Consider the following 144,179-nt stretch of genomic DNA (forward strand, 5'->3'; position numbering starts at 1 on the left):
ATTTTACTATAAGATTGGGTATAATATAAAATAATACTGAGTCTTATATTAATTTTTGCTCCAAAAGACGCATTAGAGCTGATTGTCCGGCTAGGTCTTATTTTTGGGGAAACATGGTAAGATTACTCACGATATTATTTCTTTTTTAAAAAACTTGTTTGGGTGTATTGCTTTCTTTTTATTTCTTTTTGACAAATCTGTACTTTTGACATATCTGATACTTATGAGAGTTTTATTCATTTAACAACTCTTCACTGAGTAACCTCTAATCACTTGGGAATATGAAGATGTTAAAACAGTCTCTGCTTTCAGATAGTGACTAGGAAATACATGGTAAGTATTGTTTAGCAAGGTTTGATATACAGATAAGTTATGGAAATTTGTCACCTTTACAAAGGGAAATTTATGGCCTGCTTTTAGGCCAAAAGGGGAAGGCAGAGCATTCTGTTTCTGCTGTTTCTCAATTGCCTTCAACTCAAAATAATCCTTATGTAGAAGTGGCGTGTTTTGGGGGGCATATTCTGATCCCTTTCGATATTAATGTGGATTACTTTTTGCAGCTTTTAGTTTATTATTTATTGCAGTTATTTATGTTTCTTTCTCTATTAGGTGATCAATTCCTTGAGAAAAAGACCTCTCTTATTCACCTGCTCAACCTCAGGAGGGAGCTCAGGCATTAAATAATTAAGGGAATCTATTGTACCTCTCTAATCAGTCCATAATTGCTATGGGTGTGCAAATCAAATACTCAACTTGCTAGAATTATTTTAATGTGAGAGTAACAAGCTTTATGACTTCTTGTGTATGAATATTGTGGTTGTGCTGCCGTCTTTGCCTCCATTTGCATTCTAGGATGCATTCAAGATAAGCCAAGCGTCATTATTCAAAAATAGAGGCTAGATTAATTTGAGTAATGCACCCACCTAATTTTCTTAGTGCATGGTTTCTTTGTACTTAAAAGAAAAATTCAGTAGATTTCTGTTCCAAGGTCAAAAGGTTTTTTTTTTAAAAAAAATAATTAAATTGCTTTTTATTCCATTTCATTCACAACCAGTGCTTTCATTTGCAATAACTAGTAGCTGGTTCCATTTAAGCTGTAGGCATGAAACCACTGTTAAAAATGTGTGACTGCTGCAATTTGACTTAAAAATTAAAAAGCAAAATAAATATCTAACTACAAATGACCAAGGTGTCGTTCCTGTACTACTCGCTCTTTCCAAATATTTTGAAAGCAGAACTCTGTGTTTTGAAAGCTCTCTGCAAAACTAAACACAAAGATCCCCAGGAGATCCTAGGCCAGGAAATGCTTTCAGCTGGGTCCCAATCTCACCCTTCAAGGCTTGGGACTGGAAACGCGGAGCCACGGGAAATAACTGAGGGCAGCCAAGGCCTCAGGGGGCCGCCCCGCTGCAGGGCGGAGGCGGGAACCGAGCACTGTGGGGCGGAGAGGAGCCCTCGCTCTCCACGGCGCCGGGGTCACGGCTCCCCACCCCTCTCCACTCCTTCGCGCAGCCCGAATCCGGATACCAGCGGCGTTTCGGGGCGGCCCCTTCCGCTCGTCCTAGGCGCCGGGCCTGGACATGCAGCTCCAGCGGGGACTGCGGCTTCTGCGGCTCGGGGCCTACGCGGGTCCAGGCGCCACGAACGGAGCCGCAGCCGTCGGCCGCGTCCTTCGGCCCCGCGCGCTGCTCGTCGGATCCCGGCCCCGCCCCGGCCTCCGCCTCCGCCTCCGCCTGGCGCCCCGCCCCTGGCCGCTGCGCGGGGCTGCCGCCTCCGCTGCCAGCCGAGACCTGTCACCCGCTAGCGCCAGAACCATGGAGCACCCCGGAGCGGGTGAGCGGGGGCTGCGGAGCGGGCCGGGTGGGGAGACAGGAGCCGGGGGGCGTGCGTCTTGCTCAGCTCCCGGCTTCTGGGAGGGCTCCTGCCGGCGTTCCCAGCGCGGGGAACGCGACCCCTCGCCCGCCCCCAAGTCTCTTTTTCCATCTTAACGGATCTCACCTTTGCACCGAAGAACCCAGTGCAACCGGGTGTGATCAGTGCACGCACTGTTGTTGCGACGGGAAGAGGGGTGTGAACCCAGCCTAAGTTTCAGTTTTAATTCTCGCTTTCTGATCTTGTGACCCTTAGCACAGACTTCAGGTCAGCGCACGACCTCCGACGGTGTGTGGTCATCAAAACCCAGGAAAGCTCTATTTTTTTTCCTATGTCACAAACATTGTAGACCTGACACTTTTCGTTTAGGATTTCATTCTAGGTGTAGAAATAACCTTACTAATCTGGCGCCAAATCCGTAGTAGGGCCCAGAATTAATTTACAACTTAGATCAGCATTTACTGTGAACTGAACTTTGCACAGAGCGTGTTAGGAGATGGACTTTCGGTGAAAGGGACCGAAAGCTAATCAGAGAAAAAGTGCTCTTCTTTGTGGTCTTTATAGTATAAACGCAAAACAAAAAACAAAAACTAGAAAAAGTATTAAAATGTTCAATTGTAGTATATTGAACCCTGTTTCCCCAAAAATAAGATCCAGTTGGATAATCAGCTCTAATGCATCTTTTGGAGCAAAAATTAATATAAGTCCCAGTCTTATATAAGACCCGGTAGTATATTATATTGTATTGTATTATTATATTGTTATACCCAGTGTTATTTTACTATATATTATATAAGAGCCGGTCTTATTTTACTATAATTTTTGTTTCAAAAGACGCATTAGAACTGATGGTCCTGCTAGGTCTTATTTTCGGGGAAACACAGTAGGAGCTGTTAGTGCAGATACGTTTACCGTTATCATGGGGATGAAATGATAAGGCGTTCTGGGTGGGTTCAGAGGATTTGAGTTTTTGAGATACCGGTAGCATATCTGGGTCTTTTCCTTATTCATATTAACAAACCTTAAGATGTTTTTCCAGATTACTGTTTCCTTACATTTGTTTTCAAATATTAACTTATTTTGTCCATTTCTCTCTTAATTTGGATTATACTTTGTTTTCTTTTTATGATGAGGAAACTAAAGCATGGGGTTTAAGCAACTTGTTGATTATCACACAGCTCTCCGCATTTACCCAGATGTAAGATGCTACTATTTTTAGTCAGTAAGCCAGGTCTAGCATGGATGGTATTGACCCTTTCTATTGATTCCGAAGGACTATATATACCTAGTAGAGTGAAGAGTCTTCCTTATTTTACTATCCAAACAGGAAACTTGCATTTTGTGTGACAAAGAGCAAACCATCTATCCTTTTTTCCTCTATTGGCCTGTCTACGATGAAGTCCTTTGCTGGAGTGCATTTATATTTGAATATTAGTGTATACTTAATGTATAGTTTTATAATATATTTTAAATGTATGCATTAATTGTTTTCTTATAAAAGTAATATTAGTTCTATTTAAAACATTTGAATAGTGGAAAGTGGAAACATGCAAATATACTGAATACAGCTATGTCAGCATTTAGAAATAATTTATATCTTTTAGGCTTTTCCTATGTAATTGTAATCATAGAGTATATGCAGTATTATCTTTGCTTTTTAAAAAGCTAATATTACAAACTATTTTGTTGTTGTTGCAGTCTGCATAGCCATTATTATTTGTTGTCATTAGAGTGAGTATGCTTTGTGTAACCATTTCCCTATTTAGGCATTTAAGCTGTTCCACTTTTTCTTTTTTCTTTAAATAAAGCTGTGTTGAGTCTATGTTGACATATGTGATAGATACCCAGATATATCAGTGAGAAGAACATTTTCATGGCTCCTGATCTTTTGCCACACTGCCTTCTGAAAGGGTTACCTCAATTTACAGCGCTATAAACTGTGTATGTTAAGAGGCAGTAGGGCATGTTGCTTGAAAGAACAGGTTTTGGTGGTAGAGCAACTGGATTTAAATGCTAGCCCCAAGACCTAGCTGTAGCCTTGGGCAAGTTACTTAAGTGGCTAGTCTGTAAAATCAGTAAAATAATAGTACATCCCTGATAGCATGGTTGTGTGGATTAAATGAGTTACTATTTGTAAAGTGCTGCTGGCTGTGCCTAGTATGTAGTACATGCTCAAATGTTAGCTGCTGTTAGTAGTAGTAGTAGTAGTTTGCCAATTTCACCTCATCTTTGTTATTAGTGCACTTAACAGCATTACTTTTATTTGGATTTGTACAAAAGAATTTTATTTTATTTTAACTATGGTTAGACCAGAATTTAAGTACTCAAAACAGTCAACTTATCGTATAAAGGCTTTATTTTAGGGTCAGTTATTTTAGGCAGTTTTCCAAAAGGAAAATATTTATACCGTCTGTAAGAGAACGTGTAGTTGTGATGGATGTGTTTGATTCATGTCTGTTAGCCTTTGCCCAAACACTAAAGCTTAGGGAATTGGAGGAAGGCTTCTAGATTTGAACCCTGTTGAGAAACATTGCTCTCTCTATAGGATGACCCGCAGTTCTTTCAAGAATTACTTGGAAGTGGTATTCTCTTTTTCTTTAGTTAATAATTCATATCTTCAAAAATTGTTTCAATTATTCCATAATTTAATGTAACAGTTTGTATTTCACGTTCTAGATTCCTGTTGATTTTGACATATTACACTCAAGAGTTTATATTAATATGTACTTTGTTTAACAAGATGTAGAATGATGTTGAACAAGTCATATTACGCTTCAATTTTTATTTTTATGTCATATGGGATAATAGTAGTATCTTTCCTTCATTCGCCCTATGAAAATGAGAATCTGATGTGCTGGAGCTGCTGTTAAACACCAGGAAGTGTTTTTCTCATGGACATTGAGATAACTGTATTGCACTAAAGCTTATGTGAGTTACTAACCACTCCCAAATGTGCACTTTATCCATTCCCAACTGGGAGTTGAACACTGTGCTAGGCATTGAGAAATCAAAGGAGAGTAAGAGAAAACCTTAAGGAACTTAGAGTAAGGTGATCAAGCCGAAAGGGGCCTAACTGTGAATAGCTCCCCCTTTCACTTTCAGAAGAGTCATGGTTTGGGTGGTAAATTATATGATCCCTTCCGCTTAGAATCTAATAGGGAAGGCAGACAACTGGACATCTATAAACTGATATATTTGTGCTGTGACTGGCAGAAGCCCTAGGTATCTGGAAGGAGACTGAATTACCTAACTCAGCCCTGAGCTAGAGATCAGGAAAGTTTCCCTGACAGTAAACGTCTCGTGGGAGATTTTACTTTTCAGTTGATTGTTCTCAGCCGTTAACACAATCTCTTATTCTACTGTAGAACCAGAATAGGGAGGAAGTAAAAGGGAATCTTCTGGGGCATTGGTTTTCAAACTTCCATCGCACATTAGAATCACCCCGCAGAGCTTTAAAAAAAATAACGGAGGAGGCTGGCCCGATCTCCAGAGACTGTGATTCCATTGGCCTGGTGTGGGACCAGATGCTGGTAATTTAAAGCAGGTCCTCAGGTGATTCTAATATGCAGCCCGGATTTAGAATTTTCCGATTAGGGCGACATTGTCATCTAAGGGATGAGATCACTACTGGGGCCTAGAGAGATGACGTGATTTACTGAGGATCACACAGCTGGTGAGAGGGCGGGCCCATACTAGAATATCTGCCTCCTGATTTCTCGGCTCAAACCCTTTCTGTTACAGCCACCAGCTTGCCTTGCATCATTATCTGAATGCCACTATTATCACCATTGTCACTGCATGATTCCATTCTGGTATAGTCGGAGTGATTCCCATACCTCTTGCTTTCTAACTGTTGTTGATTAATTGAGTTCAACATAAACTAAGCATTCAACTATTTCAAGAACTTTTCTCGTTAAAAAAAAAATTATTAAATTTAATTCACGTTATTTAATTCTTGTTCTTGCCTTCAAAATGTGTTATTAGAGCACAGAAGTCAGCCTCCCTCCCCCATTCCACATAATGCCAAGAACCCAGTCTATTTCCAAGTGGCACAGGGACTTTGGAGCTAATGTGGAGATGTTAGTGTTAAACGGGCCGATTTCATACTACTAAGTTCTTTTCCCCCCAGCTTTGTTAAGCTGTGGTTGACAAAATGTATGCATTTGAAGTATACAGTGTCATGATTTGATGTGAATATACATTGTGGAATGATGACCACAATCAAGTTAATTAGCACATCCATCACCTCACACAGTTAACTTTTTTTTTTGGATGAGACTGCTTAAGGTAGATTCTCTTGGTAAATTTCAAGAATACAATACAGTATTAATAACTACAGTCACCATAGTCACCATGCTGTGCCTTAGATCTTTAGAATTTATTACTGATTTCTTAGATTCAGAATAAAATAGAGAAAAAAGTTGGGTTTAATTTCATTTTGATTTTCATTCAGCCTTGTGCATATTTAATTGTACAACAACCACTGCTAGTTTTCCAAGTATAAGCTACATAGTCAATGATGATTCTTTATGTGTAACTGCATGTGCCCAAAGGTAAAAGTTATGTATTTATCTATTAAAACTTTTGTTTAAGTGTAAACTGCACTTGTATTTCTCAATGCAAGCATAGACATAGGAAACATTTACTTGTTCTTACACATTTCAAATTGTTTTGTTTATTATTAGACTCATAGTAAACTGGAAGATTTTTTTACTTGTTTTAATCATTGAATTTCTAGAAATGCATGTTTACAGGCATGTATTTTTGACTGAATTTCCAGTGTTAATGTAATAATGGAGAGAAAAAATTTAAGTCTTTACTGAAGAAAAAAAATTATGACCAGAACTTATACAAATGAGAACATAGTGATATTGTTAAAAGTAAACATGAAAAAGACTGACAAGACCTTGTTGGTTTACCGTTTTCAAAAGGAATGTGAAAAAATAGAGGTTTAGAATTAAGAACATATAGCTATAAAAGATCATGAAGATTACTGATTAACTCAGTCTTCATGTGAGTTGAGTACTATGCTTCAGAAAATTATTAAAGCTGTTTAGCATAAAAACGATTTTATAAATATGTGGACTATGGCATAAATAATATTAAGTAGCTTCACAATATATTTGAATACAAGTTGTACCATTTCTTAACAGATATTTACTTATATTGAATTCAGTTAGATTAGGATATAAGTTAAATAAGTTAAATAATATATTTTTCTTTTTGTGACATGTTCAAGGAGGAATAAATTCCAGTGAGTGTGAAAATTTGTCAAGGAAAAAGGAAATGTCAGAAGAATTGGAAGCCAATACTATGGATTCTCTGGTAGATAAGCCATTTGCTACTATAGATATTAAAGATGATGGTGGAAGTAAGTACTTTATTAAATACTTATGTATTTAGAAGTAATGAATAGTAAATTTAGTGATACAGATGTTTTTTTTTCTTAATAAATTACTTCACCTTAAACACTTGTCATGTTTTGAGTTTGGGGTGGTAGTTAATAGTTATCTGTTGGTACTTTATTGTCAAAATTTTCACAGATAATGCTAAGACATGTCTCACAAAATTTTAGATCAGATCATTCTGTACTTTATAGCAACATCAGAAAATAATGGGTCAGAACATACCATGGTGTATAACCTCTTTCTTCATCTATCCTGGAACCATTGCTAATTTTAGCAGTACCCAGCCGTCTCACAAATAAACATTTGTGGTCCTGGAACATAAACCAGGCACTTGCTAGGGATTGGGAGGGTCACCAGTGAACAAAACAGACATTAGCCCTATTCTTCATGGAGCTTCACAGGCTAGTGTTGAAAATAGTTCAACTTCTAATCAATTATGCATTTATTAAATTGATTGGACATTGAGAGTTCCATCCATAAACTTTAGCTATCCAGTGCTTACTTGATTGAAATACTGCTGGAACTACATAAATATTTAAATCTGAATTTCCTGTCATTGTAAAAACAATACTGTACATATTTGGTGTTACTCCACTGAAAATGTGACAGGTTTGCCTATTATCCAGGTTACTTGTGAATAAGAAAATAAGGGAAAGCACCAATGTATTCCAAAAATATTTATTGACTGCATACTCTGTGCTACTCACTGTTTGTGGCCTTAGGTAGAACTTTACTATGCTTTGATACAGTTTGATCTTTAGATGATTCGGGGTCTATAACTGGAAGCTCCATAAGAAATTATTTAGTTCAGTCTCTTCATTTTTGAGAAGAGGAAATGAGACTCAGAGAAGTTAAGTAAATTAGCTGAAGTCATGTAATTGAAAAAACTAGTTATAGAATCTGTGATTTCTGATTCATTAGTCATTTCTTTAATACACATTTATTGGATGCCTCGGTGTTGGCACCAGATATTGGGAATATTGGAACACATGACAATATTGAAACGCATTACCATCAAGAAACTCATAACATCATTGGGGAGCCAGTACATCAACAGCTATGATCCCATAAGATGAATGCCATCCAGGATGCTGTGGGAGTACACGGGGCAAGGATGTGTGTGGGAGGTGTCTCACCTGGAGGTGGGAGTAGAGGGTGTCCTGGAAAGCTTCCTACAAGTTTGACAGGAGTAGAAGCCTGGTCGATAAGTATGAACTATCCAGGGTTCTTTCCTCTGTGCTAACTGTCCTTGAACTTACCCAATCATCAGAATTTTCTGTGGACTTATATAAAAGTACAGATTCCTCTTTTCCACCTCTGTGTCAGGCCAGGAAACCTTTTTCGTCTTATTTTTTTAAACATCCCATGTGATTCTGACCCTCAGACAGTCTCAGAAACCCCACTGCTCTCTATCACACTGTATTTTGATACAGTAAATCTAGTTTATATTTTGGGTAGATGTAAGGAGAGAAGGATGCTTAAAATGTATGAAATCCCTGGTATCTTATTAGTCAATTTTTCGCATTCCATAATCCAAAGGGACATTTTCCCTATTTATCGCTAGGGTTTCCAGGTGGGAATTCCCGCCCATTCTCGGGAATTTTTTTTGCTTTTCCGTTCCCGAATCTCAAGAAAATTTGGTCAGGAAATTGGGAAAATCGGCTCCTTGAACCTAGGTGGTTGGTAGTATTGGCCATCACTTTGTGGAAACGATTCATTGTGGAGAACAGAAAACAGTTTATATCTCAGGATTAGGGAACGGGGAAGCGAAAAAAATTCTTGAGAACAGGCGGTAATTCCCGCCTGGAAACCCTAATCATGCCTATGTGCCCATGGTGGGCGTCTCCCATCCACTCTTCTTCCCTCTGATCCCTGTTGCAGTTTCTGAATCACTCCCCTTGGAGTGCTCGTAAGTTAGACTGGAACAAGACGTTCAACTTGTTCATCGTTCCAGCTATAGGTACTTCTGACTTACACATATCTAATACATAGGAAACAAACTACTTCTGCTAGGTATTGAGAGTGATACCATCAGAATCCCAGGAAGCAAATAGTATTTCTGTAGCTACTGTATTATATCTGCACTGGTGAGGAGAAACAATGGTCCCTGGGATGAGAAAGAAGGAAAGAGATTTGTCAGTGGTTCTGTGGTCCATTCGTGCTTTGAAAGGTATAGCTGCTACTTCAGAGGATGGGCATTGGGAAGACTGGCCAATTCTTCATACGAATAGGGATCTTTTCTCTGCATTACATGGTACATTTTTTATCAAAGAAACGACGTTGTGCATGTAAGTTAGGGGCTCCATTTTTAGCTATATAGTATTATACCACTTTTTGATAGTTCAGACTTTGTCAGTTAAAAGTTTTTGTGGGTTAGTCTAGACTCCAAACCACTATGCATAATATTACTTTTATGGGAAGATATATTTCAAATTCCAAGCTCCAACTTACACACAGTCAATGGTATAAGAGAAACAGAAAACCTGTGTTTTAAGTTTTGGTTGCTTCATTTTTTTCTTGTGATATCTAGGACACTTAAACTGAGCTGGGCTTCTTCAACTGTTAAATGTGGATAATCCCTCATGGTATTACTGTACAGATCAAAAGAGGTAGTCTGTGCAAGAAGGAAATTAAAAAATGCAAAATAATGTACAAATGCTACTTGTTAAGCCTGGAAACATATCCCTTAGTTATTTGGGGACAACTTGTTCTCTAATTTTTATAATAGCATTTACTAAAACACTAAGGAAGAAATAGTAAAATTCTTTGCAAACCAGAAATTCGTAGTTTTTGTACAGTGAGGTTTTTATGGAAATGTAAAAAAACTGGGATTTTTGTTGTCAACCCCTAAACTCTTAGGTAGATATAGTAATAGTGTTTGTGTTTAAAACACAGGACAATTAGTTTGTGAGTCCAGTGGATTTGGGACTTTCTCTTACATTTAGTAACATGGAAATGGAATCAACTGAATGGCTCTGTGGTAGACAGCAACCTTAAAATTCTCAAGTAGCTGGTTGTTTTTGGTCCTTTCAGTTTCCTTTGATGGGTGGAAATTGTGAGTTAACTGCCAAGAAATTCTTGCAGATAGAAACCCTGGCAGACTGATGGGGAAAGTAACGCTAACAAGAACACCGTGGGAAGGGGAGTCCTTGCCAGTAAGAAAACTCCCCAAATGTTTGTTTCTGAGTGTCTCAGTGGCCAATTGTGTTACCTTCAGTGTGGGTATCATGATTAGGTGTCGTGTGCTCTGGCTGGCCGAAATGGGTCTTTATGTTTTCCTGTTTTGCTTTTGAGAAGAGACTACATGTTAGGATATTACAATGTGTTAGAATATTATGTGAGAATTAAACATAAAATATATTAGCGCTATATATATATATATATAAAACAATATAAATATATATTAGATATAAAATATCCAAATGCATATACAAAAGAAAATCTTTTAGAAATGTTGAGGGAGCCATACGAGTATAACCTGAGCCACGCCTTCCAGCTTTGTAGGTCAGACATGATCTGGGAGAAAATCTAGTATTAGTGAGTTGTTGATGGGATCTGGATGGGTCTGTTCTCTTTACAAGGGGAAGTGTCAGTGGTCAGTTGGTTAGAAACCCAGTAAACCATGTTGAAAATTAGTATGCTGTTAGTCCTGCCTCTAAAAGTTGAGTGGGAGTCAGCAACGGAGAGTTCCTCTACTGCTGATCGGAATATTTTTGTGTGCTTCCCATAGAGTGTACATTTGTGGAGAGCTTTAGTTTAATTGACTCTGCTCTCTTAAGAGAATCACAGTCTTTAAATACCAAGCCACATTTAAGTCAGGATTCAAAATAAAGTATTTGAATGAGTTTTTTGTTTTTTTTTTTTTTTTTTTAAGTCACATGCCTTTCTTTTCTAAGTAGAATTCGGTTCTGCTCATATTGAAATTATTATAATTCTTCTTTTACCTTACATAGAATTTTAACCTTGTAATTATTGGAGATTTTAGTGACATGGAAAATGATAATTTTGTTATTTATTAAGTAATACTATTAGGTTGTATTTTAAAAAACACTTTGTTAAGTATTTTAAAATATCAGTTGAAACTTAACCTTTACCTGAAAAAAATTTTTTATAGAAAAATGCTGTATCAAAAAAGGATGGAATCTCAATACTTTGTATAGTATGTGATTATCTTCAGTCAGTTTTTAAAAAGGATAAGTTATGTTTTATGCCTTCTCTGTAATTGATTGGGGAAGCATATTCCAAATTTTATTTTGAAAGGGCATAAGGCAAATTTTTGTCCAAAATTATGCAGAAGGTTGATACTTAAAAAAACAAAACAAAAGAAAAAAACACAAAATAACAACGGGAAAACAAAGAAGAAAGCCCAATAGATACATTAACTCATCCAACACATAATTATTGAGTGCCTGCTATGTACCTGGTACTATTATTTGTGCCGGGAAAAGGTTGTAGAAGATAAAATACAGTTAGTAAACAAATATATGGAAAGTTCTTTAACTTCATAAGTATCAAAGGATGCACCTTAAAATATGATTGTGGCTTATTTGATTGACAATATCTTTTAAAAATAATACTCAGTGATTTTCATGTCATATCTACATTACTTCAGACAATGTGTTTTTATAGTCATTTTAGAATGGAGTTTGTTGGGATCTCCAGCAATGTTCATACATAAGATAGAGACACTCATGGGATTCCTAGTACAAGGACGTGATCTTACTTGTGGAAACAAGTTTAATTCATAAATATGTGTGTCGCAATGTTTTTTAAATAATAAAAATATTGGGAAAAACCGAAATGTCCAAGATTAGGGAATGGTTGAATAAGCTAGACGAGTGCCTTAAATTACATATTATGCAATTATATATTATGAAAATAATATTTCTGAAAACTATTACAGGGAACATTTTCTATATAAAATGTAGAGTGAAAAAGTCGTGGGAAATGTATGTACTGTTTGTTTATAATTGTGTAAACACTTTATTGATCGGTCACTAAAATTAATAGTGGTTGTGTTGTGATAATAGGTTTATGAGCGAATTTTTTGTTCCTTTCTCTGATCTTCAAATTTATGAATGTGTCATTCTTTTTATGATATGCTACAATTAAACATTTTAAATGTGGTTAAAAACTTGCTTGTAAAGGTGTAAGCTTCATTGATTCGATAAATAGAGAGCTGCATAAACTCATTTCTCTGATGTTGTTATCCTCTAAGGTATTTCTAAAACTGTTAAACTGTGGTGGTTAAAAGTGAGGGTTGTGGGGCGTGGCTCCGTGGTTAGAGCAGAGTGCTCATAACACCAAGGTCACCGGTTGGATTCCCAGATGGGCCAGTGAGCCGCACCCCCCCCCCCGCCCCCGCCACAACTAGATTGAAAGCAAGGACTTGACCTAGAATTGAACTGCACCCCCCACAACTAGATTGAAAACAATGACTTGTCATGGAGCTGATGGGTCCTGGAAAAACACACTGTTCCCCCAATATTCCTCAGTAAAAATTAAAAAAAAAAAAAAAATCCTTTAAAAAAATAAAAAAGTAAGGGCTGAGGAATCAGACTGTCAAGTTTCAAAATTTGCTTCTATACTTTCATATTATGTACTTTGAGCAAGTGTCTAGGCTCAATTTCATTATCTGTAAAATTGGCATTATAATTGTAGCAATCTCAAGATTGTTGAGAGGATTCAACTCATTAATATAGGGAAAGTTCTTACAACACTGTGTGGCACAGAACTAACCCCTGTAAAGTTTTATTAATTTAATCTCACCAAATTTTTTTGCCTAAATATGTTTGCTAAATTAAATATTAAAAAAATTCCCCATGAGCAATAATTTTTAATAATATTGAGTGCTTCCTGCACAATGCTAAATTCTTCATATTTTCTTATTTACTTATTTATTTTTTAACTTTTTTTATTAGTTTCTTCATATTTTCTTAATCCTCACAGAAACTCAATGTGGGCTAGAGGGTAAAATTCTTTTTTTTTTTTTCCCAGATATTTTATTGATTTGCCAAAGATTATTCAGATAGTAAGGGAAAATAATTCTATGAAATATAGAAGGTAATATTTTAAGACATATAATTAAGGAGTTTGAGGAGTGATTACTTCAAAAACTTTGCTTAAGTAATACAAGAAAAAAACAGAAGAAGATCAAAACAAAATCTAGTTTATTCTGAGCTTTTTGGCTAGGAGCAAGTGTGAAAACAATCAACCAACAATAACAGATAGACTACTTAATTAAATTAATTTCTTCCATAATTCATTCCCTTGTAGTTCTTTGAGGGAATAAAATGACATGTAGTGCTTTAGGTGAAAAAACAAATGCACAGGTCAGAAAGTTACAGCCTTTGTCAACAAGAGCATATTTGTTAGAGCACATTAAATGACTACTGAAATCATTGTGAAAATTAACAAGTGTAATAAATTAAATTTATGAGATGGGTTTACAAGCTCTATTGCAACTCATTGTTTTTTCTAAACAATAAAGTTACTCTAAATAATCCAGTGAAAGACCCAGGGCATATGGCCAAAGCTTTCTACATTTTGCTCTTATGGTCACTGATCTTTAAAGTTTTCATTAGTAAACCAGACATCACATGAATACTTTGTTCATTATATTTTCATATGAACTAAATAAAAAGAAATGGAAAATTGCATTTTAGAACTTAGATTATGATTTCAATGTTAGAAATAAAATGAAGTTCAATAAGGAATAAAGGGATTTTATATTCTGGCTGTACAAATAGACTTTACAAATAAAAGACAAAGAAGATGTGAAAATAGAAGAAAAGAGATATTGGGTTTGATGTTTAACAAGTTGACTATAAATCAGAAGGACTTATTGAATTAAAAAGAAATATATTACAAGGTTAAATAAAACTAGTATAGCAATAAATACTCATGGGATTCTTCTTTTTTGCCTGGCTCTCATCAGGTATTTTTCTCTGTGATTCCTGCCAAAAGAAAATTTTAGACAATCCAGTTGAAAAGAAAGTTAAATAGTTATTGGTAAGATTAGAGGAAGCTAAGGGAATTTAGAAATACCCTGTGCTTCTTTATTTTTACCAAGAGGTTGTATTCTGAACTGGGGTTTTTACATTATGCCATTCTCATGATACCAAAATTGTTCATAGTTGTTATACATTGTAACTAATAGTATCACCTTCAGAGATTATGATTTTCCTTCTCTGGATGTCTGCAAAATGGACTTATGAAATGTTTCAAATGGCAAAATAGTTGCTACAGACAGGAGGACAATTTAGTTTTAAACAAATAAGGTATAAGACAACTTAAAATTCTGAAAGTTTCAGTGGTGTTTTAATTACCATGTTATCTGTAAAATTGGCATCAAAATTGAGTCTGTTCCTCTTCATAGTATTGTTCGTATTGAGTAAAATACAGCAAAAATGATTATATGTCTTATATTCACAGTAAAAAATACATTTTATATTGCTACCCAATACACATGAATATGCAAAAATCTTGAATTTCATGAAGCAATGCTTACACTTACCATAAGTAATGTACTGTCTATACTAATTCCCTTCCATTCCATTCCAGTCCAGTTTTTAAAAAGCCTTTATTATTATCTTCTAAGTTGGTTTCATAACCCACCAGTGGGTTGATACTTGCAGTTTGAAAAAGGAAAAACGAGAATATAGGTTAAGGATTCTCTTTCCACTATGTTAATTTTATTTAATTCTTTATTAAAAATCTCACCAGGAAATGTCCTAATTGGTACAGTTAACAGGTAGTATCTTTATCACAGGTCACAGAAAACTAGAACTAGAAGATATCCTAGACAGAGATTATCAGCCTGTCCCCTGCCCCTGGGTTGTGTGGTGGTTTTTTTTGTTTTTTGTTTTTTTTTTCAATTTCACTGTAGAGACTTTCAAGCATATTCAAAAGTAGAATATTAGAATGAGCCTCATGTATTCATCACCTCTTTCTCACTGGGTTATTTTAAAGTAAATCACAGACATCATTTTATCTGTAAATATTTTAGCATGTATCTTTAAAAGATAAGGAATCTTTTTTAAAAAGTATATCCAACATATCCTTAACACACCAAAAAAATAACAGTAATTCCTAATGTAATCAAATATCCTGTCAGTATTCACATTTCTCCAAATCATAATATTTTAAAAACTGGTTTGAATTAGAAACCAAAGTGTATTCATTATATTTGATTGATACATCTCTTCAGTCTCTTTTTACATATAGGTCTTCTCCTTTTTTTCTTTTTTTTTGTATATGTGTTTATTGTTGAAGAAATCAAGTTGTATAGAAGTATCCATATTATAGTCCAAATATTTAATGTATTTCTCTATCCTTTGTATTTCCAGTGAACTGGTAGTTAGATTAGGAGGTTTGATTAAGTTTTGAAATATTGACAAGAACAGTTTAAAATTTTTTGAATTTCCTATTGTGTGACATCAGGAGGCACATAATATTTGGTTGGCTTGCTTTTTTTTTTTTAGTAAAGAATAATGTAGGGTTTTACATACCCTTTTAATTTGTTTTTAAATATTTTTAAGGTTTAAAAGTGTTTGAACTTTGTAATTCCTAGTAGGAAAACATTATCTGAACAAATACCCTATGGCAAACCACTGTAGCATGTCACAGCGGCATTTGGGGCAGAGGGGTAGGGATTCCCCTCAAAGAACCCCAGCTTTCTTCATGAGAAGGTCAGAGGTACACTGGTTTGCATTATTGCGACATCCGCTGGGTGACCTACGTTGCTTTTCCTTCAGCAAGGGCTTTATTTGTCAGAAGGGCATTACGCTTGACCTCCAAATTTGGCTGACAATTTACTGATGAGATTCATCACCTTTGGGTTGGTCTGATATTTTGACATATTTGCCGGGTTCTGGGCCACATCCTGGAAGACCACTGTAACTTCTGGATCCTGCATGGCTGCAAGCACCTCTTGATCACTAAGAATTTCGCTGAGCCCAGGCATTCCTGCCATTCCAGGCATTCCCCCAGGAAAGCCACCTGGAAAAGAGCCATACCGAAATCCTGATCGATTGTCATCTGGCTTCTTCCTCCCTCTGGCCTGTGTCACGTTCTTCCCGAGCCTTCTTAACCGTTTCCATTCTTTCTTTGACATCTCGTTCTTCACGTTTCCGCTCATACTTTCTCCCATGTTCTGCAATTTTCTGAGCCCTTGATTGAACTTCTTTCAGCATTGCACTAGCATCTTCATCATAATCCAATTGACCTGCAAGAGCAAAATCATGGGCTGCTTCTTCCCAATGGCCCAGAAGTCTGTGTGATTTCCCTTGCCATTTGTAGGGCTGAGCTGAATCAGGATTTATTTCGATAGCTCTGTCACAGTCTCTGATGGCAGCATCTGGCTTCTGTAATTTGATGAAGACACTGGCTCTCTTGGCAGACAGAATAACCAAGCAAGGATTCAGCTTGATGGCATCTGTGAACAAGTCAATGGCTCTCTGTAGGTCACCATCATTTAGGGCATCAGTGGCAGCCACTTTTTTATCATTTGCCTGATCCATCATCTCCTCGGTTATCTCTACATTTTCATCTCCCATTTCTTGGGGTGCATCAGTATCTGGTTCAACCACACCATTGTCAATTTCTAGATCACTTTCCTCACTTGATGGTTCATCTGTCTTTATGTTTTCCTCCACCTTCTTACTATCTGCTTTTTCTTCTTTGATATTTTCTTCTGATTTAGTTTTATGAATGGCGGGTGGTATTTTACCCCCCATGCTGTCCACCCACTCCCTCAGGAAGCGCATTTCCTCGGTGTGCAGAACGCTCGGATCCTGCTTACACATTTTCATGAAGGTCTGAAGCTCGCTCACTTTGCAGGGGGGTCCATGGTTGGAAAGTGGCAGAAGACGGCGGGCATGGCTGAGTCTGCAGCCCGATTCCAGGCCTGGGCACTAGCTCGGCGTGACCGTGACTGTGTGGAAGGGGGTTGTCTTGCCTTTCTGTGAAGTTAGATTGATCAGTGCTTTCCCATCTTGTCATCTGATGTATCCACTATTAAAGTTCCTGTCAGTTTTCCATCTAATGGATTTTTCATTGATGATCTTTGGCTTGATCCACACTCCATTAAGGATTTTGAAATGGTGATATTTTAACTCTATCCTTTTGCACTTATTAGCTGAAAATTTCTATGAAGAACTTTACCTTAGGTAACTGATTTTTCTCTATGACTATTTGGTTATAAGGAAAGACAGGGTAAATGCTTGATTTTTTCTTTTTTATCATCAGATTTTTAGAATAATAGTTCTTTAGACTCCTCCAAAAGTGACCTGAATGTTTGGTTTTAATTTTTGAGTATTACTTTGAACTGATGTATTTAAACTTACTTGATGTACTTCATACCATTGAAGGTATTATTCTATTTGATGCTCAAATTGTCCCATCTTTGGCCAGTGCAGGGGACTTTCCGATTGGGTCTTAAGACCTTCTGACATGTTCCCCGGAGTCTTGGAATTTCCATGCTTCTCTGGTACATTTTGTGCCCCAGACCTAGAATCGGCTATGTCTCCAAGGATTGGCCAGATTTTTAAGTACTCAGATATTGAAATGAAGCGACATGATGGAAGCATGCTTGTTGGAAGACTCGTTTTTGGGTCAGTGCCCTTTTCACTCTCTAGTGCCACCTCTATGGGACTGAAACTGACATTAGTTGTTGCCTTGCCAGCAGCCCTTCCATTTTTCCTTTTGTAGATTACTTTTTTTCACCTAGGTAAAATAGGATAACTGCCAGATACTCACTATCCCCGCTTCCTGTGCTGCTTGGCTTTAGCCCTGTGTCCTCATTTTGGACAATGAGATATAAGAGGAAGGATGCTGGGAACTTATTTAGACTCTGTTTGTAATTTTACTTTAAAAAAATGCATGTTTTGCTTTTGAAATTTTTTCCCAATATTATATTTAATTTAAAAAAAAAACTGTTAAGAATGCTCTTCATTTTCCACATTCATAGAGATACGAGTGGTCTGGATAATGAAATACAACGGATAGTTTATAAATCATCTCAGTTTCTTTTCGGAGCCCCTTAAATAATCTTAGCAGATACAGATTCATACCCCTAATTATGTTTGGGTAATATCTAATAATTGTGATAACTAAGAATAGTGCATATTTTACACCAGGAAGTCGTCTCAGAGCTTTCATGTATTAATTAACTCAATCTTCAAAATGACCCTATTATTATTATCCTCAAATTATAGGGCAAGAAACTGAAATAAAGAGAGCTCATGTGATTTATCTAAGATCACACAGCTAGTAAGTGGGGGAGCCAGGATTCCCGCCCACACACTCTGGTTCCAGACTATATTAAGATTGGTTTCCATTTCTAGACTCCCAATTTACTAAGAGCAGATGGAGGTAGGCTAGAAATGTATTTAGGAGTCCATTAAAAATATATGTAGTCCTTCATTAGCATATTTCGTGGCTTCTGTTTAAAATTAGTAGATGTAGTTGTGTTACTCTGATCAGATGTGGAACCTTTTTTTAGATACCTAAAATTATAAGCAGCTCATCAACATATTGACTTGATTTTCCATATTAAAAAAATTGCATGGGAAATAAAACTCAATGACATCATATGAGGCAATGCAGACAATGCTCAATATGGATGAGAACACTGCAAATTATTAGCTGCAGAGTTTATAAAGTTCCAACAAGCTCACGTGTATGAAGAAGCTAATAATAATATATATTTCAAATATGTATTCTCTGTGAAGACACATCATTTTAGCCACATTAATAATGTAGTGGTGAAATAGATACACCAACACACCAGGTAATTTTGTCTTAATTCATAATGATACAGTCAGACTTATTACCCAGGTCACTTTCCTCTTAATTTACCTCTATCTTCTAGGTCTCACAAATATATGTTAGTCCTAGAAATAAGGCATGTCTTTTGCTACAAACCCCTAGTTTCAAATTTTAAACATACTTTACTGTTTTTCGTAGAAGTTAGCATTAAAATGCTATTTGTGACATTCATTTAAAAATTGTTTACTAGTGATATTTCAAAGAGCAACAGAATAAGGACGATTATTTCTCTTTGGTTTTGTGTGTAATAGTAACTCCTTATGCAGAACTGCAGTAGAGTAGCAGTTTGATCCAGTAGAAAGGACGCTGAAAGAAATCCAGTAGAAATGGTCGCTATCACACTTGACTCTGTGACATTGAGCAGTTTTGGAAAGTTTTTCTGCTCTTCTATTTCATCAAATGTAATATAAGAGGTTTAGTAAGGTCAGGGTTGTATATGCAGGTGCACATGAATTAAGCTATTGGTTAAGCCTGAATCTTCCCCACGGTCCTTCTCAAGACATTGTGTACAGGTGGTCACTGTGGTTGATTCGAGATGATCCAAAGATGAAACCAATCTCATGGGATTGAATGGAAGGTGAGGTGATTCCTCTCTCCCACTCCGTTGCAAAATCAAGCCTCAGAAAATATTTGTTTTTACAAAGTCTACATGCGGCAGTCTTTTTTGAACAGTAAGCTACTGTTCAAAAAGATACAGCCTGAAAACTCAATTAATGGTAGTTTTGCACTCGTATGGAAACTTCTGATCTGTAAAAAGGAGAGAATGGTATTTCACACTGATTTGGTAATTATTTCTGGGGACTTAGCTTTGTAATTAGAATTGTGGGTATTGGTAAGTGAGTCTGTCAAAGATGACTTTAAAAAGAAGTGTGCTAAGTGCTTCTCAAACGATCTATGGTCCAGGACTTGTTTTGTTTTTTAAAAATTTCCGATTTTCTGCAAACTGATTCTTTTGTAAAAAAAAAACACCAAAAAAACAAAAATAAAAAACAATAAAAAAATGAATTATTAGAAAAATGATGTAAAAAATGACCAACAGAATAGAAATAAAAATTCAATAGACAAAATTACTTTGCCTAATTTTTATGATAGTTTCTAAAGCTCTCAATTTTTTCAACAAATAATTTGTAGTGTGACGTTGGCCCCAAACCAAACTTTGAGTGGCACTGCTGCAAATGGTTGTATTGTAGAAGTCACAAATATACATCTACATGATTAGTGGAAAAATAACCTTTTGTATCACGAAAACTGGCATGGAGGAGAGAATGGTTGTTAGTGAAGTTTTAGATCAGAGGTTAGTACTTTGGCTAGCTATCTGCTTTTTAAATAAAGTTTTACTGGAACATAGCTATACCTATTCATCTGTGTTTTGTCTACAACAGACTTGGGTATTTTTGACTGAGACCATGTGATCTGAAAAGCCAAAAATATATACTGTGATATCCTTTACAGAAGACTTTTCCAACTCTTTCGATTTGAAAATGACAGTTATGAATGATTGCTACTATGCAGTGCTTGTTTCTTGTTTTCCCTAACTATATTATCTTCGTTTTAATGCATTAGATATATTATTGTTTGACTTTTTTCTTCTAGTCACCGATGTACCTCAAAATAATTTGGAGAGAAGTGAAGGAAATGAATGGCTCAGTAAAGATCAAATAAAGAAGAGGAAAAAAAAACACAAAGACTATCAACCCAACTATTTCCTATCCATTCCGATCACCGACAAAGAGGTGATATTTTTTTTAAAAAATGTTTTTGCTATAAAAAACATAAAATTTTGCTATTTATAATTTATAAATTACATGTAAATTACACTAAATGCTGGTAAGCTCATTTGCTCTCAGTTTTTGAGAGTCTTTGGTGGCATTTTAGCTGGGCCATGCAGAGACTGTGTCTATTTTAAAAAGGGAATATATTTTTAAAATAATTTTGAAAATATTATTTAAACAATCATATTTAAAACATAATTTTGCAAAACCCACTTGAAAAAGTATTACCAGATGGCATGTCAAGATGCTTTCTAAGCATTTTGTTCACCACAACAGAGGAGCCTTTCAGAAGCTGAGAGCAGTGACCAGGTAGAAAAAGAGAATGCTGAAGTCTGTTGGGAAAGTCAACTGGGATTTCTTGCTGTTTAGTCTTGTTTATGATGATTGCAACATAATTTGTTTAAAAATTACTCATTGTTGTATCAACTTAATATTTCATGACAGACTTAGTAGAAATCTATTAAACATCTGAAAAATTAATGTGGTATGAGTAATAGGAAATCAGATCAGCCAATTAGCCCACACTAAGAAACCATTCCTAATATGTGGCTGAGAGAGAAAACTACAGTATAATTAAATGGGCTAGGGCAGTGAGGTAGGAACTGAAATGCCTCAGCAAAGAACACTTCTCTTGAAAACTGACTGCTTTCACATCCTGGCCCAACTTAAGAGCTCGATCTGAATTACTGTTTGATTGTGAGTGATAATCTCTTTTACCAGGCACATTTTCAAGTTGCTCTCCCCTTATGTAACGAAAATGTTTCTAGGGAATGCTAATGAATTTTTAAAAATCAAATCAAACAAAATTGAAGTCCAAAGAAATAAATATCAAAAGAAAAATAATCTTTTGGGGCATTCTAGGAAATATCTAGTCTGTGAGATACAGTTTAGCCAGGGTAAGAAGATACATAAAAAGAGAAGTATGAAGAAGAAGAGAAATCTTACACTAGCAGTGTAAGATTTTAGAATTCGATGCAGTAAAGAGTCATATTTTGATTTTAGTAGTACATACTGGTGGGTTGTGAAATAACTGTAAATAGTCCTTAAAAGTGTTTAGTTGATACAAACTTTAATTTAACCAACAAGTATATATTATATTAAAAATAGTTGTGAGTTATTTGGATAGGTTTTCTTTGAAATGTAGCATCAGGTGTACATACGGGAATTAGAAGAGAGCAGGAAGTCAAAGCTGCTTAACAGAGCAGGGCCTAAAGAAACTGAATGTGAAATAGGACAAATGACTTCCCCAAAGACATATGATTTCTGATTGTAAGAGACTCCAGGTCCCTTATTTTGATTTGTTGCTTAGAGATTGTTCCAGTATAGAGTGGATCAGTATACACTTCCATAAGTTGCTTTAACTAAGCCCTTCCTTCTATCTTTTCCCTTCATACTTCTATTCTTGGCTCTCATTGTAACCTGCCCCATCCCTCCTAGCTTTATCCTGGCTTCTCACCTCTTTCAGTGAAGACTGGTGGGGTGATACGATGTGGTGGGGCAGGGCAGGTGGCGAAGGGACCTAAGAGGAACGAGGGAAGAGAAAATTCTGTCTTTCCACCACTGAGTTCAGGATTTGGGCCACAAAGGTGAGAGTCAGGAGGGGATGAGAGAAAAATCCTGTGCAAGTTAGTCTTTGTTTTTCACCCTGTAAACAGGTGTAGCCTTTGTCTCTGCTTCTCAACTTCTTGGAAGTTGTATGGAAAGTGGGAAGGATACATACAGGCTTTGGAGTTTGACAGATCAGCTGGGTCACAAACTCCTCTGTGGATATAGATGAGGTTCCCTAATTTCTGTAGTTTCAGTTTCTTCAGGGTGTAAAATGGAGGTGATAATGATTATCTTCTAAACCCAACTTTGGACATGTCACCTCCCTGCTTATATTCCCATTGACATTAGGATAAAGGAAAAGTCTTTACCATATTCTGAAAAGTTCTACATGGTCTAGCCTTCTCCATTTCATCTGCTGTTCCTTCTGCTTGAACACCTCTGGCCTTCCCAAAACTTGCCTCTGTCCCCGGGAAAGCCTTCTTTTCTCTGGCTGGGAGTTTTCTTTCTTCTCTTGGTTTTGCTAATGCCAAAATCTCAGCTCAAGCCTCTCCCCTGTGACCATCCTGACTAGGTCATCCCCCCCTCCTTGTCCCCATCCAGCGGGGGTGAAAAAACAACTTTTATAGCTTTCTTTTTGACATTTGTCATCCTTTCATTTGACATTTGTTAGTTTGTCTTCCTCAACAGTTTTTCAGCTCATTCCCATTATCTAGAACTGTGCTTGGCCAAGAGTAGATGCACAAAATACTGTCATTTCAGGAGCAAAGATGTGTTTCTGGCATACTAAGTTATAGACCATTTATAAATAATAAATACAATGTTACAAATGCTGGTTTCCTAATATAGGTTCAAAAGCAGTTGTTTGTCTTGCAGGAGGTAGGGTGACTTGTACTCCTGGGGAATAGGTTTCAAAAGCAAATAATGTTTCCCTCTCAAGAGACTTGTTTGTATGTAACAGAAAACTACTTACAAATATAGGGAGGAGAGGTAGGAATGGGATATTAGGAGATACATTTTAGATCTTTTGTGTGAGCACCTTTTTTGTTTGCTTGTTTTCAAGTATCTAATGTTAATTTTCTTTTTAAACTACTTACGAGCTCTTGTGGGAAGGCCTGGGAAAATAAGCAGCATTTATAACATTGTTTCAATGGGAGACTCTATTCCAAGTTTCAATTAAGTGACCTGCAAACAAGCTTTTGGAAGCTAGCACACTCACAATGAGTTGTTCTACTTTTGGCCTCTACTTGTTGGCATCTAGTTTTAAAGAAAAAAGTATCCAGACCTACATAGATCTTTGATTTTTAAATCTGTTTTTAGAGGTTTTGAATTCTTCATTAATGGAAGATCATGATTTCATATTTAAAAAAATAAAATTGGAAAAGAAATTAGAATGGCTGCATAAAAATATCCTAATTGCAAGTATATGAAAGTATGTTTTTCCATTACTTGCAATTATACATTAGTGAAAAAGTAAAAATAGACAAGAAAAAATGCAGTTATGAAAAAATCTTAAATGTTTCTTAAGTGGTCAGTTTATATGCTCTCTTGTGAGAAATAATAATATAAGGTAAATCAACATTGAAAAACTGTAAGGGAACAATCAGGAGCTGATTGAAATTAGGAGTGTATTAATTTTTTTGTAAGTTTTTTTATACTAATGGAAAAATATGATTTTATTTAAGGGGTTTAAAAGGCAATTGCTACATTCTATCTTTCATCATTTAGTAATGTGAAAAATTGCTGGTTTTAGGAAAATATGAAAGTAGATTTGTGCATTCAGTTTCTGGGAAATGTAATTGTGAAAACATTTGATTTCGTCACATATGTGAAGCACTTGGTAGATAAAATACTCCTCCTATTAGAGGATTTTTTTTAAATTTTACTCTAGTTATTACTATATCATCAATTTTACAAGTTCTTTTCGTAGTTGTAGACAAGCAAGAAAAATAAGAGTATTTGGTTTTGAAGAAGTTAGGTAGCAAATTATAAAAAGATGAGGTCAAAGACATTTTTCTAATGTGCACTACAGTGTAACATGCACACCAACTTTAAGGCATTTTCTTTGAACTCGTATATGCTTTGAGTCAATTAGAAAGCTTAAAAGAGAAAAATAAATTTTCTCACTGAATTATTTTTGGGCATGTGGTATATGGCGTAGTGGTGAGATTTAGTAGATGGGTGTCTGATTTATTCTCTAAACACAAATTATTCAGTGAATGAAATATTTAAGAATTTAATAAAGCTTTTATTTTTAAAAGTTTCTTTCAATTTATTTAATATGACTCTAAAGTATTAGATTTTTTAAATGTGTATTGTGCAATACTGCCAATGATTGAGGATTATGGTGCAAGATAGGTTTAATGGCATTATGGAATTTTAAACAGTAGCTATAAAAATTCATTTCCTTTGGCCTTTAAGGACTTCGGTACTTTTTTTAATGGCATACAGCGAAGACTCTGAAGTATATTTCTTTTTATCTTTTAAGAATGTAATTAAGAATAAAAAGCATTTAAAAATCTTAAGTTGATACCAAGGAATATATAAATTCATCTGGTGCATGAAAGTATAATTAGAAATATATTATTTGATTAGATTAACTTTATAATTTTCATAGGTTTGAGGTTAATCCTGCATTATAAGTACTGTGTGACTTGAGAGAAATAGTCTTCAAAGTGTTTTACAGTTCATAATTAGCAACTTTATAAGCTAATAGATAATTCAAAGATATGGATGGTCTAAAACTATTTTACCATGTAGCACATTACACTAAGATGCTGAATATCCACATAGAAGGAATTTTTGGAGCATTATCTTGATGTTACATGTAATTAGTATTTGAATTTAGAATGAAAACTAAGTTTTTATGAAAATACAGATACTGTACCCATGAGATACAAGTAGCAAACCAACAGCTGTGACAACCAAAATGTGTCCAGGTATTGACAAATGTCCCCTGGGAGGCAAAATTGCCCAAGGTAGAGAACCGCTGATTTTAATAAAATTGGCAATGTTACATACCTTATATTCGGTAATGGTATAGAGGTCACAAAATAGTTTGCTATGTAGCTTGTCTGCTGTGATCTTCAACACAACACTGTAAGTTTGGCGATGAACATTTTATTATTCCTATTTTACAACTGGAGAAACCAAGACTCAGTGAGACGAGGTGATTGCACCTTGGGTTAAAAATCCAGTATTTCTGGGGTTAAAATCCAGGATTTCTGAAGCAGGTCCAGCACCCTTTGGAGCACTCCGTACTATGTAATAAAGTTCTAATCCTGAGCCACTTTTTCATTGTCCATTAAATCAGTTACCATTGGTACCATCTCAGAGTTGAACATGTAATTATACTGTTTTGAGGTGTGACGTTTTTGAACACTCATTTCCTCGACACAGGGCTAGGCCCTTTCCAATCAACCTGGACCCTTTTGAGCTGCTTTGTTATTCTTCCCAAAATCCAATCTTAGTACTTCATTGCACTGGGAAAAAACTCTAAATTTGAAATTTAAAATCATTGCTGAGTAATATAGATTAACACTACAGAGTATTTTGAGAGTGATAGTGTGTTCCATTACAGAGTATCCAGTAAGATTTCCTAAAAAATCTCCTTTAAATGTCTTTTTTCCCCCAGTGTTTCATTTCTTAATTCTGTACCAACATCTTTATCCCTCTCCTTGTTTCCTTTTGAAAACAAATTCCTTGTAACTCGTACTCCATTGCTCTCCAGCTGCTTCTCCTCCTCCTCACTCCTCCTGGTCTTTTCTTCTAGGTCCTTCCTTCATCTTTTTTCATGCATTGCAATTTATCTTTTTCCCAAGTTCCTTTGCGGTTTTGGATATGTGATCTTGAAGTAATTTTTTTAATCGTCTGTGTTTCAACTTACGTTAACAGAGATAATACGAATATCTACCTCATAGGATTGTAGAGAGGCTTCAGTGAACGAATAACGTATGTAAAATGCTTACTATAGTACCTAGAACCTAGTGGCACACAATAAAGGTTAGTTACCGCTGTCAGTTCAATATTATTTTTATTAGTACTCAGCACTGTGGTGAGGTGGCAGGGTAGAAGAAATAGGTATTGCCCTTGAGACATTTACAATTTAGTTTTATCTCTGTAGAGTAGAGGAAACTGACTATAAGATCTCTATGTACTATTATCTTCCAAGCATTTTCTTTATCAATCTGTCAGTATTCTTTCCTTGGGTGTCATAGAAGTGACATAGTACGTTAGGTGTTACTATGTAAATTCCTACCAGAAAAACACAGGTTGTTTCTTGTGTTGCTCTCTTCCAGCCTGCAAGGAACAGAGAAATGCTGAGGTTATTTTGGGTGTAAAGATACATCAGAAGTCATATCCCCGGACAGCATCTCATGATTTGCCCAATCACATTCTCAGATAATGGGAACATTGTTCAGGAGAAAACAGCCATTTGAGTATTAGAACAGTCTGCTGTGCTCCTGATTCTGTGTTTTCTTATTTCTGCTGTCTTTTTATGGCCTCTGCTTCTATTGCCAGCCCCGCACCCCGCTTTCCTTTTCTCTCTAATTCTGCTGCCTCAGGGCTCCTGTGTTCTTTTTTTTGGGTATCGCTCAGTTTGCTATTTCATATTCAAACTATTTTCCATTCAACTAGAATTGGATGTAACTGGAAATGGAGAAGGGGAGAGGTATCGTTCTTCTCCTTGTTCAGAGGAGGTAGTGAGCGGGGAAGGCTGATGAGGAACCAAGGGTTTCGCTTGGATGGAGATGGTAATTGCTTTTCTAACATATGCATTTGGACCTCTTTGCAACTCTCTCTCCATGGGGATGCCCCTCCTCATGTGTCTGGGAAAATGACAGTAGTCATTCCTGTTGAAATTATGGCTGTCCTAAAACATCTTCAAGGTCATGAAGGATGGGTTCTCAGACGCATTCACTAGGAGCCAACTAAATATTACGTCTCACAGAAGTGGACTCACAGAAAGGTCACAGAGTTTGACCTTTCTGTGGCAAGAATAAAACTACTTTTTAGGAAAGATCATATTTATAGTAAGTCATACTGTATATTCAAGGACAAGTTTCTGAAAAGATGCATGGCCATTGAAAGTTTTTCTACTCAACTAGTGATCCAGTCTATAAAATAAGGGTGCTAGACTCAATGCTTTTAAGATAGATCGGCATTGTATGATTTCTAAAACTTATACATGCTCTTAAGCTTTGCAAGTCATCAGGATATTCGAGAACAAGTAGACAGTTAACTATTGTTTGGTTGAAAAATCTTGACATTTCTAATTTTGGTTGCTTATTTTTCTTCTTGATTTACATTTTGCCATAGGAAATTTTGCTCACCTAATCTCTGTTTTGTGTGCATGTATGTGTGTGTGATTAGATTACAAGAGGAATTAAGATCCTGCAAAATGCAATAACACAACAAGATAAGCGAATGTCCAAGGCAATGACCGATGATGGTTCCCTTCATGTTACCTTGCTAGTGATGCGGTTGTTAAATGATGATGAAATAAACATGTGAGTAATGTGTCTTTGTATATTGTTTCTCAAATTATTGCTTTAATATGAGTAAACATACTACCAGAACCCAAGAAGGCATTTAAATTCTAAAGAAGTAGTCTTTGTTATAATTTATTCCAGTGGTCAAAGTACAGAATTAGCTGTGTAAATATTCTTTCTAATCTAGACTTTTAAGATATGTTTTTGTTACCAAATGGTGGCCCTTGATTACACAGTTGTTTTGCCCATGTTAATTACGTAAGCACTTTGGAGTCTGATCATTTAGGTTAAAGTTCTAGGTAAAGACTCTGGAACGATGGCACAACCACCTCTTAGTAGCTGCTTGATTGCAGCAAATTCTTTATTTTTTAAGTAAATGGAGAAAATAATAGTACTAGTACATGTAAGAGTTCTTAGTATAGGGTCTGGTACATAGCAGGCACATTAGTGATTAGAGCTGCCATTCTGCTAGGTCAGTGTACCTCACTCATTCTTAGAGTACCTGTGCACTCACACCTGATGCCACAGTGCTGCCATGAAAGTTGAGTAGAAGTCATTGTCGTTTTCCAGCCTGGAGTGGAGAAACCTTGCTCTGCCCCTAATTCTCTGGGATGTTCTGTACGTGTCATCACTCCTTTCGTGTTTCCTCTGCATAGCCCTCTGGATTAAGCTCAAGCTTAAGCTCTCCAGGAAACCAAAGCCAGAATGGATTGAAGTTTACTTCTGTTTTCTACCCTGAAATATAGTCTCCTGAGGGAATAAAGAACAAGACTTGAATTAGGAAGGGGATGAAGAAAAGGGAAAGTAAAAGGGAGAAAACAATAAATTAGTAACTCAAAATATATATTATGATTCTTGTAGTTATGTCTTTTAAAGAGTAGAACCTCGTGTCTTTAGACATCAGTCTTCTGATCCACCTACCCCAACTAGATCTACCCAAGAGCAGGTCTTGTGCACTGCGCAATGGCAGAGGTTTGGCTCACTGTAGCTGTTCACTTCACCGGTCAGAAGAAAAAGTAACTATTCTGATGCTCTTAAAAGAAAAGAAGCCAAAGCAGATGTGACACAAGAAGATGAAAGCCTGAGAGAAGAGGAGTGCCCTGTGTATGTTAGAATGGTGTATTAGGGTTCTCCAGAGAAACAGAACCAAAAGGACTGTATATCTAGATGGATATCTAGATATATTGGTATCTTTATATCTCTGTGTGTATATCTATATATCTATATCTATATATTTGTCTATATGAGAGATTTATTTTCAGAAATTAGGTCAGGTCATTGTGGGGGCTGGCAAGTCTGAAATCTACAAGGCAATCTAATGTGGCAGGCTGGGGACTCAGGGAAGTGTTGATGTTGCAATCTCAAGTTCAAAGGCAGTCTAGAAGCAGAATTCCTTCTTCCTTGGAGGATTGCTGTCTTGCCTTAATTTCAAATATTAGTACAATCTTTGACTCTGAATTCCAGTTTCAGAATTCTATTTTCTCCATGTGTATACTTCTTACTCATTTTACCATAAATAAGTCTTTTTTTGTTTTTCTGTTTGTTTTTCCACTTGGTGGAATGATTTTATTTAGTTAGGTACATTTATTTATTTATTTATTTATTTATTTATTTATTTATTTATTTATTTATTTATTTTGCCAGAGTTATCCAGTGAATTTCTCAATTTATAACTTTATGTTGTGCTTTAATTTGGTGGTAGAGACATGATGCCTCCATCAAATATTTGCAAAACTTCATAAAATGTTGATACACTTTAATGCAAATTAAAAAAAAAATAATGGTTTTATCTGAATTCACTTACATTGTTTCATAAACTTTCTCTCTGTTCAGATGTGTGTTGCAGGTTTACTTCCTTTTGGAACTAAATCCCATAATAATAAATCCACATTAAAAATTAACTCCTAAATTTGTAGCTATTTGATTTCTGTTTTTGTAGACTAAGACAAAGGTAGGGCTCTGGTGTTAGAATACTTGGATCCAAATTTCAGATCTGCTACTTGCTATCATTTATTTATGTAAAATTTTATTAAATTTATTGAAGTGACATTGATTATATTATATAGGTTTCAAGTCTACAATTCTATTATACATCTATATATTGCATTGTGTGTTCACCACCCAAAGTCAAATCTCCTTCTATCACTGTATATTTCACCCCCTTACCCTTTTCTACCATTTTCCATGCCCATTTCCCTCTGGTAACCATCATACTGTTTTCTGTGTCTATCAGTTTTTGTTTGTATATTTGTCTTGTTGCTTTCAGTTTTATAGCCCACACATGAGTGAAGTCATGATTTTTGACTTTTTCCATCTGACTTATTTCATTTAGCGTGATAGTCTCAAGATCTATTCATGTTGTTGCAAATGGCAGTATTTTCTCTTTTCTTATGGCTGAGTAGCATTCCATTCTTTATATGTACAATATCTTCTTCATCCAATCAACTATCAAAGGATACTTCAGTTATTTCCATGTCTTGGCCACCATGAATAATGCTAAAGGATAGCTTTGCTCCATATATTATTCATGGCCGGTAATTTCTCTCTTTCAATAGTTTGAATATTTGATTCCACTCCCTCCTCGCTTATAGGCTTTCTATTTAAAAGTCTGATGATAATCTAATGGGATTTCCTTTGTAGGTTCTTTTTTTCCCTGGCTGCTTTGAGAATTCTTTATCATTAATTTTTGACAGTTTTAATATACTATACCATGGGAAGGACTTTTTAGATTGAGATAATTAGGTGTTCTGCTTGCTTCTTGGATTTGAGGATCCAGCTCTTTGCATGGTTTTGGGAAGTTCTTGTCAACTACCTGTTTCAATAATCTCTCTGTTCCCTTTGTCCTCTCTTCTCCTTCTGGTATACCCATCATTCTTGTATTGCTCTTTCTGATGGAGTTAGATAGTTCTTGTAGAGTTCCTTCACTTTTCTTTTTTAATTCTCAAGTCTCTCTCTTTTTCCATCTACATCATTTCTAGATTTCTGTCTTTGATATCACTAATTCTTTGTTCCATCTGATGAGCTCTATTTTCTAAGCTCACTAGTTCATTTTTCATCTCTTTTATTGAGTTCTTCAGCACCAGAATTTCTACTTTTTTTTTTGAAGTTTCAATCTCTGGCAAAGTACTTCTTTTGTTTATTGATTTTATTTCTGGGTTCATTAAAGTGCCTACCTGAGTTTTCTTGTATCTTGTTGAGTTTTTTCAGAATTGTAATCTTGAATTTCTGTCATTTAAATCACATATTTCCATACTTTTAAATTTATTAATCTGGAGATTTTTCAGTTTCTTTCTGAGCTTCCTTGTACCTTGGTTAGTCATGCTATTTGATGGATTATGTCTCTGTGTAGGCATTTATAGGAATGAAATCTTTTTTTTTTTAATGTCACTTCTCTATTTAGTAGGTTAATAAAAAGAGGACTTTCTTTTGTTTTCCAGTAGGTGGTGCTGCAGCACAAGTTTTTTATTTTCTCTTGTACTGCTCCAGCTTCTGAGGAAAAAAAGTCCTTTCATAAACTGCTCTTAAAAAGATATTCTGTTTAAAAGAATTTGAAAGTTACTGATACTTACCATAGACACTATGACTCCTTCTCACTCTGTAATTGATGACATCTCATTAGGACAAATTTATTGATTTACGTTACTAGAGAACTGAAAAACTGCACTGAGTTGAGATCATCCCTATTTCTTTAAAGAAAAATGGGATACAGAATTCACTTTCTCTGAAAAGCCCTAACATTTATCATGGCTTACTTTAGTATATAGTTACTTTTAAAATCAGTATTTTGAATTTCCCTGATTTATGATAGATGAGCCAGAAGTGGCTGGTGTGTTTTTACAAGCTTTAACTCATAGCACACAGTGAAGGACAGTGATACAGTAGGAATGTGTACACTGTCTTTTTGGATGAACATAAATACAGTTAGGAAAGATTGGATTTAGGTTTTTGAATTTGGAGGTATAATGAGCATTGGCATTTCCAGAACTATTTTAAGTGTTGGACGTTATGTTATCACACAGAATTGAGTCTCAGTATGGAAGCCATATATGATGATTCATTAAAAACTTTATATGAAAACTAATTTGAAGATATGAAAGATGTAGAAAAATACCTAAATTTCACACATTTGACATGTAATTACTGGTCAACAAATCACTGATCAAGATAATTTAATTTAATGGTGGCTCACCAGAAAGTTTTTTTAAATCCCTTTCCATAATGTAAAAAAAAAAAAAAAAACACACACACACACACACAAAAAAAACCTTATTTCTTTTTTGAGTAATTGCTGCCCTCTAGTGAGATTTAATTTTTTTTCTCATAATAAAGTACCTGTACCAAAAGCTTCTTTAAGATGGAAATAACTGATCCTAATTTATAAAATATTCCAAACCTAGTAATGTCTAATTCATTAATAGAGTAAACATTTGTTTTTATAAAGACACATGAAGAACTTGAAACAGAATAGCCCTGTAATGACTTAGGCTAAACAGATACAACAAACTTGCAACAAACGTAGTTGCGGTTGGCAGATATAAACTTGTATTTTTATTGAATCCAAGTATAGTAAATCATCTTATTATAGAGACTTATATTTTAAGAGATAATGTATACTAAGTTTTAGTAGAGTGCCTCACAAATAAAAAGTACTGTATAAGTATTAGTACTTTTAACAAGAATCTAGAGCTTTCCACATAATTTAATGTATGCTCTTGTAGGTATCAGGTTTTTTTTGGACTATATTTTCAGTATTTTTTTTTTTTTTGAAATGTCCATGCAGTTTTTCCTTTGTTAAAAACTTGGTGAAGTATGAAATAATATCTTCTTTCATGTCTTTAATACAATATAAATTATAATTAGGTAAAGATTTAATTCAGTTCTCCCATAGTTTTTGTTTAAAAATTAATATTAGTTTTATTTTAATCATATAGATTAGATTTTGAAAGTGTTTTATGCTTTAAAATAATTAGTACAAATATCAAAATTTTATCTTTCTAAAGCTGATTACTTTATTTCTTGTTTGCTTTTTAAATGTTTTATTACTTAATGTGTTACTGAAAAATATATTCTCTCTTGCCAGTGGTATTGATGCTCTTTTGGAATTAAAGCCATGCATAGAAGAAATCCTGCAAGGAAAATATTTGACTTTGCCCTTTCAAGGGATTGACACTTTTGAAAATCAGGTTGGATTTGTGAAGCTGGCAGAAGGAGATCACACAAACCCACTTTTGGAGATAGCAGGTAAAAACAAACAGCAACACACTTATGTGAAATTTCATCTGTTGAAGAGCAAATTTTCCCCCAATTTTTGTAATAGAGATTTGACATCTCTTAACTTTGGGAAGCCAGTGAACCTCACTTTATAAGTGAGCTGCTTCGGCATTTGCTTGTGTAGGTAAATAGCTAAAGAAAAGGCCTGAAAAGTTATCTTGATTCTTCTGAGGAATATGTTGATTCTGGGCTGTCTGGAAGGGATGGGGTTGGCTTAAGTATTTGTGAGGACTGTCCTAATTGTAAGTCTGAAGGATCTTAGCGTTAATGTGACATTTGACATGCAGTTGGCATTTAATAAACATTCAATGGATGAATAAGAATCACCAGTTGCCCGTTCAGAGGCTGTGGGGACTGTCAGCCCTATTTCACAGTCAGTAGATGTCAGTTGAGTCAGTAGCATTTTCCTCTGTGCTACTTTTTTCCCCCTTCTGTGTAGGTACTACTCTTGAAGCAGAAGGTCCATTGATGATGGTACAAGGTCTCACATCCATTGGAGACACGTTCCTTTGGGCAGCACAACTTAAAGTGTTAGGGAAGTAGAAGCAAAAAATTGCACAACCTGGATGAGTGACGTTTGAGTTGATCCAGAGATCACAGGTTGGGTGTTAGTCTGCAAACTGTAAACCAGTTTTGCTTTCATTTTCTTTCATGTCACGTGAAGTCATTTTATGTCATCTCATTTCAGGTTCAGTAGTACTTGGTTCATAACACTCTTATCATTGGTCCATGCTTGGTCTCCCTTCCTCTCTCTCTCTCTCACATATCTATATCTATCTATCTATCTATCTATCTATCATCTATCTATCTATCTATCTATCTATCTATCTATCTATCTATTTATCTATCTTAAATTAATACCACAATCACCTGGGAATCCATTACCCAAAATGAAAGCTAGGACCTTGGTAGTGATCTAGCCATATTGTCCTTTGCATTGATCCCATCTCTAGCCTTCCTTCATTTAAGCTAGCCATCATCCTGAAGTCAGTGTTCATTTCCTTGTATTCTCTCAAAGTAGATGTGTTTTTAATTTGTAGTTAACCTTATAAAAAGGATAGCTGTTGTATGTGATCTTTTGAGACATACTCTCTTTTACTTAATATTATACTGTTTTTATGCAGTTTTATATTTGCCCATCCAAAAATGCACTTCTTTTTTGGGGTAAGAGGGGCATGAGGATCAGGTTTCTTTTCATTGTTGGTTAAGTTTTTCTTTTGTGGAGCAAAACCTATATAAACAAACAAACATGCAAACAATTAAACAATATTTATGAATCAAGTAGGACTTAAAATCATTAGTTGGCCAAGGAGAAGGCAACTCTAATAATTTTGGTGGCAATGCATTTGGGCGCTGATGGCCCGTTAACAAACTCAATTTGTTTTTTCTGACTGCTGGAGAAAATGTTAGATGTAGGTCTATTTTTTAAAAAAACTATTTTATTCCTCATTTTATTTTATTATTATTTTTTAAATTTTATTGGGGAATATTGGGGAACAGTGTGTTTCTCCAGGGCCCATCAGCTCCAAGTCGTTGTCCTTCAATCTAGTTGTGGAGGGCCCAGCTCAGCTCCAAGTCCAGTTGCCATTTTCGTCTTTAGTTGCAGGGGGCGCAGCCCACAATCCCATGGGGGAATTGAACCAGCAACCTTGTTGTTGAGAGCTCACGCTCCAACCAACTGAGGCACACGGCTGCTCCTAGAGTAGGTCTTTTCTTTTACAATTTAAATATCTCTGAATTCAAGAAACATTTTTAATTAGTCATTTATTCATTGCTCTTTTAAATAATCAAATTAGTGCTTTCAACGTTAAAATTCCATCCATTCTTAGCAAATAATCTCAAAGGCAGTTTCCAATATAGATAAAAGATCCATTGTGTGCCGAGGAATGTGAAATCTCTCCAGCTTTAGTATGACTATGAACCCAAGGGTGCTGGTCTGTCATTTAGAAAAGGCCATTGCCCCTGTAATTCTTGTTTTGATGCCAGAGACTGTTGCTGTAAAACATATATGCTTTTCCAAAAATTTAAACAAAACAGTACCAAAAAATGGAAAATAGAGATAGAACAGCACTCTGTCCCCCTCCTATAATCACTGTTTCTTATACTTGCTTTTAATCTTTTTTGTGTATATTGGACTGTTGCTTTTGATTATAGTTTTTATAGACTTTTATAAGAACTCTAAATATTTGAATATGTATATGGAAAATTCTCATTGAAGTCTAGTTGGAACCTCCCTTTGTATAGTGTTCACGTAGTTAGAATGTTCAGTGACAGAATTTTTGTCAGTATTTTACTTCATTAGATTTAGTTTTAAAAGAATGTTTCAGGATTAGTATTGCTTTTATTTAACAGTATCACTAAAATAATGTAATATTTGATTTTGTGTCTTATTTTATAAATTATTTATTCAAATGATATAGTCCAACTTTTAGAAGAATATATTCCATTGACCAGGGTACAAAACTTTGTAACAAACTATGTATATATATATAACCGATACAGGAATATTAAAATCTTATTTATTCAAAATAATGAAGGCAGAGCTAGTTTGACTTAATGGAAAGTAGGATAATTTTTAAATGAAATAAATTGGACTATTAAAGTATTAATAAAGAAGTTAAGTTTAAGTACATATTATGAAGTAAAACTAACTTGAAAAATAGTTGAAAATTGTAATTCATGAATAGTCTGATTTGCCTAATTTTCATAGTTTTAAAATTTACAAGTTAAAAGAAACAAAGTCTTAAAATACTACATAGTTGTTTTGAGGAAAAGACTGAATTTTAGACACTAATATTTCAAATTATTACTGCAAATTTGCAGGATAATGAGTAATTTAGAATTTTTAATGTGTAAAATTGAAGAAAATTATTATACCTGTTGAACTAATAGAGTCTGAATTGATAAGCTTTTACAACATCAGTACTTGGATTATGCATCCAGATATGCTGCTACTAACTTATTTTTGGTAGATGCTGGCGGGAAGAGACCAAGCTCATGTTTGTACACCATGTACATGTAGGTTTATGGTGGTAGCTGCTGGAGGCAGCGGGGATGGTGGATGACGTTAGCGGTCCTGTGTCTCTGCTTCTTATTTTGACCTTGAGTGATCTTGTTTTTCCAGAATAAAACAGCACCTTCTCCTTTCGTAGTTTACCCAGTAGCTCATAGAGCTAAGAAGATGTTGAAAATGATGCATTTACATGGCATTTCTCCACATTTTACAATGATGAAATTGCACTGAAAAGCTTTTGCATAGATATGAAGGTGTGATTTCATTCATTGTTTCTTTAGCAAAATGGTGTTAAGTATATTAGATTGAGAGATTGCTAAAAATTTAGGCTACTGGAATGATAATAGTCCTTGCACGTTTTTTTTTTTTTAATGAAAAATGTGTGCTTGGTGAGCATAATAAAAGATTCCAAGTTCATTTATCTCATAAAAGTAAAAATAAAAGGTTTTTGGGTATTCATTTGAACGTTACACTTTCTCTTATTTTGACTGTCATCTCCCCCAAACAATGGAGAGAATATGCCCTGTGTTTTCTGCTCCTTGTGGGGAATCTGGTTGGTGGTATCTCGGGCTTTTCTAGGCTGCTCTCTGACTACATGAAGTCTTGGACTTCTAACTACCAAAGGCAGGTGGGCATTCCAGTAGCCTGCTGACCGTTCCCCTTAATGGCCTGGACTAGGCAGTCTTCAGGGACATCAGAGCACCTTAGCCACACTTCATTTAGAACTAAGCAGAGACCAGCTTTCCTCTCTAAAGATGTCTGAATCACAGCCCTGCACCATTGGGGACCATCAGAGCTTCCGTTGCACGACCTGCTGATGGTAGATCATTTCAGTCATTTGCTTTTTTGCCCCAACTCCTGGGCAAAATCAAGTCCAGATTCCTTGGTATGGCCCATGAGATCGTTCATGTTCTGGTCTCTTGCCTGCATCTCCTGTCTTACCATGTTCTCTCTCCTTGCCCACTATGCTCCAGTTACACTGTCTCCTTTCAAGTACTGGAACTCAACACATTCTTTCGTGCCATAGAACTTTTGTGAATGCCTGAAGAGACCCTCTCTTTGGACCTTTTTATTCTCTAGCTCTCAAATGTCACCATCTCAGCGGGTCTTGCCCTGTCTCTTGTCCCCTGTAAAGAGAGTATCCGTTTCAGTAAGTTCTTTACGATTGTACCCAGTGTGTTTCCTTCACAGGTCTTATCACAGGTTGTAATTACATAATGGTCTATTTGTTTGACTGTCCTTTTTATAAATTGAGGGAAAGGACCGTGACTGCTGTGTTGACCGCTGTTTACCTAGTACCTTCTCTAACATGTGACACATTAAAAGTGTTAATAAGTGTTTATGAAATGAATGAGAAAATGAAGAAACCATAGTCACGTAGGTCACTCTCCTGCAAGCGTATGTTCCCCAGAGTCAGCAGCATCCTGCTCAGCATCGCTCTGCTCCTGCTTGTTCTTTCTCTTGTCCCCTCCCCAACACCGTGCCAGCCGCTGGTCCAGAGTTCCCTTAACCTCTGCCCCTCCCTCAACAGAGAAGACTGAGGCTGCGACCTGCTTCAGTCAATTCCCTGTACTAAGGAAACCTGTCTGCTACTGCATTTGCCTTTAAAAATCCCATATAGTTTTAGGAAAAGGAGTGTCTTTTATCTACTTACGACTCATCTCTTCAGCTGTGTTCTTGCTCTGATGACCTTGCTCTACCAGTTGTTTCATCTCCTATACTTCTCTATTTTCAACCTTTTCTCTTCTTCATCTCATTTCCCCCAACTTGGTTAACTTGATAACACCTTTCCTTTCCCCAAACAAATAAGCCACAAAGTAAAAGAGCCTAAGAAATATTAATAGCAAGGAAACACCGTATTGTTCCTTGATCTTGAATCTTCCCCTAGTTTCTGCGTTGTACTTCTCCTTCCCTTCCTAGCCACAATCTTTAAAACAGTAGCTTGTATCATTTGTCTCCAATTCTTTACCTGTGCTTACCTTCCTTTCTTTAACCTGCAACCGTAGGTTACAACTTACTCGCCTACCATCCTGCATCACAGGCCACTGATGGCTTTCTGATTTCTAGATCTAATGGATGCTTTAAATTTATTCATATGGCTGAGCACTCCTTTGTTTAAATTCTCCTCTGGGCTACTGAGACACCACTTTCTTGGTTCTTTTTTTTTTTTTTTTTTTTTTTTTACATTTTTCATAATATATCTTCTCAGTTTGATTTAAAGGCTTATCTCTTTATTTCTTATGTGTTTGTATTTTCAGGATTCTGAACCTTACTCTCTACTACTTAACCTTGTTTCTGCTTTTGTATTTACTATCTTGATGAAGCTCTTCATTATTCTAACAGAAATGTAAGCCAGAAATCTAGGTGCCATCCTAGAGCTCACCTTCACTCATTTTAGATATTCTGTCATCAAAAACTGTAAATTTTCTGTCTTAAACGCCCCTCCCATTCATTACCTTCTTTCTATCCCTGTTGCTGTGCTTCCGTTCCAGCTCTTTTCATCTCATCTCCACTATTGCAGTCGTCTCCTTTGTCCAATCTGTCCCTGTGCTTCCAGAGTATTTTTCTAATGCAGAAAACGAATCATTTTTATGCTCCCTCTTAAAAGATTTTATTATTCTCTGTCGGAGATAGGACAAAATCTATTCTTACTATGACATTGAAGATGCTGAGCTCTTTGCCTCTTACCTATCTACTTAGCTTATTTCTGGTGTTGCTGGATGTGTGAAACTACTTGCAGGGTCCCTGATGCACTGTGCCATTTCACATAGTCATGACTTAGCTCACATTATTGCCTTCTCATTGAATACCATTGTAGTCCTCACATGAGCGAAGAGCAGTCACTGATCTTTTTTTTAAACTTTATTTTGAATTGTAGCAAAATACATATAACAAAATTTACCATTGTACCCATTTTTAAGTGTACAGTTCAGTAGTGTTGTATATTCACATTGTTGTGTAACTAATCTCCAGAAACTTTGTCATCTTGCAAAACTGAAACTCTAGTCATTAAACAATTCTCCACTCCCCCCTCCGCTGAACTCCTGACAACCACCATTCTACTTTCTGTCCCTAGTAATTGCACTACTGTAAATACCTCATCTAAGTGCAAACACCAAGTCTTTTTGTGATTGGCTTATTTTGCTTAGTATAATATCCTCAAGTTTCAACCAAGTAGCGTGTCTCAGTATTTCCTTCCTTTTTAAAGACTGAATAATATTTCACTGTATGTATATACCACCCTTTGTTTATTCATTCATCCATTGATGGACACTTATGCTATTTTCACTTTCTAGTTATTGTGAATACTGTTGCTGTGAACATAGGTATACAAATATCTCTTCGAGTCCTGACTTTCAGCTCTTTTGGGAATATACCTAGAAGTGGAATTGCTGTATGATATGGTGTTTTATTTTTAGTTTTTTTAGGAACTGCCATACTGTTTTCCATAGTGGCTGTACCATTGACATTCCCAACTACAGTAGAAAAGTGTTCCAATTTCTCTACATCCTGGCCAGCACTGGGTATTTTCTTTTTCTTTTCTTTCGTTCTTTTTTGATAGTAGGCATTCTAATAGAGATGAAGTAATATCTTATTGTGGTTTTGATTTGGATTTCCCTAATGATTAGTGATGTTGAGCAACTTTTCCTGTGCTTTTTGGCCATTTTTATGTCATCTTTGGAGAAATGTCTGAGTCCTTTGCTCATTTTTTAATCAGGTTTTTTTTTTTAACTTTAATTTTTGAGTTGTAGGAATTCTTTATATACTCTGGATATTAACTTCTTATTAGATATATGATTTACAAGTATTATGTTCCATTCTGTTTGCTTTCCATTCAATTGCTTATGCCCCTTGATGCACAATTTTGTTTCTTTTTTAAAGGATTTGTGAATTTTGTATATTTAAAAATATTTGAATGCAGTTTATTAGCTTAATATTTATGAATATTGTACTAATCGTCAATAATCTTATGGTAAATGGTGCATTTGAAAACATTCAGAACTTATAATGTCATTCATTTAAATAGAAGGTATTTCTTTTCTTCCAGCTTTAATTTTTAACTTTTTAAAGTTTTAATTTTAACTTTTCCAGAAGTTTTTTAAATTTAGTCAGTTTATTTACTTTTACTTTTGTTGCCTATACTTTTGGTGTCATATCCAAGAAATCATTGTCAAATCCAATGTCATGAAGTTATGTTTTCTTCTATGAGTTTTATAGTTTTAGCTCTTATGTTTAGTTTACTCTTTGATCCATTTTGAGCTAATTTTGTGTATGATATAAAGTAATCCTTTTGCCTGTGGATATCCAGTTTTACCAACATTATTTGTTGAAAAGGTTGTACTTTCCTCATGGAATGGTCTTGGCACCCTTGTCAAAAACCATTTGACCGTATACATGAGAGTTTATTTCTGGCTCTTTATTCTGTTTCATTGGTCTATATGTTAGTCTTTATGCCAGCACCACACTGTTTTGATTACTGTAGCTTTGTAGTGAATTTTGAAACCAGGAAATGTGAGACTTCCAACTTTGTTTTTTCTATCAAGAGTTTTTGGCTATTTGGGGTCACTTGAGATTCCAAATGACTTTTAGGATGATTTTTCTATTTCTGCCAAAAACACCGTTGGAATATTGATAGGGATTGCATTAAATCTGTATATCATTTTGGGTAGTATTGACATCTTAGCAGTATCAAGTCTTCCAGTCCATGAACATGAGATGTCTTTCCATTTATAATATTTGTGACTTCTTTAGTTTTTTTCAGCACCACTTTATAGTTTTCAATTTATAAGTTTTTCCCTTCCTTGTTTAAGGTTATTCCTCAGTATTTCATAATTTTTGGTACTATTGTAAATGGACTTGTTTGCTTAATTTCTTTTTCAGATTGTATCACTGATCTCTTATAAGACTCATCTGGTTTGACTTCCAAAATAAAGGCTTTTCTGATCTTCAAGATAGAAATCACCATTTTCTTCTCTAATCTCCCATATAGGTGGATATCTATTGTAAAACTACATTGCATTTGGTTGTTTAGAAATCTATTTTTCTTAACTAGAGTAAAAGCTCTTTGAGGGGATTTTTCATTTTTGTGTTCCCAAAGCTTGCTACATAACAGAGGTTCAATAAATATTTTTCAACAGATAATATAAACGAATGAAAAAAATATAGATATAAGCATAAGATTTTAATTGAAAGAACATTAAACCTTAGGTAGTCTCCATTTCCTCATTTATATTCTTGTCTAAATCTTTGCATCAGAATAAAATCCAGTCCTGGTGTCTAGAATCCTCTGTGGATGATGTATTGGAACTTGAATCAGCTGTTTTTTAGGATAAGAAAAGGGACCTGAGAGATCACTTATGGCCTCATCACTTTTACAGTCAAGGTTAAATGACCTGTCCAAGGACACAAGCTGAATAATAGGAGAACTGGGCCAATGTTAGAATACTCAGTCTGGTTCTTTTTCTCAACTGCACTGGAATGAATGTGATTCCTCTGGCCTCAAGATGTAATTTTAAAGACTTGCTTTTAAGAGTGAAAGACTTTAAAGTTCTATGACCAGTTTTACACAGCAATCAATTGGAAATATCTGTTTAAAATGAGTATAAAAATTCTAAATTGGAGTTGGTTTCAACATTATGCCAGCCTTTTTTGTTGAAACAAAATAATTCAAATGACTTACTAAAACCATTTAAAATGAAATAGTTTAAGCCGCATATGGAAATAAGAATCCTTTATATAGTAATAACATAGAAATGACAAAAACAGTTGTATGGTTTTTATTTCTTTATAGTTATAGATGGCTGAAAAGTGATTCTAAAATTTTATTGAGATTTTTCATATTATATTTGACATAATGTTATTATAGCTTACAGTGGTATTAGAAAGCATCTCCCAACTGGAAAGCACAGAAAGAAGTTATCACCTCCTGTTGTATGGTGTATTGTTTAATCACAAATCAGCCTTTTTGAAGCTAGAGTATAACTTATTATTTCCATTCCATCCATATGCTGAACTAGAATATATAAATTTAAGAATATATTAGGACCATCTAATTTACAGCCACTTTGAATACCTCAATAAAAAATAAACCTCTTTATGATTATTCTCAAGCTATGCATCATGCTATCATATAAAGATCCTTGTCAATTTTAGAAAAAGGGAGAAATGGCAAAAGGGAAAAAAGGAGAAAAAAATATTTGCTTTGCAAGAAAGTATACATGTTTAAAAATACATGATTTTATTATCTGTTGCAGTTTACTTTGAGACAAATTTTAGCAATTTCTTCACATTTTAGGTATATATTTTTATTACATGTTTTAAAGAGTTCACCTGAACAGAATCTCCTATATGAAAATAAATATATATATAAAACTTAAAAAACATAAAACTTCCCAGCACCTAGCATGCTCAATAAATATTTGTTGAATAGATGCAAACAAAACAAAACAAAACAAAAAAACCCACAAAAAAACCCCCATATAAAATTGGTAGGATAAAAAAAGTATTGTTTCTTTATTAATTTATTTATTTCAGTGTTCTTTTGTATAGCAAAGTCTTCTAGTACTTAAAATATATTGTAAGAGATTGTTCTTCAGACAACTTGCATCTTTAGCTGTAAGGTAAATTATATTATTTAGAAACCATTCTTAGCTGACTTTTGAAGGATATCTGATATATTTGCTGTGTGATTTTCTATTTAGTGCTTGAAGGAATGTCTAGGATACTAGGAAGAATTGAACAATCTCTTAAATTATTCATAAGCTTCTCTTCCAGAACATAAATTAACATAGATGAAAAATGACGTGGTTTTGTTTACAAAAACTCTTCTTATCTCAAGAATGATATTTCTATAACCATTACCCAGTACTCTGGCTAAGCAATAGATTGTACTGTTACTAGAAATATAAAATCAGTACTAAGAAATACTTTTCAAAAAGAAGGTGGTATTTTCTTTTTCCCTACTTCTGTGCACCTGGAAAATATATTGTACTAGAAAAACACATTAATAAAAATTAAATGTACTTTGTAACACATATTATTTAAAATAGTATTGTGAATATATATTCATCATCAATGATTTTGGGCTCAGTGTATAATAAAAACTCTTGGGTGAAAATTTGATGTAACTGAAACCAGTAAATTTGAAAATGTTTCTTTAGACTCAGTTGATAATAAAAATTGTTATATAAAATAAAATAATATGTAAAAACTAATGAATATAGCAATGAACAATACAAATGCCTATTATTTTAGTTTCTGTTAACTCCTTTCCTTATAGCTCTTGTATTTTTTGGTAATTCTGAACATTAAGTCCTTCTGTTTATTGGGCTGAATTCTGTCCCAGAGGATGACAAGATTCATGAAAGCAGGGACATGTTTGCTGTCTTTAGCAGATAATGTGCCTGACACATATGAGAAGTGCTCAGTAAATAAGTGAGCAAATAAATTTTTGCTTTCATACTTTCATACTATTTCTGTTTTCTGGGTTCGTATGAACATGTTGCTAAATTTCTGTCAGGCTCTTGTCTATGTGATAATTCCTCAAATACTTAAAGACTTAGAAAATATGCCCTAATCTACCTTCACTCAGATGTTAGGAACTTCCTAAATTAGTTCACCATGCTATATGTTAAACCATCAGACATTGCCAGTGTTTGTTTTTGACTTATAAAAATGACAGTTTCGTATGAGTCAGCCTAATATTTTAACTCTAGATCTATTTAAAACAGTTGAGAAATATGCCAAAATAGAGAGGGCCAAAGCTGGGTTATGACAGGGTAGTTAAGAAAAGGTATACCTATTTGTACTTTATATGAGCTAAAAGTTGATAAGTTAATTACAACTAATTGTTATGAATGCACTCTTGTTGTTTTAAAACGTGTATGCTGGACTCTTGTCTTTCTCTCTTGGCTGCCCAATATCTAAGCTCTTCCTCACCATAACACATGTAAGATACATTCTTTCACAGATTCTTGGAGCTAGGAACATGGTCTTGCTTCGGCCCAGACTTTGAATCAGAAGCTAGTAACTTGAACAAAAAGAGAACTGTGCCAACTCCATTCTCGGGACAGGTTGTATCATCAGTGGCAACTATCACCAGTCTAAGGCAGGTCGCAGCCGTTCTAGCCCTGTACATGCTGTGCACGGTTTCAGTGGTGCCAGCTGCACGATGTAGGGGTGTCACTGGACCTGTTCTCCTCCGTGACTTTGGACACCTCCTGGACTTCACAGCTTTCCAGCCTGGTGCTCCAGTTTTCCCAATGTTCTTATGTAGATTCTTTTCCTGCTCAACTCGGCCAAAGTTGTCATCTGTTGCTTGCAACTGAGAACCAGTGTTTTCTTGGCACTTGAATGGTCTATTGCTGAACCTTCTTTATTACCATAGAAGACAGAAGAACAATCATTTGGTGGCAGCAGCTTGCAGCAAAGGGTTTTTTAGGACATGCATCACATTATGTGCTGGTCTGTGCTCAGCTGTATACTCAAGGGGGACTCTGCCGATCTTTCTCTGTGCAGGTCTCACTTCTGTAGTATTGTGAGCTCCAGATATCTTTGTCTCTCCTACTTTCAGCTCTTTTTCATGAACCCAGTCAGGTGACTGGGCTCCATCTGTGTTTCTCCTCCTTGCACAGAGGCCTAGACTCGAGCATGTAAGCTGGGCAATCAAAGGGCTCAACTCATTTGTTTCTCATCTCTCAGGGTTTACTGACCTTCATACCTTGGTGTACAGTGTCTTGCAAACCATTGTTTCATGTGTTTTGTCCTTTTGTGGGTTGCTTCAGATGGGAGGGCAAATCTGACTCCTGTTACTCCATTTTGGTCAGAAACAAAAATTTTAGATATGAAGGATTCCACCTAAGCTAGTTTTTTAAATATGCATGTGGATACCACTGGTATATTCAATGAAAGTCATCATCTTATCAGCAATGGTTTCATCTATTAAGTGTTTTCAGATTGTTGCTTTTGTGTGCTTTACCCAAAGTATGAAATCACTGCAGATTTAACTGTCATAAATATGTTTGTTGTCATGCACATTGTGTTTTCTGTCTCTTTAAAAAAAAAAAACTCAAACAGGTATATAAACTAATCTTCATTATAAGGTCATATGTTGTTTTTGAATAGCCATTTTTATAAAGACAGACATGCGTTTGTGTTTCTTTTTATTTTCTTCAGAGGCAGCAAAAAGGACATTTCAAGAAAAAGGCATCTTGGCAGGAGAGAGCAGAAGTTTTAAGCCTCATTTGACCTTCATGAAATTGTCCAAAGCACCATGGCTCAGGAAGAAGGTGAGTGGACATTTTTATTGTAAGCCGTGTTTTACCAGCTATATCAGCCTTGAGCACCGTAAGGGGCACGAATGTCATTTGTAGTGGTTTTTGACACCCCACCACTATAGTTTTCAGGATTCCAAGTCAGTTTGGTTCCAATTCCCAAGGATGCTGGGTTGGCTCACAAGCCTCCATGGAGACTGTTCCACCTCTTCCATCCTTTGCCACTCTGGTTATTAGCTGTATACGCTGACCAACACTTACTGTTGCTTCATCTGTTACCACATATGCTTCATTCTTCCAAGAGCCATGAGGTGGTGCCAGGGTTTGTTTTTTTGTTTTGTTTTGTTTTTTTGCTGCTTTCTTTGCTTTTGGTTGTTTGCAGCCTGCCGCTCTCCAAGATTCTTCCCCTGGCCAGTGTACACTGGTGCTGCTCACGGCAACTGGGTTGTTCAAGGTGGAACAAGCTTTTTAACCCCCTTTACATAGCTCTTTCAAGGTTTCCAAAAGACTACGTTACTCTTTCAGTGATTGTTTCCATTGAGGGCTTGGAGCAAGTTTACCTGGGACTGGGAAAGAGGGTAACTGAGGGGACCCCTGTACTTAAAAATGCTTCTCCCTGAGGATGGTCAACAGGGACACAAGCCAAAGGACATGTCTCTTGACTTCCCCTGTCTCAGGATGACTTTCTGCCTTCCCAGGCCACCCCTTCCTTTCTCAGACGTTGGAATAACTTTTGACTTTCTTCTGGATTCATGAGCATTTCTCTTGGAATCTTAAGGGCACCCTTCACTGTTTTTCCCATTTCAGCCTAGGGAGTTTCTCATGCAAGTTCAGACACCTGCTGACCTGCTCTGATAGACCGGAGTCTGAGAGCTGGGCATGCAGATAAGCATTCGCTCCTGCTCTCCACGGCCCTTGGCTGCAGTTAAGACTGATTTGCAGTTCTGTAAGTGAAGGTCAGGTTTATTAGTAAGTAGATCTTTCTAAATTTGGCACATTTTGTATTTAATGTCTCTGTGCTTAGATAGTCTTTTTGGTCCCTTAAAACATGTTTTGGAGTGATTGGCCATCCTGTGCTTCTGAGTTTTCTACAAACTATTGTAAATATCTTGAGATACTGTAAATATTTTTGAGGAAAGCAGATCTTGCATGTTTTTGTTATAACTATGCCCCTAATCCAACAATAACTATACATATCATGTGCCACTCCAGAATATTTAAGTAAAAATAACTTGTGTAAATAATAGATTTTGAAAATTGGAATGTTAACAACTGGCAAAATTTGTAGACTGACAGTTTACGTTTTCACTTGTTATCTTTCTTGTTTTGCTTTCAAATGGATTGTCCTCCTCCCAGTGGTTTCAAACTTCATCACAGAATTGACAAATCAGTGGTGAAGGTAATAATCCACATTTCCATATGTTTCTTTTTCTTTACAATATTAACATTGTAATTAGAGCACCCAAGGACGTTTATTATAAAAAGGAATATTTAAACTACTCTAGAATCTCAATTTGGATATTTCAGACTGAATTTAAATGATTCCTTGGCAGTAGTTAATGGCACAGATTCTGCTCTCTTACTTTACAGAAACGGATATGAGACTAAGAAAGGTTAAATGGCAGAAATGAGGTCACATTCTCCTCAGCGCAGAGCCCTGTGTAGAATCCATCTTACCTCATTCCCAGTCTCATGTTTTTCCCTTCCACCTGCCACGTCCCCTTTATCAAAATTAATTTCTGTATGTGAGGAGCTCCGTGGTCCAAAGCATATTAATTCAGCAAATCTTTGAGTGCCTACTATGTGCCAGAGACTGAATGCTGGGCTTAGTTGTGATCAAAACAGTGCCTCCTTGGATGGAGTATAAGCTAAATCAGACTGTACCATTTTAAAAATTTTTAATTTTTTTAAAAAATGTGTTTTCATTATTTTTTTTAAGGAGGGCACAGCTCACAGTGGCCCATGTGGGGATCGAGCCGGCAACCTTGTTGTTAAGAATACTGTGTTCTAACCAACTGAGCTAACTGGCCACCCCTGTACTTTTCTTTTAAGATTAGAATGCTTAATCTTTAGAAAATAAATTATGACCATTCTGCTTTTCAGAAAGCCAAGCAAGAATTATCATTGTTTTAGAATTTATGGAATAACTCAGTTTCTGTACTACTATGCTGTTCAGTGTTTTTGAATGCTTAAGGAAGTAGATCTTAAACTTTGGGATTCATGAGTCACCTGGGGTGCTTGGTGAAGCTGCGGATGTCCACTCTCTAACGTCAGAGCTGGAGTTGGATGGACTTAAAAACCTTGGCTTTTGCGGTGCAGTAGTGCCACAGCTGATTCTGATCAGAGGATCTGCAGAGTAGTACAGAAGTCCCACGTGTCTGTAGGTGCTTACAACTTAAGCGATGTAATGAAACCAATTTTCCCACAGGATGACTGATACAAGCATGAGTAAAGTTCCTGTGGCATCTCATCAACATTGTAATGAAAATATGTTATTTGAGGACCTGCAGGCTTAAGTCGATATCCAGCATTTTCTTTATGCAGCAAATCGTTGGTTTCACTGTAAAAGTTAAGATCAATATGAAAGGGAGGCATATGTAGCAATGGGTTTTTATTATGCTTTGTCATTTGGAATGCAGATTATTTGAAAATACATGGCTCTTTGGTCTTAACTTTTTTACATTTCCAACTATCTGTTCTCTCAGCACTAATTGTCTTCTGGGTTTTTATTCCGGTCCACTCATTTATAAGGGAGTGGTCACTGATAAAGTCAGGAATGGAATGTATCCCTAGCATTCGGTGTTATTTGTTTATTTAGATTGATAATGAAATGAGATGAGAGAAAGGTGCGTGAAGATTGCTAATGAAATAAAAGGAGAGAGAGAAAGGTGTGTGAAATAATAGGAATTTTTTTTTTTACTCCAATATTAGGAAGTTTGGCTCATTTCAAGTACTTTTTCTTTTCACTTTAAATGTTGTTTTAAGTATGAAACTATTAGGTGAATATATATACTCACTGTTAACAATCCAAATACATACAAACCATAGAGTGAAAGATAATTTTTCTTTTCTCATTGCCATCCTGCCATCCCTTTTTTCCAATATGATTTCTCTCTCTGTAGGTTACCACTGCTAGTATATCCTCCTGACTCTTCCTGTACACTGCACATATATATAGGGACATATACATGCATGGAATTTCTTTAAAACAGAAATACATGTACAGTTGATGCTTGAACAACACAGGTTTGAACTGCACGGGTCCACTTATACACAGATTTTTTTCAAAAAATACTGCAAATGTGTTTTCCTAATGACATGATTTTCTTAATAACATTGCATTTTCTCTAGCTTAATGTATTATAAGGATATAGTATGTGATACATATAACATACAAAATATGTATTAATCAACTGTTTTTGTTATCAGTAAAGTGTCCAGTCAACAGTGGGATATTAGTAGTTAAGTTTTTGGGGAGTCAGAGTTATATGCAGATATTTTCCATTGTGCAAGAGGTAGGAGGTCAGTATCCTTCACTCCTGCATTGTTCATGGGTCAACTGTATATTATTTTGATTGATCATAATTTATTTTCCCTTTAATGAATATTTATGTTGATTTGTTTCTTTGCTACCACAAACAATACTAAAGTGAACACCCTTGTTCATTTTTCTTTGGGTAGATAGACCAGTATTTCAAAAACCCAATTCCTTGAAGTGGCATTCTAAGGTCAAAGGGTACTATACATTTTAACTTTTTAAAAACACTGCAAATTATGTTTTACAACAATAGTGCCCGTCTATACTTACAGCCACAGTGTATGAGAGGAACATTTGTTAGGATGAACTTGAGGAAGAAGGACCATAGACGATTATGAATTGTGGCTTACAAATTGGTAAGCTCTTTGACCTGTAATTAAACAATTCCCATAAAAAACATTAAAAATTCATATTCTTGAAGAAGTCCATGTTGCTGAGATTATCCTATATATGTAATTTTTATTAAGATATAATTGACATATAACATTGTATAAGTTTAAGGTGTATGTGTATATATTACAAAATGATTAACACAATAAAGGTAGTTAGCACATCCATCACTTCCATAATTATTTAAAAGAAGAAATTCTTTATTTATAAAGATGTTTACTAAACTATTATCTATAATAGGAAAAAATTAGAGATAACTTCCATAACGATAGGGGAATGTTTGAGTCAATTATGGTAAACCATATCAATGATGTAAGAAACTATTAAAATAGGTACTTATAAGTACTGCATAATAGCATGAAAAGGGAAATAAAATGCAGACTGTATATTATTATTTTGTTTTGTTTCTGCAAATCAGATCTTGATTTATTGTTTTTTATTTTTTTTTGTATTTTTTAATTAGTTTCAGCTGTACAAAACAGTGTGATAGTTAGACATGACTGTATATTATATTTAAAGTATAAAAATAGTTTCCTTGAACACACCTTAATGTACTTCCGTGTATTTTGGACATAAACAGAGGGTTCCCTTTACGGGCAGATCAGTGAATGAAGCTGACCTTAATGATTTCGCTCATGAATTTTTCTGGTAGATCAGTGACTAGAGCTGACCTTGATGCCTCTCAGCACAGATGTGTGTAGTAAATCCCCACACATCAGGATTCGTGCCTTGGTTGAGTTGGGGTTTTCTGAGGTGCTGAGGAATAGTGGAGCCTTGGTGGGCTGAACTTGCAATGTAGTGGTGATGGGCAAATTAGCTGTCCCATGACAGTTCCTGAGTGAGGAAAAGCCACTAGATGTAGGAAACATGAAGGTTTTCTACTATCGTGAGGAGAGTTCCTTGAGTTTGTGGTATGGATAGGTGGTGAAAAGTGCAAGTGTTCAGGAAAGAGCTAATGACGTCTCCCGATATGATGTTCTGATTTGAGGGTTGGTGCCTGGTGGTGTATTCCTTTTATTTTGATATAAGCTGCTAGAAGGTTCTCTGTGTCATTTTTTTGTATTGAGTAGATACTGGTGTACTCCTAAGATACTTGTGGGTAGACATGGTAATTATTGGTAAAAGAGTGTTCTGGGTAGAGGAGTGCTCTAGATCATCGTAGGCAAATTATGAGATACTAAGAGAGATGATCCATTCATTATTATTTACAGCAGCTATAATCAGTTATTCTGTAATAGTACAGTTATTCTGTAATAGTACTTCAGTTGATTTTTTTCACCATATAATGTGTCGTTTTTTTAGTGACCTAAAAAACTGTTACCCATGTGGACATAAAAAATAAAAAAAGAATCAAAGTTGGAGTTATAATTGGTCTGTTCGTGAAGGTAAAACATCTCATTGACATAAAAGATGTGAACAGCTGTCTGGTGCAGGGGATGAATTTTCCCCACCACTGGGATGGTCACAAACATCTCGTGTGAGGATTTCCCAATAGTGTGCAGTGTTGGCTGCAGGAGTCCCTGGGCTTCTGGGGTACCATCTACTTGTAGGCACCTACTTGCAGGTCATACAATTCAGTAGAAGTAACCAATAGCCTGGTGGGGTAACCAAAAGTTTCTATAGATTGTGTTTAGAATTTTGAAAATACAGGAACTCTCCTTCAAATTTCCTGATAGGGGACTTTCTCTGCTACAGCGTATTCTGGTCCCAAACTTGAGTACTGAGTTTTTGAACTCAGATTCTGGGAAACATAAGATTTATCTTGGCAATTGCATACTTTTCTGACACCACAAGGCATTTAGTCAATGTGTTAGTTTTGCATATTTTCAGTTTTGTAAAATTCCAGCGGGGTATATCACATAAGAGAATATGGAAGGTAGTTGTGTATTTTAGAGCTATTTTGATTATCACTATGTTTTCAAAGTTGTAGTTTTTCTTATTTCATCAAATGAATGCCTCAGAAAATCTTATTAAATTACTATGTCTCTGAAGTAGTGTCTAAAATTCAAGTTAGTTGTATAGTTTCCATATAATATATTTGTTTCACATGATTAGCCTGCTACTTATTCAGCTACATGCTTCTCATGGTTCATTCTTTTCGATTTATTTTTCTCTTTGAGTGACCTTGTATTTCTGTAATTTAAACATTGCAGAAACTGCTTGGTTAGAAGTGTATGCTAACACTTGGTGGCGGAAGAAGACCATTTTCAAATCAAACAAGTGTCTTAATGCAGATCTAGATTCCTCAAGAAATAAATGTGGTCTTTTCATGGAGAGATCGGTTGTTTTTAATGCATAAGTTATTTCCTAGGCTTCTTAGACATCTTTCTTGATTTATGACTTTCAAATTGCTAATGTAACACTTAAACTATCAAAGCCATAGTTTATTAATTGGTGCTTCCTTGCAGCAGTTTATCAGAGTCAGACAATGAGAGAAGTTTGGAATGAAAGAAATGATCTTCTGTGAAACTGTTAGCTAGTTGTCCCTTGAACTGGTTTTGAGTGCAGAGTTTGATATGCACAAAGCAAGGATGGAGGGTGGTTGGTAATTGGACCATATGGTGAAGTTGAGTGGAAGTAGAGAAGAGGTTATAGGGCAGTCATCAACAGGAGTAGTAATGGAAAGTAGAAAAGGAGAGGGTGTGGATAAAATTCTGTTCTGATGGTACAATTAAGGGGAAAACCCAGTCCCTGAATTGTTTTGTGATTGAATATACAGGACCAAGATGGTAATGAAGTTCAGTTGGCTGAATCCCAGCCTTCTGCCTCCTTCCCAGGCCAGGACCCTCTGCTATCATCTTTCCTCACCTACTATCATTATGTATTCTTATGTGTCTATCAGCACATTTTCTTAGGAATTTGTTAACTAGCTTGGTGTAATTCGGCTGCCACTCACTTGATAATAGGCCTTTAAACCATTTCAAAACTCAGGAGTACTAGATTATTCTTTCTCAAAGGAGTCTCTGTAATAAATTTGAAGCATAAGTTTCTTGTTTTAGCTCTGTTGTTTAGTCCTGGGCAAATCTCATAACCTCTCTTAACCTCTGTTTACTTATAGTGAAAGGAGGAGCTTGGTCTTAATGACTCTTGACTCCTATGCTCTTCTGAAATGTCTACCAGGTAAGCATTTTGACCAAATAGGCTAATTTGGCTTCACATGGAACATTTTTTTTTTAGACTCAGATTGGCTTTCTTGTATGCATGGAAGGAGAATAACAGAAAGAAAAGGTCTTTGAGTACTGATAAGAAGATAGATGGTGGCAATTTAAATCTGTATTTTTCTACCTCTTCTCCTGGAAATCTTACAGAGCAATAAAGACAATGGGGAAAATATCACAAACCTCACTGTCAGTGAAACTAGGAGATAGAAAAATCTGTACCAAATTATGTGCAAGCATGTCCAGAAGCAGCTGGGACCAGCAGGACTTGCATGAAAATTTACTTTAGGGTGGGGAAGACTGTAGAGTGAGGAGCAGGCCTGTTGGTGACAGATCTCAGAAATCATCAGCAAATTTTCATGCCCAGATAGCGAGGGCTCCACTACACTGTACGAAGGCACAGAAAGTGTGAAAGGGGGACCAGAGGAGATGAATCACAGGAAGCACTACTTCCAGAAGCGGGGGGGAGTACCTCCAGATACAATGAAGGAACTCGTGGCTGGTGATTGAGAGGCAGAGCAAGCCAGCTTTTTCTGGGGCCCATATTATTAAGAATAGTCCATCACTAGCAAAAGAGGAGGAAGCCTTGAGCAGAGCAGTCTGGAAGGCTGCCACTTCCTACACCTGGTACCGAAAAGAAAGCACTTTAGACGCCCTTGGTATCCGTGAACCTTTATTATTCCAGACAAAAGTTTGTCTTAAAAAAATATCCTGGGCAGCCGGATGGCTCAGTTGGTTAGAGCGTGAGCTTTAAGTTTGCTCAATTCCTGCACGGGATGGTGGGCTGCGCCTCCTGCAACTAAAGATTGAAAATGGCAACTGGACTTGGAGCTGACCTGTGCCCGCCACCACTAGATTGAAGGATAATGACTTGGAGCTGATGGGCCCTGGAAAAACACACTGTCTCCACCCCCCAAAAATAAAAAAACTTAAAATATATATATATATCCTTGTTACAAGACAAAGCAAATTATTTTAGTAATCTATTCCTGACTCTTTCAATGCCAAATTACTTAATTACTCATAATTTTTAGTTGTTTTGAGTCTTTTATATTACCAGGTACCCTTAGATCTCAGGCTATATAGTATGGAATTCTCCTTGGATTTTTCTTATTTAAAATTCAGTAAATAAAACACATCACATCTTTTTTTAATCTTTTTGTTTAAATAAAAATTCTATGAAATCTGCTGTGAGATTGAATTAAAATTTCTTCTGAGATATTCTAGGTGCTGTTAGTCAAGTATGTCATCTATTGTGGGTCAAAGAGCTCTGTTTATACCTAGTGACTTCACTTAGGTTTCTAATACATATTTCACCTTCATGCTGTTGTTATTTCCATATATCGAAAATACTAAATAAGTAAGATTACCATTGTTTAGTGTTATCCAGGGAATGGATAACAGAATAAGGGAAAGGGCTTGTGTTCCTGAGCACCTTTCTTCCTTGATCCATTTCCTAACCTGTACCACAGTTAATGTAAATCTCAGTGTCATTATTGCTCTCCCACTTCCTCGCTCAGTTCTTGTGACAGCCCCTTATTGGGAGGGACACCTTTCTCTCTTAGGTAGGGCCTTCTGTCCTAAGTGGTGTGCAGGGAATATGTCTGGGCAATTGAAGAAGACGAGATAGGTGAAGCAAGGTGTTCTGTTGAGATGGGGAGTGGGAGGGAGAGGAAGGAAGAGTGTTGAAGGGGGGAGAGTCAAGGAATTTGTGCATATGAAAGTGGGAAATTAAGCAGCTACTAGATGAATGGGAGCGGGATGAGCTACAGAAGCTCCCTAGGTCTTTCTTGCTTAACATTCCAAGGCTAGAATTAGTGTACAGATGAACCTACACTCTTTCGCCAATGTGCAGTCCCTTTTACAATACCTAGGTGTTTAACTCTCATTTGGATTGTATCTGGGGCTATGGATGATTGTGTCTGTCTGTAGATAAGCTGACCAATTTAGGTAAATGGCTCCATATTTCTGACCTCTATGCTAAAAAAAGCAGAACTCATTCAACCACAATGTAAGTATGTAGCAGTATATAGGTCAGTGTTATAGGACAAGCTAAAATGGTTTCTAAGGATTTTTCTGTGAGCTTATTTCTGAATGATCTTCTGCAGAACAACTTCATTGTCCTATTTCATGGCTGCGATCCTGAGACTTTTTTATGCCAGTGGCTAGCTGGCATTGCTTAATGTTGGAAAGTTTTGATTAGAAGGGAAGATACTGCACGGAAGGAGGAAAACAGATTAAGTTGTAAGTGTATAGATCATATTGGGTGAGAAATGTTGAGGTTGAGGGATATTTTGTGTTTATAGAACATAAATTCTTTAGTTTATAGAAATAAATGGTTAAGTTGATGAATTCACGAGAACATTATTTGCTCCAAAATTATTTGTCATTATTTGCTCCAAAGAGCAAAATGTTAGGAAAACACATGTGATGGGGAGGAATAGGCTGTGGTTTGTTTACATGTGAGTGACCAGAAGACTGTGAGCCAAGAACACACTGAAGTTTGATCAAGGAGAGTTAAAAGTCCAGCTGAGATTGAGCTGTATAGAAAACATTCCTGGAAGCCTTAGTTATAAGACTCTTCCTTTGTTTCCTCGTGATGAGAAAAGCCACATGCCAACATAATAATACATTATATGACCAAACTGCATATGACCTGTCCTGTCATACCCTAGAAGGCTTGAGGGGTAATGGAGGTTTTTGCTGAGTAGACAAAGAATGAGCTTATATGGGAGTAGGCTGTATTGTGAGTGTTCCAGTGAGCCTGCAACCTAGAGAACCTGTTGGGTACCATTGACCTGTTACTTCTCTAGTTCGTATGTCATTAGTCAGTATGAATGAACTAAATGTTTGTGGACTGAAGCCATGCTCTTCCTTTGTTTTGTTTGATGCCAGCACCTCCTGGAAAGAAACTCCAGGTCCACAAAGCAATACAGCCTATTGTCTGGGTGGCTTTTGTGGAGTGGCCTGAGTTGTTAGAAGCTGTATATCACCTTCGTCTGTGACTGCTTTCCTTTCACGTGATGCCACCAGTGAGCATTCAGCCTCTCTTAAAGTGCTTGTATAGGGAGAAGGAGATTAAAAACATATAGCTCTAGCAGTGAGGTTTCTACCTATTAGTTGCTGAAAGATGTAACGTTATAAATGTTCAATGCGATGCTAGGATAAAGAGTTTCTACTTTTCCTTTCCTCAAAGCCACAAGATTAAACAAGGCAGTAGAGCTGAAAGCAAGTTTTTAAATAGAGGGCTAAGGAGATGGCCTACCTAAAGAACTTTCTGGTGTGCTGCATAGATGCTTCAGCATAACATAAAATGAAGAATTGAGAAATGCTGTATACTTAAACCAACAGCTGGATTAAAAAGTCCGGGCGATTTCTGCCAGGATTTTACTTGATTATCTTTATATTAGAAATATAAGAAAAGATCTTTTTACAGGATGGATTATTTGGATAATTTTTTTCTGTGTATAAGCAGCATCTATGAATTCTCATCTCCTTCTATGAAATTCATTTAACATAGACATGTAATTCTCACTTGATTTATTAACATTAATGCAGAATATTAGAAGCAGGTATTTTAGGATGCTAGAAGATTCCTGAAATAATTTTCACGTTGGTTTTAAAAATATGATAGAATATATGATCATATCTTAAGTATGATTAATATTCTTAGAATTTTCTTGTTTTCAAGTAAATAGTGAAGAGCTTAAATATTGCCAATCTGTTCTTTTCAATTTACTGTGTTTTCCACTTATCCCTAATCTGAATCCAAACCCTATCTCTTACAAGCTGTATGTCCTTCTATAAGTGACCCAATTTCTCAGTGATTCAGTTTCCTTCTCTGGGGAGAATATGGTACCATTCTCATAGAGTTATTGTGATTATCAAATGAGTTAAAAGTTCTTAGAGCAATGCCCGTACATAGTAACTACTATGTATTTTCTATTATGGTTATACAGACAGTAGATAGCATCAATTTTTTCAGATTGGTTCAAAACATGAGCAAAGTACCATTGTTTTTGCTGTCACTTTTCATCACTCCTTCCTTTTTTATCTCTAAACTTACGGACAGGCACTAGACAGAGTGTCAGGGCCTCAACCAGGGGGACCAGGCAGAACCCAGTTCCATAAGCTGGCACAAGAGTGGCGGAAAGAGGAGATGGGAAGGCTTCTAAGAGCTTCTCACCCAGGGGTGCTGGATACTGGATCTGGTCACCACGCTGTTCCAGAGCCCATTGGCTGGTGTGGTGAAGGCTCCACTTTCCATCCCTGTCAAAAACAGGCTTAGGTGGAACTGAGCCTGAATGGGAAGGGCCTCCGTCATCCCGACTGAGAGGGGCTGAGGGAGGACTGCAGCTGAGGAGGTAGTCAAGGGGTCTTAGTGCAAATCATAGTGAAAAATGTAGTTATGCCAAGAGATGAAGAGGTCATTAAGAATTATAAAGTAAGAGAAGGCCCATGTCAACATATAATGGTTTGTATCACCAGTATGTAACTTTTCATCAGGGGCAGTGATCATAAAAAGTGATTTTAGTTTTTTAACCAATATCATACGACTAAAGATGCATAACCATTTTCCACTTACGAAAATGAGTGTAAAAGATTGCTATTTCTCTTTAAGCAGCCCAAAATGACAAGCCAGTTTGGCTTGGCTCTTAATTGACCTTCTGAATTTTGGTATCAAATCATTATCACAGGAAATGTACATTTCTTTTATAGCCACTGGATGACAGGAATAAACTATTGGAAAACAGCAGAGCTCTAGGCATGTCAAGCTTACCATCAGTAGGATACATAATCCCTTTGTCTGATATGCAGCCTGTTTATATTTTCATTGTGGAAGCTGTGATTATTATAAAAAGATAACAGGTCACAATGAAAACTTATCTTCGGTTATAAAAAAGCCTTAATCTTCTTAATAAAATTGGCATTTCATCATTCCTCTGATCTCAACAACTTTTTCACGGAGGTTAAAGATGGATAATAAGTAATTTATCTTTCAGAACCTTAAGAGAATGATTTCCACATTCAGATTGGTGACTAATGTGAATTTTTGTATTTCGTGGAGCTTTACTTCCTGTATTGAAAATAGAATTGAATGCATAGTAACATAAGTCTGAGCCCTCTTTGGTACATATTAAATTATCCACATCATTTAGCTAAATGTAAATGATATGGTGAGTGCTTCCTGAGTAAATAATTTCCATCACTTATCAGATGCAGCCATTAGATGATTCTAAAAATACTACTTATCATGCTTTCAGTGACATTTTTTCTGTGTTGGCTGTTTAGGTGCCAAGTTACAATCAAGAGTGAAGTTCCTCAGGGTTTCATGGTACACTGTATTAGAGGTTGTCAACTACTTTGAATATTATTGATAATTCCCCCTAAACTGTGACTAAAGCTAGGCCAAAAGGAAGTGAAATTTCAGTCATTTCTAATGATTAATGAAGACATTTGAAAAGTTTTTCTGTTTGATATTTCTTGCCACTGATTTATTGTTTCAAAGTCTGATATCTTGTATTTAACTTCTGTTTTCTCTTTCCGTGTTATGTTGCATTTGATCAGTTATGTTGGGTACAATTATAAATGTGAAACCCTTAAAAATATACTCTGTCCCTGTTAGGCCCAAGACAAAAATAATTTTCACACATAGTAGTAGACCAGGGGTGTCCAAACTTTTTTCCACGTTTTTCACCAAGGGCCACATGCGGTAAAATACACAAACAGCCGGGCCACTCACTCAAGGTGAAGTACGTATTGCCTCACCTGGTTTATTTCAGTAAACTAAATATATCTTTGGAATTTGCTGCGGGCCAATTAACAATGGATTGCGGACCGCAGTTGGCCCGCGAGCCGCAGTTTGGACACCGCTGTAGTAGGCAATCATCAAGCATATTCAGAATTCCAGGGTTGAAGCATTCTTAGCGTGGTTTTATTGAAGATACTCTACATATTATTTGTCTACATTTGAAATAACCTCAACTCTCTTAGCCTTTATAAAGGTCAATTTTTCTTGGCTTTGACCATTTTGTGATTTTCTTTGAGCTCTCCTAATATGTTATACCTCCATCGATCTTTAAATGACAAAGCCTTGGAAAGGGTATGGCCTATGAAGAAGGGAAACAGAATAATCTGGGGGAGTTTAAAACCTGGAAATCATGCCATCACCCAGCCTTTTTTAGCTTTAAAATATAACCTTGCAGGGTGATTTCTCTGGGACTATTTTGGCAATCCAATGATCCATTCAGAAAATAGGAGACTTCGTACCTTTATTCTAAAGGAGAACCAATTTTGATGTATTCATTTATTTTCTTAGAATGCTAGTCCTTTTTTTTTTTATTATGAAAGAAAAACAGCACCTGCTGCAGTTGGATGGAGAGAGATTCAGATAGATTTTCCTAGAAAAGAAATACATTGCCATGGGACAAAGAGCCTGAAAAAGCGAAATATACTGCCAAATGAAAAAGTCCCCAGAGAACAAAGATCATGCTAATATTATATATCAGACAAAGCAGATTCTTACCTATTTCTAGATATTTTATTATTGAAGATGTTTTCTAATCAGAGTTTATAATTTTAATGCCTCTTAAGTCCTCATGCCTCTTTGAACCACAGCTCTCTCTCTAAATTATGAGTTAAAAAATTAATTCCATTTCACTCTCTAGTAAAAATTAATTCCTTCAGGCTCATGTTAGAAGTTATCTGTGAACACTTCTTGCAAAACAGTTGGTGCTTCCTTTTTCCTAAAATTACATTAATTCACCTAGCATTTTAGTCTGTCTTATGTTTCCCTTATTTCTTACTTTAAAAAAAAAAGATGTCTTACAAAACTGAAATGGAGATTATAGTGAGTGTGTAGCCAGTGCTGGTATTGGTATCTTGAAAACTTAAGGTCTTTCTTTTTCCACTAAGTTATCACTAGTCTTCTGTCTGGTCTAAGGGACTGATCTCCCTCCCACCCCCAAGTACACACACACACACACACACACACACACACACACACACACATTTCACTGTTTTAAGCACTCTTATAAATTCACTTATTTAGTCCACATAATACGTTGAGGTAGGTACTATTATTAACCTCCTTTTATAGTTAAAGAAACCAAAGTGAAGTAACATGGCTGAAAAATGGCAGAGCCAGGGTTTGAACTCACAGTCTGACTGTTCTCAGCATTACTTAGCACAATGCTCTACTGTCTCTGTTGAGGCAGTCTACTCACAAATCAGAAGAAATCCACTCGATTTCATTCTTATTGAACCCTGAATAAATAGCGTTTGATGTTGTCAACACCCTCTTCTTGAAACTTTATCCTCTTTTGCACTTGTGGCAATGACTTATTGAGCATGGCTGCATGTCAAGCTCTGTCCCAGGCACTGGCGGCATTTCAGTGACTAAAAATCAGACAAAAATCCTTTTCTGTGTGGAGCTTACATTCTAATGAGGAGAGACAGATAATGACAGACAGCGAAGAGTAAATACAATAAAAGAAATTATATACTATGTTATGTAATGGTAACATAGGTGGGAAGTGCTGTGGAAAAGTACACATAAATACACACAAAGAGAGAAGGGTAGAGAGGATCTGGGAGTATAAATTAAATGATAGTCAGGTGAAGATCTACTAAGAAAGTAGCATTTGAGCAAGGAATTAAAGGAGATGGGAGATGGGTTATGAAGATATCTGAGGGAAGAACTTTCCCCAGGAAGAGGGAAGAGGAAGTACAAAGGCTTTGAGGTGGGCTTGTGCCTGGTCTGTTTAAGAAAGTGCAAGGAGGTTAGGGAGGCTGGAGAGGGGGAAGTGGAGAGGAGTAAGAGACCCAAGAAGTTCAGGGGGACAAAACAGAACCTTGTAAGCTGTTCTGGGGAATTTGGCTCTTTGAGAGAAATGGCGACCCTTTGGAGAGTTATGAAATTAGCTCGTTATCAAATAGTTCAACCACATTTCTATAAAAAAGAAAAAGGACTTTGTTTTGCCTAGGAAAAACAAAATGTATAACAAAATTATAGTAGTAGCAGTTTGGGGTGATTTGATTTAAAACTTTTTGTTTTTATACCTCTATTTTACTTTTTCTTTTTTTGGCAGTACATTTTGTGACTAACAAGGGAAAACATGTATGTTAATTATGCTTTAGTAAGGTTTATATAAGTATAATCCCTGAAAATAATATATAACATAGAAAAGACTTGAAAAATATACACCCCAGTGTTAATCATGTATTTAATATATATAGCAGAGTCATGAAAGATTTTTCTTTTCTTTTTTTCTAGATTCTTCATATTTTCTAATTTTTAACAAGTGACAAGTATTGCCAGAGTAATATTAAAAAAATGATGACTTGAAAGGAAGGGTTCATACGTGGTCAGCAGTAAACTTTGTAAAGTACTCGAGTGTATTGTACCTTTATCTTATGGATGAAAACACATTTGGGGACTATGAGACTGGGTGCAGGACTGTTTGTATAGCACAGGGAAGGGGAGTACATTCTTCCTCTTTGGGGAAACTACAGAAGTACCACGGGCATCCCACTGTAATTTTTCAACCAGCCCTCTTCTGCTATGAAAGACACAAAGAGTAAAGAGGAGGGGTTGGGTAGAAAACTTGGAAGATGCACTGACTCCCTACGCCAACCCAAATAACCTTTAATTGTGTTTCAGATGAGTCTTACATAAAGAGTTTAAGAATTGCATCCATCTTATTAAAACATTTTGCACATTATAAAATGTCAAGATAAATACCACTTTTTCAAAAGTCACCCATTTCTCCACTGTTGTTGGAAAAATTACTCTTTCCTTGATATCTCAAATTTCAACTTGATACATTGTTTCTGAAGCTTAAAGAATGTGAGGTTTTGAATGTTGCCAAATTTAAACTGAAAACTCGAACATTTTTTTAAAATACAACTCATTCTAGGCAGAGAGACTTTAAAAACAGCTTTACAACAATTTTATGGTACCAATTTTCAAATGCCTGTAAGCAGTAACTGTATACCAAAATGTAATGTCAGATTCTAAATAAATGATACAGATACGAACTGGCTGCCTAGATGAAATGACTGATTGATGTGATCATGTGATTTTGTTTTGTCATTTCAAGGGAGTGAAAAAAATAGACCCCAAATTATATGAAAAATTTATCAGTCACAGATTTGGAGAAGAAATGGTCCATCGCATCGATCTTTGCTCCATGGTAAAGAAAAAGCAAAGTAATGGTTATTATCACTGTGAGTCTTCAATTGTGATTGGTGAGTGCCTTTAAAAGTACCTGTTAGCTTTATTTTGATTTCTTTGGTCTCATTTTATTTTGGAAATATTTAGGACTAGTTGTATATGTTTTTCTCAATGACATATTTTCCTATTAATAAATACTATGTTTTGGGAATAATACATTGAAAATTTTGTGGGACATATTTAGTATTCATATGTATCAGTCAAGATTTCAGTATGTATACAGTATGTATACTTTTTCTACTTTTGTGCCTTAAAAATCATTATAATGAAGTCTTGAAATGTTGATTCAAAATGCGTTTCAGTTTAATTTTATTTCATGAATATGGAGAAAACATTTTCTCCCGTGAAGGCTTACATGACCACACGAGGCATTATCACGTTTGCTGTTCTTAATTAGGAATAGAATGTCCCAAGCACAACTTTCACTCTGAAAAGAGAAAACCTTTGTAGGTGGCCTGCAAAGATTGAAAACTTGTCCTTCAGTTTTTTTCCCTAAGGGAATCATGTTTTGAGGGGAAACAAAGATTCATACATAAATGCTTCTACCATTTAATCAGGGAGATGGTATGTGATGAGACGGACTTGTACACAATTACGAGTGTCATATGTTTCCAGGTGAAAAGTGTGCACACCAAATGAAAATTTTTTTAAAAACCAGAACAGGGCTATCTCTCATCATTTGCAATGTGACTATATTTCAAAGGAACCTTATCTGTTAGGATTCAAATTTACTATGTCAAATTAGACACTATTCTTACAAAATTGTGAACTTGAAGACAACCTAATTTGTATACTTTTGAAGTAATGTGAAAATTCTCAAGATAAATACATGCTTCTAAATATTTCAAGATCTTCAACCAAGAGAATTTCTCTACACTTCAGCTTGAAGAATAACTATGGAAATATATGTCCTGAAAGAATCTTAGCACTGAAGTTTATTAAAGCACTTTAAAAAATGTTCAAGAGACACAATTTATTTCCAAGAGAAGTCATCATCTTACCTTCCAGAGATATTAGCTATCTTAAACAGAAGATATTCAGTATGTCAGTTGAATTTTATGTTCTAAAACATTTCAAATATATTTTAAGGAAGATTTTTGTGTTTTCAGAATCTTTTTAATGTTTCCAGAGCTGTCTCCCATTGAAGTGTTGATGAGGACCAAACATTTCTGTTTAGGTTCATTGCAAAAGGCAAATTTGAATCCTTGTGTAATACAGATTTTTGCTAGTAGCTTTCCGTATCTTCTCTGTAATTACTTTAGGCCAAACTTTAAGGAAAACTAAGTACTTCATTGTCTCATCTACTCCCACTCCCAATTAAAAAAATAAACAAAAAAAGCAATATGTAAATTTTACTGAAGATAGTATGGGACTGCGTAATACATGCTTCACCTGTATTGCAATTAGACAGCTCTGTGCCGCTCACCCCAAATCACTTGTTCTAGCCTCTGAATTTTCTCTTTTGTTGCTCTTTTCCAGTTTTGTCTCTAAAATTCACCCTATTCTAGGCAATTTCTTTAGATTTTTTTCCTTAGGCTTCTTTATCTCTTACCCCTTTCTAATTCAGAGCAATTTAGCTTCTTTCAAACTTCACCAATCTTGTATCCTTATATCAATAATTTAATGTTATATTTCAAAAAAAAGGCTTTTTGCCCATTACAAATACTGTTTTTCTGTCACATTTTGTGACATATGAACTTGAAGATAATCGCTATGTCTAAAATTATAATTATTATGTTAAAATAATCCAAATTTGATACATACGAGAGTTCTTTTATTTGCTATGGATAATTATTGATTTTCTTGATCTTGCCCGAGTTTTGTAATAGAATTTTTAGCAGGTTTCAGGATACTTTCTTTGTGAGTTTTATTTCTTGATCAGATTTAATTAGTTTACAGTGGTTTGGTTTCTCTTTAACTTGATCCTAACTCAAATTTAGTGCCTGTTTCCTGAACCTTGAACCTTTATTTTACTGTATGTGTTAATAAAATGGGACAGAGTTCAGATCTTAAGATATTTTGTATTCAGAATTCTAGGGTAGAAGTTGGATTTCAAGGACTCTGGAATCAGAAATTGTTTATAAAACTGTGTATATAGGTACATATGTGAGTTTTTCTGGGGAGAAGATTTACTAGGTTTGCATATTTCCTATCTCTTACTTTGTTAATGGTGCATTCTTGGAGAAGGCTAGATCCCAAATCACTCATTTTCTGTTCAACTGTCTCTGTAAGGCATTGTGTGTGTGTGTGTGTGTGTGTGTGTGTGTGTGTGTGTGTGTTTAATATCAATGACTATATATGCTTCACTTCTAAGATTTCCAATTGATTTTCTTTCATATTTTCCTATTCTGTTCTTTGCTTCACAGACGCTCTTCCTTCATTTATCTCTTGGAGGATTTCATTATAGTTAATTTTTGACATTCTTTTCATGTTTTAAATCTTGAGTTCCTTGGGTATAAATTCTTCTCTTTGTTGGGTATTTGGTGGTACGCAGTTTCCTCTGGTGCGTTTTAAGTTTTTTCGAGGGCTCATCTTATTGTGCATGTTTCCTCCTCATAACTTCATGTGTGGTTTTGCAGATGTCAGCCGTAGTCCCACAGGGTACACTGCTCTGATGAACTGGGTTAGGAACTGTCAACAGCAAACCATCCTGGTCCATAAAGAGTTGGAGTTCATTCTTCTTGTGTCTCGTACCAATTTGTGAGGTTTTTAAAAAGACTAACAGTAGTTAGCCCTTTGTCTTCAAATATTGGCTTCAAATATTTTCCAGATTGTGTTCTGCGTTTAGTTTTGATCACAGAGGGTTTTTCACATTACATTTTCAAAATTTTGTTAAATTACAAATTTAAAAAGTTCTGTGATTTCTCTAATTTTTATGACTAAGGAAAGTCATCTCCGTACCAAATATTGGATACATATTCATTTATATTTTCTTATAGTTTTTTTTTCTTTTTTTGCATTTGAGCTTTTAACCTACCTATTCTGATCAATAATATAAGTACTCAGCCACAGAAATCCAGTTACCAAAAGTGGGTCCGAAGTAGGGATTTAGTTTTAAGAATATGTTTTTATAATTTTTTTTATATCCCACCAACCTTAGTTTCTGTTCCAAAGATCACAAATTAGCAGCCTTTCATGTTGTACTTGACTGGAACAGGGTGTTTTTTTTTGTTGTTTGCTTTTCTATTTGAATAATGTGCCAACATTGGGGTGATTTTTTGTGAAAAATCTGGTGTTCTGATCCCTTCTGAACAATCTGAAAATGTAGCCACATTGGTCACACTCTGGCATGGCAACAATTTCCTGGATGTGCTAGAAGGCACACTGACCTTGAATTGAAAGTAGCTGCCTTTTGTCAGTCCTCTTACACTGTTGTTTGTATTATACAGTTTTCTTGACTGTTCACACTACCTATTTGGCTCCTGAAGGCACTAGAATTTGGACCTTCTGCCAGCTGTTGTTCTCTGTATCTGTTTTACATTTCCATGCTGAGCATTTTCCTCTTCATCTTCTGCCATCTGTGCCTTTACGTGGCATGTTAGGGGAGTTTGCTAGGATATGGAGGTAACCTTCATCTTTTCAGATACAAGAAAAGGTACTACATTTTAGTTCTTTTATAATCAAAACTTTGGGTGATACTATGCCTACTTAGTATTGGGCTACAACTCCTTACAAACTGCCCTCAACCCCCACAACAAAAAGGGGAGAAAAAAAGCAGGAATGAAATATGGTTCAGATATCCTAGGGTGGTGAAAGCTGTTCTCTGTGAGCTACTTACTGGAGTTGGGTGAATTAATTTTGTGATGTAGCTATGTTCCACTTATATTTCCTTAGGGAAGGTAATTGACTAAATGACATCCTTTGTAAGACTGATGAGCAGTTTAGTGTTTGCAAAAATTAGTTTACTTTCACCTGTCAGACTTATAGGAGGCAGTAGGGAATTTGGAAAGGTCTAGAAGGTATTTTTTTTGCTGGCCAGTGTAGTGCTTTATAATTCCTGCAAGCAGAGGTGGGAACAGTGGTTCTTCTGGGATTGCCAACTGTTTTTTGTTTAATAATAATTCACCATTAAGTTAGTAAATGTTATTGAGTGTGTACAATGTGTATATGCCTCTCTCTTTGGTATCATGACATACAGAGAAATATGTGACATAGTCCTTAAGAGTGATACAGAGTCACTGAGCAGCTGAGATTATATCTGAGAAATGGAGAAGGAGGAGGAATAGATGAGTAGGACTTGGTCCGTAGCAGTAATGGGCTTTGATCGGAAACAGTGGAAGAGGTTTATACTGTTACCTTCTAGGAGGGTGGGGGGATGGGGAGTGGCAGAGCTCGGATAAATAGGATTAGATTGAGGAGCAGACCGATGGATAACAGAGAAAGGACGATTTCCAGGAGCAGTAGGTATGATTTACGGGGGGAGAGAAGCAATGGACCGGGAGGCGGGGCAGAGGCAGTGCTAGTGGTGGGCGGCGCATTGCAAAGGCTGTAGTGATGGGGTCCGCTGTGTGGTTAGCTGGGGAAGCTGCAGAGGAGCCGGTGCTCGGTTTATGTGTTTGAGGGGTTGGTGAGGGCTGTAGGAAAGGAGATGGGCACAGTCACACACACAGAGGCAGTGATTGTGTGATAAAGGCGACTGAGGAGATAGATGTACGAAAAAAGAGGGTGAAATGTAAAACTCAGCATAATGACACAGGACTGGACCCTAAAGGTAAGACCTTCGATTAGTTTTCAGACTGGAGCACAGAGGCAACGAGAGGGCTAGGGTTGTGCCAGCCATAGGCTCAAATAGAAGCAAACAGGCCTGCACAGATACGGTGATAGAAGAGGAAACGTGCCATATCTAGTCAGGCAAGATACAGTCGTCACAGCTACGGTCAATCCAGTGCCAGGCCGATAAGACCAGCAAGATACCAGACTCAGACCTTAAGGCTGAAACTCTGTGGAGAATTGTGAGTGAGGTGAGTCAATGAATTCATTCTATCCAGATGTCCCTGCTTTTTGAGAATCACCCTTAAGAGACCTGGACAGCTTAGATCAGTCTTGTCAGTCTTAAAATGCTTGTCATCGTCCATCCAGTGATTTCCAGTAGTTGTATCCAGGTGGTGGTTCTACAGAATGAAAGGACTTTTGGAGTTGCATATGGGGAGACCCTCAGCTCTGACTTTGGTGTCCTAATCTTCAGTGCTGCTTCACCCGTAGGGGCCAGGGCAGAGCGCCAACAGCTCTGGATATTGCCTGATTTCAGTTATGTTGGACATGGGGTTCTTCTTTGTGGAAGAGAATACTGTCAAGTGTAATTGACTCATGAGTTGATGCAGCAGGAAGAGGTGGGGGGAGAAGGAAATCAACAGTTTATTTCACTGAATGGAAGGCATAGCTAGGACAAAAATCTCTGTGCTTGCTAGAATCCTTAAATCTTAGCCTTTGTCAGATCACTTATAAATTTTAAAAGTGTTTAATTTAAAAATGTTTATATTGCTTAAATGCCATATGCCCATGTAGAGGTCAACTTAGTGGGTAGCAATATTAGGGATAAATATGTGCTTGAATGTCAGTTTTTTTTTTACGTGACTCATTTACTTTTTGCTGTAGAAAAAATGCAATTCAATGAATGATTTAATGTCCTAATAACGTATAAGGCTACTCTTTTGTTGGGTTATAAATTCTTTTAAAATATACTTTAGTTCATTAGTTTTCAAAGCTTGGACCATAAATCGCTGGCAGTCCCTGAGATACTTTTAGGGGTCTGTGAGGAAAAATGATTTTTATAATGATATTAAACCATTATTTGCCTTTTCCATTGGGCTAACTTTTATGCTAAAATGTTTAGTGTAACATTTTTACACTAAAGGTGCAAAATCAATGGTGGGTAAAACTGTGTGTGGCCAGTATGAATCAAGGAAGTCGCAATTAAAAAAAATTTTTTTTCTTTAACTTAAAATTTATTGGGGCGACAATTGTTAGTAAAGTCACGTAGATTTCAGGTGTACAATTCTGTAATACATTATCTATATCTCACATTGTGTGTTCACCACCCAGAGTCAGTTCTCTTTCCATCACATATTAAACCAAAAAAATTTTTTAAAGTCAATTTCACATAAGAATATTCTTGCTAACTAGTAAAAATTATTATTTGTATTTAATCTTAACCTTTGAGAATGTCTTTTTAATATTCTGTATAACAAACAAATAATAATCTGTGAACCAAGCATAAACACTTCTGCTGCGTATTGACATAGGAGGTTGACTCAAGGAAAAGCACTGTGATTGTTTCTGCTGTGAGCTAAAGTAGCCACTTTTGTTCATCGTACACCATTTTTGTCTTGAAGAACGACTGACAGACAAACTATCATGTTTCACACTTGAGTATCTGACAAATATTTTTTTGAATATAAATGAACCTTTCCTATCAAGGACAGCTGACATTATTTACTTTCAGGCAAAAGTAAGAATTTTGAAAAACTATTACCATGAGATTGACAGTTTCCTAAAATTCAAAAACTTTTTCCTATTTTTTATTATAGAAAATTTTGTACATAAAAGTAGAGAGCATAGAGTAGAAAAATGAACTCCATGTCTCAGTTTGCTTTTATCTACCTTACTACTATTTTTACTTTATTGAGGTATAACATATATAAAACTTGCACATATTTAAAGTTGTACACAAAAGCAGTGGTGGGTAAAACTCTGCATGGCCAGTATGAATCAAGGCAGTTGCAATTTAAAAAAATTTTCAAGTCAATTTCATGTCATATTCATGCTGAGTAGTAAAAATTATTGATGAGTTTTTAACATATGTATACACCTGTGAAACCACTATCACCATCAAGAGTATTACATTTCCATCACCCCCAGAAATTTACTTCTGCTCTTTTGCAGTCCATACTTAAAAGACTTTCCTAATGAGATGGGGTGATATTAATGAATTTTTTTGTGATGTTATACAATGAAATGTGTCAAAATATGGAAGATGTACATAACTCAATGAATCAATATTTTTTAAATGAATAATGCGTGTTGTTATGAAGACATGCATGGATAAAAGATCATCAAGATAGTAAAAGATTTGACTGTAAAGACTACGAAAATTCATTGATAAGTTTTAAGGTTCCATATTGTAACTGAACTTTAAGAAACTACAACTTGTTGAGTTTTGGTATCAAAGAAGATTATCCACAATTATCTAAACTGGCTATTATTTTCCCTTTTCCAATTATATATATTTTTTGTGAGACTGGAATATTTTATAGTTCAAATGAAACAACATATTGTAATAGATTGAATGCAAGATCAGATATGAGGATAAAGCTCTTTGATTAAAGCAGACATAAAATAAAATTGCAAAAATGTAAATTAATGCTATTCCTGTCATTATAAAATTTTTTAGTTTAAGAAATATAGTTGTTTTATAAACATTTATGATAATTTTATTATAATGGGTTTATTATTGATATTTTGAAATGAATTAATAAATACATTTTTAAAAATTCTGTTTTAATTTCTAATGCAGTAAATATTGATAAATGTAACCCACATAAACCAAAGCTCTTGGTGGAGGGGGAGATTGTCAGAAAACTTTAAAAGTGTAAAGAGGTCCTGAGGCTAAAACATTTAAGAACTGCTGCTCATCTCCATCAAAATCCCAATGGCATTTTTTAAAGAAATAGAACAAAAATCATCAGATTTGGATGGACTCACAAAAAGACCGGGAATAGCAGAAGCAATATTAAGAAAAAAGGAGAAGGCTGGAGGTATCATACTTCCTGACTTCAGTTTATATTACAAAATGACAATAATCAAAACAGCATGGTATGAACAGAAAAACAGACCACAAGCCAATGGAATAGAATTGAGAACTGAGAAATAAACCCACATATATATGGGCAGATAATCTTTGACAAAGGAGTCAAAAACACACAATGGAGAAAAAGAAAGCCTCTTCAATAAATGGTGCTGGGAAAATTGGAAAGCCACATGCAAAAGAATGGATCTAGGTTGCTGTTACCATAACAAAATTAACTCAAACTATACCAAAGACCTAAACATAAGACTTGAAATAATAAATTGCATAGAAGAAGACATAGGTAGTAAACTTATGAACCTTTGGTTCAGAGAGAATTTTATGAATTTGACCTTAAAGGCTAGAGAAGTAAAAGCTAAAATAAATCAGTTGGATTATATCAAACTCAAAAGCTCTGGCATAGCAAAAGAAATCATCAACAAAACAAAGAGGCAACTAACCAAATGGGAAAAGACACCATGTTTCCCCGAAAATGAGACCTAGCTGGACCATCATCTCTAATGCATCTTTTGGAGCAAAAATTAACATAAACCCCGGTATTATATTGTATTATATTATACTCAGTCTTATATAAGACCCAGTCTTATATTATGTAAGACTGGGTCTTATATTAAAATAAGACCGGGTCTTATATTAAGTTTTGCTCCAAAAGACGCAATTAGAGCTGATGGTCCAGCTAGGTCTTATTTTCGGGGAAACACGGTATTTGCAAACAATGCCTCTGATAAGGGGCTAATATCCAAAATATATAAATAACTCATACAACTCAACAAGAAAAAACAAACAATCCACTTAAAAAATGGGTAGAGGACTTGAACAGACACTTCTCCCAAGAAGACATACAAATGGCCAACAGATTATATGAAAAAATGCTCAACTTCAGTAGCTATTAGGGAAATGCAAGCATAGACAATAGATTTAGTGGTTACTAGAGGGTAAGGGGGAAGAGAGTGGTAGATGAGGGTAAATGGGATCAAATATGTGGTGGTAGAAGGAGAACTGACTGGGTGGTGAACACACAATGGGATTTATAGATGATGTAATACAGAATTGTACACTTGAAACCTATGTAACTTTACTAACCATTGTCACCCCACTAAACTTTAATTTAAAAAAGAAGGCAGTAATTGTTGATAGATAATAGTTATTGTTATTTTATTCATATATATATATATATATATATATATATATATATATATATATATATTTTTTTTTTTTTTTCCTCTTAAAGAAGTCCCTGTAACATTCCTTGTAACACTGGTTTGGTGAGGGTGAACTCCTTTAGTTTTTTTTCTTCTCTGGGAAGTTCTTTATTTGTCCTTTGTTTTTAAATGATAGCCTTGGTGGGTAGAGTAGTCTTGGTTGTAGATCCTTGCTTTTCATCACTTTGAGTATTTCCTGCCCATCCCTTCTGGCCTGCAAAGTTTCTGTTGAGAATTCAGCTGACAATCATATGGGAGCTCCCTTATAAGTTACTGGTTGTCTTCTGAAGTGTTTTTTGATGAAATATATCTTCTAGAAAGAAAGTGTTTGAAATTGTATTGCTATTTTCCCCTAATAAAAATGAAAAGCAACTCATAATTGGAATTCTCAGCTCATTTCTTTACATCTGCTTGAGTTAGAGGAAGCTTCAGATTAAGTAACTGAGAAAATTAATCTTCGTGATGGCTCACTGTATTTCACCTGGTGTATCAGCTATTAACCTGAATGATAACACAAATTGGCAGCTGTGGCTCAGGCCATTTTGAAAACTCAACCATCTGCTGGCCTGGTTTCAATCCTTATGATTTATATTAAATGTCTTAGGAACCCTACATATTAAAGGGACTGTGTGCTACGTGGTAGATTTAACTATCTGACAAATTAAGCACTGCTGCTAAATGATGCAGTACTAATTTCTGTAATTTTATAGTTTATTTTTAGAGTCTTCAATTTTAAGTTTATTTTGGAAAACATGAAAGTAAATTTTTTCCATGTGTATGTTTTATTTTTTCTTTTGAAAATTTATTTTTCAGTTAGAGTTGATGTACAATATTAGTTTCACGTGTACAACATAGTGATCAGATATTTTTATACCTTACGAAGTGATCATCCTGATAAGTTGAGTACCCATCTGATACCACACAATATTCTTAACTACGTAGTCAATATTGAATTCTAAATACAAAGTAAAAGAAACTACGTGAATGGAATTATTGGAGGGCAGAGTCTGTGGTCAAACAAAGCCATGAAGATATAGGAAATTAGTGTTAGGAGACCCTTCCAGTTGCCAAAGTTATGGCTAACTAGCCCATAACATTGCCTAATTGCCAATGTATTTTTCACCACAATAAAAATGCTTACTAATGTTTAAAAGTGCTGAGCACAGTGCCTGACATAGAGACTTATAAGAACGTTGTAAGACTTTTGAGGGGAATACACAGTAAATTTGGCAAATCTATTCAATGTAGTGTTATCTGAAAAAAATAATTTGATAATGTGGTGAAATCACAAAAGAAAAACATATGAAACCCCTTAAACTCTTCTCTGTTTCATTGAAGCATGGGGGCATTGGAGAGGATGCAGAATAGTGGAGAGAGAAAATGTGTTAGAGAGAGAAAAGGGTAGTGACCCACAAGTTCCTCGAGTCAGTCAGACCTTGTTCTAATGCTCACTACCCCTTCCCAACTAGGCAACCTTGTGCGTATTACATAATGACTTTAAACCCATTAACAATGGTGGCTACTTCATAAAAATGTTGTGAGAATGGAACAAGATAATGCAGGAAAAGCATTTAGCATCATGCCTGACACATACTTAGTGTTCACTCACTAGTGCCCATTATTATTGCTGTTTTTATCACAAATTCTATGTAGAATTCTTAAACAGCACAGAGAAGGCTAAATAGTGACTTACGGAAGGGTAAATATTTTAAAAAGTCCAATTTCTTCTTAATCTTTACTAGGAGTACACTATTGGAGGTACTAGGAAAAGCTGTGGGCTCTGAAAGATGGTTAAACATTGGAACACGGTGTTAAGTGATTTGTGAAATGTCTTTACTTTTAAGGTGGAAGAAAAAGTACCATTTCTGAGGTCATCTAATTTGGAGATCTGAGTGACCTCATGAAGTTTCTTCCATCATTATAATCATAAGTTCTCTATTTTGTGTTAAATTATTGTGTTTTAGTTTTTTTGAAAGCTAGACTTTCAGATTAATTGGAAGAGAAGTAATAAAATTCTCATGGGCTCGCTCTGTCTCAAAATCCATTGCACTATATTCTTCTTTTGTTATGTATTTACTCTTAAAATAGGCATTGGAGGGGGGAGTGTGGTTGGTTGTAGAGAGTAAGTGACTCCTGGTGTCGCACCACTGGCAGAGTGAACTTGGGATTCATCAACGTTGCCTGAGCTATTAGTTCATTCCTAGCTCCCTCAGAACATTTGAAGAGCTGCTAGCTGTGCATATAAAGATCCCTCCTTCACTTTAAAACTTCCTTAGTCTCTTTATGGTTGTTTTAATTTATTGGTGCAATTTATTGAACTGATATTTATTGAAGCTGCCGGTGCCAAGCATTATGGTGCATATTGCAGATCAAAGATGAGCCAACAGAGATGGGCCATAGTCTCAGAGGTTACTTTCTAGTGGGAAATCTACAAACAGTTACAATTTAAGGTGATAATGACTGTAATGAAGCTAATGGGAACCAAGTAAGAGTACTTCGAATTCGGCCTGGGATTGTCAGGAAAGGCTGCCTACAAGAGGTAAGGCTTAAGCTGGAAAATGAGAATGTGGGACAGGAGACAAGGGAAAAGGAGGTATTTTCCAGGTGGAGTAGCCACCCAGAGGAGTATAAGTAATTCACTCTGCACATGAATTATTTACCCCCCAGATCTTAATACAGACCTTATTTTGGAAGGGATGGGAGCCATGAAAAATTTTGGAGCTCTATGACACCATCAGATGTGTGCTTTAGAAAGTTTCCTGTACCAGTAGGATAAAAGCATGGTGGTTGAGAGGGGACAGGAGACTGAATCAGCAAGAAGAGTAAGAAGGCTATAGTGCTAGCCAGAGGCAGGTCCCGATCACTGCCTGCTGTTAGCTTTTGCAGTGGAGATGGAGAAGGAGGGACACCTTACAGATCTAGGTGGGCAGGAGAGTCAGTATTTTCAGGTTTAGGGTGTATGTGAAAGAAGGGGAAAAGTCTAGGGTGGCTCCCAGATTTGGGGTTTAGACAACTAGTAAGTGGTAGTGCCCTATACCAGTATACAGGATAAAAGAAAAAACAAACAGATTTTGGTGATGAGAAGATGATGAGTTTGAGTTTTTAGACATATAAAGCGTCTATGGCCCAATCGAATGCTAGGACCAGGAGGGAGGTCTAGGACGTAGAGGACATATCTGAAAGAGATACGGGATTCAGTGGCATTAGGTTAAAAGTTAAAGCTGTGAATGCATGAAGGAGCTGTGGGGTACCTGGAAACCTGGGACTTCAGACTAATTTTGTAGCTAGTTACCTGAGATAACTATTGTAGACAAAGGAAGGAGACCTTTAAAAGGGGGCTAGGATAGAGATAAAAGGTTGTGGAAATTATTTAAATAAATATGATGTATCCACTCATTGTTTCTTGTTGTTTCTTCTTTTTGTTTTTGCTGTACAAAATTATTTCTAGACCCTTTCAGTACTTTCTAATTTTAATTGACCAAATAGTGGATACCACATTTTTATTAGAAGGTAAATATAAAACTCTGGTGGACACTAGGGGTTTGCCTGTTCTGAGTCCATTCTCTTCTCTCCTTCTTCCCTGTTGACAGAGCCTCTCCCCTTTCCTGTGAGGCCTTGGGCTTCAGGGCACGTGGGACCGGCTGTAGCCCTGCTGGTTATAGGTTCCATTCTCTTGCCAGTGATTAGCTTAAGAAATGGCATATGACCCAGTTCTGATATGTGAGGGGAAGTCTGCTTAGGACCTAGGAATAGTTTTCTTGCTGATACGTAGAGATTCGTAGGGAAGAGAATGTCATTGTTTAGTTGGAAATTGTTGGGTAGACATGTGGACCTGGATATACAGGGACACTGGGGGTGATCTACATGAACATATGTGCTGACACTAGAAAGGACACTAGAAAGATGAATCTTGGTGATCTTGTTAAATCATTGAATTCACCAACCCTACCTCAGGTTATGGGAGATAATGACATTATTTTTTAACCATCTGAGTCAAGAGTTTTTGTTAACCTGTAGCTGTACACATCCTAACAGATGCACATTTCAGATGTGAATTAAGAACTGTATTAACAGAGAAGAGACTCAGTATTTTGGTTTTAGGGTATGTAAACAACAGTTCTGACAGGTACAAATGTTGTCAGACATATCCACGAACAGAATGGGTACTGCCTGACGTGGTGCTTCAGACAAATGGCAGCCTGGGTCCTGGTGGGTCACGACAGACTCTGAGACCTGCCCAAACCAATTGTAATTTAACTGCATTTCATCTAGTCTAAGTGCATTTTCTTTTTGTTGTCTTGGGGATTCGCTTTCATTCTTCCTTATCCCTTTAAGTGTTCTTAGAGGGAATAAAAGCTTTAATAATAATGCATTGAGTTATTAAAGCACCTTTTATTTGAAATCTTCCAGTCCTTAACATAGCAGGAAATGTGGCTAACTCTTGTCTTGCCCCAGGTGCAACATGGATCACTTTCAGAGCTAAATATAGATTGAGGATATTCCACATAAAGAAATATTAGAATCTGTGAAAAACCCCCAATAAATTAGGAACTGTAGAACCAAATTTTGCGTTGTTTACATTGTGAAACTACAAGTAAAATCTACCCATTGGATCCTATTGGCTTTGCCGAAATACATTTTTTCTTCCTATGAAGGGAGTTGCTTTCTTTGTGAAGGACTCAGGACACCAAGGGATTAAAGGCATTTGAATAAGAAGGCAGACATGTCTCGTAATACAAACACTGGCCATCAGATTAGTGTATTCTTTGCTTTTTTTTAAAAAAAATAGGTTTTAACATCCAAATGTTTAACTTGTCCTTCAGTGAGTACCTCATGCCAGTTTTTGTGATTTATTCTTAATGCTTAAAAAGAAACACCGCCTGTGAAAAGCAGGACTGAACAGTGTTTCTTTACAATACATGACTGTTCCTGGCCTTTGTCCTCCTGTTACTGGATTGCCTTAATCAAACTGCCCAGTGGGATTTACCACAGTGCGGATGCTGAGTGAGTGTTCTGGCTCCCTCAGGGGCACCCCAACAAATATCTGCCTCCTCCCCTCCTTAGGCCCTGGCTTTCTCCCTCACCTACTCCAGCTGGACTCCTGGACTCAAGAGTTAACCACCCCAGGAGCTGATGTGATTACCATATAAGTACATACTAATTGTTGAATAACTTGTGCCTTGAATCAAATTGAATTCATAAAATGGTATAATATAAATTCGAGGGTCCAAATACCCAGTGTAACTTGTCAGCCCTTCTTCCAGCCTTGTACCTCAAGAATTCTGCTGCTATCTGTTCTTGAAGAAGGGACATAAATTCTTCTTCGTAATTAATTTCTCACCAATTAAGGAAACATCTTCAGCTATATACTTTGGTTAAGGAGGGCCACACACAGAAGAGAACTGACTGAATAATAAGCATGAAGGAGGCATTTGAAAATTTGCACGAAGCAGGAATGTGCCAGCAGAGATTTGGGAATGAATCTTATGGATTGGTCAATAAGGACTTTTTTTTGGAGCTCTGGTTATCTGCTTGTTTCCTCTCCCTTTTTAAATGCACACGTGCTGTGTATGGTATGTTAGATTTTTCTCCATGAGTTTTATAGGAAAAAACACAGTTCTCTTTCTAATTACATACTGAAATTCTATAGCATATGGCAATGTCAAAAACAAATACCTGTAACTTTCTGTTTTAGATAAAAATAATTAAAGCACTACCAAGAGAAGTAAATGTCTTTGTTGAAAACATGACTAAAGTAGGAATAATGATACAAGAAAAATAGATTCTTGGCTCTATATTTCACAGATCAAGATTCTTTTCCCTGCTAATTAAAAACAGAGCTTTAATCATGAGATGTAGAGATAGTCCCTGAAGTTTTTCAGTTATGACTTTTTTTCAGCCTCTTTTCCTCATAGACACTCATGAGAACAGCTTTCAAATATCAGTATTTAATGATGTAGTTTCAGAACCTTGCCTTTGGTTACAAAATGACTACGAGACGCAGTAGTGGCTGAACAAAGGAGGAGCATCTGTTGAGTCTGGGTGATAGAGACATGCTGATGTGGGTTGATTCTTGAGAGTTGCAATTTGGTTTTACAAGAACATATATAAACAGAATACAGTGTTGGCTATGTCCATCCAGCCTTCTTCAGGCTCAGAATAATTTCTGTCTTTTGCGATCCAATGTCAACATAAAAAATTGGGATATGTTTTAAAACATCCCAATTTTCATGAATTGTATTTCCATCAGTTGTCAAGCACATCTTGAACTTACGTACATTTTCATTGAAACTGTGACATATCCTGGCATAACAGTTTCCATAAGTGTGCACCGTGCTGTATGATGAAATCTTCCTGAAGTGTCTCTTTCACGCTTAAAGGCATGTTTCCTGAGGCTTGGCTCCAGAATTTGATGGGATAAAGCAATTTTTTCCCTCTCTTTACACTTCATGATTTAATATCCTCTTTCTCTCTATTCTTTGGAATCAGGGAACATTTATTTATTTTCTTTCTTTCTCATGTGTTTCCATAGTTGTCAAACTCAGATTTCCTTTAATGAATGAATTAGAGGTCTCAGAAGAGTTGGTAAACTGTACAGTTTTATAAAATCAGAATCTTACAGTGAGGTTTGTTCTTTGTCTTGAGTCAGACTTTCATAGCAAGATTGCTCAGAAATTCAAATGCATATGTATTCAGTTGTAGGTAGAAAATGGTGCCAACCAATGACACAGAGACTATGGAGTTTTTGGTCATAGTAAAGAATTATTTTTTTCCCATTGGAGACAATAATCAGAGCTGATATTTCCACACGGAGATAGAGACATCTGCCACCCCCATATACTTTTAAAAATTTATTCCTGCCATTTTCACCATTATAAATCCAAATCCAAACTGCTATAGCAGATATGGGCAACTGTCCTAACCATGATTTGTCTGTAGCCAAGCCTATGAGAAAAGAAACCTGCAATAAATTCAAAATGCTTTTGAATTTATGAACATGGTATTATATCAGATATTTTTTTCTCACTGAGGTTAACCTTTTTTTTTTTTAACATCTTTAAGTTATGGCAGATCTCTATATATTACTGAAAGGAGTCTGTTAATCCTCTAATAAAAGCCCATTGCCATCCTTGAGGGATTACTTGTGAATGATGTAATTTGCTATTTTTCCTGAAAGATGAATGCTTTCAGGGGCCATTCAGGTATCTTTGTGCTTTAGACCTAGTCTCTCCATGGCATGGCAGATAGCAGTGCTACGCTTTATGCCCTCTGTTTTATGGGAGTATATTACCCATAAAGGGATATGGTTATAAAATATGAAAAACCAAGACATTTAAAAAATATAACTGTAGACCTTGGTTAAAGAACTTTTTCAGCATTGTTCTGAAATTATAGTAAGTTGTTTCATAAAGTATATACCTGGTAACACACACAAATTGTGTTTAATAATACAGAACTCTGGGATCAGATGGTTGGGGTTTATGCAGCCAGACAAATTTGAGTTCAAATCCCATTATTGTCACATACTCTCTAAGAAATTTTGGCCAAGTTACTTTTCTGAGCTCCAGTTTTCTCATTTTCAAAATGGTGATTGTAACAGTACCTGCCTCATGGTGCCGTCATAGCAATTGTATGAATGAGTAAATGTAAAGCACTTGACAAGTGCCCGGTATATAATACAGTAAGTGTCTAGTAAATGTTAGTGTTTCTTCTTACTCACTTTTGAGTAACTAACTCACTTTTGAGTTAGTGTTTCTTCGACTCACTTTTTAATTGTTTTGTAAGATACGGAAGGGTAAGCAGGGGTTATACCTTATACTATTTAAGTAAATTACATACTACTGTATTCCCAAATAATTGGATAAATGATGGCTACTTTCTAAGTCCTTCTGAATGGTAGCTATTCAGATTTGAGGGAGACACATGGAATGGCAGGAAGAAAAATCAAAATTTTTTTCACTTGCATGCCTAATATATATGTGGTTTGTTTTCTAAACTGAAAAATCCAGACACATGATTATCACAGTTTTTTATATGAAAACTCATATAAAACTTATAGAAATGAAATCACATTTAATGGCATATTTAATGAACCATCTTGTTTTCTTTTTTGAATCAAAACTGTGCCATGTGAAGATCATTCTTGGAAATCCTGGCCTAGATGTAGTCATAAACCTACAATATGAAATTATAGCCTTTAGTCAGATTCCACCCTTACCTTGAGGTTAAATGATGTGCTAATTATTTGCACAATTAAAAGCCAGTTTTAAAATTCCCATCTTGAATTTTTAGTTGTTTTCTAATTTTTTATTATGGTTAATTAACTTTTAATGCTTATGAAAAAAAGTCTCTAATATTGTATAGCCTCCTTAGATTGTAAAATATCCTCAGGTAGATACTGTTACATAGCTAATAACACATTTTATATATTTTATTCTTAATTGCATATTTTCAACAGGGACTAATTAATAAAGTGAAATTGGTAGGGTTTATCACAGAATGTTATCTCCTGGGCACTGCATTTGGGTGAGAGGCTTTCTTGCTTGGAGGTCACATGTGTAATATAAGCAGTAACTCCATATGGCAGCTAGCAGGGCAGGAAATTGGAAGAGGAGTAAGAGGAGAGATTGCCAGCTGGTGCTGAAAGCATGGGGGTGCATATGAGGTTGGACAGTTAAGTTTGCGAACTCATCCTAGAAAAAGTGCTACATACCTCATTGCTGAATATCACTAAGGTCACTTTCAAAGTACTCCCTTTGGGAAGCTGTGCACCAATGCCAGCACCTAGTCCACCCTTCAAAGCAGTTTTGGAACTCTTTTTCTGGAATGGCCATCAGAGCTGTCATCATATTATCCTTGATGTCCTGAATGTCATCAAAATGTCTTCCTTTCAATATTTCCTTTATATTCTGGTAAAGAAAGAAGTCAGTGAGGGCCGGATCAGGTGTGTAGGGAGGATGTTCCAATCCAGTTATTTGTTTAGTGGCTAAAAACTCCCTCACAGACAGTGCCGTGTGAGCTGGTGCATTGTCGTGATGCAAGAGCCAGGAATTGATGTCAAAAAGTTCAGGTTGTCTACCTTTTTCATGCAGCCTTTTCAGCACTTCAAATAGTAAACTTGGTTAACTGTTTGTCCAGTTGGTACAAATTCATAATGAATAATCCCTCTGATATCAAAAAAAGGTTAGCAACATCATTACAACAAGTTCACGAACTTAATTGTCAGGCAGGGCTACAGCACAATCTGTTTTCTCCTTCCCCTCCTCCCAGGCCCCACCTTCTTTGCAGCAACAAATTAAAATTTTATAATGAATTTACCTGACTTACAGATAAAGATATCAAAACTTTGACAAAGAGGTCAGTTTCATAATTGACAGATTTGGGATTTAAAACTCTGGCTTTCTAATCGTAAAGATTGTTTCACTACACTAATGTTGGTGATGGGGGAATGCCAGGAGTTATTCATTTTCTTCAGTGAAGAGTATTTACTGCAAATATTTCTTTCTTTAATACAAGAGGTAATGTTTAGGATAAAAATGGGTAATTTTTATTCTTTTAGACTCATACTCTTTTTGTTCAGATGAGTATGAAAGTACACATACAGGGTTCAGAACCGTGAAAGTTTTCATGATTGTCCAGTGCCCTCTCCTTCCAATTCCTGGTAAATATGTGTGTGTGCCTAGCTAGGAAATAGAGGAGTAAGTAAGAATTTGGATGGTAATTCTGGCGCTAAGAACAGTCTTTCATTTCTACAGTGTCATAGAGTAAGACTGTTCTCTCTACAAGGTAATAGATATTGAACAGGAAATACATGAAATCAATTACATGAAATCAATTATCCTATGTCATGAAGTACAAAATATATCATGTCTTGATATTAATTGTTTTGCTGCCCCTGAATTTGCTTAACCACCTTGTGGTTTCAATTAGAAAGATGCCCTATTCCTGATTTTTTTCTCAGTGACGGTTCTTGATTTGGGGAATTTTCTGGGCTATTGACATAGTTGATGCTACAATTTTAAAATTCATAATATTGACTAATGCTATAATAGGGGGACAAAGCTGTGGTTCAGAATGCAAGTATTTAACTTGAAAATATATGCTGTAAAGTGCAGGTAACAATTGATACTGTCCTTTCCCTCCACTTTCCCTGTCATTTCTACTGTTTGTGCAGTTTATCAGCTAGTTAGTGGTACTTCGTACTAGTTGTGTTTTCAGTGTTCTGCAATTCTGTCAGGTTCCCTATTCATAAAACAGACAAAGAAACTAAAATCTTTGGGGGAAAAAACGAAGCTCTTCCTCTTTAAATAGCAGACAGAAAATGTGTGTTTTTTTTTCTGTTTTGACTTTCCCTATGTAATTACTGTATTTGTCTGTAGGAGGAAGACGCGTTGTGGTCTCTTCTTCCTTACTTGTCTTGAAAACACGTAGAGATACCCACACAGCACACACTGCACTTTCCTGAGGCTGAGAGCTCACAGTTCTGTGAGGATTAGTCAAGCACAGAGCCACTTCTTTCAGTGAATGCCGGTCCCGGAGCAGTTGCGTTGGGCTGGAGGACGGGGAGGTGGAGCCTTTTTGCTCACTGCAGTGAGTTCCTGTCTCCTTTCTCTCTCCCAGCTGTGCATTGGCTCTGCACGCCGTGTGCTCGGAGTGGAATAGGGAGGGTGTGATCGCAGACCAAGGTATAAACTGCCATTTCTCTTTGGGGTGCCCCAGGGAGAAGAGCACCAGGAAGGAAAGACGGCACCAGTGCCATGGGCCAGCTCTGCTGCTTTCCTTTCTCCAGAGATGAGGAAAAAATCAGTAAGTGTGATTTGTACGGTGCAGAATCCTAAGTGCCTGACTATTTGTGTGGCTGTCTTCTAGGGCTAGTTTTGGTTTTTTTTCCTTAGGTGAAAGATAGCAGAATAATCAGCTTTGATTTTTCATGTGCATATCTTACATGGATTGGAAGATGTGTAGTTAATAATTAACTGTAAAAGTACAGTCACCCAATAAATAGGCCACATTAAATGTAAAATGCTGAAAACTCATTTTTGATACTCGTCTGTTGGTAATCTTGCAGCGCATTTTTAATCACACTCCCTAGAGTCAGAGTTTAGTTTTGAGTTTATTTAAGTCATTTGATAGATTGTACAAGCCTGGCTTCCTTTTGCTAATCTGAAATTGGGATATTTTCAGAGCAGGGTTCAATCATAACATATAAAGAAGTAAAGCTGGCTCTAAAAGGATGTATATTATACATTTGCAGATATTTTCAGGTATCCTCTGCTTTGTTCTCCGTAGAGGGGGTTCACATGTACGACCACTCCAAACAAGTAATGCTGCTTTGCTTCTAGCAAAAACCTCATTGAATATTTTTAAACAAATGTCAGGCAGATTTCACATTTGCTTATGGTCCAGAAAACAGAACTTAAAGTGATGACATTTGCATTGAAATTTTTTCCTCATTGGCTTATGTGTATTCACTTATGTTTTAGCTTTGTTAACTATAGTACTGGCATTTTAAGTAGTGTGCTGAATAGAATTTTCCCCCAAATATTGTACTAGTTGCCCCCAAATATTGAATTTTTACTTCTTTTTCAATAAAATGTTTGCAGTCATACTTACTAAATTTGCAGGCCCCCTTTCTGTCACGTCAGTGCTTTATTCAAATAAATTTAAATTGGTCTATGGAATCTCAGATACTCAAATGTCCACATCTGGTTTATATTTCCTGCTGCTCGTTCCTCAGGAAGCTAACCAGGGATAGACTTTTAAAAAATTAATATATATCTTATACCTATTCACTTGGGAAATAAGCCAGTTTTTGCAAGAAATCTTTTAGGAATGCTTTGGAATAAATTTTGGGAGACTTTGGAGCATTTGATTATAAACAAGAGCCAATAGCTGTGCTCTAAATTTTACTTGTGAAAATGATACTGACAGCATGCAATGATCCTGATCTTGAAACCTGAGATGACTTTACAAGAAAATCATTCATTTTTTCTAACAGTGAGCATTGGCATTTGTTTGGCAGCCCGGAACTTTTCAGATATTTGTAAGAATGATTTATTTCTAGTTCCTGGGTGTTTGGGTTGATTGATCCATTCCTTAAGGAACAGGTCTATTTGAAAAACCTTGGTGTGGACAAATGTAGGGGTAGTGAATTCATTCTTATCCTCCTTCACTTCCTATTCCACGGCTCCAGGTTTTCCCTTGGAGCATCTGCCTTCCTTCTACTCTGTTTCTCTTCTCCTGATCTGTAAGCAGTCTTCTTGGCTCTAAGGGAAGTCAAGCTTCACTCAAGAAGGAATTTACTCTTTTCTGTCTTTCTTATCTGGACTCGTTGAGGAACACTCTTGTGTTTTACATACAGTGCTTCATAATACTAATTGACAAAGCAGTCTATACTGCTTCTTGGGTTTGCTTTTTCAAGTGCCAATTTTTTAAAAAGGAAATGAAGACAGAACACTGTATCTGAAGTTAAGTTCTAGTCCGGAAGTGCAAATTATGGTTAGAAATCAATGCATTTGCATCCCCTCTCTTATCATTCACCCCCACTACCCTCCCCCGCCCGACATTCTCCATCCTCTTTCATCTGTCTTTGATTTTTGTTGTTGCTTCACTGTTTTTCTCCTAATTTGCTCCACACTAGATTCACACACCCCATCAGTTGTTTCCTGATGCTGGGTGTGCATTTCTCTGCTATAGGATGGTGTAAAGAGAAGCTTCTCTGCCAGGCAATCCTATGCTACTGGTCATACATGTCTAACTGTCCTTACAAAGGGGACTTGGAACAAGGGGCAGAGAATTCATTAGCGAGCATGCCTCAGGAAACATGTAAATTAGCACTAGCTAGATATTCAGTCCATAAGTTGTGTTGATAGCATGGACAAGAATCTGTAGTAGACCTTTGGGAGGGCCCAGCAGTGTTCTGATCTTGCTGCTGGATGTATAGTAACCTCCTAGGTTTTATTCATTTTTATGTCCCCACCTACTCGTCTTTTTAGCTTTCTCAGAGCCACAAACTCAGTGGGGACCTACCAAGGACAGAGCACAAAAATGCAAATGCCCACACCCTTCTAATTCTGCTGGAAAGGGCAGTGGCCCTCAAATTATAAAGAATGCAATGAGTTTTGGGTAAAAGTTTAAATTTGTGGATGTCATTCTCAAAACACAGGTGAGTCCTCTACAGTCCTGCAGAGCTACAGCAAGGAAACACCCAGCTGGCCGAGTGGTAAGGATCCAGTGACCCTCTCCCCTCTCGCTGCTCTTTTGTCCTGCTTTTGCCCTGGTGGTGGTGGTAGATAGAAAGTGTTCTCATTTAGTTGATTCATTAATGCTAGTATTTTAGGCAATTGATAGCAGCCAAAATGATGTTTTAATCCACTGGTTGTGCAGGGGCCTACATTTGTGTGGCAAGTTTACTGTATGCAGTGCCAGAAATCTTGATAATGGGGTGACTAGTCAAATACAGTAGAACTCACCATGGCTTATTTTTCAGTTAATGCAGCACAAAGCAGCTGGACCCCTTGTGTTTAAATCCAGCAGTTGAATATTTTCTCAAATTGTATACTTTTGGGTCAGAGTAAGTAGAATATGCTGACAATAAATGCGTGTTTCTTGGAAGAATAAGCTCTTTCTGTTGCTACACAGGACCATATGTAACATTAACTATGACTGTAGGTATTACAGAATTAACAGATGTTGTAGTTGATCTCCAATATAGTTTTTGCTGAATTCTTCCATGGCACTTGTTTTCTTTAAATTACCGACTTTTCTCATAGTATGCTTCCTGAAGGAAATGTCCTTGGACAGGAGTGTTGTTGGTCAAGCTTACTGACCGCGGCAGCTTATCAATCTCATTAAGTAAGCCTCCAAAGAAAAGTTAATCACTAAAGAGACACCTCTATTACTAATTCGAAAACATTTTATGTGCTCTGTTCCTGTTGTAAATTTTCCCATTTTGAAGTACATCGATTTTAGGTAGGATGAAATAGGTGACTGTTCAAACATGAACTGTACTGCCTCATGAGGTTGTCAGTTTCCTGTCACGGGAGGTATTCAAGCAGAGGGTGACAAGCCACTCCTGGGGACACAGCAAGGGACAATGGAACAGGTAATGAATGGATACACTGACAACTGCATTACTTTTCAGCCTTGATATTCTATGAGGCTGAAAATAAAATGGCATTAGCATGTATTCTAATGAAACATTTTAATTTTATAAGTATGTGTTTTAACAATACATATGTATTTTACTTTTATATATGAAATATGTTTCAATATAGTCTTTTTGTGTGGGATGAGTTACCAAGATTATTTATAGTATTCACTTCACAAATATGAGTCAAATCTCAAGTTAGTTTGTCTCTGATGATTTGCAATTTGATGGTATAACATTAATATATAAATTGGGGTAAGCAGTGTGAATTTCATGTCTGGTGAATACTTAAATTTTTGAACCTTAATTACCATGGTGATTATTCAGTTACATGCAGGGAAGTCTGTATTTAGATTTTCCAGTTCTCCAGAAGGCTTCCTAGAAATCCTATAGCCTTATACTTTGCTTTTATCATTTGGACTTAGAAACACTGGCTTTCAAGTTATCTGTCATATGTGTAGTCTGTTTCATCCCGTAGAGTTCAAGCACCCCGTATGCAGGATTCGTATCATATACATCTTTGATAGCACCAGACCCTAACGTAGTATTTTTCTCTAGAGGAGGCATATTCTGAATGTTTGTTAGTGAAGAGAATGATACCCATTTCCTGTTATGAGTCTGAGAGAACTTCAGTATCAATCAGCCTATCAGAGGACAGAATTTGGAATGACTGGTTAATATTGTAACCTATAAAGAACTGTAGTTACTGAATGTACCAGAGAAACATTTTATCAGGTTCTCGATTAGACACTACAGCATGGGCCCCAGGAAATGTGTGATAGGGAACCTCCCATCCGCAAAGAACATATTTATTCTCCTTTCTTGTCTGTAGGAATGTGTTTGTACACAGGGGATGCAGCATGACTCCAGCTCTGCTGCTGCCTCTTGAAAACATATGGCTCCTCCCTTGCCATGCAGGTTTTATTATGTCAATAGCACAGGACTGGGAGTAGGAGACCTGAGTGATAACCCGTCTCAGCTATAATACCCTGTCTGACACTAAGCAAGTTGCTAACATCTCTGGTCTTCAGTTCCTCATCTTCAAGAAGAGGGGGTTAAACCCCCATGATCTTGAAAGTTTATTCATTTTTTTCTGCCATTTTCCCCTTAGAGTTAAGAGTCTAGGACATAAATATTATACCTGTGATGCAGTTCTTTCTCCTTTATGTTCCTGCCCTTCCTCCTCCTCCAGGATGGTCTAAAGACCTCCTTTATTTTTTTAATTCATTGAATGCTTACTGTGTGCCAGGTACTTACTATGCCAGCATCATTTGGAAAACTGCTTATGAAGTGAAACTATTAGAAAATAAAAGATTCCTAATGCCCCATTTAAGAGGGGAAGCTCCACGAAGCCAGTGGTGCTCTTTGCAACGAGGGACTGCATTTCGCATAGAATTGCTGTGAGTCCTATCGTGGTAGGAGCAGTGATGTTATGTGATATAAAACATTTAACCGTGGTCACTAAAGATTAGACTTCTCCTTTATTAAATAATGCGCTCCCAAGAGCTTTATGTTTCTCAACTTAAGTATAGGAACATCAGAGCAAATGCTAGTAGTTACTATTCCTATCTTAGCTCCCTGATTCCCTTTGTTTATTCACAGGCTATTTGGTAACTGTGTTTCCTTTTATTGCTGTTCTCAGACCTTAGAGTTTGCCTGGATGCTGTGATCAAATGCTGAGTAATTTTCATTGGGATTATGAAGGTCGTAGAATTTTTTTTCAGCCTCTAGTGTAGTCGCTGGCTTCTGTGAGCTCTATCCAGACGCCCTTTCAAGTAATGTGATGTGACCCGTCCCTGTGTCTTCTTTCTGGGGACCATGTGATAAAGGAGTGGGAATTCTGATGTGCATGAAGGTTCTGGTTAATAGAAGAAAGCTTCGCATATTACCCCTGGCATTTGCATTTTAACCAAACTCAATTATCCCCTGTACTTTTGGGAAGTATTTGTAGTAAAATAACAAGTTAAATTAAACAGTAGTAATGACTTCGCCTGAAATAATCTCTAATGGAGGAGTTTCAGGCAACTAGTAAAACTCAGGGAATCTAATGAATCACTTCCTGTAGATAATTGCCTTCTGTTTAATTAAGTTGGCCCTGTCTAATATGTAGGTCTTTGAGCTTTCACCCACAAACTTTTGATACTCAATAGTAAAAAAACTAAAGTGAGCCCCAAACTCTGAGGGCTGAAACTCCGAGTGTTTGAGAGCTCAAACTCCGAGTGTTTTGGAGACTCAGCTTCCATTTTTTTATTCTAATATTTACTGTGTAACTTCTCTAAGCCTCTGTACCTTCATCTTAAATATTTATTGTGAGAATTAAATAAGCCAGTGTCTATGAAATTCCTGACAGCGTGGTTGGCATACAATAGATCCAGTAGATATAATTTCTCTGTAATAAAAGAGACTGTATTGTATAACTGTAGTCACCTTAGAAGTCATCAGAATTATGGTTTTATTACCATCATGCCCAAGAAGGGAAAAAAGGGACTTAGAATTTCAGACCTTGAATTGTTGAGTAGATGTCCAAAATTTATTTTTGCAGCACCCTTTCCTTTGGGGAACTCCCTCCCCTTGTCCGTGGGGTTCTGTCCATCATGCTGCTTTGCTTCCCTGCGCTAGTGGAGACATGTGGTCCAAGCAGAGTCAGCCGGAGTCTTCCCCAAGATCTGATAGAGGATTTGTCTTCCCTTGGGTTGTGAGTAGTAAGCAGCGATTGCTAGTTGGCAGGGAGCGAAGGGAGTCTTCCTGAGAATGAAGCCAGCTCAGAAGAAAGAAGCTGGAGGAGAGAGACACAGTCCTGATGATATTTTTAAGCCTCTGAGTTCAGCCATAAGTAAGACCTTCTTCATTATATGAAGCACTTTTTTGTGCTTAAACTTGTTTGAGTTACAGTTTTGTCACTTGCAACCAAAAGGCTTCAGATACTATTCTAGAGGATACTCAGTATGTGTAAGAGTAGATGCATTCTGAAACAAATATTTCCAAACCTAGTGAAGAAGCGAGAACTCCCTGATTTCTTCTGAACCTTCATGTTGCCATTTTAGTGGCAATGACATTTAAGTTAGAGCTGTTCTGAAGAAAAATTCAGTTCACGTCACCTAATATTCTTGAGTACATCACATTTTGAAAGCTCTGAGCCAGGTGTTAGAGAAGATACAATGTCCCTATTGTTGAAGGATTTCTTTTTAATTTTTATGACTTTTAAAAAAAGAGATAGAAAAAAAGAGATCCAGTGTTTATTCTGCCCCGAATTAAAACAGCCAGGATAAAAGAATCTTGATGCTTTCAGTCTAACAAACGAAGCCACACTCCTTCCGTACCAGGCTGGTTACATAGCTAAGTCAGCCAAATCCAGTAAGAGGGAGTTAATTACCCCCAAGAGTGGAAGTTACGTCAGGCTCCCATCACAGGCAGCGGTTACAGCCTGATGGCCAGCAAGTGCAGTTTCTACAACAAACATGTTAACAAATAAAGTTTCCTATAACAAACATTTATAATGTCAAAGGTACAAGTTAACAGATGTTGGCACTATTAAAATGAACATTTCCGTTGTATAGTAAAGTTCTTTGCCTTTAGCAAACAGACAGAAAATGAACTATGTAATGAAAATTAAAAAAAAAATAAGTATAGTTTCAACTTAAAGTCTACACTAACTATGATGTTAATTTTACTAAAGGCTGCGACAAAGATATTTGAGAACATACGATTTTCTGTTTCTACACCCTACCCCCCAAACTTAATTTGTAAACCTAATATCGTTATATAGAAAAATTGTAATGCCAGGGAGAAAGTGATATAAAAACAGGATGCTTAGAGTAGATGGAGAGAGAATTTCACATTCCCAAGAGAGGCAGAGCTCACCCAGTTTAATGCTGATGGGAGAAGGAAGAAAGAATCTGATAGAAAAGCGTGGTTCTTTTTTTTTTTTTTTAACGTATCTCAGCAGTCTCTCTCCCCTACATCTCCTCACTTTGTGGTTAGCTAGGTGGTATTGGCATTTGCCATGTCAATTATATGAAGTTTCAATTTCATGTCTCACATCTGACTGTTAGAGCAAAAATAAAATTCACACTTTCTAAGCATTTAAAATATTCAGCTAAAGTTAGCTCGTGCGGCTCAGCTTTTTCAGAGTTTTGATTCATGATTATGATAGCTAATAAACTGGCAAGCAGATGATCTGTTAGTCTAAGACTTTGTATCTCGATCTATAGCAGTCAGTCCTGTTAGAATTCTGACAAATGCCAGTGTGTCCTGAGGTGGGAGGTCAGGATGGTGAGGAGTCTGGAAACCACATCATAAGAGGAAGGCCGCAGGCCCTGGCTGCTTAGCTAGGACAAGAGAAGGCAGATGAATTAGTTGTCTTAAAATATTTGGAGGATTCTTTAATGTGGAAAGAAAAGAAGAGTTATTCTGTATGTCTTCTGGGGAGCAGAATTAGGGCAACGTCTGTTAGTTTTCACCTTTTCGTTTGGTGATTTTTAAAAGCCAGTGGTATAGATACGTTAAACCCAGTAGTGTTCTAATTATGTTTGTGATGACTCTTGTTTAAAATAATGAAAACATTGAAATGGAGTTCTAAAACCAAGGAGTTATCGTAGTCAAATTTTACATTAATCATTCTCAACACGTTGCCTAAAAGAGGATATTTTAAGACAGAGTTTTCAAGCTGTGTTAAGCCACCAAACTCTTTCTTTAAATGGAAGACCAGAATTTTTATGGGGAAAAAAATATATCTCTTTGTTACTTCTTATTTCATAATACTTATTAAATGATTATTTTAAATTATCACCTTTAGGACCAACAAGTTTGCTTTAAAATAGAAATGAAACATAGGACTTTGGGCTCTTTTCTAGGTACATTGTATTACTTATGCACCACATAAAATGTTGATTATTGAACTTGGTAGTAATGGTTGGCAGTAGCTCTCAATAAATCCTAGAGATAATAAGCAATGGTGTATTGCCTATTGTATGGTTATCTTTGTAAGCGCCGTTTTAATGAAAGATTTATTTTAAATTAATTTTCTCTAATATGGGTATAGTAAATTGAATATAAAAATTTGTTTTGATGCTATTGTGTACCTGCTACTGTGTACTGTAGACTATAATCTTCAATGTTATATTTATAGAATTTTAGGTTTTATAGAACCTAAAAATGTGTATGTAAAACTATAAAATGTGGACATTAAATTAAAAGGCATAATAAACAAATTGTTTTATGAGGCAGCAAGTTCATAAAATATGCAATTTTTTAAGAAAAATCAGCCTTATAGTTACGCTTTGCATTTGTCATTCATGCCTTAGTTTGCTGTAAAAACAACATAGTAGGGGAAAAATACAGAAACAGTTTGCATCAGTTAGGATCCAGTGAGGAATATGAGATTTATACAAATTCTTTTAACAGGGAAAATTTAACATAGGGAATTAGTTAAACAAGTTTTGGGGGAATAAAAGGTGGAAAGGCAATATTGAGGTAAAACAAAGGTAGTAAATAACTATCAGCCTTGGGTAACTTGGGGGAAGGGACCCATGGAGCTGAGACTCAGACCTTTGAGGAGGGTGGCTGTCTCCCATGAGGTGCCCCAGGACACAGCAAAGGGACCTGTGGAACTGGGCTTCTGGCCTGTAAGCCGGGACCTGGCCAGCTTTGCTGGCATCTCTGAGGGAGTGCAATGAGGCTGATTCCAGGAGTGAGGGAGAAAAATGAAAACCAGAACCAACTGCTACTGGAACCAGTGGCCTCTGTCAGGGCAACACCGACAGGAAAAAGGGGCAAATAACAAAGAACAAGTTCCTTTTCCCTTTGTGCAGCTGTCCAGTTTTCCTCTGGAGCCCTTTCTTAGAAGAACCTAACAGAGATCTAGCAAAGAGCATCATGTTTGCTGAGTCCCAGCTGCAGTATCGTAAAGCTGAATAAGGATGGGTGGGTTCGAGCTCAGAGAAAATAGTTTAATAACTGGCACACAGGTGTTGGCTATGTTTTAACAATGTCTTTTTTTTCTTCATTGTTCCAAGGTAAGCATTTGCTTTATGTCAATTTGTGGTCCTTATTTCTTTTGGGACAAAAATAATAACCATTTTAGAAAATGGTGTATAAAATTCCACAAGTTTTTACATATTATGTAGAAATGTGAATATTTCAAAAGAAATACAGCTTTTAATGCAAGCAGGTAGGCTAACAGTAATTCAAACTAATTGTAAATGTTTCTAAGGAAAACCCTCATCCAGATCAATTTAGTGAACTTAAAAAGAACAAATTATTTTTGAAATAATTCATAAACAGTTTATGAAAATTCTTTAAAAGTAATGTATTCTTTTAAAGTGTGTTAATTATGTGCTCTGCAATCTTATAGTATTTTAAAAATGTTTTCCCCCCAGTTTTACTGAGATATAATTGACGTATAATTTTGGTGAGTATTTCTTTAAACCAGTTCTCTCATTCCACATTAATGACGTTCACTGTCAATCTATGATACAGGAAAGGTTAGTGAATGAGCTGGGGAGTTAAACCTGCAGCCAGGAGAGATTAGTGTTTGGGAATGACACACTGTGCTCTCATGGACTTGGGGGTTAAAGGAAACCAAAGCCTCAGATGGCAGGAGGCCAAGGCACTCAGTGAAGTGTTATGAAAAGTCTGAGGAATTCTTAAAAGGGTCTATTAATCAGAGAAGAAATAGAAAAGGACAGCAAGAAGAACCAAGGCAGTAAGAGAATAGATGCCAGGATGTCACATACATCAAGGCCAATCTATTTATTTTTTTTATTAAAAGGGAGAACTTGTTGGTTCACATATGCAAATAAGATGGGTCAAGTTGACCTTGCGTCTGACTTACAGCTATTGTCAGCCCTCCATCTCTTCTCTGACCTTCTGTGCCCTCACCCTCGTAGGCTTTACTCAGTGATGGGAATATGACTTCCAGGAGCTCTGGGGAGCATTTTTGCTGCTTAACATTCAAGAAGAATGAGTTTCTCTCTCCTAATTCCCGTATATAAAATATGAGGGAAAGTACAGGTTGTAAACTGCACAACCCTGGAAGGCACTATACAGATAAAAGACATTACTGTAATTTATGTATTATGGCATACAGTACCTTCATATACTAACAAAAGCAGTATATTATGAAAAATTCCCAGAGGTAGAAATGAAGTGTCTTAAGGAAGGTTCACCTTAAAAAAATGTACACAGCCACTAAATGGACCAGTGGTAGCTCTGATAGACCAGCAACCCCGCTGGATCCATATAGAGGGTTAGATGAGCAGTTACAGCAGGGAGAAGTGAAATGGATACTCTTACCAGAAAAGGTGGAGGGATATGGGGACAACTCTTATAAAGTGGGTGTGGCCTGGAGCCCCAGCAATGAGTGATCCTGAAGGAACCATGATTCCCTCTTTCCACAAGAACCACCATGCATCTCCTTTCACTCTGAATCTGGGAAGCTATGTCTCCCTCTGCTCTTTACTTGCTATCATAATTTGTTTGTTCTTGATCCCGATTTTTACTTTTTACTTACAGTGTCCCGTTTACAGTATTTTTTGCTATTACTTATCTCATAGTTTTGAGGATTTGACAATGGATGAATGGGTGAAAAAAAGAAGCACTATGACTGAAAATATATAAAGTAGGAAAACAAGAGCAAAGCTGGGACTATGAAGGATTGTGACATTTACATGTGCAAAGCACATGTTTTGGAGTAGATATGAGCCTGGAAAGTTGCATATGAGTGAAACTCGATGTGATTATTTTTATCAGTTGTGATTTTCAAATACAGAACATCTGTATTTTTCAATATCTTGCATTTTAGTTTGGTGCAGCAGGAAACCTAAAACCATCTGTATCTCACTGTTTGAGCTGTGATCTGTTTATGTCTGCTAGAAAGCCTATGAAGGAACATCGCTAAGTTGCAGAAGAATATAAATGCAAGCTGTATAGAGCAATGCATAAAATGCTTGTTTGCAGTTATGCCAAAATTGTTTCAGGAAACATTTTTAAAGTGAATAGGTTGCCCATATCTTGTTTGCTTACAGTGATGTATAGCAGGGAAATCATAAACAAATAGCCTTGTAACCTTATAAATTGAAACACAGTTTTAGTATCCCTTTGATTTAAATCAAAACACTATAGTTAATTTTATTGAATACTTAATGTAAGTGGAGCACTGTGCTAAGTGCTTTGTATTATTATTTAATTTTCACAATAGCCCTGTAATGTAGAACTATTGTTTTCCCTGGTTTACACATAAAGAAAGTGAGCCTTCGGGGGGTTAAGCATATTTCACAGGGAATCAGAGGCAGTGAGTAGGGGAGTTACGATAGTAATCCAGATATTGTGACTCCATAACTTAACAGGAAGCATTATAAATATTTTGTGGTTGCAAGTCTAATTTTAGAGCCAAAAATACTTGTATCATAGGACTATATTTCCAATTGCCAGATAAGGAGCCTTATCATGGTATAATGGCTATACAGTGTAGTATTTGGGAACCAGATAGATCTACATTTGAGTCCCAACTTGACCATTTTTTAATTGTATGGACTTGGGTAGGTCTCTTGGCTTTTTTGACCCGTGGTTTTCTCATATTTAAAATAGTGATAATAGTAGTAAGCTTTTGATTTAAATGTGTGGGGAAAAACAGGCACATAATAGATATTAAATAGGTTTATCATTAAAAGGATCCATACGTATAATCATTACAGTTAAGTAATGTTACGTGCTATATGTTAGGAAAATAGAAGTATGCAGAGTCTTGGGATTCAATTTGCAGGACACTGAGTCTGGTGGTGAAGGATCATAGCTCCTCCGACACCAAAGCTCCTGGGAAGAGACCCTAAGCAGATGCAGAGGGGACAGGCTCTGGTTTATTCTTCAGAGAGAAACAGTTGGACATGGTGGGGGACGAGACCAGGATTTTGTCTTATCCCCTTCTTCTAACCTTCTTTGTAGTGCCCTTCTTTCCCCAGGGACAATAAGTGTGCCTTTAGGGTGGCCTGGAGGGCAAGCCCAGGGTGACAGAGATTGTTCTTTGTCCACCCTGGTACCACGTGTGTGTGTGTTTTTTTAACGGTACCTGAAAATCCTTTGACTGGGAGCAGTTCTACCATACTTAGCAATCAAGAGCTTGAAAAGCAAGCATCAAACTGTCCGAAGAAATGAATTTACATTTATATACCATCACCATATTATCCAACAAATTTAAATGCTAGTTTAATTTTCAATAGTAAGAATTCACATATTGAAAGAACTTTAACAGTAGGTATCAGCAAAAATAATTTTTAAACCATTTGATTTTTGTCTGAATGCTTTTTGGAAGCCTCTAGGAAATTGACAGTGCTAGGTCCTTGAGAAAGGTATATACTACATTACTTTCTTTAGCCATTCCCCCTGAAGCTAAAGCAATCCATGAATGAGTTCACCCAGCTTCAGTTTTTTGAAAATATGCTCAGTTTCTTTATTCATTTTTATTATATGCCTGGAAGAATGGCCATGGGAGACTTTACATTTTCAGTTTTCTCTTGATTTCATTTTAATGACTAATCATCTTATGTTCAAGTTTTCTTTAGCATCACACGTTCTTTATTTGAACCATTATTATTGTTTTTATAATACCCAATAGACTTGGTCCACAGATTGCTTAGTATTCACAAGGAAAATACACTGACCAAATAGTTCTGTGCACCTGGATTTTCATGATCAGACTTTAAAAATTAAGTTTTAGAGGCCATCAGAGAAAGTGAAGAGTGGCAGTTTAACCTATTTTATGTATTGGCTAGTTGAATAAATACTCATAGATTGAAATTTTTGTGGTATGAAATACACGCTCATCCAAACAGGGTTTGGTTTAGGATTAGGCAGATGAGTTAAAGAGAGCTGTTTTGGATAATTTTTGAAAATACAATTTATTTCATCCTGTGATATTTAAAGTATTTACGATGCTCTTGATAAGTAATGCTTATATTTTAATCTCTCACTAAGTTTTATGACTGGTTATTTGCATCGAGCCTAAAACAAAATGAAGCAAAATCACTGGTTAGTGGTATATCTGGTATTTTTCTATAAAAAAGTAACAATGTTCTGATACCCAAACTTACATTTTAAAATATTAGCAGTGTTTTAAAAATCTAATTTTCTTTAACATTATACCTCATGGGTTGAAATAAGTAGTTCTTTGAAGATGAGCCTTGATAATTTGTGTATATGTCAGAATCTAGATGTGTAGTTTGATCCTAGTAGGTGCTCTAGAAAACTAAATGATGCACAAACTCTTCAGTATGTCCCTCGGGAGCCTTTCCCCTGCGTACATTTCCAGCCTCATCATTCTTCCCTCCCACCTCATCAGTCACTTGATACAAGACCAAGTACTGCAGTTACCCAAACCCCTAGCACATTGCAGAAATGCTTACCGTAAATAGAGGGTACTCAATGAATGTGCATGGAAGGAAAGATGGAAGGAAGGTAGAAAGAAGGCAAAAAAATGGAAGAAAAGTGTTGTTCTGCATTCATCAGTATCCATTATTTGGTAGAAAAATTTTGATCTGAGAATGAAACTTTCTGTTTTCCAATCAACCAATCTGTTTTTCCAAAACAGAGTTTTTCTGTTTTCCAATCAACCAATCATTAAGTTATGTAGTGTGCTTTTTTTGTTGTTTATTTTTTTCATAAGTATACCTTCATTTCCCCAGGATAAGGGGGCTCCAGAGAGCTGTGGAGTATCTGCTTGGGAGTGGGTGTCCCAATTAAACTAATCGTCCTGATTTTGGGTGAGAGCTACAGATTCACATCACTTCTATTGTGATCGTAGACAATTTATGCATCCTCTTGTGTTTCATTGTTCTCACTTGTAGTATGGGAAGAATACACACTTATTTTACCTCATAAGATTTCTTTGAGAACCAAATGAGATAATAATGTTTCTGAAAACACTTTGAAAAGTGTGAAGAAAGTAGTCCTGTTATTGCTATTAGAGACCTGGTACCATGGGGGTTTTTTCAGCCCTTGGAACCTTCCGATTTAGGTGTGTGTGTCCTTATTGTGTATAAAAGAGGTAGAGTGATATCTACAGTTATGATTTATTTCACCAGAATAGACTGATGTTAACATTTATGCAGCTGATCTACCTTGGCAAACATTGTCTTCAGAACAGGAAGGTGACCGTTACTTCCGCATGAATCCACGCCTAGCCTGGAATATCAGCCTAGAAAGAAAAGTATATATTACCATGAGTAGGAGTGTTAGACAAACAAGTGAAAATTAATGCCAGCAAGTAATGCTTTTAACTTTTATGTGACATTCTCTTAATTGATTATAATAAATTACATGAACATCGTAATTTTAAGATTCAAAGCAGTGATCGCTTTGCAGCCTTGTTTCTCTGCCAAAGAGCTTGATTGTGTGAAAATGTATGCTTTTGACATGTTTGAGACTGTATTTCTTCTTTGTCCTAAGACTAGTTTTCCAATGATAGCTGTCCTTCTATTGCTACTCCTTAGCATCAGGTCTTGTGTTTGGAATGTCCGCTGCTCTGATCACCACTGAAATTGCTCCTCTCCATCAGTTATGCGCAAAGTGACACATAGCGATTCTGAACAGTCAGGAATATTGAGAACTCCTTACAGTCCAACCTGAGCAAATATAGGAATCAGAATTCAGGGAGGAAACAACCATGTTTATATAGACAGAGACCGTGGTATATGTAAGTACAGAACAATTTTGATATGGAACAGCAAATAGGAGTCTATAAACAAGACAAAACAAGTGAGTAAAATAAGCCACAGTTTGCACAGTGCCCCCTTGGAAATAGATTTCAACAACAGAGTGATGGTGAGCACTTGTCAATCAAGTACAGGGTGCCAGTTTAGTTTGTGCACTTGTTGAGCAGATTAGAGAAAACTTGAGCAGATTGGAGCAAACGATCCACGTCTGATACACTGAAAGGGAGAATTAAAATGATTTGGGTTTCATTCATGTTCAGAAACCATGTCTATATCCCTGGATATTAGTTTTCAAATTTTGATACTGAGCACAACAGAAATGTATGATTCAGAAAGAAAGGAGCTAAGAATCTGAGGCCTGTAGCTGTGAGAGATTGCACATATTACAGTTGAGATGTGTATATTAGAACAGAGAGAAGGGCTGAGAAAGTCATCCTCATTACCAACTATGTGCTAAGTGCAAACAGTGACAGGGCACCAGTCTATTCAGCAGGTCCACTTGTTGACCCCAAAAGACCCCTAAATTGTCCCTTATCACAGGGAAGAAATTATTCCTGTTAGTTTTTTTTTTTTGAGGTATGATTTACATATAGTAAAATTCACCTCTTTTTTTGTGTAGAGTTCTGTGAGTTTTAATCAACATAGAGTTGTATAACCATCACCACAATCAAGGTCGTGAACTGTTCCATTATCCCCCAAATTCTCTCATGCCCCAGCCTGTGGCAATCACTGCTCTGTTTCAGTACTGATAGTTTTACCTTTTCCATAATGTCATGAAAACAAAATCATACAATATACAGCCTTTTGATTTAGGCTTCTTTCACTTAGCATAATGCACATCAGATTCATCTGTGTTTGTTGCATATATCAGTACTCATTTTTTTTGTATTATTGAGTAATATTCCATTGTGTGGACATACCACAGCTTGTTCATTCATTCACCAGTTGAAGAGTATGTGGGTTGTTTCTAGTTTGGAACAATTACAAATAAAGCTACTCCAAACATTCATATCTATAATGTTTTTGTGTGAGCATATGCCTTCATTTCACTTGTTTTTAATTCTATGTAGAAATGAGCTTGCTGGTAAGAATATGGCCAACTTTCATTAAAATTTTTATAAGGAATTTCTGAACTGTTTTTACAAACTTGCTATACCCGTTTTGCATTTCCACCCAACAACAGGAGTTCCAGTTGCTTCACATTCTCACCAACACTTGATATTGTTATTCTTTTTAATTTTAATTTTAGTGGGTGAGTAGTGGTATCTGATTGTGACTTTAATTTGCATTTCCCTGGTGGCTAATTATGTTGAGTATCTTTTCACATGTTTACTGGCATCTGTACATGTTTTGTGAAGTAACTCTTCAATTATTTTTGCCATGTTTTATTTATTTACTGTTGTCTTTTTATTAAGTTGTGAGAGTTCTCTTTATATTCTGGATACATATTTTTTGTTTTTTGTTTTAACAGATATATTTTATTAATATTTTTCCCAGTGTCTTAACAAGAACAAAAGTAGTCTTTTCAGATTGGTTTCTTTCACCGAGTAAGATGCATTTAAGGTTCTTTCTTTTCTTTTCATGGCTTAATAACCCATTTGTTTTTAATGCCAAATAATATTCCGTTATCTAGATGTACCACAGCTTATCCATTCACCTACTGAAGGACATCTTGGTTGTTTCCAAGTTTTCGCAATCATGAGTAAAGATGCTGTAAACATCCATGTACAGGTTTTATGTAGACATAAGTTTTCAGCTGTTTTGGGTAAATACTAAGGAGTGTGATTTGCTGGATTGTATGGTAAGAATAGTTTTCTAAGAAACCACCAAACTGTTTCCCAAAGTGGCTGAAACATTTTGCATTTCTACCAGAAATGAATGAGAGTTCTCGTTCCATATCGTTGTCAGCATTTGGTCTTGTCCATGTTCTGCATGTTGGCCATTCTAATAGATGTGTATTGGTATCTCATTGTTTTAATTTGCGTTTGCCTGATGACATATGTGGAGTATCTTTTCATATGCTTATTTGCTATTTGTATATCTCCTTTGGTGAGGGGTGTATTAAGATCTTTGATCTATTTTTAATCACGCTTGTTTTCTTGTTGTTGAATTTTAAGACTTCTCTGCATGTTTTGGGTAACAATCCTTTATCAGATATGTCTTTTGTAAATACTTTCTCCCAGTCTGTGGCTTGTATTTTCATTCTCTTGACATTGTCTTTTACAGAGCAGAAGTTTTTTTGATTTTGGTAAAGTGCATGCAGCTTATCAATTTTTTCTTTCCCCGATGATGTCTTTGGTGTTGTATCTAAAAAGTCATTGCCATACCCAAGGTCATCTAGGTTTTCACCTGTATCTTCTAGGAGTTTTATAGTTTTGTATTTTATATTTAGGATCATTTTGAGTTAATTTTTGTGAAGTGTGTAAAGTCTGTGTCTAGATTCATTTTTTCGCATTCCAGTTGTTTCAGCATGATTTGTAGAAGAGACTGTCCCTGCTCTGTTGTATTCCTTTTGCTCCTTTTTCAAAGGTCGATTATCTATATTTGTGGGACTATTTCTGGGCCCTCTATTCTGTTCTAGTGATACGTTCATCCATTCTTTGCCAGTATCTTGATTACAATATTTTTATAGTTAGTCTTGAAGTTGGCTTGTGTCAGTCCTCTTTGTTCTTCTCCTTAACTACTGTGTTGGCTATTACGGGTTTTTCTGGGGGGGGCGGTCTGTTTTTTGTTTTTTGTTTTGCCACTCCATATAAACTATAGAATCAGTTTGTTGATATCTACAAAATAATTTGCTGGGATTTTGATTAGGACAAGTAATGTGTTGCACTTTCTCCATTGGTCTTACACACACAGCATTGTAATGAAGATTTTTCTTTTTTGGTTCTCTTTTAAACAATATTAGCATGATGATCCTTTTGTAGTTCATATGTATGATGATCAGGTGCTCACGCTCTTATGTGTATTGTGTCTCACCTCCCTCAAACCTTCATATGACATCAACATATTACCCATCTGATGTAAAACACACACACACACACACACACACACACACACACACACGCAGACACATATATATGAGATCTGACAATTAAGTTTGTGAATTTGTTGCAATGACGTTGCTAACTTTTTTGATATCAGAGGGATTATTCATTATGAATTTGTACCAACTGGACAAACAGTTAACCAAGTTTGCTACTTGAAAGTGCTGAAAAGGCTGCATGAAAAAGTTAGACGAAAACCTGATGAACTTTTTGCCAACAATTCATGGCTCTTGCATCACGACAATGCACCAGCTCACATGGCACTGTCTGTGAGGGAGTTTTAGCCAGTAAACAAATAACTGGATTGGAACACCCTCCTTACACACCTGATCTGGCCCCCAATTACTTCTTTCTTTAGTTGAAGATAAAAGAAATATTGAAAGGATGCTATTTTGATGACATTCAGGACATCAAGGGTAATATGATGACAGCTCTGATGGCCATTCCAGAAAGAGTTCCAACATTGCTTTGAAGAGTAGACTAGGCGCTGGTGTCGGTGCATAGCTTCCCAAGGGGAGTACTTCGAAGGTGATCGTAGTGATATTCAGCAAGGAGGCATGCAGCACTTTCTTTAGGATGAGTTTGCCAACCTAATTATTCGACCTCATATATTAGCATGATTTGTTCTTGTTAGGACATATAGGCGCCTAGATATTGGTAGTGGGTTGGGGTGGGATGATTTCTGGAACCCTTTATGTGACATCAATTAAGCAATTATTGGGTTAACTCACACATAAGAACAGCTGAACTACATTAATGTTGACCTTAAATTATTCTACTAGCTAGAAAATATTCTTGCTATCACAAAGGAGTTCACTTCTTCTTCTTCTCTTCCTTCTTCTTTTCCCCCACAAACATGTTATCCCTAGTATCAGGGACACCAGGTTCGGTATCAGAGATCTCAGGTTTAATATAAACAAAAATAGAAACATGGATAATACCATGGATTAGTGATGTTTCAACTCTTAAGAAAGTGTACTTGCTCAATTAAAGTTTGTTGAAAAGTTTAAGTCTGTTCTTTTAGAGTCAATACTGTGTTTAGTGGGCTTTACAGAATTTTTTCTTACCTTTCTTTTATATTCTTAGTATTCTAAGAAACTGATCGAAGATATTCTGGGGAGATTAGATTCTAAAATAAGTGTCAAAGATTGAAATTAATCTGCCATTTTAAGTAGATATGATATTAAGTAACCAAATAGATCAAGAAAAAATGCTTTTATCAAGAGTTTGCTGCATACGTTGGGAATATTTTTGTGTGCACTTTTGTTGGAATATCAAAAGATAGTTTGTGTACCTTGCAGTGGCAGGTTGAACTGCCATTGTTAACCAGGCTTCAGGTACAATGAATATAGTAGTCATTTATCTTTGAGGTCACTGTGGGAGACAGATTCTTTTATTCAATTACTGAGCAGGAGAAAAATATGGTATAACTTTAACTAAAGGTGCCTCTTCTTTAATTCAGTTGATTTAAGTTTGCTAAAAGAGGGAACACACCGAATGAAGGCACACATTTCTTGAATTACTGCATTCTTGCAGGGCTCTGTGATGAGCCTTCTGGTAGGCTCTTCCCTAGGCTAACCTTGATAATCTGAGGATGCTTGGTGAAATCATTAGGTAATGCAAGGATTCAGGACAAACCTGGAAAATATTCATTTATAAATAGCACATTTTTTGTTGATTGGTTAGTTTGTAGATAGTTAATATTTGTCATGTATGCCAGATATTTTGTCATACTGACCAGGTTCATCAAGTAAAGTGGATAGAGATTTTTCAGTGGATATTTGGATTAATCTGGAATTCTCTGCTCTTGATTTAAGTTTAATATTAAATCTAAATTTCTGGCCATGGTTTGCTATCCTTATAGGAAGATAGGAACATTTAAAAAATGTTTCTACTGCTTGCAAGGACTTTAATCAACTGACTGAAAGATATTTGTTGAGCTCTTATTGGGTTCAGAAAACTGTGCCATACACGAGCAGAGCAGGAGATAATTGAGGAGTCTAGAGCATGGTTTCTGTATTCAAGATTGTATCTTTATAAGAGCAGATACTGAATTAATAGTTGTTGAATATGTACATTAATAAAAAATACTCATAATTTGTGAATTAAGAAAGAAAAGCTAGTGGAACTTTTTCGTTCTCTGCTGTATCCCCAAAGGGTAGAATAACCACATAGATAATAGGTTCTGAGTGTGTACTTGAATGAATGATCAAATGACCACACACTATATATGCAGTCAGAGTTGTTGGAATCTAGTGGAAACTCATCACTTCTAGCTGGTCACTTAGGGAAAGCTTCATGGAGTAGGTGGAATTTTAACTGGTGAGAAGGAAAGAGGGCTGCTTAGAAATAGGGAATGGTATAGAGGCTTGTAAGGCGATGTTGGAAGCTGAATTGAAGTTCCACAGTGGTGGGTGAGCACCAAAGGTAAATTCTGGAAAACCTTGAAAGACAAGTTTAAATTTTCCTGTAGAGACAATGGAGAGTAAAAGGGACATTTTAGAAATACTAATCCAGAGTGCTTATACCAGATGCATTGAAGAAGGGAGAAATCGTGAAGGAAAGGTGATTAAGTATGTCGACAAGTAAAAGGAAAGCGTCAAAGATGGTGACAATCTTGTTTTGAGTTTGGTTGACTTGGATGATAGTAAAGCATAAACAGAAATAGGAAAGTCAGAAGGGAAAATGAATATTTTGTGGGAAGATTTTTGTGTTTTAAATTTCTTAATGTCTGAAGTAACAGGGACATTTTATTAGGGACCAAGAAAAGTCACAGAAGCACAGATTATTTGACCTGAGAGGCATCTTGGAGAGTGAGTTAGGATTAGACTCAAATAGGAACCTGTTATCTTACTGGAGTTAATGTGGTGTGTCACGTTGATTGATTTGCATATGTTGGACCATCCTTGCATCCTAAGGATAATTCTCACTTGATCGTGGAGTATGAGCCTTTTAATGTGCTGTTCAACTTGATTTACTAGTGTTTTGTTGAGAATTTTTACATCTAAATTCATGAGGGCATTGGCCTGAAGTTTTCTTTTCTTCTAGTGTTCTTATCTGGCTTTGATAAATGCTGACCTCATGTGAGATGAGTTTGGAAGTGTCATCTCCTCTTCATTTGTTTGTTTTGGTTTGTGTTTTTTTGGTCAGAATTTGAGAGTTGGCATGAATCTTCTTCAAATGTTTGGTAAAATTCATCTGTGAAGCCTTCTTGTCCTGGGCTTTTGTTTGTTAGGAGTTTTTTGATTACTGATTCAATCTTACTTATTATTCGTCTGTTCAGATTCTCTGTTTCTTCATGACTCAGAGTTGGAAGGTTGTATGTTTTCAGGAACTTATCTCTTTCTTCTAGGTTGTCTAAGTTTTTGGCATATAATTGGTCATAGTATGTTACAATCCTTTGTATTTCTCTAGTATCAGTTGTAATGTCTCCTCTTTTATTTATAATTTTATTTATTTGAGTCCTCTGTTTTTTTTTCTTGGTAAGTCTAGCTAAAAGTTTGTCATTTTTGTTTACCTTTTTAAAAAAATAACTCTTAGTTTCATTGATATTTTCTATTGTTTTTCTATTCTCTGTTTCTCTTGTTTCTGCTCTGATCTTTGTTACCTTTGTTATCTTCTTTCTTCTGCTAACTTTGGGCTTAGTTCTTTTCTAGTGCATTGAGATGTGAAGTCAGGTTGTTAACTTGAGATGTTCTTCTTTCTCTTTAGTTTTTTAAAATTATAGTTGATGTACAATATTTTATTAAAGTATAATTGACATACAATATTTTATTAGTTTCAGGTGTACAGCATAGTGATTCAACATTTATATACCTTATAATGTGATCACCATCATAAGTTGAATAACTATGTATAATACAAAGTTATTACAATATTATTGACAAGATTCCTCTTTTTTTAATGTAAGCATTTATTACTATAAACTTTCCTTTTAGCACTGCTTTTCCTGTATCCCATAAGTTTTATTATGTTGTGTTTCCATTTTTGTTTATTTCAAGATGTGTTTTGATTTCCCTTTTGATTTCCTCTGACTCATTAGTTGTTTAGGAATATGTTTAATTTCTACATTTTTATGAATTTTCCAGTTTTCATCATGTTATTGATGCTTAGTTTAATAGTGTTGTGGTCAGAAAAGATACCTGATATGATTGCAATCTTTTAAAATTTGCTGAGACTTATTTTGTAAACTAGCATGTGATCTGTCCTAGAGAATGTTCCATATGCACTTGAAGAGATTGTGTATTCTGGTACTGTTGGATGGAGTGTTCTGTGTGTCTGTTAGGTCCATTTGGTGTAAAGTATAGTTCAAGTCCAATGTTTTCATATTGATTTCCTGTCTGAATGATTTATCCATTGTTGAACGCAGAGTATTGAAGTCCCACACTATTATTATATTGCTGGCTATCATTTCCTTGAGATCTGTTAGTATTTGCTTAATATATTTAGGTGCTCAGATGCCTTTGCCTCTAATCATCTGCCTTCCTGGGTCTGCAACTGGATGGAGGGAGATGAGGGACTGAATGGGCATGAGTGATGAGCTTCCTTGTACTTTTCCCCAGTTAAAGGAAACAAGGAAGAAAGTGAGTGGGAAATGTGTAGCATGAGAATAGATAAGAACCAGCCCTTTTACAGTAAAATGAAAGATAGAATAATTAAACCTTGATCATCGCTAGCATTGAAGCCCAAGGCCATAAAATATTAACATCTAGTAATTTATTATCATAAACCTAACTCTTTTCCTTCTTGAAAAGTTTCCTGTATTTTAAATTGCAGCGATAGCACTGAGATTAAAAAGAATGTTAGTGTTATAAGCTTATTTTAAACCAGTTCCCAGCAGTAGTAATTGCCTTCATTTTCAAGGGAGTGCTGAGAGTTTATTAACAACCAACCTATAAGCAAAATATTTTAAAATGAGTGATCCTAAGTCATTATCTGGTAGGAGAATCTTGATTACCTGGCATTTGGTACTGGAGAAGGAGAAGTAAACACAGATCTAGTTGGTAAATTCACGTCTGAGGCTCCAGGTGATGGGTACATAGACTTTAATAGCAGCAGTTGGCCTTGGATGAAAGAAAGACAAAAATTCCAGCATTATAGGTAGAAATGGAAAGCCTTCAGCATTATAGGTAGAGTATTTTTAGATTGGGGCTTATGAACTACTCTTCAATCTAAAATCTACAGGAATAGGCAGTTTTCCTGCTTCTGCCAATACCAAATGAAAAGCAAAGCCAATATTCTTGGATTTATAGATTCAGTTTACCAGATTGAAGGACACTTGTTCTTTTTAACAAACTGAACTAGCCGGCCTCTGAATGCTGAGTTTCTATGGCAATATGATCTCAGTGACCTCTCTTCTCTATTGTGGAATGTAGGTGATAAGAATGGAGGTGAGCCCGATGATGCCGAACTGGTAAGGCTCAGTAAGAGGCTGGTGGAGAATGCAGTGCTCAAGGCTGTCCAGCAGTATCTGGAAGAAACACAGAACAAAAACAAGCAAGGGGATGGGAGCTCTATGAAAACTGAAGAGGCTGATAGGAATGGCACTGACAGTGACAACAACAGGAAATGAGACCCAAATACAGGCAGGCCTCACCGCTCTGTGAGAAGCATCTCTGCTCCCCTCTGCTGAGTTAATGGACTAATTTGCACTGTGCTGTTTGAGTGTCTCTTGTCCAATTTGTAGAGATTGCCTAATACTTTCATGATTGATGTGTTTACATTTTTGAAACACAACAGAAGAGAAATGGAGTGCTGGGACTAGCCGAAGAAATTATGAAAGAATGGCCCAAGTTTCACTTGCTCTTGACCATGGCCAAGGGAGAGGGGACTTTGGGTTATGCCTCGTGGATTCAAATTAAAGGCCATGGCAGGGGCCTTGCCATAATTGGAATACTGCCATTTATATCGCTTAGCAGGGTATTTGACTACTTTATATGAGTCCAAAACACAATCACAGTTAACAAGTGCGAAGTTTAAAATAATCACTGTTGAAATTATTATCCATATAGTTAGTCCATAATGTTTCATGTGTGTCTCATGTATGCTCTCGCTATGCAGTGATCTTTATTTACAGTAAATTTGTTTCAGGTAAATGATATATTTTTGGCAAAATGCAACCTTTTCTATAATATGTGAACAACATTTTAAAGGTTTCTTTTCTAACCTTCTTTTGATAAGTCAATGTACCATATTTAATGTTTTTCATTGGCATTTGTATGTAAAATCTATTATAAATTCTTTTTCTGTAGGCAAGAGACCTATTGGAATCCGGGATTTAATTAATGAAGCTTTACATCAAGAAAGAATGGGTCTGAAGGCCAAAGTGAAACAGATAAAAGAACTTTTATTCAAGCCTGAGACTCAGGCCAAAATTAGGAGGGAACTCTTTGAAGGAAGATCCATTAACCACAGTAATCAAGGAAATGATGTTGATTTCAGTGACACTTTGACATAAGTTCTACATCACTCTCATGGTACCATAGTTAATGAAATTTTTTCAGCTTATTAAATAGCTCTTTGGTAAATACCAAAGAAGTGTTCTGATAGTGTCTGCACAGCAGCACACTAACATTTGGTAAGGAATTAACAACTTCTTACCAAAGAAAACTGATTGTGCCCTATTATTTTTTTAAGCTAAACTTCTGTTTTGGAATATTTGTTTCTATAATATCAAGAGTTATTTTGTTAAAAGGACTTCTTAATTGGCTGTTGTAAAATGTTTCTGGGGTCCTCACAGATAAAATATAGACTGTGAAAAATCACTTACAGACAAAAAAAACATCCAATAGTTTAAGGGTCACTTGCCTCCTGTTGACAAGATCTTTGTTGTAATGTCCACACGTATCTATAGCTAGTGTTACTCTTAGTGGGAATTTGAATGTTTATTGAATACCAGTACTTGAATGAACAATTATAAATGTAATTATTGTAATCACTGGTTAAGAATGTTTTATAATATCCGTATGTATTATTTTTCAATGATCAAAATGTAGTTTGCTTTTTTCATTCCTGAATGAATAAGTGTTTGGGGTTTTTACTTTCTAGTTTTCTGAAGATAAACCCAGGTCTTAACTGTATCCCTTATAATCTGAGTTTGTTTGCACTGGTTCGTTTTTAGAGAAAATTCTTGAAAATTTTCCCTTTATGCGGTAATCATTGGTAGCAACTTTTTCTATGGTCATTATGAAATGACTGCTACTAAAAGATCATGATGGAAGGGCGAAATTATTGGAGATCAAATATGTAATCATTTCAAATATAAAATCCAGCTTATTCATGGATTTTAGCTATTTTTCCACTGGGCAAATGATGCTACATTTATTTATAAATGAGTTTTTGCATTTTCATGCTCCTTAATAAATGTGTTGTTTTCCCTTGTTGCCTTTCCTCATTTTTTTCTCACTCTTGGAAGTTGATAGTATAATGAAGTCGTAAACAGGAGCTCTGATCGTTCACTCTTTCTTCACCTTGATGTTCTTATCCTTCATTCTGCGATAGCGCAGTCATCGTAGCACCTTCAACTTTAGACTTAAATCATTTCAAATTAAGAGAAAATCTAAATAACATCTCATAAACTGCTAATAATGTGTCACTGAGTGAACTTTGTAGCAAAGATGAAAGGAGCAAGTCCATCCAAATGCAAAGACCTGGGAGCTGCTGACCACGAAACCCCTTTCAATGGAAGAGGGCTTTTCTGTGTGTAAGACAGGAAGTGAGATATTTGGGGGCCTGCCTTGTTTTTCAGGTGAGGAAACAAGCGCAAGGAGATTGAGTGCCTTCTCCCAGCCACACTGCTATTAGGGAACTGGACCTGAACTAGAACTCAGGGCTCCATATCAAAATTCCAGAGCAATTTAACAGTATTTCAGGAGAGATAGCACTTCTCAGTATATATCTATAAATGTCTTTATCCTCAAGGAGCTAACAATTTGAAAGGCTCAGGTAGTATCTTTTTTGCAGTATAGGGTTACATATCTGTCACTTTAGTTAAGAATCATAGCTTCCATTTGTAAAATACTTTGTTGTGTGCCAGGTAACTTCAGTATATTATTACATTTCTTCCCTTTAGTGAGCCTATTGTGAAGTTACTAGTACTGTTTTACAGATAGCAAACTAAGAAACTGGTGTTCTAAATGGTTGAATAGCTATAAAGCTAAATGGCTATTTATAAAGCTAAATAAAAAGTAGGTCTAAATTTAAACTTGGATCTGTTCTACTTCAAAGGTATACTCTTTACACAATGCACTTCCTCTCTCCACCAAGTACAATACATTTCACAAGTTTAGGATATATAACAAAAGGGAAGTCACTTTCTTTAGTCTAAGCTAGCTCTCTTGCTGTTCTGAAATTCTATGAACATATGGGAGAGCAGTCAGCTGATGAGATGGAACTGGAAAAAAAAAAAGCCAGATATCTAATTTAGGGATTAAAGATTCCAATTCTAATCATTGAAATCCTCATTCATGCAGGTTTACAAAAACAATGGAAAGTATACAATAAAACAGATTTTATTCATGGTTCCATTTAAAAAACCTAATAAGACATTAATTTCCAAAAATTTCAGTTTGGGATCTGAAATATTCAAAATGACTTTTCCCCCATTAATTAGAGTTATAGGATAATTGCCCATTGGGCCACATAGCCAGAATACCAGTATGTTGTCCTAAATTGGTAATGTATGCTGTGTTGCCTTGTCTTCTGACAGGAAGGCTGCATGGTTGGAAAATGAGCCATGGTTTGGTCCAGGAGGCAGACTGTGGCCTCTAGACCTGGGTCCACCACTGACATGTGATGTTGAGCCAACCAGTTCACTGTTTTGAGCCTCAGTTCCCAGTCTACTATTTGAAACAGTTTAGCCAGATGATTTCCAGGGATCTTAGACTCTTTGTGACAATACCAGCATGCTGCTTGTGCTGATGCCACCATGTCAGGTAGCTACCCAAGTACGAGGCCTTCTTGATGGAGCCACTCTGAGCGTATCTGAGTGAGATGTTGTCAGTGAGATGATTGGAATTCTGGGAGACTTTACATTCTGTTTCGCTTGTGTTGGTTGTCGCCCTCATGTAGGGAAACCCCGGTAGCACATAGTCACATTTATACCTCGCTTCCAACATTTTCAGTCACTGGAAAAATAGTAGATTCTATGTGAACATTTGAAGGGATGTTAAAACGAAGTGTTTTCAACAGCAGAACAAGATTCTGTCAGCTTTGAACTTGGTTATATTTTATAGAATTGTAAATTATTATTATTTTTTCCTCTTTCTTCCCCCACCCCCACTTCCGTTCAAGCCGTTGTTTCTCAGTCTAGTTGTGTAGGACACAGCTCCCTGACCCATGCTGATATTATGAGCCTTGCGCTACCCCCGGCTGAGGCAGCTGGATGCCAGCCGGTCACTCACACTGGCCACCAGCCACTCCTGGTAGCACAGGGCAGCACAACAGCGCACGGCAGCTTATGCCAACCTCTGAATGCTCAGGCCAACCTCTGGCTGCTCAAGGCAGCCCAGCTCCAGAGAGAGCTGTTGTTCACAATCTTAGCTGTAGAGGGAGCAGCTCAATGGCCCATGTGGGAATCGAACCGGCGACCTCGGCGTTAGGAGCACGGCGCTCCAACCACCTGAGCCACTGGGCTGGCCATAGGTTATTATTGCACTGATCTACTTCTCAGTCTAACTATAGGCCGTTGAGATTTACTAAATTTATATTTAGAGCATAATTAAGATTCACACTATCTACTCCAAAACCCCAAATGTTCCAGTCTTCCCAGCAGCCAGATGTTCCCATAGGAGGTAATTAAAACAGTTTTGACTTCATATTCTAGATGTCATTTCAGACATATGATCAATAAGGTATGTTTGTACCTCTGCACTTGATCACAGGTGCATAAACCAGCTATCACATTGCGTAACAAATTAAGAATTTATTTCGTTATATAATTAAAGACAACACACCTATAGTATCTCCAAACATAAATTAATGAATGAATAATCTATCCATTGTTTTCATCCCTTTCAAATCTCATCCTTCTAATAATTTTATCTTGAACAAATTGTAGATGCATTCCTGAATTTTAATTTTTCCAGGTCGAGAGAATGCATATTAAAAAAGAAATAAACTCAGTGTGCTTAAAAAAAAAAAAGTTTCCAAGTCCCTAGGTGAATTTGATAGCAGCACACATGCTAACAAGACAAACCCCTGGATTATTTCATTCACAGTAAAAATGAATATTACAGCAATTCACTCCGAGTCAGTGAATTTAAAATTCTGACACTATCTACACTTCTTTCCTGAATCACTGTTTTGGGGATAATAAGATGTGTTTATAAGGTAATTTGGAAGCTAAAGGAAGGTGCTATTATCATCTGTAGTGTAATATGCTCAAAACTACTTATTTGCATCCATTAAATGTAACTGATAACTTCAGACAATTTAGAATGGTTTTAAAATGTAAACTGCAATATTTATTCCTCTACATATCCCATCATTAGTCACTTATTAGAAGGCTGTGAAGTTCTGTTGTAGCATCAAAGATAGAAACAATAAAACTGAGAAATCAACTCATTGTTTCCAGTAAACTTATGTTTCTTTCCCTCTAGTGGTTCAAATTATAATATTTCTGAAAAGCCACTATCCTGTGACACTGCACTATATATTTATGTGTTATGCTCTTTGACCCATCTGCTTGTAGTCCTGTCAACTTAGGCAGCTCTATGGTATACGTTCTTAAGTAACCACATAGCAAATTGGTACAACACTTCAGATGACTCCCCACGTTTTCTGCCAAAAAAACACATGAGCACAATGTCACGATTATCTCTTTGAACCAAAGTGCACTGTTTGCGTTTTTTAAAAAGCACACACATATTATCTTACCCATAATTAAAAAAAATTTTTTTGTACACCTGAAACCTATGTAACTTTACTAACAATTGCCATCCCAATAAACTTTAATTTTAAAACAAGGAATTAAAATCTTTTTTTTCATAAATACTCATGTGGGATATATAAAGCTGTAGAGGGTGAGAGGACAAAGAAATAAGAGTCCTTTAGCTGGACAGTCATTACAATGCTGAGGAAAGGAATAGAAGTGCTTGTATACATCAATTCAAAAATATCTGATATAGTAATTGACGTAGAGATAATAGAATGAATATGCAACAATGGGAAGAGATTAAATATATCTTTTTAAGAATCCGGAAGACAAATTGGAAGTTATTTTTATCTGGTCCATGCTTGGGAAGTGCCTTTATGAAAGGAAATGTGATGCAGGCTTTTAATGATTTCCGGGACATTTGTCACACTTGGTGACTGCCCAGCATCTTAGGAACTCGCTATGATTGGGGAACTTCCTACCTTATGAACCTTGCTCCCCCAAAGTAGAAAGTCCTGAGGTAGAGGCCAAGAACTCATGCTCTTAACTTTCTTGGTCACTGGGGTTCAGACATGTGATGTGGGCTCCACTTAGCAAGAGGGAGACCATGCATGGACTCAATCTGTTCCGGCGAGGATGACAGTGGTGACCAAGGTGCTCTGGGGATCCCATACCCTCTGGGGAGTACACACTGGCAGAGGGTCGTGCCAGCGAGGTTCTCCCGGAGCACCTCACAGTGCAATGGGCCATTTTTCTTGCTGCTTGATTACCCAGCCTGATTCTCTAAACCTTCTGAGGATTCTGTGAGCCAGTGCCTATTCTTTACTATAAAGTTCCTGTTCCACTTAAACTCGCTAAAGTTGGGTCTTTTTTCCTGCACTAAAAGTCCTGACTAATACATGCTATACTCCACTAAATCAGTGTTTCAACACAGGGCTTAATTGGCATTTTGAATCGGACATGTCTCTACAGGATGGGGCAGTTCTGTACATTGTAGGAAGTGACCATTCCTGATCCCCAGCCAGTAAATGGAAGTAGCAGACTCCAGTTATTGTGACAACTAAATATGCCTCCACACACTTCCTAAATCCCCTTCAGATGGGGGCAACACAACCCCCAGGTGGGCAGCACACTATTAAATAGTGCTCTCCTAGCACATTAAAGAGTTAAAAATGCTTCTTCTTGTGCCCAGTGTTTCAAGAAATAATTTAGGTCTTAAAGAGAACACGCTCACTGGGGCTCAGTACACGCTCTATCAGCTACCTGGATAGAGACAGGAAAACGAAACCACCTGCATGTTTATGTGAGATGGATCAAAACAGCAAGTTCGTGCATGTGGAAAACAGCCGAAAGGATCTGTTGTGATGGTAGTGATGTCATTGTTGAAAGAATTTTGTTTATAGGATTCTTCGTGCAGACTTAGAGCTTGAAAAGAGAGGATAACCTCCAAATTCTAAAACAATATGACATATCAACATGATTATTAGGTACTGTAATAACAGGGCTATTTTGTTTATTTCATAAAAACATAAGTTGTATATTTTATATTATATGCTTAAGAGAAAAAGTTTGTAATAAACAGATGTAGGAACATTTTAATAAAAGAAACATTAGAGATATGATAGAAATATAGAAATGTTTTAATGTGTGAAAAATATTTATTTTCCCTGAGAGGCATGGTAGGAAGAAATGGGAAAGAGTTGTTCCTTTAAGGTTCTGCTGAAACCTCGGGAAAGGTGGCTGCCTGAGTTAAGTGACATGGAAATGCAGAGAAAAGTTCACGGGAGCATTCAAAACAAAAGAATGTAATCGATAGACAAAAGAAAAAGAGCACGCATCACATTAACTCTATAGATTGTGGAGGATTCACACAAGAAAAGTTCAGAGTTTCTCATGCAGGGGATAAATGGAGTCCCTGTGATGAACAAGGACGAGATAGCAAGGGGTGGGGGACACAAATTGGAAAAAGGTGGGAATACAGGCTTCTCAAGGTTAGAGAGGCAAGTGTTAAATACTAAGAGCCAGTTCTGAAAGGTGTCCAGAGATCCTTAGTGAGAAACGCTAAAATTATCCTGGTGAAGGAGAAGGTTCTCTGTAAGGAATAAAGTTTAAAGAGATGGGGAAACAAAAACAAAGCTGTGTTTGGATAATGTCACCAGTCCTGTTTGTCCAACAAACTGGTCACAGCAAGGTGACTGACTGAAGTAGGATCCCATTGCTGCTGCCCAGGCCAAATAAGAGCCTCAAACCTGGGCATGGGCAGGGGAGGGGTGAGAGTTGGATACTGAGTAGGGGTACGGGCAGCACTGTGTCTTGATTCGGTCCTGCCTGCACCCCTCCCTGTCTTGATTCGCTTGGAGTGATGCTAGGAACCCTCCCTCCTTTAAGTTTGAGGAATCTGGGAGTAGAGCAATCCTTTGCCCAATTTCTGGTGGAAGTACCAGAGAGGTGGCCAGCCTAGGACAGAAGTGACCCTCTGCTGCTGTCCTGGAAGTCATCTGTAAGAGTAGAAATGGTGGTGTCACTGCTGTTTGGGCTCGAGGAGACAGAAGAGAGCCCATGCCCCACTGCCTGGTGAGTTTTCTGAGTGCGTGAGAAAAGATCTTAATCTCAGAATGGGCAAAAAACATAGTTCCCAGAAAAAGATATAAAGTGGCCCCAATCATGTATCATATGCAAAGACATGAACCTCCCTAATAATTAAATAAAGCAAGTTAAGATGGTAATGAGGTTGTTTTTATTTTTACCTATCAAAGGATAAAAATTTAAAAATTTGATAGTAAAGGAACTTGGTAAAATTGTGTAAATCAGGAACTCTTGCATCCTTTTGATTGGCATATAAATTGATACACATTATGGGAGTCAATTTTGTGAAATTTATGAAGATGAATAAACTGAAAGTATTGACCCAGTAATTAATCCCACTTCAGTTTTTTTTTTCTAGAATTATATTTGCATGTGTTTGCAAAAACACAAGTACAAGGATATTCACAGTGCCATAGCTTATGATGGCAAACAACAACAAAAGAAAATCACTGAAACTCAGCCAATAAAGGTCTGATTAATAAGTTATGGTACGTACCAATTATGCGTCTGTTAAAAAGAATAGAGTGGATATAGTTATATATAAAGATAAGTAAGTATATGAAGCAAAATGCAAAGCACAGGACAACATGAACAATATGTTCCTAAGCGTAAGTGTGTTTTTCAGCAGGGTGTGTATTTGTGTATAGAACATGTGTGCACAGGGAAAGTTCTGGAAGGACACCTGAGAAATTGTTGAAACGCTTCCTGTGGAGAGTATGACTGAGGGTCTGGAAGAACATTGCGATTCCCTTTCCATCAGTGCACCCTGGAAAATGTAAGGAACTCTTAGACTGAGGGACTCAGCCAATGTCAGGGACGGGGAAACAGAAAGACAGAGTCAGAACAGGGAAGCCTTGAGGAAAAATTCAGAGTCTCTGATGAAGCGGATAAATGGAGTCCCTGTGATGGACAAGGGCAGGATAGTGGGGGATGGAAGGCAACTGGGAAGAGGTCGAAATACATTGTTCTCAGGGGTAGAGATGCAAATACGTCCTGTATTAAGCACTAAGACCCTGTGGTAGAAGACGTCCAGAGATGCTTAATGAGAGATACACACGAGAAATTTCTCCTCCTAAAGTTTACCTTAAGGATTTGCTATGAGTTCAGGATTTACAGGACTTGATGTGTAAATGGAAGAGATGGGGGGTGTGGACACTCCTGTTCCCAGAAACACAGCGAAACAGAAAAGGCTCACCCAGAAAGGGTTTCCGGGGGCGGGGGGGGGGGTGTTAGAAAGATTGAGGACCTCCACAGCATCACTTTTTTCAGCTGATTTTATTTTTTTCCAACTTTACTAAGGAATGATTGATAAATATAATTACACATATTTAAAGTGTAAAATGTGGTGAGTTGATACACACACACACACACACACACACACACACACACACACAGTGTAGAATGATTACCAAGGTCAAAATAAATAATCAGCACATCCATCACCTCATATAGTAACCTTTTTTTTTTTTTTTGGTAAAAATGCTCAAGATAATACTCAGAAAATTTCAAGTATGCAATACTGTATTATTAACTAGAGTCACCATGCAGTACATTAGATCCTCAGAATTTATTCATCTTATAACTAAAAGTTTGTATCCTTTGACGTACATCTTCCCATTTCCCCCTTCCTCAGCTGCTGGTAACCATTATTCTATTCTCCATTTCTATGAAATCGGCTTAAGAAATTACATTCCACATATAATTGATGCCATACTCTCTTTGGCTCATTTCACTTAGCATGATGCCCTCCAGGTTTGTATGCCATGGCATCGTTGATACCCAGTTACAGTACAAACCGCTTATCAAAGATATGCAAGTAGTAAAAATTTATTATACTTTCTGGTTATTCTTTTAAAGAAGGAAGAGGGGAGGAACAATTAAGAGACTTAGTGGTGAGACATACCTTTTTTGGTAAATGATAAAAATATATTGTTATTTATCTATCTTTCTAGTTGTGTAGAATAGTGGCCCCAAAGCTAGAGAAACAACTTGAAAGGAAATGGGGAAGATGAATGCTTAACACTAGCTATTAATTAGTTTGAGTTATATTACTTCGGTAAGAGGCTCAGGAAGCTTAGGTGACCCTGAAGTAGCAATATTGTAATGATGCTGGAAATAATAATTTTGTAACAACACTCTAGTGATGCGGAAGTAGTCATGCGGTAATGATGCTAATTAAGACTCTCGGTGGGAAGCTGAATATCCGGCATCACGACAGCAAGAAGAACCTTGTTCTACTGGTACAAAACAGGCACTCAATTTCTAAACCACTTAAAACATTTCTATACAGAGAAACTCACTTTTTTGATGTACAGTTTTATAAGTTTTTATACATACATGGATTCTGGTAACCACCATATACAGAATAACTGATATTCTGATGTACAGAATAACTTTAATATCTCAAAGAATACCTTCAAGATGACCTTTTGTAGTCAGACCCTGCCTCCACCTTGAACCGTGGACAACCACGTATCTCTTCTCTGCTCCTATATTCTTGCCTTTTCTGGAATGTCACATAAATGGTATCTTACAGTATGTACCCATTCGAGACTGAGTCCTATCATTTATCATAACATATATATATTTTATTTTTAAAACAATGTTTATCTTTGCTGACTACAAGGTAAAGGAAGAAAACAGGAAAAACTCAGTTACCTCCGAACTTACGTGGATAATGCCTTGACATCCTGAAAGAAATGGAGAAGTAACTGAGACACTGCTGAAACACTGGTTTCCTTCATACATAATAAGAGCTTTTCTCGTTTAAAGCATTTGTATTCTGATTTGCCTTTTCTATTTTGGGAATGTACAAATATACGTCCTCTAGAGGCATGATGGAAGAAAACTCACTTCCCCACAGTCTCAAATTAGTGTCTGCGTATGGAAACATAATGATTCGGTTTTTAATTAAATGTTTTAGTTGGTTGGGCACTTGAGTTTGTTCTACTGTTGGTGAGATAATGCTTAGCGGCCCATTTCTTGTTCCTTGGAAAACTGCGGACCTTTCATGCTGTCACAGGTCTATTCAGCACAGGCTGTGCTGCACAGCAGTTATTTGCAACACAAAATTGAGTTGGATCTATAGGAGGTGAGAAGAGCCGTGGCTTGTATTTTCCTGCCTGAGGGGAATTTCCAGTTTCTATCAACGTGAGCCCACTTCCGTTATAAGCAGTACATTCTCTTTGCTGCTGCTTTCTGCTCTTTTATATGATGGAAACCATTATTTAGGGAGGGAATTTATAATGCGCTTTGGAATTCCCACAGAGGTGAACATATTTAGCAGATAGAGAGGCAATACCTGCTGTGTAAATAGAAGCAGCAAACTCCATTTCCATGTCCTTCACACACACACACACACACACACACACCTACCTTCACACTCATAAGCATTGTGGAGGAGGGGAGAGGTGGCTTTCAGAACAGTGTACACTGCTAACTGGTCTGCTGTTGTGTTTTTAAGAGCAATGTTCCCATGAAGAAGCAGATCTGTCATGGGATATATAAAATGGACTAGAGCCTAGAGAATGGTTATACGAAAGCTAGCTTGATTTATTCAAATGGTTAATATCAGGCCATTTGAATCGATCAAGTTTGCCAATGGGTTCACTAGAGTTTTCTTTAAAATGTGTTGCAATTACAAATAAATTAGTTTCAGTTTTAATTTTCTATTGCGTTCCTGTGAGGTTGACTGCGTTCTCTATTTGCTTATTAAAAACTTCATGTTTGAAATTATGACTAGTTTGTGATCCAGAATCAGAGTAATTCAATAACCAAACAGAGCATTGGAATTTGATTCCTATTTATATCACCATTGTTGTGCCGGGCAGACTGGGAAACCCTTCACTAGTTTGTCTTTTACGCTGGAGGAAGATGAAGTACTATACTAAGGACTAAAATTTGAGTACACCATGGTCTATACCTCATGGGGCAAATCAAATTGACTATATTTCTTCTGGCCGGGCTACCCTCTTTTGAATTCAGGAATTTTATAATGAAGATCTATTTCGCATCGTACAGGTTTGGCTGTCATCCAAGCTGCGGTAAATGCTGCTTCTCCTTTATACGGTCATTACATCTGCAGTATGCTTTTCTTTTTTTTAAATTAAAGTTTATTGGGATGACAATTGTTAGTATAGTTACATAGGTTTCAAGTATACAATTCTGTAATACATCACCTATATCTCACATTGTGTGTTCACCACCCAGAGTCAGTTCTCCTTCCATCACCATATATTTGATCCCCTTCACCCTCATCTCCCACTCCCCACCCCCTTACCCTCTGGTAACCACTAAACTATTGTCTGTGTCTATGAGTTTTTGTTTCTTCATTTGTTTGTCTTGTTCCTTTGTTGTTTTCAGTTTTATATACCCCATATCAGTGAGATCATATTGTTCTCAACCTTTTCTGTCTGACTTATTTCGCTTAGCGTTATACTCTCAAGATCCATCCATGTTGTTGGAGCATGATTTTATAATCATTGGCTTAGTGCAGCGATCTCTCCCTAGGTGTCTTGGTGACCTTCAATGACAGGAACATTTTCTTTGTACACATAGGATCTCAACAAAAGTGTTTGAATGCACGTTTACATATTGAGAATTATAGTTTTACAGAGACTCAGTCTTAGTCATTTCCTGCTTTTCTTTCTGTTACACCACAGTTAATGAATCTCATTGATCACTCTCAGGTCACAGCACCAACATGACCCTGTCCTTGGGAACAACCACTCATCCAGGATAAATAAATGTCACTGAGTAGTTTTTACCTTCTTTCTTAGGATTTCCTCTTTTCTCTGTCTCGCTCTTTTCCTTCAGATCTTTGGAATCCAAGCTTACTTACATCCTGAAGTATGCAAATTGTCTGTTCCTCACTCATTTGACTTCCAAGTTTGTGGAGGACTAGACAACATCTCACACATCATTATATTCTCCATAGTAACATAATGTCTTGCAAACACAAAGTACTGTTAAGTAACAAATGATGAAAGAATAACTGTGATGAGATGCCTAAGGTCACATAGAAGGACCAGAGTGAAGACCTACCAATGCTGTTCAGTTTAATAGCAAAATCTTGAGATGAAAAATTCCAATGAATGGTAACAAAGAGCCAAATTTAGACCTCTTGTCTAGATCTTGTCTTGTGGATGACACCTGGCTGATTCTATATTGGAATTACTTTGCCATACAGAATTGAAGTTTGATCAAATCTTAAATCAAAGCAGTCAAGGGAAATGTGCAGTGACTGCAAATGTGATGTGTGTGTGGGTAGCCAGCCCCAGGGGTTGGTCACCAAAACCCGCCATCATGTATCTTCATGTTGGCACCAACCCTGGATGGGCAGCTCGGTTCTAGCTTCAACTCTGCCACCCAATGTCCCTCAGATCCTAAGTAACATTTCTGGACTTCAGCATTCTCCACAGCTGACCAATAATGTTTGTGTGGCGTGTAGGTGGTATTAGATGGCGTCCAGGGATTTTTCTAACTCTAGGGTTTTTGACCTTATACTTCTGTGTACAATCACCATTCTCTTTTCAATTGGTCAAAGGCCTTTTTTTTTTTTTCCAGATTCCATGTACAATTAAGCTGGTGGATTTGCAGAAATTGAACAGTTGTGAACAAAGAAGATGCTTAAAGAAATACTGCTAAAATAATGACTCTTGCTAAATTGCTATAACTTAAAATGTTTGTTCAATAAATATATATTGAATGCCTTGTGTGCTAGGTCCTGGGGTTTGGGATGAATCAAAAAGTTATGCATGAAAATTTATAAGTTATTCATAAGCCCCGTTAGTACAGGGCTTAATTCAAAGAAGGACAGCAAGTATGAAATACAGATCTGGAGAAACTGAAAGAAGTGAGTGTGATTGGGATATGGAGAGTGAGACTGATCATTGCCTAAAGGACAAGTAAGGTGTAATCTGAAACTGTTCCTTAGGCTCAGCAACACTGTTGAGCTTGAGTGAGGCCCCTTTGGGGGAGTCATGGATTGGCAGCCACAGCAGAGCAGGTGAAGGACTATCCAGGAGAAGAGGCCACAGATATGGTGAGAATGGGCACCCTTTTGAGAAATTTGTTTATGAAAAGGTGGAGAGAGCGAGGGAAATAGATGGGGAGGAATTTTGTTGATTTTCTTTTTTTGTTTTTTAATGAGAAAGACAAAATGAAGAAACAACCATTGAAGACATAGGAGAGAAAAGGGATGGGATTCTCCCTAGCTGAGGTGCCAGCTGCGGTAAGGGATATGGAGCACACGTGGAAGAATTGGCCTTAAGTGCAGGTGTACACTCTTCTATTGTGAACCTTGGCCAGATTAGGGGGAATAGGGACTTTGAAGTGTTCTTAATGGGCCCCGAAAGAAATGAAATCCCTAAATGCCAAAGTGATAGACTGTATAACTCACCAAACCAACTGAGAATTGTGAGATTATGCTAGAGACCCTCTGAGTCTCTAGTACTGCAAGGGATGTTGGGAAATATACATGTGACACTCTGAGAAGCTGGAATCTTTGTTAACGTGGTTTGTCTTCTGCAGAACATAAAATGTTTTGTTATTAGTCTTCACTAGTCTGAAGACTAATAAACTGTGGGCAGAGTTTGCAGTAGGCTCTATAGCAAGATGCAGATATTGATTATGTAGTCTCAAACCAACAGAACTGTCAAAACTCAGGTAATCTGTAATGGTGGCCTCCAGCCCAGAGATTACAGATTTATATCTTGTGATGAGTTGAAGAAGGTGTACTGAGTTGCTCCGCAGTTTTCCCCACTTCTACCAGATGCTCCCTTTCTACCCATCCTCCCTAATTTCCCTTTTCCGAGGTTGCTCTTTCCTGATTCCTTTGAATACATGTCTCTGGTGGGCCCTGCTTGCCCATATCCTTGGGCCAATAAGTTTGATCTCAACTCATCTTATTCTCAGATCTAGCCAAGTCTGTACTAAGGCATAAAAAGACCCTTCAGTGAACTGGATAATCTTGTTTGCTATCACTATGTAGTCATAAAATGTTAAGGAGACAGAATTTTCTTTGTCAACAGAGAACCTTCCAAAGGGTATCACAAGGCCTTGGCAACATCTACGTCTGTTATAAGCATAGATTTTCTGCAATGATTCTATTACCAAGACTGAATTGGCAGCAGGATTTCCTCAAGGACTGGGTGATGCTGAAGATAATCTCTGACCTGTCCTCAGAAGGCTTTCAAGGTCTTCCAAATGTTTTTGAACCTCTCCTCACTGACCTCTTAAGTCATGTTTAAAGTCTGGATTCTGTTAGGCTGAGCAGACACTTGATATGAAATCCTGCACCAGGCACAGAGTTAATATAATTTCTTTTACTCAGAATTCTGCTATCTGTCCAATCGCCTTATCAATTCTCTTTTTCAAGATTTGGCATTACTCTTGAAAAAAACAAGTTAAGATGTCTCGCTTCTCTCAGTAATTGACGCTGTATTTACAAGGAAAGCAATTGTTTTTCCATTTCCTTTGACAATCTTCTGAAAATTTTGACAATATCTTCCTCAATAAGACACCACAATTATGTGAATAAGTGAATAGAATTCACAATCACTGAATACTTACCGTGTATTATAGATTTTAATGTATCTTAGCACAGACTCAAAAGGATTAGCACTAGGACTTGGCACCACGTTTAGGATTTTTTCCATGCTACAGTAATTAACACATGACTGAAAGTATGGCCACCCATATATCCCAATTCCTATGCTGCTTTCATTATCATAGCACAAGACTGCATTGGCTTTTTATAGCAAATTTATTATAACTCTTCTAAAAATAATCTTCCCAGTTGTTTTTTTCTCATAATCGTAAAAAAAACATAAAATATCTGTGAACCCATCAGACTACATTTAAATGTAAAGGCTTAATTTTTAAAAAACAATAAGAAATCTGAAAGAGTTCTGATTTTTTACCTTCTATGCTCCTTGCCCATCTCAATTCACTTTTTAAATTGAAATATAATTTATATTATAAAACTCATCCATTTAAGGGAATCATTTAGGTCTTTACAATTTAACAAAAATGAAAATAAGTTAGAAAGTAAAATCACTTATTATGATTTTTTAAAAAATTGAACAAAAATGAATATAGAATGAATTGAGAAAGATTTCCATATTCCTCCAAAGACTCTAAACCCGGATTGATTTATAGGTGTATTGCTTCCTACTTTCAAGGATCAGTTAATTCTCATGTTATAGAAAGGATTTTGAAAGAGAGAAAAAGATTAAATATTGCTTATTTCATTTTATGAAATAAATCCCAATATCAAATATATACAGACAAGATGCCATAGACCAATTTCTCTCTCTCTCTCTCTCTCTCTCTCTCTCTCTCTCTCTCTATATATATATATATATATATATATATATATATATACATATATATATATATATATATATACACACATATACAGATAGATAGCTAGCTAGATATATGTAAAATTATAAACAAATGGTCAGATAGAATTTAGTAGTATGTATAACAATAACCTACCATGTCAATGAGGTTTATTTTAGAAAGTTAACGGTGCTTAAATCTAATATTACGAAACTTACTGAAATAATATAACATTAATGAACAAATTAAGAATGGAATACGTTACTCTCAAAGGAGGTCACATAAGTGTTTTAGAGGATCCTTTTATTTTTTATTTAAATAAGTAAAATAAACTTCTTTGCAAAGTAAAAGTGGATGGACCATTTCTGAGTATGACTGAGCCTATCAGTTTGAAATCAAAACCTAGAGTCTGTTTAATGGTAAGGCTCAAAAATATTCCCTTTAAAATCAGAAACATATAGACGATCTTTTATCAATGTTATTATTTAATAACACTCTGGAATTTCAGGTCAATGCTATAAGATATAAAATCAGATTAATAGAAAGATATATTAGAAAGGAAGTCTCAACGTTATTATTTTTGGATGGCATTATTACACACATCAAACACTGTCATACACAGACAACGCAAAAGCCTCAACAGAAAAAAATTAGGAATCAATTTTAAAGTTCAATGAAATAGCAAAATGCATGATAATCACACCAAAAAAATCAACCTTTATCCTAAAAATGAGTTTTAATATAATAAAAAAAAAGAAGTGGCACTCACAATTGCAACCAATATTTAAACTACCCACCAAAGAACTTCAATGAAAAACGATCAGTTATAGGATTCGTAGTATTCATAAGGTAATCCCAAAAGTAGTCGTTGAGAAGTGCAGACATCCCAGTAATGAGCTCTGGGATGGGGTGGAGTCGATAACTTCCTTAACATGAATATATAAGCGGGACAGAGCAACTTTTTTCTAGGGGTAACTTTGAGTGTTCAGCAGGCCATTCCAAAGTTATAATCGTGCCTATGGGTAATCTGGTGAAAGCAGACTACAGGCCAGTAATATATCTCAGATGTATGGCTATCTGATGGCCTAGCTTGATTTAAGGACAGGTTTAGATAGAAGTAGCCCAGAATTAGCCTGGGATGAATGGCTGTTGGGGTTGGGTGATGTATACAGGAGGTTCATTATACTATTCTGTCTATTCTTGTCTACTTTTATGTTTGAAATCATAATAAAATCTTAAACAGACAAGAATAAAAGAGCAGCTCTTCATATAGGCTCAACTGACCCATAGAGAGTTTCAGTGTCTCAACTCTCCTGAAGTGATGTATGTGTGGGCATATGTTCAGTTTCTGAAGGGAGGAGAATCAATACTCTGTTCAGATTCTTAGGAGTCTATTTTGCCAAAATAAGATCAATTGGAGTAAAGAGCTTTCCTAACTTTTAGCCAATGCTCCATGAGGATTATTTCTTGCAAATGCTGTTTATCATAGAAATTGGGAAATAGAAGTTTTAAGGCTATGATCTGTTGTACAGACTCTGTGAGTACAAATGAGACTTGCCAAACAACGAGTGTTCTTGAAATCACTGTGATAGAAGAGTTTGTGATTGAGGAACCTAGGACTTATGAGAAAACAAAGTTGGGGAATTGAAGATGCAAATGAATCTGTGAAAGCTGTTATAACGTGCTATAAACTTATTAAAACAACATAGTTGAGGCAGCATGTTAAATAAAGCAAGTGAAAGTGACATTTTATAAATCTTAAAAGAGTAAGTATGAGCATTACCATATTTATTTCCATTTACTATTTCTAACTGGAGAAACTTATTCATCATCCCCCACTGAGATGTTTTCAAAATCATTTGCTTTGCTGCTGATAATCTGCATTCTAAAAAGCTTTCCGCCTCTCTGCCTCCCACTGCCTAGTTTTTCTCATTTTTGGTCCAAATGATCAAGACCTTTTAAATTTTGTCACTAGAAGTTGTTGATTCCCACCTCCCAAGCCCACAATGTTCTAGAGACAAATAGAGGGAACTAGAACTTCTTAAGAATGTTTCAATACCCTCTCTTAGAAATGACTCAGCCCAGTGATGACTTTTTTTCTCAACTTCCAATATATTAGATATGATTTCATTAGAAAACTTCTACTCTGCCATCCACTTTGTCTCCTTTCCTTTTATAAGTAAATTATTTTTTAATTAATAAGCAAAAGTCCAAAAGTACAACAGTGATGATGATGATAGCTAATTATTACTCTGAGTCAGGCACTTTTCTATGTGCTTTGCATGTATTAACACATGCACTTTTCACATCAACCCCAGGAAATAATATCAGAAAAATCATCTGAAACTCAGAAATAGGTGAAAGAGATAAGTGGGTATCTTTCTAGGGCATTGCTGGGCTTGAAATTTTGATTTTCTATTGCCTGACAGACTATTTTACAACTCACTAAAGGGAAAGGTTAACTTGTATTTGTATTGAGATGCAAATAATTTCTATTGGGTTGGTGGGCTTGAGGGTAGGGGGCTTGTGATAATCCCAAAGGTTATTGTTTATTGTCCTCTTGGACATTAATAAACTTTGTTTTTAAACCAGCAATCTAATCTAAACATTCCTTTATTAAATTGCCCATTAATGTCTATCTTCTCAAATGCCCTTTGAACCAGTTTTAACATCTTACCATTCCCTCATTAACTAACGAGTTAAATAAAACCTTTGTCAGGTTCATTTTTATAACCTTTTGAAAATCACACTCTAACATTAGGTGCATTGCATTGTAACTTTTAATGGCTGTGTATTATTGTGTGGATTAAAATCAATTTACTCAACTAATTCCCCTGTTATAGGATGTTGAGGTTACTTCCAATATCTTTCCTTTTAAGAAAAAAATACTACATTAAATATTTTGTGGACAAACATATGCATTGTGTTCAATTATAGCAGTACAAATTAAATTTCTGGGTCAAAGCTATTGACACTTGAAAGACTTGTGGAGGACTGCTCAGTTGTCCTTCAGAAAGTTCATCCAGTTTACACTTTGACAGAATATGAGAATACCCACTTTCATTCCTCAGACCCCTTTTCCCTCCAAAGACTCCCAAAAGAAGTGACTCATACATGTAATAAAAAAGGAGGACTTGATGAAACTGTAGAACAAAAATTTTGAGGAAAGAGAACTTAGAGTTGGGGATAATTTGCTGCATTACATATTAAGGGCAGATTATATGATTTGAGAATCAGCTGAGTAGGGTTGACAATATTTAAGTTATTTCCTATCTAATCTAATTACAACACCTGAATAGGTGGTTAATTCTCCTTTGTGTAATCATAGGGCAATGGATTATTTGCAGACAAAACCCAGTTCTTTTCCTCCCTCTTTCTCTCCCTCCATCCCTCCCTTCCTGAACATATCTGAATGCTCCACAGAACATAAATGGCTAATTAAAGTCACACATTTTTATGTCATAAAGTGTGACAATACTACTTTCAGTGTGGAAAATATTCACAATATTTCTTATGAACTCCTAACTATGGCCTTGTACAAATAAATAACCCAGAGAACACCTAATTTTAAGTAATATTCTTTCCTTCATATTAGATAACCACTATCTATTTTTTATAATGAAAGTTAAAATTTATCTCCTGATGTTAAATTAAAAAAAAGCGAAATGAATTTTTAAAATTTTAGTGAATACGTGTTTTGAATATATAACATGGCCATTTCCTTTATCTTATCATACATCAAGAACTTTTCAAGGTATCAAAAATGTAAATTCTTTAAAACTGGTGATTTCTTAAAGTTAACGATGAGAAGAAGTTCTGTGACATTGTTGTTACTACTAATAGTTTTACAAACTATTAGTGCTTTATGAATATTTATTTTAATATTTAAAGAAATGTCGCTAAGTCCAGACAAAGAGTGCGTTGCTGGAAATCTAGTTAGTCTAAAAGAACTAAGAGTTTTCTTATTTCTGTGTTTTCTTCTTTGTACCAAAGAAATTCTAATAAAGTGAAAGCATTGATAATTTGTTTTGAAGACCTCACAGCTTCCCAGTCAGGCCCAGAGTGATCTCAAGTTGGAAGGGACATATAGGTATATGTTTACATATATATTATACATACATATAATAAGTACAAACATGTGTGTGTGTATATTTGTGTATATATATATATATATACACATACACACATGTGTGAGTAGACTCATTAATATACGTAAGCTTGAACATGAACAAACCAGACAATCTGCTAGTAAATTAAGCAGCCTTTGCCTCAGTCTCTGGGGTTCCCCATGGAGATGAGAAGTGGCAGAGAGAGTAAGAGAGGAGGAGAAGATAAGCAGGTGATTGATGACTGAAGAATCCCCGAGTCCAAGGAGCAGTGCTCCATCTCACCAAATCTGTAACCTGATAATCAGACCTGGGTTTGAAAAAAACAACCGTGTTATACTCTTCCAGGAACTGCGTGTTATTCTTCTTTTGTGTGTTTACTGAATTTCCGCTTAAAGCACTTAGCTCTTTCCAGTCCTTAAACATGTTCCAAGTCTTCATAGCCATTAAGGTGAACAACAACAAGAAGGTTCCCAAAGTCATTGACCTCAGTGCTCAAATATCCAGATGTTGGGGGAGGGTTCCCAGAAAATTTCCCGAATGAGCTAGATTGCTTTGGCACAGATTATCAGTGTTATTCAAAAGGCTTTCTTGGAAATTAGTTCAAGAATAGCCTCTTACCCAAAGCAATATACAGATTTAATGCAATCCCCATCAAAATCCCAATGGCATTTTTTAAAGAAATAGAACAAAAAATCATCAGATTTGTATGGAACCACAAAAGACCCCGAATAGCCAAAGCAATCCTAAGAAAAAAGAACAATGCTGGAGGTATCACACTCCCTGACTTTAGCTTGTACTACAGGGCAACAATAATCAAAACAGCATGGTATTGGCAGAAAAACAGACACACAGACCAATGGGATAGAACTGATAATCCGGAAATAAACCCACATAAATATGGACAGATAATTTTTGACAAAAAAGCGAAAAATATACAATGGAGAAAAGACAGCCTTTTCAATAAACGGGATTGGGAGAATTGAGAAGCCACGTGCAAAACAATGAAACTGGACTGCTATCTGTCACCATGTACCAAAATTAACTCAAAATGAACCAAAGACCCAAACATAAGATCTGAAAAAATAAACTTCATAGAAGAAAACATAGGTACAAAACTTATGGACTTTGGGTTCAAAGAGCATTTTATGAATTTGATTCCAAAGGCAAGGGTAGTAAAAGCTAAAATAAATGAATGGGCCTATATCAAACTTAAAAGCTTCTGCACATTAAAAGAAATCATCGACAAAGAGGCAACCAACTGAATGGGAGAAGATTTTTGCAAACAGTGCCTACAATAAGGGGCTAATATCTAAAATATACAAGGAACTCATGCAACTCAACCACAAAAAAACAAACACCCCAATTGAAAAATGGACAGAGGACCTGAAGAGACATTTCTTCAAAGAGGACATAAAAATGGCCAATAGACATATGAAAAAATGTTCAACATCACTAATCACCAGAGAAATGCAAATAAAAACCACAATGAGATATCACCTCACCCCAGTCAGGATGGCTATCATCAACAAGACAAATAGTAACAAGCGTTGGAGAGGCTGTGGAGAAAAAGGAACCCTCATACACTGTTGGTGGGAATGCAGACTGGTGCAGCTGCTATGGAAGGCAGGGTGGAGGTTCCTCAAAAAATTACAAATAGAATTACCATATGACCCAGCAAATCCTCTCCTGGGTATCTACCCAAAAAATCTGAAAACATTTATACATAAAGATAAGTGTGCTCCAATGTTCATTGTAGCTTTATTTACAGTGGCCAAGACATGGAAACAACCAAAATGTCCTTCAATAGATGAATGGATAAAGAAGTTGTGGTATATATACACAATGGAATACTATTCAGTGGTAAGAAAAGATAAAATAGGACCATTTGTGACAACATGGATGGATCTTGAGATTATAATGTGAAGCGAATTAAGTCAGACAGAAAAACTAGAGAACCACATGATTTCACTGATGTGTGGTATATACAACTGAAAACAACAAAAGAACAAGACAAACAAATGAAGGGAAAAAAACCTCATAGACATAGACAAGTTTAGGGGTTACCAGAGGGTAAGGAGGGAGGGGGGCTCTAGAAGAGGGTAAACGGGGTCAAATATATGGTGATGGAAAGAGAACTGACTCTGGGTGGTGAACACACAATGTGAGATATAGATAATGTATTACAGAATTTTACACTTGAAATCTATGTAACTTTACTAACAATTGTCACCCCAATAAACTTTAATTAAAAAAAGAAAGAAAGAAAGAATATCCTCTTTGGCCAAAAGGCAAGACCTCAGGTCTGAGATACTAAAGATTTATTTTAAATTGAGACATTTTCAAGACAAAAAGACAAGTCTGGTCAGAAATACAAACTGAGTCCCGAGCAAGACTTAAATGGCAAAGAGAGTTTGAAGGATTGAGTGCTATGACACTGTAAAATAGAGTTTTAGGACACATGGGTGTAGCTGTAACGCAACTAACAGATTAGGTCAGTGAGTAAACATGCATTGAGTTTTAGAATTCATAATTTTCACAGCAACTCCAGTTGCAAGTACTCTGCATACCAAATTCCCAGGAAAAACATTTTAACTGAAGAAAGGGGACACTGTATAATGATTTTTCCAAAGCTCTTCTAATTTCCTGGAGGAAATCCATTCTCCTTGAAGTTCAGCCTTCACAGGAGTCTGCCTGATGTGGCGGTCCTTGCTTCTCCCCCACAACAACCAGGCCAGTGTGCCAGCAGTGGGGTAGTGGTAGCATATCAGGTACGACAGGCCCTGGGGGGCCCTGAGAAATCCTGCAACTGCCACAGTTTGGGGTGTCCTGAGGGTGCTGTGTAGTTAGCACCAGCCTAAAGCATGTTGTAGGATAGCCTCCAGAAGAGAGACTTTACAGGAGACACTGGGCCAACCTAGACTCTGGAAGGCGTTCCCTGAAGGGGATTATGTATAATGAATCCTTCATTCTAGGATTGGGTCAGAGTGGGATTTGCCTCTGTGAGAGAGGTGATAAAAGTTGAGATGTCTTGTCTCAAAGCAAGTGTCTGAGTATGTTTTCTCCTAGGTCAGATATCAGATTTAACTTTGTCCCTAGACAGTTAGACAATTACTTAATTTCACAGTTGCCTTATGCTACACTGCCTTTCTAGTAATAAACAAGTGGGAAGGATAGAAAAATGGAAGTTATATGGTACTTTTCATATTGGAGTGATGGAGAAGAAGACTGTGGCTGAGAGGGTGTAGTCAAGAGTCCTTGGGGGTCACAGGAAAGCACTCTAGGTCAATGCCAACAGGGGAAGGAATGTCCCCGGACAAGGGCCTATGGAGGCAGCAAAGCATCTTGGGTAACATGAACTGGAAACCGACTATCACCTCTAGGCCCTTCTCCAAATGTCTTTTCTTCAACCTTTTAAGATCTGATGTGACAGCCAAAGATGGTGTTTTTTGTGTGTGTGGTTTTTTTTTTTTTTTTTTTTTTTTTTTTTTTTTTTTGTGGAGCGTTTGATCCAGAGGACATTCAGGGAACTCTTTAGAAAACTGTAATATTAAAAAAGGTCTGGTATCCATTGTTTGCAAAGCATGTTACTTCAGGTACTGCAAGTTATGGTTCCAAAATATCAAGGCTCAGGATAGGAGTGGCTTTCTGAATAGAAGTACCCTGCCTTTCGAAAAGCTCTTCACCAAACCTAATTTGATTTTTGTACATGTTCCTTGTGTTCTTTTCATTTCTCAGAAACCAATTTCAGAAGTAAATAGTTATCTGTCAGCTTCTCTAGATTAAACAAATGTAATATAATTGCATGATTCTTCACTATTTCCCAATTACGCTTACTCTTATGCCTCAGATTGCTGAAGGAGCATATTTACCCATGACATTAATTTGCTGATATACATCCTAGGCAACTTAGTTTCCAAATAAATTGCCATTTATATTCTTTTAATGTGACACCGCAAATGTAAGTAATATTAATCATGGAAATATTTTAAGCACGTGGGTTTATTTCCAATTTCCTTTGTCCTTGTTACTTCTTATGCTGTTTTATTCTGAAGTCTCGCAGATTATGGCAGAATCTAAGGAAAGTCTTTTCAGATCTAATTTAAGTATTTGTTAATGATAATTTCTAATCCTGGTCAGAAATACCAGATGATGAAATATGTAGATTTTAAAGACCTGTTTGGCATCAATGTGACTGTGAAGACCAATGGATACAGCTCTCATACCAGTTCAAAACAAACACTAATACAGTTAGCTTTAAATATATATGTGATTGTCTATAAACTCTTAAGGTTTGAAAATAACTGTTAAAATTGATAGGTGGACTGCACAGTTGAATGCCAATAATAATGATACTAGTTCTGTGTCCCAGGAGTTGAAATAAGCTCTTTGCGCGCATTCTCTCATTCAGTCCTCACAAAGTATTGTGAGGTGATTACAGATGAGGAAACTGAAGTTGAGAGGTTAAGGGGTTTATCTAAATCACACAGCTACTTAGCAGCAGATTCAAGGTTTGAAACCAGGTTTCTGATACCAATGCCTTATATTTCCAGAAAGTCTCCTTAGCGGGATTTAGAAAAATAAACATATAAATATAGCCTTACCCTTCCTTAAGATTCATTAAACTTCATTATTTGATTTTTAAAATTTTCCGATTTCCTAATTTAAAATGTTGTTTATGTGAATAACTATATATGATGATGTTAAGAAAATAGGCTGATAGATGGTGCAAGTACTCAACTTCATATCCATAAGTTTTTAAAGAAGTTCATACATTTGTCTTTGCAATATAACTAAATTCTAATTTGTGGTTGTGACAACATGATTAGAAACTGAAGCTACACTTGTGTCTTTTTTTTCCTCTTGGTTAACATTCCAAATATGTGTAACCAATGAACCTCCGCTAGGTTTTATTGTTTGTTTGTTTTAATTGGTATTCACTTCAGAAACTTGAATCCACAGATAGAAGCAGTGTACAACCAGAGAGATACAAGTGAACACAGATAATACATGCAAATTTCTGTTCACAAAGTTCACATGGACAGGCATATGAATTAGAAGCATGCATCTAGATTAGACTTTGTTGCTTGTCACTTGAATCCTGGAGCTATCATACATCTGGTATAAGCAACATTTGAGTTTTGAAGTGTGTAGACCATCTCCTCAGATTTTCAAGATGTAGTTTTACATTTCTGCAGTTTTAAAAACAGTTTGGTCATAATCTAGACATATTATAGAATTCTTTTATTCTAATTTCTAAGGTTTCTAGATGGTGTAAACGTCTTTGTCTTATGCCTGACTCCTTCCTGGATAGTTTCATGCAAAGGATCAGGAATTTTTTTGTCTTTGAAAGTTTCTCTGACCATAATGGCTTCTTTAGTGAATACCACACCCCAACCACGTGCAGAAACATGCTCTCTAGGTAACAGGTCTCCTGAATTCATTGTCAGCATAACTGGCAATGGTAATGTACTCCTTTTTTTCACCCCATTGTATTATTTCATCCTGGATATCTATAAATCTTCTTTGGGGTTACAAGGTTGATTGTGCCATTATTTAGTTTGATTTATCAATAGCTATTTGGATTCTGAATAGTCTCATTTACAATGAACCAGGGATCTAATTAGTTAATGAGATGATGTGATATTCCAAATGTGTGTGTTTTTATGCCCAACTTTGGCCTAGAAATAGAATTTAACGTTCAAAGGAGTAAAATTTCCTTGGCCAGTATTCAGTACACAGCACATTCACCATTATGGTTTCTCTGGGTGCTTTGAAGTGCTGGGGATTTGTACATATTTGATTTTGCTTTCAAATCTCCCACCAAGACCTGTTCTCACAGTATTGAATCAAGTAACCATTGAAGAAATTCAAAAGATGACCCTTTGACATTTTATTTTATATTAAAGCATATTTTAAAGAAAAGCTAATATAGAAAAGAAAACCCAGGGGGAGTATATCGGAAATGAATCTCGTGTTCTTTATAACTTTCCCAAGGTCAGTTTCTAACCTACATTGTTTTCACAATAAAGCAGCTGATTTCACGTAACATCTGTCGCTATGGTGACAATAGGACAATGATAGCTGGAAAAGCTAATAGTGTTTTCCTCACTTGCCTTCTGGAATGTCTAGCAGATGTGGAAGCAGCAGCAAATCGATTACTAAAGGGAGAGGTCAGCGAGCCTATCTGGTGAGGCATAGTCTCTTCTCCAAATGAAGAAGGACAAGGGTCTTTACCAATCCTTCCTCTCAAGTTCCTGCTGAAGTGTCCGGCCTTTTATTTATTTTACTGCCTGAATTCCTTGAGAAGAAATCAAAAGAACAACAATAAATATTGTTAAGAAGAGCATGATGGAAGGAAAGAAAGAGGGATGGAGAGATGAAAACTCAAGTAGCAATGCTATGACTGCCCCCTACCCCCTACAACCTAAATTGAAATAAGCCCTGTGAGAAAGGAGAGAAAAATAGTGGGAATTGCATCAAGGTGTAAGTAGGGAGAAAGGGAAGAAGGCATGGAGGTGTAGCTGGCTATCAGCTGTATAGTTCACACAGCCTGTGTGATTAACAAGTATAAAAGTATGGCTTTATATATGGTAAGGTACATGCATGTCTGGCTATATAGCATTATTTGAGCACAGATAAACATATGGGAGGAAACATGGATACATGTAAGTGGCTCACATGGATTACCTTAGAGATGAGGCAAGAAGGGGACAGAAGACAAGTGGGAACCAAGAAAAAAATAAGGTGAAGCATGTATGTGAAAGGGTCTGACTTAGACAGACAATCCCTTGACACTTGATGAAAAAGGTTTTGGCTGGGCACATCAAGTGAGAGACTGATGTGGACCAGAAAACAATATGTAAGTTCTTTCATGCTGCCTCAGCACTCAGTTCGAGATCCTTTCCCCACAATTGCTTAAGCTTTCTGAGGGGAGTGAGGGAGCATGGCAGTAGAGTAGGGAATAATTTTCTGGAAAGGTAGCAGAGCCAGTGTTATACCTAAGGGGCAAAAAGCAACCACAAGGAGTGATTTGAGGAAACTGTAAAAGCACTCTGTTTAAACATATCTTACGTATCAATGCCTAAAATTTCACTAGAGTTAGGCAAGGTATGATAAATAGATTTCAACTCATGGACAACTGCATTTCCATTTGCTGTCATTATCTACTGTGCCATTCTTTCGATTTACTGCTGTCTATCAAACCATCACAGAATTTATTGGCTTCAAACAACAATAACATTTTATTATGACTCTTGGTTTCTGTAGGTCAGGAATTCAAGAAGGGCAGAGTTAAGTGAATCTGGCTTAGGGTCTCCCATATGGAACAGTCAGACAGCTATTGGGATAGTGCAAGTCTGAAGCAGCTGGGGACTGAGAGGTGACAGGGCGCCTCTCTCTCTCTCTCTCTCTCTCTCTCTCTCTCTCTCTCTCTCTCTCTCTATATATATATATATATATATATATATATATATATATATATATGATAGATAGATAGATTGATTGATTGATTGATTGATTGATTGATTGATAGATGATTTCTCTGCAAGGCTTCCTCACAGCATGGTGGCTTCAGGATGCCTGAATTGTTAAAGACGTTAGGGACATGTATTCCACCTTTACGAGTGAGTATTTCAACTAAGAAGGCGGAAGCCGCATTGTCTTTTATGACCTACACTTGAAAGTTCAGCAGAGTTGCTTCTGCTACATTCTGTTGGTTACAAGTGAGCTACAAATCTGTCCAGAATCAAGACTCCACTTCTTGGCAGGGGAGAAATAAGGTTCCAGAAAGCATGTGGAGTGGGAGATGTAGTCGTGGCCGTATTTGAGAAATACTGTTTGCTACGGATGCTGTCTGGTGTATGAGAATGTTGTGATGTTCTAATGTATGAGAGAAGCTGTGTGTGGGAGTAGGTGTGTGTGGCAGGTGACAAGTGATGAGACCCTGTGTCATGTACTATGCACTTTCTTCTTTCCAGCCCTTTTATTAAATAAAAGTGCTCCTGCTAATATTCTCATAGTATTTTCTTCTTGGACAGAACAGATCAAGTCTGCAAACAAAAACCCAAAACAAAACATACAAACAGACAAATCTCCCACAAAATCCAGGGTGACTTAAGAGAACGGAGCATAGGAAGAGAGTACATAGAAAAGGGTTTGGGAAAAATAAATAGCCAAAGGCTGGCTCTGAAAGATGTCACAGGCACTTATAGCTGTAAAGCTGGGGTTACTAGTTGCAGAGAATATCTGTATATCTTTGTGCTGAAGTGTAAAATTACCTTAGCCAGTATTCCAGAAACTGTGGTTCCTGAACTAAGCATATTTATACATGTCTTCTCTGCAGACAATGTATTGGGGTAGAAATTGTAGTGGGGTAAACTTCTTAGACAGAAAAAATTATAAATAATAACATTTGACAAAACGTTTTTACACAGAAATTAAAAGCTTTAGTCTGATAAAAAAGAAATTAAGAAAAAGTCAGGAGACAAACAATCAAATAGGCTGGGGAAAAAATGTTTGCAATACACATAACAAAGGATTATATTTCAAAGAGCTTCTAGCAAATGGGCCAGCAAATTATAAACAATCTAGTAGAAAAATGCTCTAAGGATATCAACAGGCAGTCCAGTCCACAGAAAAGAAAGGGACACGTCTAATAAATATACGAAACTTTGTCATCTGGGAAATACAAAGTGAAACAAAAATGAGCTACCATTTTTAACCTCTAGATCCCCAAATTAAAAATAATGATGCTATTAAGTGCTGACTAGGGTCTGAGGAACTCATATGCACTTTTGGTGTGATTGTAAATTGCCATAATTTATACAAAAGTAATTTGGCCTTTCTATTAAAATAGAAAATGTATATCTTTAACACAGCAATGTACATCTTTGAGAATATATTAAACAGAAAAAAATTACATATGAATTCATATATTAAATTTGTATATAAATTTATATATTAAAGAATGTTTATTATGGCAATTTTCTTATTTACAAAAACTAGAAAAAAATTAAAAAGCTGTCAATAAGGTAGTGATTAAATGTTTTAAATTATAGTCTATAGAATACTATATATTCTATAGAATACTATATAGCCAAGTAAAATAAGGTACATGTCCACATATTGTCTTAGATATGCATCAATATATAATAAAGGGAATAAATTACAGAATAATATGTATATATACATACTATAGTTGATAATATGTACAGTATAAAGAAAATGATAAATATATGCACATATTCTTTTTAAATAAGGGAAGTATAGACGGACTCATATGAAATTATTAGTGGGATTAACAAAGGGTAGTTAATACTCATTTGGGGCAAAATGGGAAGTGAAACAATTTTATTTTATAAACGTCTTTATCTTTGGAAATGCTTTTGTAAGCATGTATTGTGTTTGATCCAAAAGACTAAAGAAAAGGAAAGGCCATTACATGCGTTAGTTAGCCGAGCTCCTGGTTTAAGTAAACATGTTGAATGAATAAATAAATATCTTGGATTTATCCTCTCACTTATATAAGTCTGTTTTCTGCTTAGAAGGAGCCTGGGATTTCGACAGTTAAATCCTTTAGTTTTTTAATCATAGTGATAATACTTTTTGTTCTTCCCATGAGGAAGGTTACTCCAGTAAACCAAGTTTCTATTTTAATAACTCAGGCCTACATAGTATCATCAAAATAATTATAGTTAAAAAAAAGCATCAAACAAATGTAAATGTTTCTTCTGCTTCTTTATTTAGTTTGATTTGCAGCACAGATTTTCTAACTTGACTCTGCCCAAATTGACTATAAAATTCTCATTTCATACAATTGTAGATCTTTATTGCTTTTCATTATAGAATATTTTCCTTAAGGAATGGACATTTTTTTTAAAAGGCTAATTTTCTGGAGTGATTTAAAAAATGATAGCACCTCATCCTTTTGACAATTGAATTTGAACAAAATCCAAGAACAGTTTAAAATTCAATTTCCTGCTTTAGAGGACTTCCTTATAGGTCCATCAATACCTACACTATACTGAGTAAGATTCTTCGGTTCTACTCATTCCGTTATTTTTATTATCTGATGCAACAATGGCTTAATTTTTGATGAAATAATATTCACATGCTTATCTCTATTTGAAGCTGGGTGGTCACTAACTACACGCATTCTCTAGGGATGAGGGGAGCAGTGCCTTCTTCATCATTACAGCTCCTTCCTTATGCATCCGAAGCTCCTATTACCAGTATCCCCAGATTGTGAGTTTTTTATCACTTATGAGTACACAGCTGACAGGAGCAGTATCTTCTCTGCAGACAATGTATGAACCTGTGCCGTACCTCCTGGGCTGCTCTGTCAGGGCAGAGCACCCTCTAGACAAGCTTCCCATGAACTTTGTTTCCCCAGTTCCCCTGTACCTAGTCTGTGTGCGATGCAGGAAGGTTGTGCCCCTTCAGGAAGGGAGCGCTCACTTTATTCTCCTCCCTGCAGACAGGTTGGGAGGGTTCTGTAGGCCACGGTAGTGACAGTGTTTGGTAACAGGAAAGATGATAAAATGAGAGGGTTTTGTGCAGCTAGGGGATTTTCCCAGGGGAGGGGTCTCAATTTAGAAGGTCTGCTGACCTGCCAGAATGCAGAGACTTGCAGCCCTCCCTTGACAGCGACAAGCAACTGTAGGTGGCTCACAGCTGAGGGACAGATGGCAAACTGCACGCTTTTCAGAGAGATTGGGACTCAGAAGGAGCTCCTTTAATTCTCTGTGATTAGGGAGTGAGATAGAGCACAGAAATCCTATTGATGCAGTTTCTGTGTGTAAGATCCAGACTTTGAACAATTACAGGAAGCCTGGCAATGTTGGGATGCTAGCATTCAGTGTCACATAATGAGGAAATGACCATTCCAATGAGACCTGCCTAAAATAGAAGACGAGCAGGGAGGGCACAATGCAGGTGCCAGACAAAGGAGAGAGGATAAAAAAGAAAAATCCAGACCTGACCAGGAGAAAGATAAATCCATATCTGACTAACCGTAACTGACTAATGATTTTACTGATTCCTACTGAGGAGAGATTGAAAGTTAATAGAAAAACCACAGGATATTTAATATGTAGTTTCAATATGTAGCATGTATATTCATGCTTCAGTTACTTTTAAAATAAACTCATGGAATTCTCATTTATTTTTGTGTGGAATTACGCATTTGTTAACTCCCTACTCCGGTGTAGCTCAAATGGAAGTTGTCTCCATCAAAAGCGTCCTGCAGGTACTGGACCCATTGTAGAGAAATCGCAGAGTTCAGCACATTGGTTCTGTGACAGACTGCCAGCCTCACCCAACCTGGCTCCTCGGCACTGCCCAGTGTTCCCCCCTCAGAGGTGGTCACTACGGGACTTCCTCATCTGTTTTCGACCCAGGTGTGTGGACCAGAGAAGGCAGGGAAGTGATGAAGTCACAGACAGTTATTAGCTAGACATACCAGGTGACAACTGAGGAAATGTCATAAAGTTCATTTCAAATCATAGTTATACGTTCCCTAAGGCAAGATTTTAAAAGCTCATTGTTAATTGCAGTTTCTGATTCATTAGTAGGTCTGCAGTGGGCCCAGAAATTGGCCTTTTATATAAAGAGGAGAATCTGATGCAGGTAGCTAGTCCATGCCCCACAAGTTGAGAACACTGCTTTCAGGAAACTCTGGTTCCTGAACTAAGCAATTTGCAGATTTGTTAGAGAGTAAACAAATTTGAAATTGAAATTTCAGGCAGACATTTCTAGTCTGTGTGTGCAGACATGAGCTGAGATACAGGAGTTATCAGGAAGCTGTATTTTGGGCCCAGGTGGCCTGTCAATCTCCAGGATGCCATAAGCATTTTCCACATATTGCAGCGATTTCCTTCTTGGGGATGTCAAATTAGACTGCTATAAATATGAGAAAAGGAAAAAGGAGAATTTTTCATGCTGATTAAAAATAATACCCCAAGATGAGCTTCTCCACCAAACTAAATAAATCAATAAAAATGAAAGCTAAAATAGGCAGAAAAAGCTACCACCATATATTAAAAGGTTATGGGAATAGTGAAAAAGTCAGCAAAATGCACTGCAGAAAAAGAGGGTTCAGCCTTCTTGGCAAAGTGGTAACCTGGAGGTCCACAGGACTCCGTCCTCTGTACAGCTGAGTTCCTGTATTAGCCACTCGAGTTAACACCATGGATAAGTGCTAGCCTAGGGTGTTTATTTTTTTCTGAGTGTATGTTTACAATAGAAAAAAATTTTCTTTGGTATGCTTGCAAAGAGAAGAAATCAGAGTTCTGAAGAGACCATAGAAGGACCAATACTTTATGAAGACCAAGACACAATACTTTATGAAGATCACACTTCTCCTGGAGCTTCACTGTGATAGGAATTGAGATTTATCCTTCTTGACCCCTAGGTCAAGATGTGTTTAAATTGTGTGTTCCCAAAAGAAGGTAATTGAAAGCTCATTTTAAAGTTCTGTCACCTCCTAATATCATTAATGGTGAGGCCAACTCTTGATGGTTATTGTAACTCTGACCTGGCTTACTGAAATCTTATAGCCGACTTGGACCTCAGCTGTAAGGATTGGTTAACAGCCAGTACTTAGTTTGAACTTATCTTCTCTGTTCACTCGTTGATGAAGATGCTGATAAACCATGAGGGCTAAACAAGCCAGGGCTAAAATGATGTAGGCGGGAAATAGATGGATAAGATCCAAAACACCAGAAAACGTCCTGGTTCCTGAGTTGAGGATTTTAACGATCCACTGAAGGTATTTCCTGTCTGCTCACTTCACACCTACACTGAGTGAACTCATTGCTGGGTACACCCAGTAGACCCTTACTAAGTATTGCCTGGAAGTCAACATGTACCCTATCAGTATTAGGTAATGATAGAAGTAACATCCATCTTTCTTTTCAATCCATTTTTATCTCTACCCACGTGTTTCAAGTCAGTTTTCCTGTTTGGAGTGAAAGAGGATTCATGTGTACTTCAGGAGAGCACAGCAATTCCATGCCACTTTTGGCTCATGTCAACAGTCCACACACAGAACACCTACATTTAGGTGACTGTGGAAAGCACTTTGGGAGTGAGATGAGGGTAAAGAGAGAGGAAAAAAATAGAGACTAAACAGCATTTTATATGAGGAGAAAAAATGATCTGTGTTAAAAACAAAACAGGTTCTACCACTTAATGTGTATCGATCATTTCACATAGCTTACTTTCTTGAGCCTCAGTTTCCTCCTCTGTAAAATGGGAGCAATACCTACTTTGATGGTTGCCCTAAGGATCAAATGAAATAATTAATGTTGCCAGATTGAGCAAATCAATATAATGTCAATACAAGTATGTCCATGCTATACTTGGGACATACTAATACTAAAATATTATTTGTTATCTATCTGAAATTCAAATTTACCTGGTGTCCTATCTTTATTTCTGGCATCCCAAGAAATAATATGTGATAACAGCAGCAATTTGTTGAGGGCCTTTTATGTGCCAGGCAACACTAGGTACTTCAGTTACATTGGCCGCTGTTCTAACAGCTGCTGAAAGCAGTTATTACTAATCTCATTTTGCATGTAGGATGTGGAAATTTTCCAAAATGAAATAGCCAGGAAATAGCAGTCAAGATTCAAATCCACTATATCATGCTGTTTCTTTAGTTGATGAAAGCACTTCGAATTTGGAGAGTACCCAAGTGTTTATTATGACAAATGGTCTCTCTGTTTATTACTTCTGTCTTGGGTACAGTTAAAAGGACTGTAGAGAGTGAATGGGAATACGGAGATTACGAGGTGCCATCAAGTGTAGGAAAAAGTCTGTGTTTACTCCTCCACTCCCAGGATGATGGTGTCTTGCCAGTAAATCTGTGTTTCTAGGGATACTAAGGAAAGGGCACAGGGGTTCTATAACAACATTACAGTGTGTGATACACATGGGATTATCTACTGCCAAGTTCATGCCACAGCAGAGATTATTGACTAACTGGGCCTTAAAATAAATTAGTTATGTAGGCATCCATATTCACATTTTTACCTTCTCAGTAACCTTCCAAATAACCAGAATCCCAAGAGAGGAAAGAAACAGAATGAGATCTGCAACACACACACACACACACACACCACCACCACCACCACCACCACCACCACCATAAATATTTTGTAGTAACATATTTAATGCAAAGAGATATACATAAACACATCAGAATAGCCTTCTGTAAGGGAGCAATGGAAAGGGAATTGTCTGGGAGAACAAGATAATAAACAAACAAACAAACAAATATAAATAAATCACTCAATTTTCAACAACACTAAAGGGGACGCTTGTATAGATGGTTGATGATATTGTGCTATGAACTGAGGAGTATGAATAATTCAACAACCTGCACCTGATGTCCGAGAGTAAAATGGACACAAGTAATTTCTGATCAGCTGTTTGTCTAATCCAAAATGCTAGTTTGCTTCCCAGAGTTCTCTCTCCTCCGTGGTAAGTCATTGCACGAGAAGGGTGACGATTGGGAGGTGGCAGCGGAAGCCTGCTCTGAGGGAAAAGGGGAGGGAATTCGCTCGGGGACTAAGGTCAAATTCAGCTGGAGTAGTTGCCCAGACATCCTTTCCTGAGGGCTAGAGAGGAAGCCCGACTGAGCTGAAAGCCAACTGGAGGGCAGATGGAGGTAATGCCAAGCCAAAGGGAGAGCCAGGAAGGGCAGCCAGGACCTGGCAGCCCCAGGTAGAGGGAGAGGCGTAGTTTCTGTGTTCGTGTAGCTGAGTTCTGAGGCAGAGTCAAGTGGGTGACACGTCAAATACAACTTTCCATGCTTTTATCTGCCACTACCAGATTATGGGACAGATTTTTTCCCCCTAAAGTAACTGCTAGGAGCGCTAAAACTTACACAAAATACTAAACACAATTTTAAGGTCCTTATACTAAAGATAGTTCAGATTTGGATTTTAATATAGTCTGTATAAGAACAGTGGGCTTGAGTTCTAAATGGGGAATAGTTATATTTTCCCTATTGGGTCTCTTTAAATCTTAATTTCTTCACTTTAAAAATCTATTTGTACTAGTCAAGAACAACTTTGCCTTTTGTGATTTCCAGCAAACATAGTGCAAATATTTAATAAGTACGTAAGTATTATGGAGTAGATCAGGGGTGTCCAAACTTTTTTCAACATTTTTTACCAAGGGTCATATGCGATAAAATACACAAACAGCCGGGCCACTCACTCGAGGTGAAGTACGTATTGCCTCACCTGGTTTATTTAAGTAAACTCAATATATTTTTGGAATTTGCTGCAGGCCAATAAAAAATGGATTGCGGGCCACAGTTGGCCCGCGGGCCGCAGTTTGGACACTCCTGGAGTAGATGGTTTTGCACAGCAAGCAGTAATTTGTAGAGTTAAATTTAATTTGAAACCATAATGAATTCAAGGTACCATCCCAATGCAATTGTGTAGATGAAGATAAAAATGTTATAGTCTGTAAATTTAATCTGTTTAATGGGTATATTATGCTGTCAAAGAGTGTTCTAGAAAGAGACTAATAAATTTCCAATAAATAAGTTGGATATTTCTTCAAACTTCCAGAAGAAATTAGAAATAAGGTTTTTGCTCTGAGATAGTACCTAGGAAAAATGATTTGACCAAGGGTTTGGAAAAATTAATAGTGTTTTCAGTTATTACAGAGGTCTTATCTTCTATCACAGCCTGCTTAACTGTCTGGAATTGTATTTATAAAGTGTTCTGGCTGTTCTTCTTTTACCTAGATGGATGGTTAGATGATTTCAGCCTTCTTAGCTATGGGATGGGGGACTGATCGATTGAAATGGCTCACCATGTCCGAATGCCTTCTTGTTGCCAATGCAATTTAATGGCAAATTATAAAATCTCTGAGTAGCTCCTAGCTGAAATAGTTTGTTTATAGTCTTTGTATAAACCCTTCCTTTGAAGCAGCTGCTATTTCATAGGAGATCATAGGCATGTAAAAAATCTGGGTCACTCCTCATGCATTACAGAAAGAAATCTGTGGTAGATTAAGGCCTCTGGACCCATCCATGTGGGAGCCGTGTGTGAGGTTGTAAATAAAGCCAGTGGGGGACCCGGAGCAGTGTTCAAACCCTGACCCTCAGCACCAAGACTGCCAAATACTGAAAACTGCGGATGGGAATAAACTGGAAAAAACAGAGTCTTTATGTAAATATATAATTAGGATGCTAATCAGAGTCACATTAATAATGAGGGTTTTAATATGGAGGAAAGGATGACAAACGAATTGGGTTACATGGGAGGATCATCGAAATTCAGCAAATCATGATTTTTTCCCCCCTAACCGTTGACCATTCTTAAAGGAACAGTCACATTAACCTCTTTTTGGTTAAAAAAAAAGGGTCACATTGATATTTATTAGGGCAAAAGGTTGTTAACAATAGTTAATCTCTGATTGGCCAAGGACTCAAGTAGCAGAAGGTAGGAGGTTAACTTCTCAGCTTATCAAGGTCACACAAGTATACACACACAAACTGGGAGACTATCTTGATGCTTTTTACTTTCTTTATGTGTTTTCAATATTTTCTAAATATTTTATAATAAGCACATTGTATGGTGAGGCAGTAGAGACTGATGGGTAAGAGAATAGACACTGAAACTACGCTCATAGTTCTAACTCTTGATTCTGCTCAAATGAGTGACCTAGGTAACTTTAATCAATCCCCAAATCCTTTGGACCTTTCAGTGAAGCTTGGCCAACTTCCAACAGCCACTATCTACAGCTCTGGGCCTTATATCATGGAGTCTCTTCTGCTTATGCATGCAGAAGGCCTGGAGGAGGATATCTCTGACCAGTAACTTTTGGAGATTAGCCTTAAATAGCCTTAAACGGTGACAAGAGAACTCCAGGAAAAAGTACACTGTGTTTTGTACTTTTCTCCAGAGTTCTCTTATCACTACATGCTTTGATAACTGGCTTAATAGCATCTCTTTAAGTGTCTACCTTACCTTACCCGAACAACTTTCCACTTTCTCTACTAGTGTTTCCCGCACTTCCCAAATAATTTATTTGCATCCAAATGCTTACGTCAAGGTCTGTTTTTGGGAAGACTTACATTAAGACAAATAGCAACTAGACATCCAGGTCTTTCTCTAGTCAGTGTCTCTAGCCCAGACTTCTCCCCTGAGCTCCTAATTCACATCTAAATTCCTGGTTGAATTTCCACCCAAATGCTTACAAATAGTTCAAACTCAACAGGGGGTACCAGAATGCTTGTGATCTCTTTAACCTGCTTCTCTCCATGTTCCTCTAAGTGGATTCCCATGGTATGGAGTATGCAATCCAAAGGCTTCACTTTCTCACCTCTCTAGACCATTTCCTTTTACTCCCAACTTGCTCACTGTCCTCTAGGGAACTGCTGTTAAGGTTCCCAAACACGTCATGCTTTTTCTCATCAAAGGCCCAGAACTTGCGTTGTTGTCACACCCTTCAGGCCTCAGCTTAGAAGCCACCTCCTCCAAGAGGCCTTCCCAGCCACCTTCACTGAAGGAGCTTCTTCCCTTCTTGTAGGGGTGTTCCAAAAGATTATCTCTTTTATTTTCTTCATAGCACTTAGCACCTCCTTACCTATTTGCTTACATCTGTATCTTCAGTCTTCCCTACTATAACACAAAGCAGGAGGTACCTGACTTGTCCTCAGTCACTCCCAGTGGCAAGACGGTGCTGGCAGTGAGTAGATTGTCCAGGAATAATTGTTTGCATTCAATGGAATGAGATTTTTAATACATATTATATAATATTTGGAATTTCTGCAAATATATTTCAGTTCCTGTTACATGTCCCTCTCTTTCAAAATTGACCTATCTTTATGGAACATTTATATTTTGACCTCAACTGTTTTCAAGGGTATTTCATAACCTATTTAGTTTTTGTTTTGTTTTGTTTTTAAGTGTATTTCATAACCTATTTATTTATGTTTTGTTTTGTTTTTTACAGTCCTCATTAGTTTCTTGCACATAAGCATTCTGAAATATTTTTCTTATTAAAATGCCCAAACATGAGGACTTGAATATAGATTTTTGAATTTCACCAAACACATTTTTCTGAATTTGTTACTCTTAAAATAAGATAATCTTCATAGTACAGAGGAAATGATTCAGAATTATTATATAGTTAATAATTATTATATAATTTATATACAGTGTTTAGATTAGATTATAGATGCATTGATTGGTATGTTAGATTCTCCACTTATTTTAGAGGAAACATATATTAAATGTGTTCCAAAGAAATGAAAAGGTACTAATGGCCATTATTTTCAGAAACAAGATGTATTATTGAATATTTCAAAGTTTAATCCATTAGTTTAATCATATCACTTAAGCAAAGAAGGTATTGAGCACAATTCTGAAGCCCTTTACCCCATTCTGTTGCTACTTTTCTAATGGTGGCTTTGAGTGGCTGATTTTTAGTGCACACTGTGGCTTCTTCTGAAATGGAACTATTTGAGAAGGTAATGTGAAATGAATCTGAAATAATTATTATCTATGACTTACTTTAGAAATTAGTCAGGGTCAATAAAT

At 36.5% G+C, this 144,179-nt stretch overlaps 1 protein-coding gene, 1 non-coding gene and 1 pseudogene across 27 annotated transcripts; 2 read left to right on the forward strand and 1 right to left on the reverse strand.

Moving 5' to 3' along the window:
- The first annotated feature begins 1,351 nt into the window (after positions 1 to 1,351).
- Positions 1,352 to 118,833, forward strand: AKAP7 (A-kinase anchoring protein 7). 26 transcript variants are annotated; one of them, XM_033102501.1, is made up of 11 exons: positions 1,357 to 1,833; positions 7,112 to 7,243; positions 20,703 to 20,842; positions 27,800 to 27,936; positions 32,999 to 33,159; positions 45,377 to 45,489; positions 61,662 to 61,809; positions 81,521 to 81,607; positions 83,967 to 84,023; positions 117,847 to 117,909; positions 118,724 to 118,833. In XM_033102501.1, the coding sequence occupies exons 1-10, from the start codon at positions 1,581 to 1,583 to the stop codon at positions 117,897 to 117,899; spliced, it is 1,281 nt and encodes a 426-aa protein (XP_032958392.1). In that variant the 5' UTR covers positions 1,357 to 1,580; the 3' UTR covers positions 117,900 to 117,909; positions 118,724 to 118,833. The 26 variants fall into 26 exon arrangements, 24 of the variants coding, with proteins under 24 accessions (XP_032958400.1, XP_032958402.1, XP_032958403.1 ...); XM_033102503.1 differs by having other exon boundaries at positions 117,847 to 117,905; positions 118,724 to 118,818; XM_033102499.1 differs by lacking the exons at positions 117,847 to 117,909; positions 118,724 to 118,833 and adding exons at positions 105,075 to 105,112; positions 105,951 to 106,115.
- On the reverse strand, positions 16,063 to 17,116 carry LOC117020201 (hsc70-interacting protein-like; annotated as a pseudogene).
- Positions 99,568 to 99,676, forward strand: LOC117020929 (small nucleolar RNA U13). Its single transcript, XR_004422763.1, has one exon. It is a non-coding gene; the product is annotated as a small nucleolar RNA U13 (small nucleolar RNA).
- Positions 118,834 to 144,179: the final 25,346 nt, after the last annotated feature.

Source organism: Rhinolophus ferrumequinum, chromosome 3, assembly GCF_004115265.2.
Source record: "Rhinolophus ferrumequinum isolate MPI-CBG mRhiFer1 chromosome 3, mRhiFer1_v1.p, whole genome shotgun sequence".
Taxonomy (NCBI): domain Eukaryota; kingdom Metazoa; phylum Chordata; class Mammalia; order Chiroptera; family Rhinolophidae; genus Rhinolophus; species Rhinolophus ferrumequinum.

What these genes read in the sequence shown, in the direction of transcription:
- AKAP7 (XM_033102492.1), top strand. Translation starts at nt 1,581, where the DNA reads ATGCAGCTCCAGCGGGGACTGCGGCTTCTGCGGCTCGGGGCCTACGCG. An exon ending in CCCACTTTTGGAGATAGCAG is followed by an intron (nt 33,160 to 45,376) that starts GTAAAAACAAAC and finishes TATTTTCTTCAG; the next exon opens with AGGCAGCAAAAAGGACATTT. An exon ending in AACACCCAGCTGGCCGAGTG is followed by an intron (nt 84,024 to 105,950) that starts GTAAGGATCCAG and finishes CTTTTTCTGTAG; the next exon opens with GCAAGAGACCTATTGGAATC.